The 141,762-nt window shown below is 33.3% G+C and overlaps 12 protein-coding genes, 2 long non-coding RNA genes and 1 pseudogene across 37 annotated transcripts; 13 read left to right on the plus strand and 2 right to left on the minus strand.

Annotated features, from left to right (window-relative positions):
* Window positions 1-4,026: 4,026 nt before the first annotated feature.
* LOC126666826 (uncharacterized) lies at window positions 4,027-6,076 on the plus strand. Its single transcript, XM_050359702.2, has 4 exons — window positions 4,027-4,141; window positions 4,433-4,883; window positions 4,961-5,186; window positions 5,420-6,076. The coding sequence occupies exons 2-4, from the start codon at window positions 4,446-4,448 to the stop codon at window positions 5,926-5,928; spliced, it is 1,173 nt and encodes a 390-aa protein (XP_050215659.1). The 5' UTR covers window positions 4,027-4,141; window positions 4,433-4,445; the 3' UTR covers window positions 5,929-6,076.
* A 435-nt stretch (window positions 6,077-6,511) lies between these two features.
* Window positions 6,512-9,430, minus strand: LOC126666824 (root phototropism protein 2). Its single transcript, XM_050359698.2, has 5 exons — window positions 9,308-9,430; window positions 9,149-9,218; window positions 8,630-9,007; window positions 7,553-8,278; window positions 6,512-7,274 (listed from the first exon to the last, which is right to left on the minus strand). Exons 1-5 carry the CDS (start codon window positions 9,367-9,369, stop codon window positions 6,789-6,791), a joined length of 1,722 nt encoding a protein of 573 aa, XP_050215655.1. The 5' UTR covers window positions 9,370-9,430; the 3' UTR covers window positions 6,512-6,788.
* A 32,009-nt stretch (window positions 9,431-41,439) lies between these two features.
* On the plus strand, window positions 41,440-61,478 carry LOC126668931 (probable LRR receptor-like serine/threonine-protein kinase At1g06840). 4 transcript variants are annotated; one of them, XM_050362174.2, is made up of 21 exons: window positions 41,440-41,727; window positions 41,872-42,067; window positions 42,393-42,543; window positions 42,946-43,017; window positions 43,136-43,207; window positions 43,409-43,552; window positions 43,658-43,729; window positions 43,873-43,944; window positions 44,078-44,152; window positions 44,908-44,976; window positions 45,126-45,194; window positions 45,372-45,443; window positions 45,635-45,721; window positions 45,971-46,048; window positions 46,149-46,645; window positions 47,249-47,407; window positions 47,628-47,911; window positions 49,049-49,100; window positions 49,302-49,552; window positions 49,910-50,044; window positions 61,251-61,478. In XM_050362174.2, exons 2-21 carry the CDS (start codon window positions 41,962-41,964, stop codon window positions 61,461-61,463), a joined length of 2,730 nt encoding a protein of 909 aa, XP_050218131.1. In that variant the 5' UTR covers window positions 41,440-41,727; window positions 41,872-41,961; the 3' UTR covers window positions 61,464-61,478. The 4 variants fall into 4 exon arrangements, with proteins under 4 accessions (XP_050218131.1, XP_050218129.1, XP_050218130.1 ...); XM_050362172.2 differs by lacking the exon at window positions 61,251-61,478 and adding an exon at window positions 50,261-50,661 and having other exon boundaries at window positions 41,448-41,727; XM_050362173.2 differs by lacking the exons at window positions 41,440-41,727; window positions 61,251-61,478 and adding an exon at window positions 50,261-50,661 and having other exon boundaries at window positions 41,764-42,067.
* Window positions 52,617-55,253, plus strand: LOC126668934 (F-box/LRR-repeat protein 25-like). 9 transcript variants are annotated; one of them, XM_056104862.1, is made up of 5 exons: window positions 52,618-52,695; window positions 52,784-52,835; window positions 53,181-54,139; window positions 54,575-54,745; window positions 54,836-55,253. In XM_056104862.1, the coding sequence occupies exons 3-5, from the start codon at window positions 53,195-53,197 to the stop codon at window positions 55,106-55,108; spliced, it is 1,389 nt and encodes a 462-aa protein (XP_055960837.1). In that variant the 5' UTR covers window positions 52,618-52,695; window positions 52,784-52,835; window positions 53,181-53,194; the 3' UTR covers window positions 55,109-55,253. The 9 variants fall into 9 exon arrangements, with proteins under 9 accessions (XP_055960833.1, XP_055960837.1, XP_050218144.1 ...); XM_056104856.1 differs by having other exon boundaries at window positions 52,664-52,695; window positions 53,177-54,139; XM_056104860.1 differs by lacking the exon at window positions 52,784-52,835 and having other exon boundaries at window positions 52,665-52,775; window positions 53,177-53,255; window positions 53,679-54,139.
* Window positions 57,697-60,571, plus strand: LOC130014696 (F-box/LRR-repeat protein 25-like). Of its 7 annotated transcripts, none has more exons than XM_056104869.1 (4): window positions 57,697-57,870; window positions 58,518-59,480; window positions 59,898-60,068; window positions 60,159-60,571. In XM_056104869.1, exons 2-4 carry the CDS (start codon window positions 58,536-58,538, stop codon window positions 60,423-60,425), a joined length of 1,383 nt encoding a protein of 460 aa, XP_055960844.1. In that variant the 5' UTR covers window positions 57,697-57,870; window positions 58,518-58,535; the 3' UTR covers window positions 60,426-60,571. The 7 variants fall into 7 exon arrangements, with proteins under 7 accessions (XP_055960844.1, XP_055960841.1, XP_055960842.1 ...); XM_056104866.1 differs by having other exon boundaries at window positions 57,724-57,870; window positions 59,898-60,054; window positions 60,202-60,571; XM_056104867.1 differs by having other exon boundaries at window positions 57,724-57,870; window positions 60,202-60,394.
* Window positions 61,479-64,720: 3,242 nt separating the features above from the next.
* LOC130015036 (uncharacterized) lies at window positions 64,721-67,205 on the plus strand. Of its 2 annotated transcripts, XM_056104428.1 has the most exons (4): window positions 64,721-64,930; window positions 65,139-66,019; window positions 66,474-66,644; window positions 66,735-67,205. In XM_056104428.1, exons 2-4 carry the CDS (start codon window positions 66,002-66,004, stop codon window positions 67,005-67,007), a joined length of 462 nt encoding a protein of 153 aa, XP_055960403.1. In that variant the 5' UTR covers window positions 64,721-64,930; window positions 65,139-66,001; the 3' UTR covers window positions 67,008-67,205. The 2 variants fall into 2 exon arrangements, with proteins under 2 accessions (XP_055960403.1, XP_055960402.1); XM_056104427.1 differs by lacking the exons at window positions 64,721-64,930; window positions 65,139-66,019 and having other exon boundaries at window positions 66,073-66,644.
* LOC130015121 (F-box/LRR-repeat protein 25-like) lies at window positions 65,093-65,890 on the plus strand. Its single transcript, XM_056104679.1, has one exon. The coding sequence runs from the start codon at window positions 65,093-65,095 to the stop codon at window positions 65,888-65,890; it is 798 nt and encodes a 265-aa protein (XP_055960654.1).
* A 3,929-nt stretch (window positions 67,206-71,134) lies between the features above and the next one.
* On the plus strand, window positions 71,135-74,315 carry LOC126668597 (uncharacterized). The gene is made up of 4 exons (XM_050361787.1): window positions 71,135-71,158; window positions 71,277-71,878; window positions 72,010-73,415; window positions 73,513-74,315. Exons 1-4 carry the CDS (start codon window positions 71,135-71,137, stop codon window positions 74,313-74,315), a joined length of 2,835 nt encoding a protein of 944 aa, XP_050217744.1.
* Window positions 74,316-83,365: 9,050 nt separating this feature from the next.
* On the plus strand, window positions 83,366-86,121 carry LOC126668936 (putative F-box/LRR-repeat protein At3g18150). The gene is made up of 3 exons (XM_056104512.1): window positions 83,366-84,461; window positions 84,898-85,077; window positions 85,577-86,121. The coding sequence occupies exons 1-3, from the start codon at window positions 83,694-83,696 to the stop codon at window positions 85,856-85,858; spliced, it is 1,230 nt and encodes a 409-aa protein (XP_055960487.1). The 5' UTR covers window positions 83,366-83,693; the 3' UTR covers window positions 85,859-86,121.
* A 3,587-nt stretch (window positions 86,122-89,708) lies between these two features.
* Window positions 89,709-92,478, plus strand: LOC126668933 (F-box/LRR-repeat protein 25-like). Of its 3 annotated transcripts, none has more exons than XM_050362178.2 (5): window positions 89,709-89,888; window positions 90,190-90,315; window positions 90,416-91,380; window positions 91,814-91,970; window positions 92,074-92,164. In XM_050362178.2, the coding sequence occupies exons 2-5, from the start codon at window positions 90,309-90,311 to the stop codon at window positions 92,076-92,078; spliced, it is 1,134 nt and encodes a 377-aa protein (XP_050218135.1). In that variant the 5' UTR covers window positions 89,709-89,888; window positions 90,190-90,308; the 3' UTR covers window positions 92,079-92,164. The 3 variants fall into 3 exon arrangements, with proteins under 3 accessions (XP_050218135.1, XP_050218134.1, XP_055960846.1); XM_050362177.2 differs by having other exon boundaries at window positions 89,712-89,888; window positions 91,814-91,984; window positions 92,074-92,478; XM_056104871.1 differs by lacking the exon at window positions 90,190-90,315 and having other exon boundaries at window positions 89,713-89,888; window positions 91,814-91,984; window positions 92,074-92,478.
* A 2,663-nt stretch (window positions 92,479-95,141) lies between these two features.
* On the plus strand, window positions 95,142-97,619 carry LOC126668932 (putative F-box/LRR-repeat protein At3g18150). Its single transcript, XM_050362176.2, has 4 exons — window positions 95,142-95,281; window positions 95,570-96,552; window positions 96,975-97,145; window positions 97,235-97,619. The coding sequence occupies exons 2-4, from the start codon at window positions 95,596-95,598 to the stop codon at window positions 97,541-97,543; spliced, it is 1,437 nt and encodes a 478-aa protein (XP_050218133.1). The 5' UTR covers window positions 95,142-95,281; window positions 95,570-95,595; the 3' UTR covers window positions 97,544-97,619.
* Window positions 97,620-108,123: 10,504 nt separating this feature from the next.
* Window positions 108,124-115,508, minus strand: LOC126668598 (uncharacterized). Its single transcript, XM_050361788.1, has 6 exons — window positions 115,386-115,508; window positions 115,154-115,334; window positions 114,991-115,112; window positions 114,396-114,840; window positions 113,620-114,175; window positions 108,124-111,391 (listed from the first exon to the last, which is right to left on the minus strand). Exons 1-6 carry the CDS (start codon window positions 115,506-115,508, stop codon window positions 108,124-108,126), a joined length of 4,695 nt encoding a protein of 1,564 aa, XP_050217745.1.
* Window positions 115,509-119,734: 4,226 nt separating this feature from the next.
* LOC126668599 (histone-lysine N-methyltransferase ATX5-like) lies at window positions 119,735-133,329 on the plus strand (annotated as a pseudogene).
* Window positions 122,670-123,174, plus strand: LOC126670233 (uncharacterized). The gene is made up of 3 exons (XR_007638693.2): window positions 122,670-122,819; window positions 122,909-122,995; window positions 123,094-123,174. It is a non-coding gene; the product is annotated as an uncharacterized LOC126670233 (long non-coding RNA).
* A 1,170-nt stretch (window positions 133,330-134,499) lies between the features above and the next one.
* LOC126670231 (uncharacterized) lies at window positions 134,500-137,739 on the plus strand. Of its 4 annotated transcripts, none has more exons than XR_008790206.1 (7): window positions 134,500-134,603; window positions 134,684-134,767; window positions 134,829-134,996; window positions 135,066-135,220; window positions 135,474-135,537; window positions 135,657-135,753; window positions 136,055-137,254. It is a non-coding gene; the product is annotated as an uncharacterized LOC126670231 (long non-coding RNA). The 4 variants fall into 4 exon arrangements; XR_008790207.1 differs by having other exon boundaries at window positions 134,684-134,731; XR_007638690.1 differs by lacking the exon at window positions 136,055-137,254 and adding an exon at window positions 137,270-137,739 and having other exon boundaries at window positions 134,684-134,996.
* Window positions 137,740-141,762: the final 4,023 nt, after the last annotated feature.

Here is a 141,762-nt window from a genome sequence, read left to right on the forward strand (position 1 = left end):
AAGAATGCCATAATGGCAAACTTGTAAATAAACCAAACATGAAACTAATATCTAGATATTTCTCTAGACAAACTTGATGCCCAAGTTTCTTAATCATCTTCTTCATTTGATGTGGGTGCCAAATTCTCCATAGATCAAAACACCAAGCTTTATACTTCCATTTTCTCTCAAAATTTTCTTAACAAAAATTGACGGGGAATTTACGTAGATCATTAATCAATCTTTGCATGTTCGTTTGAGGTATAATTTAAAGCTCAAATCTTAACTTTTATTTGCTGATGTTAGTTGAGTTCTAGATACATGCTTAGGATGGTTAAAAATTATTGTTTGATGGTTGATTAGTTGGTTTTAGTTGCTAGTTTGATGGGTTTCGGTTTTGAATTAATTTTTCCGTGAAATTAAATTATTATTTTTAATTTTCTGGGCTGATCTAAATAGTGAGGTTAAAATATGCTTTAAAGTGTGATTTTTGTGGATTAAAAATGTTAAATATTTCGGGTATTAATTTAATGGTTTGGAGTTCGATTTTTAATAGTTTTAAAGGCTTAAAAATCACTTAAAAAGGGTAAATAAATGGATTTTAAATTTCTGGAAATGAGTTTGTTCATGGTTGATATAAATGTTGGGTTGATGATGAATAAATGTTTAATGGTGATTTTTTAATGGTTTGTTAATCGGGTTTAATTTTTGATAATTGTTTATTCGGTAAAAAATTGTTTAAAAAGGGTATTTTCGTCATTTTAATTTCTGGGCAGAAATTATTCATGAAAAATATATGAAAATATATATGTTGATTATTTATGGAATTTAATTGATTTAATTGAGGTGTTTTGATGGATTAATAATCGGTTTTGATTATTAATGGTTATTTCGGTTTTAATTGTTAAAATTATAAAAAAATAATTTATTTTAATTTTGAGGCTGCTGTTTTCAAAATATTAAATGAAAATATGTATTGGTAGATTTTTGGGTGATTAAAATTGTGTAAAAATGATTTTTGAACGTTTTAACGGTTTTAAAGTTCATCGGAGCTTGACCGGAATCCGGTGACCGGAATTCGGTGACCGGAGTGATCAAAACATAAATGGGATTCTGAGTTTGGGAGTTGTTGATTTATTGAATTTGGTTGGGTTTGGACTTGATTGTCAAAATTTAAAGTTTAGGAGTTAAAGTGTAATTTTTGTAAAATTGAAGGACCAATCAGTAATTTAACCATATTTCCAGATTATTGATGTATATAATCTGATGTGAAATGATTTTTAGAATTATAAATGATTTTAATAATTTTTGGAAAGATTTGAATGTTTTTTCCGAAAACTAGAGTTTTGGGGTTAAATTGTATTTTTTTCTAAATTTGAAGGGCTGCATGGTATGTTAGCCAACGTTTCCAGATTATATTTGTTAATAATCTGAGGTAAAATGATTTTGGGTATTTTAAGTAATTTTGTCGATTTTAAAATCGATTGATTTACAAAAGGACCTAAATGGTCAATTTTGAAAAGTTTGAGGATATTTGGTATTTTGACCAAAAGTGGAATTTAAGCTAATATGGGGCTGTTTTGATAGATTTAAATAAATAACTTTGAAGTGGAAAGTATTACTTGATGGAAGAAATATATTTTATGTATTAAGGTATATTTATGAAAAAAATAAAATATTTAAATGAGTGGTGATGAAAAATGGTTTTTGCGTGTTCAAAGAGATAAACAAAGAAAGTTTAAATTAATAAAAATATGGACTTATTAAATAAGAAATTATTTGGAGGTTATAATTAATTAATTAAATTAAATTAAGATGGTATAGAGTTAATTCCGTAGTTAGGATTTTATTAATTAAGAGAATTAATATTTTGATCCTAACTAGATTCGACAAGTTGTCGAGTTATCGGGTCGGAGGACCAAGGGAATTAACGGAGTTGTTTAAAGGAGCATTGACGGAGTAATACCGTAGTTAAACGGTTTCTGTGAGTACATGTTTTTATATTTCGGTATTCGTAAAGTCTCCTATTTTAATATACTGCGTGATATATGTGTTGCGGTGTTATATGTTTACATGCCTTGTATGGATGTATGTTTTATGTATATACTATATGTATATATTATTTTGATATACAAAGGTACACACATAGTTTTGAGAATTATTATGCATTTGCTTATGCTTGAATGTGTGTTACATCGGTTGGTTGTGCTATCGATGTCAGTTTATGTGTGTGTGTTACATCGATTGGCTTCGCTATCGATGTCAGGATTGTGTGTGTGTGTTACATCGGTTGGCTTCGCTATCGATGTCAGGATTGTGTGTGTGTTACATCGGTTGGCTTCGCTATCGATGTCAGGATTGTGTGTGTGTGTTACATCGGTTGGCTTCGCTATCGATGTCAGGATTGTGTGTGTGTGTTACATCGGTTGGCTTCGCTATCGATGTCAGGATTGTGTGTGTGTGTTTACATCGGTTGGCTTCGCTATCGATGTCAGGATTGTGTGTGTGTGTGTGTTACATCGGTTGGCTTCGCTATCGATGTCAGGATTGTGTGTGTGTGTGTGTTACATCGGTTGGCTTCGCTATCGATGTCAGGATTGTGTGTGTGTGTGTTACATCGGTTGGCTTCGCTATCGATGTCAGGATTGTGTGTGTGTTACATCGGTTGGCTTCGCTATCGATGTCAGGATTGTGTGTGTGTGTTACATCGGTTGGCTTCGCTATCGATGTCAGGATTGTGTGTGTTACATCGGTTGGCTTCGCTATCGATGTCAGGATTGTGTGTGTTACATCGGTTGGCTTCGCTATCGATGTCAGGATTGTGTGTGTGTTACATCGGTTGGCTTCGCTATCGATGTCAGGATTGTATGTGTGTTACATCGGTTGGCTTCGCTATCGATGTCAGGTTGTGTGTGTGTGTTACGTCGGTTGGCTTCGCTATCGATGTCAGATGAATATGGTTGATCGGTTGGCTGTGCTATCGGTCCCATAAGATTATGCATGTGTGATATGTTGATTAGTTTCGCCATCAATGTAGATGGACGAATTTAAGAAATGTGGTTTAATTTAAAGGTCAACGTGTATGGTTGACTTTCAATGATATTGAAGTCTTGTTGAAATATGTTATGTGCGAGTTCAAGCTTCAATGGTTTTGTTTTTAAGACGTTTTCAAAGGATTTTAAAAATACATAAAGTTATTTTAAATATAAAACGATTTTCACTTTATGTAATATTTATTTGTAACAGCATGAACTCACTCAGTTTTATACTGACCCACTCCTCCAAACATTTTCAGGAAAAGCTGGTCCGATTTTGAAGGAGGCTTCCAAATGTTTATTTCTCGGAAGTCTATTTTGGTAAAAGACTGTATAGAAGGTTTTAAGTTCTAGTTGTCCGCAGTAGACTAGTATAGTCTTGTTGTATACAAATGTTTTAAAGCGCATTTGAACTCTGATGTTTTGTCCCATCAGTTATTTAATAAATGTTTCATACATTTCAATTTTCAAAGCGAAAAATTTATAGCGATTTTCAGGCTTACTACGGGTTTCGGAGCAACCACTCCCATTCCCTAGCGCCGGTCTCGACTCGAGATTTCGGGTCGTGACATTTTCATATTGTCCAAAAATCCAGTTTTTTGGTCAATGCACGACGATCTCATCCATAAGCGTGTGAGATTGTCTAATCGGTATAAAAGACATTTCCTATCTGAGCTAGGTGGCGACTCCATTATTTGCAAAACCTAATAGATCCGAAATCAGCCATAAGTATAGGCGAACGACCCCGAAACCCTCTCCGCTCACAATACCCTTCTTCTGGAATAGAGGGTTAACACCGTTTGAAAGAAGAACATAACTGATGGGTTTATTCATACTTCATCTAAACATTAGATGCAAAATTGAACCTTTTTCCAAAATAATTTTGTTAATCAAATTCGAAGTACAGTTTCGAACCACAGATATAGATCTGAGCCGTTCATTTTAAGCTCCAATTTACTTCATCATAGGCCCACCCACACAATACCTGTAAATTCATGAAAGAAAAACATTTTTTTCCCCAGAAAACAGAGAAGAATGAAGCTGAATAACAAAGCAGAAGTGAATTAGTCCAAAGAAGCAAAACGGAGAAGAATCATAAAGTTTAATCAACCAACACCCGCTTACAGGTACGCCCGATCATCTCATTTTTACTTAGCGTTGTCATTAATGATCATTTAGTGTTAATGATGATGTTAATTTTTATGATTATTATTTTTTCTAATTAAATTCCCTGCTGTTTTCTTAGATTAAATTTTACCTTAAAAATGTACGTGGGATGAATTTCATTAGGGTTTTGGTTGTTTTCTTATGTACTTCAATTTTTACTGTTGATTTTTGTGCTTAGTGATGTTAAGCTGTTAAGATGAATTTGTTTTCCATGTATATCAAGTTTGATTAGGGTTTGGTACTGAATGCAGAGGTGAATTTGCAATGGAGAATTATGAGGAGGAGAAGGATGGAGGTTTTGGGAATTATATGCCTAAAGAACTAAGTATGAGTTTAGCTAATGGTACCAAATTTGTTGATGAAGTATTAGCCGGTCAGAGTGATCGTTGCCTCGAAAATTTCCGAATGGATAAGCAGGTTTTCTACAAGTTATGTGATATATTACAGGGCAAGGGGTTGCTACGACATACGAGTAGAATCAAGATTGAGGAGCAATTAGCTATTTTCTTGTTCATTGTTGGGCATAATCTAAGGACTAGAGCTGTCCAAGAGTTATTCCGGTATTCAGGAGAAACTATTAGTCGTCATTTCAACAATGTTTTGAATGCTATAATGGCAATTTCATTAGATTTCTTTAATCCTCCAGGGTCTGATGTTCCTTCAGAAATCTTGGGGGATCCTAGATTTTATCCTTATTTTAAGGTAATGCTATTATATAATGCGAGTTGAATGTTTCGTTTGAGGGTTCCTTATGTCTCACTTTAAAACTTTTTGCGTAGGATTGTGTGGGAGCAGTCGATGGCATACACATACCTGTTATGGTGGGTGTGGATGAGCAAGGGCCCTTCCGAAACAAAAATGGATTACTTTCTCAAAATGTTTTGGCAGCTTGTTCATTTGATTTGAAGTTCCATTATGTTCTAGCTGGTTGGGAAGGCTCAGCTTCTGATTTGCGAGTTCTAGATTCAGCTCTTAAAAGGCGTAACAAGTTGCTGGTGCCTGAAGGTATTGTGTTCTTTATGAATCGATGTTTGGCTGCCAATTGAAAACGACATGTTCATCCTGCTGCTGGTGATGTTTAGTATTTTGCATATATCATGTATATTCTTGAACTTTGCATATCCTTTTATTGTATGTTATTCTTGTTAAAAAAATGTAATTTGCCGTCTTCGATTTTCACAGAAATGCTCTTTGTTTTTGAAGTTTTACTGTTATTGTTGGTTGTGTATATTATGCAGGTAAATTCTATCTTGTCAACAGCAATTATGCAAATTTGCCAGGCTTCATAGCACCGTATAATGGGATTTCTTACCCGTCAAATGATTTTTCCGGTGTTTATCATCCTCAAGATCCAAGAGAACTATTTAATCAAAGGCACTCGCTGTTGAGAAATGCTACTGACCGCATCTTTGGAGCACTAAAGGCACGTTTTCCTATATTGATGTCAGCTCCACCATACCCGTTACCGACGCAGGTTAAGTTGGTTGTTGCAACTTGCGCAATTCACAATTATATCCGTAGAGAGAAACCAGATGATCTAATTTTTAGCATGTATGAACACAATGATACACTCCAAGTGGACGAATTATTACCCCCATTAGAGGTTGAACAGTCGATGATGCAAACAGAGAACCAGGTTCTGGACATGGGTTTTGACTCTGAACAGCTTGAATTTAGCTCGCAGTTACGAGACTCTATTGCAAGTAGTATTTGGGATGACTATATCAGTGATCTGTCCGTTATATAGATGGATTTGTAGCAGTTACTTTCAGGATAGAATTGAAATTCTTTTTAAGAATATAGGCTGTTCAAAATCTATTTTAGATAATGATTTTAGTGTACATTTGTATTTTGTTTATACAAATGAAATATATTGATAGATCACAATTTTACAAGTGCTTGCTTTTGCAAATGCTTACAGTCTACTGTTTTTCAGCCCTCGGCTTGATGAGACTTAACTGGGTGTATAACTTGTAAGGAACCCTCTGCAAACTTATAATTGCAATTTCAAATAACATTGAGTAGGGGTGTGATTCGCACAGCTCAAACCGAACCTAATCCAACTCAATAGTTTACTGAATTTGATTGCATCTACAATATTTTGTAAGATGTTGAATATTTTGATTAGAACTGAACTATTGGTTCATTTTGGTTTCTCTGTAGTTTGGTTCGGTTTGTTTTTCCGGCAGTTCAGTTTGATTTATACCAAAAATCAACTGCAATTTTATTACTTTTCAAATCGAGCTGAATCAAAATAATTTCAAACTAAACCAAATTTGTCGTTTCGGTTTAGTTTGATTTTTGCACACCTCGAGCAATGACAACCTATATGATCAATGGAAAATTTATTAGTTCTGTTACAATTTCTCGAGCAATGTTCTTTCTAACATCTTTTACAAACATTGTAAATGCAATCAAACTCAACAAACTATTAATTCAATACAAACATCAAAGGGAGAACAAAAAAATTCATCCCAACACAAATACAAAAAGTGAATCCATCTTTCTATCATCATCAGTTGAAACTTCAAAGAGAAGATCCACCTCTGAAACATATACACACAAACAAAATAATGAATATATAGAACTAGCTAATCACAGTCCTAATTAAGAGATAGAGAATCTTCTTCTCCTAGGCTTTGTAAGATCCAGATCACCATCATCAATGTGAGAAGTATCCTTAGAACCATGCTTGAATGGATTCAACTTCCCCAATGTCTTTGACATGGATGAGAAGAATGTCGACTTTCGCGATCCGCCCCGGGTAGAAGTTCCTTGATTGCCCTTCTGCATATCTGACATACATAGCTTCATCTTCACAAGCTCTGATCGTAATGCTTCGTTCTCTCGGATGAGAGAAACATCGGACGTCTGCAGTTGATTTCTTGTATTAGGAACGACTGATTCGGAGATGCCATGATCATCTATTCCGCTTCTTAGCTTAAGCTGATCGAAGTAAAGGGCGTGGAGAACTATTTGTACAGGTAAGCGTTTGTTTTGTGAAGCATGAAGTCTAGCTTCATATGATAGTTTCAATGTGTCCATCACACTGCACACTTTCTCTCGCTCGATTTCGTCCAAGTTCGGATGAGCCTGCAGATCAACAAATATGTTACACTCTTGCACAAAAACTTAACATGTTAAACGGGTTCGTGTATCAACACGCTCTAAATTATGTCATAAACCCGTCTATGACATGAACATATTTAAACTCAATCTTAGTCCGTTATTTTTCCATACTGGATTAGCTTGTCAAACCCTTAACACAACACACTTTAAGTTGTGTCATAAAACATGAACACATTTAACCTCCGATCTGTTATTTTTTCGTGTTAGGCCATGAATCCATAGCATTGATTTAATGGAATTACCTTCAAATAAATGTCGATGGCGCGGTAAAGATCATCATCAACTTTCCTTGATCCTTTAGGAACAAGCATAGCAATTCCATTGAATTTGGAGATGCTAAGCTCACCAAAAGTAGCAACTTCTCCAAGATAAGAATCAACAGTCTTTGCAACTCTCTGCATACTGGCCGAACAACTATCCTTAAAATCGCCTCCGCTGAAGACGGCCATGCTCTTCTCCTTCTCTACAAATCCTGATATGATCTTCCTCACACTCTCTAGATCAAAAAGCCTCTCACCATCATAAGTAAAGGACAGTACTAAGAGATCATCAACAGTTACATGCTCTAAAATGGCAGAGATTCGCTTCTCTAGCTCATTCTTGCAGGCTGTAGATGCTTTGAGGAAGATTGCTGATCGGAGAAGGCAGCAGAGGAAGTTGATAGGAAAAGCAGCTTTATCTGAAGGCAAAAGAGCGACTATTGATTGTAGAAGCTCTTGTTGTCGGATTCTGACCTCGGAATCTTCAGAATCAAATGAAGTGATCCCATTTCCGGATTGATCACGAACCAGATCTCTGAGATTTCTTTCTGTGTAAGTTATTATAGCAGTAGCTAAGGTTAATGCTTTGGCTCCGCGTTGTTTCATGGCGGAAATGATCTTCCCGACGAACTCTATGTCTAAAATGGACAACTCCTCCGTCCACCAGTTTGGTGGTGAGCGGCTTGGAAAGTTGGCTTCATTACAGGCCTGAGAACAAACACACACAAAACTCTTTCAGACAAGTTTCTATCCAAGAAACCTTCATATTCTACTAGTTTAATAACAATTTCAAAATTGTTGCACTAGTATTTAGGTAGCACCGACACAGACACATAGAAATGGGACACTTGGACATGGAGAAATGATGCTGTTTCAAGGATTCCTATGTTAAAAATGAAGTTTTGTGTCTGAAACGCCAATTTTTCGACACATTTCCAAACCGAAAGCATCGATGGAATGAAGTGTTTGTACTACATATATAAAGATCTATATAATTTTGATAGATCTGAATAATTGTGTGAAATACAAGAATAATTAGTTCTTCATTCGAGATATTACCTTGATGGTTATAACATCAACGCATCTCTGGACAATTTTAAGGTCTTGAGCCATAGGAAGAAGATCTTCACAAGATTTCAACACGACGATGGCCCCGGAAAGGCTCGACAAGGCGACTTGAGCAAGAAAATCATCAGTCCGGCCAGTAAGGTTGTTATCACAATACGAATCTGTCATCTGCAGATACTCAGCGGCGCAACGAAGAGCAGCTACGTTATGAACTGTGATTTCAAAGTTGACTCCATAGCAGAATTTAGCAGCTTTTTCAAACATTTCAGGACCTCCAGGTATATCAGAAAGCTTGATTCTCGTTAAATCTGCTTCTTTAGTTTCCAATATCAACTTCCTTATGTAATTACTCTTCGCTACTAACATGAACTGCAATCAAAATTTACGTAATAATTAATTAGCATCATTTATAACAACAAATACCGATGAGCTATAACTCAAATAGTACGAGCGCCAGACAGTATTTTGTTAAAATCATGGATTAAGTAAAGGGTAATAGTTCAAACATACTTTATGAAGTGAGAAATTTGCTTCACCAACTTCAACAACAACATCAGTAGGAATTTCTTGAGAAAATACCCTGAAATGCATGAGATAAATATAAGTATATGCATGATCTGATCATATACATAGATATAAAAGAAGAAAAGAAAAGGATGCAGTAAGTACCATTGGCCAGTTCTTTCCATGGCCATGGAGAGCCTGGTATTATTTCTGAGAGGAGTTGCCATTTCTGCTGAGTGCAGAGAAGAAATAGAGTTTCAGGTAATGAAAGCAATTCTGCAGAGAGTTTTATATAGCACTTTCTTTTTTAATCCATTCATGTACTGTAAAGTGTAAAATTCACTTTTCTGGTTCATGTGTATTTTAAGGTTGTGTGGACCATTATACCCTTAAATTGTTACAACCCAAATTTAGAACAAAACATGCAAGACTCTTTTTCATGAAGATAAGTGTACTTTTTTTTTTTGATGAATAAGATAAGTGTACTTAACATGAGATATAATTCTGTCAATAAACTAATAAAATAGATTAAATAGATTTTGTTTATAGTAATTATAGGATTAATCCATTTTAACATCTATTAATTTTACATTTTTTATTTATCATGTCCCTAAATTTTCATTAATCTTATTTGATCCTTCAATTTTATATTTATTTTATTTAGTCCTTGAATTTCTATTTGATCTTATTTGTTCTCTAAAATTTGATTATAGTCTTATCTAGTTCTTAAATTTTGAATTTTTTGATTTCTCAAATTCTCAAACGGATGCCTGTTTGAGAACATGATGAAATGAAAAATTAAAGTTCAGGGACCAGATAAGATCAAATAGAAGTTCAGAAAGCAGATAAATAAAAAACATAAAGTTAAGGAATCATATAAATAAAAAATATAAAATTAACGGATAAAACCAAAAATTAAGGAATTTTAACATGAGTTAATCCATAATTATACCGTCACTTCTAAGATGACAATTATATACATCTTATTGACTTGTTGTATACTAACATGATATAAAAAATGTGTGAAATAATCACTCTTTTATAAAATAATAAATATTATTTATTTTATTCATTTTTGTATTAAATTATTAACAATTGAGGATCTAACTTTTCTATAACTAAAAATATAAATTTTCTGAAAAAATTTAGTTTTTTTTATTTTCTGATCAAATAAATATTAAAAAAATAAGTAATTAATTAATTAATAAAAGTATTATTATTTTTAAGAGTTAATAAATTTGAAATTGAAATCAACTTTCTATAAAGTGAATTAGTATTCTAAGTGAAATTACATACTATTTTTCAGATAATAACTTTTTGATAATTAACTTTATGAAAATATAATCTTAGAAAATTTAATAATTTTGAATCAAGTGAGATACGAATGGTTTTGTATATAGTTCAAATTTAATTTAGAATGTTGAAGAATTAATAAATTGATTAGATCATAAAATAAAAAGATAAAGAAAATGATTATATTCAATAGTTTAAACAGTGAAAATAATTATTTAATCAAAATAATATCTTACGTAAAAGAAATATATATATATATATTAATTATTAAAATTAAACGTTTTATACTTGAGTTTTTATTTTATGGTAACAGAAATTAAAATAAATAAATTAAGTTGTGGTATTTATGATATGCCGGCTCCACTTGACACTTTCCATTGAGCTGTAATTTGTTTGATGCTTTTTGGTAAGTCTTTGTCCATGCATAATTCATCTTATGGCGTGTTTGGGGGGAGGAGAAATGAGAAAAAAAAAAAGAATAGCTTGAGGAAGTTATCTATTTTTCTTATTTGGATAATGGAAGATATCCAGAGAATTCATTTTTCCTTATCTTGAAAACAAATAAAAGGAGAAGAAAATTAGGGCTATTTTGCTTTTGAGGAGGAACTAGGGTCATAATCAAGTCCAACTAACTCGTGAACTATAGCGGCTGCAGCAGTAACTCGGTGGATGATTATCAGAACTGAGTCACATGGTATAAGTAACTCGGTGGAAGTATATCGGGACCATACCATATGGATTAAAGAGATTGGAATCAATAGGAATGGAATTGGATATCGTTTTATAAGTTATGTCATAAGATTAGGGTTTCAATTAGATGTATGATTTTGTTATGATATATGTTTTTCGGTTTATGCAATTTATATTTATAATATCATACGTAAATGTGAACTCACTCAATGTTAACTGACGTTTCCGCAGTGTTTATGTTTCAGAATTTGAGTAATTGACGAGGTCGAGCTTCCATTCTTTGATCCAGACGTCTCAGTTTGAAAGATTTGAGTATTTTTAGCGCTGCAGTAGTCCGTAGATGTCAGAATTATTATGATGTTTATGTATCGAAAAGTTGACTGTATTGTACTCTGATGATATGATATGTTTTATATATAGTTTTGTTTCCGCTTTCGATCGTTGTATGTTTGCCAGTTGATTTAAGTGTTATCCTGGCATGTGATAGATATGTTACGTTCGATGTATAAGATATGTGTGATATGATCGATGTAAGTTTGATCGTATCGAGAAAAGTTTAAAATGATTTTAGACTTGCTACGAGTTCCGGAGCAAGCACTCCTGTTCCCTAGCGCCGGTCTCGACCTGTGAATTTGGGCCGTGATAAATTTTTAGTCAATTTTTTTATCAAATTAAATTATTATTAGGATAAAATAATTCCTATATATTAATATAATTGATGATACCGACCTTATAACTGTTGGTTTACTGGGGGTATGGTTCTTATCGTGTTAATCACATCAACAACAACACTATGGATTATCATATCATTTATTATTTAACGCACGCATCTAGGAATTAAAGAAAAATATTTATGTTGATTCTCCAAAGATTTTTATAATTTCAAAAGTACGGTGACCTCAAACTCGTCCATAAGAGTATGCGCCCAATTGAATCCTCACTAGAAATGATCCGCTAGAATTCCTTTTTCTGAGCAAAACCGGAGCTCAAACTCTCGCCGCGATCACTTTCTTATTTGGATGTATGAACGTTTTTCCGGGATCCATATTAGGATGCATATGCAATAAAATATTTATAGCATGTGATTGGTTTAATGAATATTCATTAGTAAATTATAGAAACTCATTCAATATTTACTGACCAATATCACCCCTTTTCAGATATATAGTGTTTCGACGTGAACAGACTTAAACTTTTGTTCTGAAAGTCTATTCTTGAGTAATGTTATGAGAACTACTGTTTTCTCTAAAGTTGCAGTAGTGTATAGATAGTAGTTTCGGTTTTGTATCCAACGGTTTTATATGTTTTACTTAAATTCTGATACATAAGATTTATGCTTGTATATAGTTTTGATTACTACGTTTTGATAACAATTATAGATTTTTAGTGTTAATACGGGTTTTGGAGCTATCACTCTCATTTTTCAGCGTCAGTCTCAGTCTAAGATTTCAGGCCTTGACAAGATAATTATTGGAAAATCATATATTTCAGCCACTTTAAGTGTCATCCAACTTTAAAAAAAATTGATTGTTACTGTATGCCTTACGCAAGCGCATTGAATCATTTCTATTTTATCAAGTTTCAAAAATTAGATTTAGAAATAGGCCTACTCAAATGAATGCGATAATTTATAGATCTAAACAAATAAAATAAGAAATTTCAAATTTATAATAAATTTAAGAAATATAATCAAGTTGTATTAAATATGTAAGCTAATATTCTAAACGAAAGACAAAAAAAAGATTCGACAATTCACTTGTTGTGGATAATTTTTGAATAATATTTTATAGAAGTTTTATATTTGAAGATGCAGGTGAGTTGGTAAGACGTTCTTCTAGTTAAAGTGAGATCATGGGTTCGAACTGTATATAAAAGGTTTAAAGGTATTATCTTATAGTTAAGATCCGTTCAGGACATCTCATGTACTATGTACTAAAAAAAACACTAAAATTAATTATACATGGTGAAAACCATTTAGTAGTTGCAAAATTTATTTGAAGGGTAGGGAGGTAATTGATGACCTTAAAAATTAAGAGGTCGAGAGTATGATTACTTTTGGATTGTAATAAAATATATGTTAAATATATAATTAAATACTATAAAATATTGATTATATATGGATAAATTTATATATAAATTATAATTATAGTAGATAAGAACTTTTGCATAAAGAGAATAGGCGCATCATTATTAAGAGGAAATAGCTCCAAAGAAAGTGATGTCTCATGTCTCTACCACTCGATCAAGTGGTCAGGAATGAATCTCGTAACTTGCCCTCAACATTTGGCCATCCTACTGCCACGTCACCCGCCGGTCTTATTTTTGGTCACTGCTCTCTCTCTATGATTGACATGTTGGCTGGATGGGATAACAGTAGGGTTCCTGCTGGGATCAGATCTCTATCCATCTTTACCAATAGGCATCAAACATGTGGCTCAAATGCCACGTCACCCACTTTTTTTTTTTTTTATTAAAAGTATGATTAGCGAAAATTAAGTGAAGTTAGTTATATTATTAAATTTATTATTTAATCAGTCTATTGACTGTAGAGAAGTGAATTGAACCCATATCCTCTGAAAAATGCACTGCTGAATGTTGAAAATACAGGAGCTTTTATATTCTCTCCTATGAAACTTCAAATTCTTCATTTTTCATGTATTATTTACGAAAATCTCCACCTAATTTATGTTAACACCATTAAAAACTTTTGAGGTGATAGCTCCCACATAAATTAATTAATAAGAAATCAATACAAACTAATTTGTCAATTAATTTTATTTTGTTAAATTTTTTAGTTCAGTTCAATATTAAATAGTAATCTAGAAAATCAAATCTATATGTAATATGTATTTTTTATAATATATATATATATATTACTTTTTCAAATTAATATTAGTTTCTTATGTGTTTAAATGCTAAAATGTACACATTATTAGCTATATAATTTGCTTCTTTGGTGATTGACCAAAAAATATGTATACAATATGATAATTTAGTCATTTTTGAATTCATTTTTGAATTCATTTTTTTCTTTAAAAAATGTATTTAAATTTTGGATAATTTTGTTTTATTTTTTGGTCAAACTATAACTAAAAATTCAATTTTTATGTTCTTGAGTATTTGTACCGTATAAATCATCATTAAAAGATATTATTTTTCAGATAACAGAGTACAAGCAACATAAAATTTTAGTCTTGTGACGATTTTCACAAATTTTTCATTTTCACTTCATGACATAGATTCACACCATATTTATTTTTTATCTTCTAAACTATATTTTGTTTAACTATAAATATGTATATTTAATACAATGTAAATTTTAATAATTAATTTAGATATTTAAATGTATATCGATTTGAGATATTTGAGCAAAACTAATTATTCTAGCTATATAGTATATAAAGCTTTAGCAGTACTAATTGATATTGTTCTTTTAAAAGAGAATATTTACTGATTTTAATTATCTTTTTATTTAAAAGAGATGGTTTCAAAAATCAATTAGTAATTTTAAAAGAGCATATCACGTTATGAGATCTTCGATCGCAAGCCGAGTTTTTTGAAGAGAATTATGAAAATTTTGAAAAACAGGCAAAAGTAAGAAAAAAGTTGCTATCAACTTTGATATACTATCCATTTCAAATTGACCTCTAAGAAAATGTTATGTTAGTTGTTTCATCGCAAGATCATTCGGCATCGATTTGTTCATTATGGAAACTTTACATTCTTATAGATGGTGTAAATTGATATCCTTTTAACAAATATGTAAATTAAAATTAAATACATATAAGAACAAAATTCAAAATGCTAAAACAAATATGAATACCTCAGGAATTCCGAAGATCTTTATCAAGCTAATCTTTCTAATGTATGAATAAATTAGAATGTAATAAAAAAATAGTCATTATATATTATATTAAGAAATTTTAAAGTCCGCTATACTTTTTATATACTTTCGAGTTTTTTGCAATTTCCTCAAAATCATATTCATTGTCGTCTACATCTAATAACAGATCCACCTTTAAGCCGAAGGGGATGTTAGACCCATTTGGAATAAGAGAGAAAAAATATGTATATATAGAAAGACAAACATTGGGCACTTTCTTTGTTTTATGTTATTGATTGCCATCATGTGTCTTTCCTTACTTCTCATATACCTTTTTTTTTATGAATGAGATTATGTAAAAATTACTTCTCATGTACCTTTTTTTTATGAATGGGAATATGTAAAAAGATTACAGGGAGTGGTCAGAAAATAAAAAATCGAAATAAGAATGTTTATGCCAAAAGGCTAAGACAAAAAAAAAACTAATCAAAGAAAAACAAATCTACACTTCTAGAAATATCATTCTTCAAAAAGAAAATATTAGGCTGAAAACATTTATAGAAGGAGACCGCCTTATGAATACTCTCCCATAAGATCGAATAAACGTCGGTTTCTTCAATTTTAAAAATACGCCTACTACGCTCTTTCCAAATATCTGAAGTAATAAATAAACAAGCCGACAACCAAAGTTTCTTGTATCTTCCTTTCGCTGAAGCTCTCCACTGAACTATGAACTCCAAAACTGAAGACGGAATAACCCATAAAAACCCACAAGAACGAAACTAGATATTCCAAAGCCTCAAAGAAAAACCACAATACAGAAAAATATGGTTTCTGTTTTTCACTTGGGAGCAAACAGTGTATTACAATCCATCTTCATCAACAACATGACGGTGAAAAAGGAAAGAACATATAAGAAGCCTATCACGTAACATTGACCAACTGAGATACTTCATTTTTCAGAGTAACCTAGGAGCGCCAAACGAAGTCGAAAGGCCACGGAGTGAAATTCATGTTGTTAAAAAAGGAGCCAACAAAACCAGCTGCAGAATAAGCTGAATTTTGACCACCCCAGCTGTAACTATCTAACGAAGACGAAGAGATATTAACATCATTGATAGTTTCCTGCAAAAAGGCCAAAGAATTCTATTCACCCAACCATAGATGATGACGCCACTTAAAGTACGACCAAGACCGATTGTTCTCATTAGACATGGAAGCATCCAAAGCGGTATGTTGCAAAGAAAAAATGCACAGGTCTGGAAAAATAGAAGAGAAGCATCCAATACCCAACCAGTTATCAGTGCAGAAAAGAATAGAAGAGCCATTTCCAGCTTTAAAAGAACAACCATCGCTCATTATTCTCCACACAAACATTGAAAATACCCTTCCAAATATGTGACGTCCCTCTAAAATTACACAACTGCAAAGCATTTATAAAAGAAATACTTGAACCATTAGAAATCGCTGCTAACCAAAGATTATTATCGTCCGCCTTTAATAAATTCCAAATCCAATTTATATTATAGGCTGTTGTTCTTTAATTTCACAAAGGAACATTTAAACCCCCATATGAATAAGGCAAAGAAATGTCCATCCAAATAAATTTGCAAATACCAAGTTTATCCAAATACCTAGTCCACGGAAAGTTCCTCATGGAACGCTCAAGACAATCGACAACCGAAGCCGGAATTGCCAAAGAACTCATGTAATAACAGGTAAGCTACATATAACAGATTTTACAAGAACAAGACGCCCTGCCGGAGACAAAATATTACCCTTCCACCCATCTAGATTACCGCAAAAAGCAGCTAAAATTGGCTCCCAATAAACTTTGTTTATATGTTGACAGAGAAAGGCAGGCCAAAATATTTAATCGGAAAAACCTCACTTTACAATTAAAAATCAATGAGACATGAAAAAGAGAAACTTGACTAACATTTACTTCAAAGATAAAGCTTTTGTGAAAGTTGATTTTCTATCCCGAAATCAACTCAAAACAACGAAGAATGCGAAGAGTGGAGCGTAACATTAAATCATTGTTTGGCAAAAAAAGAAGCGTATTATCTACAAATTGTAAAATTGAAAGAGAATCGCTATAACCATCCAAACGAACACCATCAATCAAACCATGAGACTTAGTTGAATCAAAGAGAGCCTTTAACCCTTCAACAACTAAAAGAAAGAACATCGGAGATAGAGGATCTCTCACCTTGACAAACACCTCTTTCCATTCTAAAACTGTCTGTGGGGCTGCCATTGATAAGAATTGACAACTGAGAAGACTTAAAAAACTTGAAATCCGATTTATCCAAGCTATCAGAAAGTTCATTCTAGATTTCATTTTAATAATAAAATCTCACGAAACACTGTTAGAAGCTTTATGAAAATCAAGCTTTAAAAGAACAATTTCTTTCTTTTTATTCTTAGAGAGATTCAAGATTTCAAAAACAATAGAATAACAATCGTTGACACAATGCCCTTTCATGAAAGCAAATTGATTAACAAATATCAAGTTAGGCAAGACCCGAGCCAATGTAATAGCAAGGACTTTGGATACTATTCCATATGGTGAAAAATATGTCACATATAAACTCCAATATTTTTATGTCATTTCTTCAAATACAAATTCAAATTACTTATTTTTTCGAAATACATGATAATTCCCCCACCGATCTTGGCATCAAGTATCAAAAAGTCAATTGTAGGAAAATCGGACTAAAAACCCACAACTTTGCTATACCGTTTCAAAAAGACCCTTTGACAAAAAGAGAGTGGATTTCATAATAAAGCCTAATTTAATCCAATTAACTCTAATTAATTCTTATTATTAAATTAGAAACTTTTTTAGACTTTTTTTTAATTTAACATATTTTAGATTTTGTTTTTCTTCTTCATTTTCATTTCAACCGTCACTATCTCCGACCAAATCAATGGCCGACTGACGCTACCATTTTAAAAGTCATCCATCATTTTTTTCGAAGACGAGTAGCAAATCTCATCTCCAAAAAAGAAACAAGCTCTGCATCCCGTCTTCGAAAAATAGAAAGTTGCATTAATAGATAAATCTTGACTAATATTTAATACAATATCCAAAAGCTTGAAGAACACCAATTATGGTGGAAAATATGAATGATGGAAATTAATTGTTGATGAAGGCACAAAACTCTAAAATGATACTAAAACTAAAAGCTAGAGAGAATATTCTTGTTTCATAAAAGTGTAAATATTATAAAATGAGATAATGTGTCTTATAAAGGCTTACAAGAGTAGAAAGAAAACACCTAGTACTAGCCTATGTTTGGCCAAAAGAGGAAGTGGGCCTCCATGTCTTGTTGCTCCCAAAATTCAATTCTCAACACACAAATAAAGTGCTTCTCGATCGAGAAGGGCATGTCTCGATCGAGATATGTGTAATTTAAGCCCTTCTCGATCAAGACCTTGAAGCTTCTCGATTGGAACTCATTCCTCAATAATTTCCAGTAATATTTCTTAACATGTCTCGATCGAGAAGCATGCTTCTCGATCTAGACATGAAGAAAAAATAAGCTGCCTTCATTTCTTCACTCAAGGTTTTTGCAATTTCGACGATTCTTCGATTCTTTGCACCTTTTTGACCAAATTTGCTCCGCAATCGCTTTGTTATACCAAACAGGCAATAAGGCACACAAACATCTATATTTGCAAGATAAATCATAACAAAACGATGCAAAACTGACTCAAATACTAGGAGTATTCTACTCCTATTAGTGATGTCGGGTTTACGCCTTTTATGCTTCCAATGCCAGACTTATGCCTCTTATGCTTCCATAATTAGGCCTTTGCCTTTATCTAATTGCGATGGCCGACTTTTTGCCATACATAAGTGCAGTGTGAGGCTTTTGTCTCTTATATTAGTAATGTAGGGTTTTCTCCACTTATGCTTCCATTGTCGGGCTTACGCCACTTACGCTTCAAATGTCAGACTGTTGGGCTTCTGCCACTTCTGCTTCCAATACTGGGCTTATGCCACTTGCGCTACTAATGTCAACCTTACGCCACTTACTCTTTCTTCTTTCTTTTTTATTTTTATCTTGCTATGATTTGCATGTGATTGATTTTCTGTAAGATATTGTCTTTCATTCATAAGATTGGGAGAAGTATCATTTTCCTGAACTCATAGTGATTCATATTCTTTGATATGAAAAATAAAGACTGTATTAAAATTGTAAATAATCTACCAGTGTCTCATGAGACTTACAAGATTTTTTTTTTGCCTTCGCCGATATTGATATCCTTTTGTTCTGGTGTATCCACCTTTTGCAATTCCATTCCTCCTCTATTAGCTCCTTCAAGTTCAGCCAAATTTCCGGTTACGATCGGGTAGCATCGTTTAGACACCAACTGATCTCCTCTTACTATCACGACATCTTTCTCAGTTGGAATTTTCATCACAAGATAGCAAATGCAAATAATTGCCCTCGTTTTGTACAACATGGGCCTTCCAAGGATGACGTTATATGCCAAAGGCATATCAACGATCATGTAATATCCCGTAAAAAAAATTAGGCTTTTTCCGTCGAGCTTTCAGTAAAATTTTATATTTGAATTAATTTTCATTCAGATGGTTTTTTTTAGAAAGATAAAACTCTAACTCTAAATATTAATCTTTTGCATGAATGAGTGTAATTTAAACTTGCGACGTATACTTAAATTAAAAGAGCGTCTTATCAATTTATGATACGCTTTAGTTAATTAGTTTTATATTTTTAATATTCTTATATAAAGAATAATTATTAAAAATGTAATAATGAAAAATTGATGGTACAATATTATTATGTTGTATAGGCCCACGCAAGCCTTTAAAATATGGCCCATGCACTTGTTTATTTTGTCCATGCTTTTGAGCAACTTTTGCTCTAAACAGCAGTTGTGCTGCATTTTTATATTTTGCTTCCTTTTTCATATATAATTAGGATCTTCTTTTACTTACAAAACCTAATTCATTATGGCGACTTTCTATTCAAACCCTAGTCGTCTCCTACTCTCAAAAATATTCTGAAATCAGACCCATTCCTTTCTTTCGCAAGATCATGTTGTTTTGCATCAATCTGAGGTTTACCTCTCCGTTTATCTACTCTTAATCAACCTCTAATCATTGAGCGTCTTGATTCTCAAATTCGGTATGCAAATCTCTCTATTTTAAGTGTCGTACGATTCACTATTTTAATGTTTTAGCTGCTGTTTGGTTTTTGTTATTATGCTGCCGAAAGTTTCTTTTTTTTTTTATATATATCAATTATGTTTTCCCTAAAGCTATAATCACAACTGAGATTGTTGATAGTTGAATTACGGTTCACTGTTTGATGTTGATGGCTACGTTGCTCTTATAATAATTGTCGATGCATTCTTATTGCTTACGTCTTTGTGAGTTCAAGTGATATTAAACTGAAATTGATACGATTATATAGCTGCTATTGGATTACTTTAATAATATATTTCATAAATCATGAATGTTGGCCTAAAATTCATTGGTTTAAAATCATTGTTGTTTCGTTAGTGGGTTTTGGTATTGGTTACATTGATTTGTGATGCGAATTGGTGTTGGCAGCAATTATGTTTAATTTGAGATTCATTATTATTCATTATATTTTCTAATGATAAATTATGTTTAATTTGAGCTCGTTGGTTGACTAATTACCAATTTAAAATCGGACCTTCGACTATTGTTTTGATTTCTAAATTGCTAATCGATAATATTACTTTAAATCAAAAAATAATGTTAGTTTCGTATATAATTTAAATTGTTTTTTTATATTTATTATTATTATATTTTGAAAATAATAATTTATATTATAATCTTTTAAACGAATAATTACTTGGGTAATTATCATTTCTAAGAATTTTGGCTTAAGCATGCCAATTTGGCTAAATTGCGTTTTAACTTTTAAATTATTTTCTTATCTATTTTAGTTAAGTAATTTTTACGGTAACTATTGGTTACTTGTGTTTTAAGCTACTGAGTTCCATTTTAATATTTAATTATTATTTTATTAATAAGTATTATTTTGGAATTATAAACTATGGTTTATATTTTTGATAAAATATTTGGGTCGGGTTAGATTTGGGTCGCCCGACATGTGAGGTAGCGTGGTAGTTATCGGTAACTCGGCTAACCCACTATTTGGAATTTGAATTATTTTATTATTTAATAATTATTTAAATAATATTTTTTGAAGCGGATTTTAAAGTGGGAACTCAATAGACTTGTATTATATTTTTTTAGGGTTATTATAATTTATTTGAGAATTGTGTTTACTCTGTGTGGCTATACTTTAACTTATTATTATTTGTGATGGTCCTATATGGTGTCTAGTACTCTCTAGAGTTAGGGTCCGTTTTAATAATTATTTATATTGTCTAGACTCGTCGATTGTTCGTGTTTCGTAGACGAACCAAGATTAGTTGCTTGCCGGTATTCACGTGGACTAGCAAGTAGTGAGTTTGTACTTACTATTTACCGCTTTATTAAGTAAATTGTTATTTTAATATTAAATATATATACTGTACGTATATTTCGAACTGTTTTTATATTATGCCTCTTAGTTGGAACATGCTACCTAATGGGCATCATTAGGACTGCGTGCGCACCGGTAAAGATCTGGAAAAGGTAATTATGGTAATGTGGTAACTCGGTGTGAGCATAGCTCTCGGGACCAAGTAGAGTAACTCGGTGTAGCTCGGCTCTCGGGACTCTGGTATAAGTGTGGTCAGTGGTAACTCGGTGTAGCTCAGCTCTCGGGACCAGACCTGTTGGATTATGTTTATTATTTAGAATTGTGGATTAGGGTTCCAACTATTATTCGTAATATCGTATTTAAACGTTTTAAACGGTTTTAAAGGTTTTCCACTTAATAAATGTAGATAGTGGTATAAACTCATCTCAGTATATCTGACCCCGTTGTTTTCCCAATTTTCCCCAGGGTTATGGTCTGAGAGTGTCTGGTGATCTCCACATTTACTTTTCCTCGGAGGTTCCATTTATTTTAGTAGAACTGTGAAACTGTTTTATTCTTAGACCGCAGTAGTAACTAGACGTCTTTATTATTATCAATTATTTTGTCGAATTGGTTCGACTGGTTATATTGCTTGGGCATGATTATAATATTTACATTGATTTATGATAAATCTATATTAGTCTCGGAATTGGCTAAGCATGTTATTTTAATTGTGGAATATTATAACTGCTAGATTTAGGCTGAAGTCTCGGTTGCCCCCGAGCATTGGTTTTCTGCAGGTTTATGTGTTTATATGTTAATTGAAAGGCTAGCTACGGGTTTTGGTACTACATTACCCATACCCTAGCGCCGGTCGCGATTCATGAAAATGGGTCGTGACAAACTTGGTATCAGAGCATTTGTTTCAAACCAAGGCTATTTGCTTGCTATGTGTTTACTCTGTTAAGTATTGTTGTGTCATAGGTACTACTGCGGATATAAGTTTCATGTCTTGTCTTTGAAACGTTATCTTTTGATTTTAAAATCTTCTGCCTACACCAATAGGATCATGTCGAGTCAGTCATATTATGTTTGATTTGATGCTGATTTTATTTTATAAATATTATTCACTTGGTGACTTTCAGTGTTTTTAATTTCTCGGGAAATCTTATGCTAGTAATTTGCTTTAATTCATACTTGGGTATGACGTTGTTTGTCTTATCTTGAATTTGTTACGATTCACTTGGGTGATAAAATTTTGGCTTTTATGCCTTTAATGATTTTGTGGACGTTGGATTATTTTGTGCGTATTTTTGGCTATGGCCGATTGCGTTGATTGTAAATAATGATATTTCATTAGGCTTGGGCCTTGTTTCAAAATTAAATGATTTTTTTGCCGTTAAATCTTTTATCATGTATTGTGCTTTTTATGTTGTTGGCCACGTATTGGTTTTATATTGCTTTTGAGAAATTGTTTTTTTTTGTTATGACTAATGTTCTGACGCAAAAAAAATTGAGGGGTAGTCTGAACATATTACCCTAGAATATGGGTTTCTGAACCTTGCCAGTTAAATAAAATTCTTGTATTTTAAAATTTTACACTTGACTGATGATTCGATAAAGGGTCGTTATTTTGAAATAAAATGAATTTCTCTTATTTGAAAAAAATGTAATTTTACGTCCTGCTTGGTGTTTTAAAACGATTGTTTTTGAAATTAAAATATTTTGAAAGGTGATACCGTTTTAACAATTTAAAGTTACTTTGGAATTTTACCGCTTGGTGGGTTGTCAACACTTTGGTGTTGTTGGTCTTATGCTTGATATGCTATTATTGGCGGTATTATGTGTTTTGAAAATGTTGTTTGAGTTTTATTTGTTTCCTCACTTGGGTGACGAGTTTGATGTTTATTACTTTGGTGTCGTCGAGCTACCTATTTTGAGAAGATTGAGTGTTTGTTTAAAATTTTATTTTTCCGGATTTGAAAGTGTTTTGAATACGTTTTGAGAATGATTTTTATCGGTCTGACTTGGGTCACCCAAGATTTGGAGTTGAGCTTGGAAGTAGTAATTACTCGGCTAACCCTATGGCTTATAAATTGAGGCGTTTGTGAAATTTAACCATTGTTTTTATGAAAGAGGTTTTAGGAAAATGACTTTTTGACTGTAGGGCTCGACATGAAGTAAAAATCTATTTTATTGATCATATATTCGAAATGAATTTTGATGCGTACCTTCTGATCGATACCAGAATATGTTTTGATCTGATTTTTTTTAGGAAGTTAATTCTGGATTTAATATTTTAATCATTGTTGGGCTGTTTGAGTGTTTGCCACGTCGGTAGAATTTGTTGATCAAATAAGATGTTACATGCTCAATTATTTGGTATTAAGTTGTTTACCTACTCTAATGATGATTTGTTTTATTGCAAGATTTTTGGGTGGTTTTCGGTTGGGCGAAAATCATAACTTATTTTATTGTATTTTTTTTGTCTCGCATTTGGTTAAGTTATGCAATATTAATTTTTGTTCTGGTTTGCCTCATTGTGTGGAGTATTACTTGAGGGCAATACTTGCTTGTTTTCTTGGCGTAACCTTGGTGTTGGTGTCGATGTACTATTCGAACCTTTGTTTAGACCTTGCGATAACTTTTAAATGATGTGATTGATTTAACCGGAATTTAATGTTTGAGTTTTGGGAATCAAAATGTTGGGATTAATATTAGAGGAATTTGAGGAGCGACTCTTTAGAACTGTTAGTGGATTCTATATAAGAATCTATCTAAGTCTGAGGACGGTGTTGTGAGTTAATATTATTCAGCACCGGTGGAATAATTCTACTCGTGGGTGTTGCCTCGTGAGTTGAGGTTCGAGCATTATACGATTTTAGATCGGGTTCGTTTTAAGGAATTTAGAGTATCAAAAATTTTCGGCTTATGGGCATTCTGGAAAAAGAATGTGGAAATTGTGACTCGAGGTTGATCAGTGTAGCAATACACTGGTGTTTACATCAGGTTGATCGGTGAAATACCGAAACTGACGGTGTAATTGTGAAGGCGCTCGTGTTGTAAGATTTTCCTTTGGGATTAATTTTGATTTGATTTGAGGTGGAATTCGTTTATTAGGAAAATTTTAGTTATGTTGTTGAATTGGGTTATTTCGTTAATGACGATTCAAATTGGTGGGCTACAATAATAGAGGTGGATAAATATGTCAAGATGGACGAGTGCACGTCTCACAGAGTGTAATGTCTAGTAAATGCTTTTAAAAGAAAATTGATTTTAAATGTTAACTTTTTAAAGTGATTGAAATATTTTTATCACATAATTGTGCCCAGACATGTCATAATCATGCATTTTGAATGCCACGACTAGGAAACTGCATTGAGCATTGAGTATGTTCACTAATTAAAAGAGAAATAAAAAAAATTGATACATGCATTTAGTACATTCATCACGGGCATTAAATATTTAGGATTGAATGCAACTCTTTGGGGATGAGAACTGTCATCACCCTGGAGCACAATTATGTAAAATAATTTTTCATCCGTAAGACTTTTTGAGAAAAATATTTTGTTAAAAAACTCGTGAGTTACATTATAAAATTTTGTTTAAAAGAGTTGATAAATTTCAAATGGTTTTGAAATTTTTATCTGGTCGGTATCTAGACGAATACTCTATGACGACGGTGGTGATTTAAGGACGATTGCATTATAAGGATTGGTTTTATTGTTGGAGTATTCGCGTTTCGTAAAGGAGAACTATGGTTATAAGGTTGCACTCGAGGTATAGTTGTGTTAAGTCGGTAATACAGTGAATTCGGATTGAAAAAATTGTGTCAGCTCACGGTTTATGAAATAAGGATTATTTGGTTTAAGGAACTTGGTTATGCTCCACCTGTAAAAAAAAAATTAAAAAAAAAATTAAAAGATTTTGTTTTTACAGATTAATTTCTATTTAAAAAAAAGTGTGGTATACTTATATAAAATTATTTCATAAGCAAGTGGATTTCTATTTACAAAATTTTACCTTTTTGAGAAAGTGACGAAATTTTGTCAGTTTGATTTAAAAGTGAATATTTGAGATTTTTCTAATTGAACGATTTTATAAGTTGTGATATTTAGTTTAAAAGTAAGTTTCAGAAGTGAATTAAATGAGAGTGTTTAAATATTTTGGTGTGTTTACAAACTGGAGGGTTTCTAACAAGTTATTTATTGACGGTTTCAAAATGAAAATGAAAATTAAAAGGTTAATGACTTTTAATTATAGTTGGATGATAGTATTGAATGATATTTTGCATTTGCGGAAAATTGTTTCCCGTAATTTTTTTGTTTTGAGCATAACCAATGAACCGATTAAGTGCGGTTTCGATCTCGACGATCTTTTGTAGTATTCAATTACAGTTGGATGATGAGAAAATCTTGGGATTTGCAAGTTAACTTAGAAATAATTTATCAATTCGTAGGATTGTTGTCAAAATTTTAAGTTATGTATCCCTTGGAATTGCGTTATGTGTTCTTACGTCTTGGTTCACGAAATTGATAGTTTTGTCGAGTAGATCTAAGTTGGTTGAACCGGGACGATTCTTGTGGTGTTTAGTTTTCAGCCGTTTTTTTTATGAGAGCATATTTAATCAGGATGACATATTGATTTGCTTGTATGTTGTGTTAAGCAGGCGTTTTAAATTTTCTCATATGAGGTAATTGGTGTTGAGACCACTATAAATGATATAGTGCGTAGGCATTATAGAATATAGGATTTAATTTCAGTTGTGAGTATCTGTATGTTCTGGTTTGTAACGTTGGAGTTTGGTCTTGTAAGACTACGATTTAAATTTTGGGTTTGTTCCTACACTCGTAGTGTTTCTTTGGTTAGTCATTAAGATTTGATTTTTTTTATAGGAGATTCCCTAAGTCGAGCTTTATCAGTAATGTTGAGTGGAAGTTAGTATTACTAAGTGAGGTATTGCATGATGTAAGTGAGCGGTGCTTTGAAAGTTATCGATAGCGAGAAATCTGGTGAGGTTATGGTTGTGTTTTGCGTAGGTTGATTTTTGGGAATTCATTTTATTTCTTTTTGAGTTCTCACTCCGGCGTTGGGCGGTTTTGGGAATCAAGAATTGTTATGCGTTGTTATTACCTTTCGTTCTTCTTGGCATTCGTTAACCCTTACGGTATGTATTAGGTGTGGTTTTTGTGCGCGCTATAATTGTTAATATTTAATTTTGATTTTGTGTTAAATTCGAGGACGAATTTTTAATTAGTTGGGGAGAATGTAATATCCCGTAAAAAAAATTAGGCTTTTTCCGTCGAGCTTTCAGTAAAATTTTATATTTGAATTAATTTTCATTCAGATGGTTTTTTTTAGAAAGATAAAACTCTAACTCTAAATATTAATCTTTTGCATGAATGAGTGTAATTTAAACTTGCGACGTATACTTAAATTAAAAGAGCGTCTTATCAATTTATGATACGCTTTAGTTAATTAGTTTTATATTTTTAATATTCTTATATAAAGAATAATTATTAAAAATGTAATAATGAAAAATTGATGGTACAATATTATTATGTTGTATAGGCCCACGCAAGCCTTTAAAATATGGCCCATGCACTTGTTTATTTTGTCCATGCTTTTGAGCAACTTTTGCTCTAAACAGCAGTTGTGCTGCATTTTTATATTTTGCTTCCTTTTTCATATATAATTAGGATCTTCTTTTACTTACAAAACCTAATTCATTATGGCGACTTTCTATTCAAACCCTAGTCGTCTCCTACTCTCAAAAATATTCTGAAATCAGACCCATTCCTTTCTTTCGCAAGATCATGTTGTTTTGCATCAATCTGAGGTTTACCTCTCCGTTTATCTACTCTTAATCAACCTCTAATCATTGAGCGTCTTGATTCTCAAATTCGGTATGCAAATCTCTCTATTTTAAGTGTCGTACGATTCACTATTTTAATGTTTTAGCTGCTGTTTGGTTTTTGTTATTATGCTGCCGAAAGTTTCTTTTTTTTTTATATATATCAATTATGTTTTCCCTAAAGCTATAATCACAACTGAGATTGTTGATAGTTGAATTACGGTTCACTGTTTGATGTTGATGGCTACGTTGCTCTTATAATAATTGTCGATGCATTCTTATTGCTTACGTCTTTGTGAGTTCAAGTGATATTAAACTGAAATTGATACGATTATATAGCTGCTATTGGATTACTTTAATAATATATTTCATAAATCATGAATGTTGGCCTAAAATTCATTGGTTTAAAATCATTGTTGTTTCGTTAGTGGGTTTTGGTATTGGTTACATTGATTTGTGATGCGAATTGGTGTTGGCAGCAATTATGTTTAATTTGAGATTCATTATTATTCATTATATTTTCTAATGATAAATTATGTTTAATTTGAGCTCGTTGGTTGACTAATTACCAATTTAAAATCGGACCTTCGACTATTGTTTTGATTTCTAAATTGCTAATCGATAATATTACTTTAAATCAAAAAATAATGTTAGTTTCGTATATAATTTAAATTGTTTTTTTATATTTATTATTATTATATTTTGAAAATAATAATTTATATTATAATCTTTTAAACGAATAATTACTTGGGTAATTATCATTTCTAAGAATTTTGGCTTAAGCATGCCAATTTGGCTAAATTGCGTTTTAACTTTTAAATTATTTTCTTATCTATTTTAGTTAAGTAATTTTTACGGTAACTATTGGTTACTTGTGTTTTAAGCTACTGAGTTCCATTTTAATATTTAATTATTATTTTATTAATAAGTATTATTTTGGAATTATAAACTATGGTTTATATTTTTGATAAAATATTTGGGTCGGGTTAGATTTGGGTCGCCCGACATGTGAGGTAGCGTGGTAGTTATCGGTAACTCGGCTAACCCACTATTTGGAATTTGAATTATTTTATTATTTAATAATTATTTAAATAATATTTTTTGAAGCGGATTTTAAAGTGGGAATTCAATAGACTTGTATTATATTTTTTTAGGGTTATTATAATTTATTTGAGAATTGTGTTTACTCTGTGTGGCTATACTTTAACTTATTATTATTTGTGATGGTCCTATATGGTGTCTAGTACTCTCTAGAGTTAGGGTCCGTTTTAATAATTATTTATATTGTCTAGACTCGTCGATTGTTCGTGTTTCGTAGACGAACCAAGATTAGTTGCTTGCCGGTATTCACGTGGACTAGCAAGTAGTGAGTTTGTACTTACTATTTACCGCTTTATTAAGTAAATTGTTATTTTAATATTAAATATATATACTGTACGTATATTTCGAACTGTTTTTATATTATGCCTCTTAGTTGGAACATGCTACCTAATGGGCATCATTAGGACTGCGTGCGCACCGGTAAAGATCTGGAAAAGGTAATTATGGTAATGTGGTAACTCGGTGTGAGCATAGCTCTCGGGACCAAGTAGAGTAACTCGGTGTAGCTCGGCTCTCGGGACTCTGGTATAAGTGTGGTCAGTGGTAACTCGGTGTAGCTCAGCTCTCGGGACCAGACCTGTTGGATTATGTTTATTATTTAGAATTGTGGATTAGGGTTCCAACTATTATTCGTAATATCGTATTTAAACGTTTTAAACGGTTTTAAAGGTTTTCCACTTAATAAATGTAGATAGTGGTATAAACTCATCTCAGTATATCTGACCCCGTTGTTTTCCCAATTTTCCCCAGGGTTATGGTCTGAGAGTGTCTGGTGATCTCCACATTTACTTTTCCTCGGAGGTTCCATTTATTTTAGTAGAACTGTGAAACTGTTTTATTCTTAGACCGCAGTAGTAACTAGACGTCTTTATTATTATCAATTATTTTGTCGAATTGGTTCGACTGGTTATATTGCTTGGGCATGATTATAATATTTACATTGATTTATGATAAATCTATATTAGTCTCGGAATTGGCTAAGCATGTTATTTTAATTGTGGAATATTATTACTGCTAGATTTAGGCTGAAGTCTCGGTTGCCCCCGAGCATTGGTTTTCTGCAGGTTTATGTGTTTATATGTTAATTGAAAGGCTAGCTACGGGTTTTGGTACTACATTACCCATACCCTAGCGCCGGTCGCGATTCATGAAAATGGGTCGTGACAGATCATAAATAGAGTTTTCACTCTATGTTGGTTCTTTCAAAATGCCTTCCTTTCCATCTATTTTTTTTATTTCTTTGCCTAGTTCTAATTCAAGTTCTGCTGCTCCTTCTGGTATTACTAGTGTTCCTCAGAGTCCTACCAATGGTATGTTGACTATTTTTAAACAAATCTTGCTTTCTCCCAAGTCCAAATAAGTCGTTAAAGTATTTGATTGACCGAGCTTCCTTCGTCGTCGACAAGTATTTTTTTTAACCAGAAAGTTCTGACTTTGGCCAAGATGACTGAAGCATCCAGGTGTGGGATTCCAATCCCACTCTATCACTGGGGACAAAACTGATCTCAGGCAATTGCTTTCTCTCAGCTATTGTCAAGACCATTTTGTACTTCCTCTTCCTTCCTTTCCTGTATTCCTCATCCGTGATTCCTTCCTTAATTGCGTTGATAACACCCAACACATGATGTCTCTTAGACGGGAACCAGACATCTTGATTTGGACAGTTGTCCATTACTGCATTGGTAGTTTTTTCATGCTAATAAGGCGTTGGGGATGCCACAACATTCTTAAGCCTTCCTAAATTAATCATTATGTAAATTTCTCGGTTGAGATTTCCACATTCCTTAATATCATGCCTGTGTTGAGCATGAAAATTATAATAGTAGACTTTACTGCCTTCTTTCGCTATTGGTGGTGGGTGCCTAAATGGCTTATTGTTTTCTCTATCCAATCAATATTTCAGTCCTCGATGTATTTAAGGGAATAAATGGTCGTTCCTCCATCCTTCTCTCTGTCTTAAATCCAGGGTATTCTTCTCTATTGCCGAATTTGGCATTCCTGCCCTGATCATGCATTATACGATATTTCCCATTTCCTTTTGTGTTTCCTTGAGTGGATTTACCTGAGTTAGAATTCTGTTAATTATATGCTGCCTTACGCTACCTTTCTCATCGAGGTTTATGTAATTCCACGCTCTCTTCATGAGATATGTGTAATTCTCTACGGGGTTGATTATTAGACAATCCCTGAAAACCTGCATTGTGGTATTTTCCTTCATAGCATCAATAGTTGTGTCATCATTGATATCTTCCACTATGATAGCCTCCTCATTGAATCTGGTGATAATTTCCTTCAAGCTTTTGCTTGGTTTCTGAAAACATTTCTTTTGATCACTAGATGTCTTCGTCCTCTGGATATTCGGGGGCAAAGTGTGTCTGAAAGGCTATTGTCAAGTTATCAAAGTTGTTGAGTGAGCCTTCCTAGAGGCTTTGGTACCACTTTTGTGCTGGTCCGTTCAGGGTGGTTTGAAAGATCTTGCAGATCGAAGCATCAAAGATATTTTGTACGCCCATAGTTACTTAAAAACAAACCAAATGGGCATGTAGGTCAGTTTTTCCATCATAAGTATCCAGGTAACATTTTATAATAAGATGGGAAGGGATCATCTGTGATAGCCTTGGAGAGAGGTGACACAAGCCTAAAAAGGCTAGCCAGTTTTGAATATGGTTTTCCTCTCGTTTTTCTAACTCAGTTCGAACTTGCTTTTATATGTCCTCGTTGAGGTTCTTCTTCAAGGCTAAATCTGCCTCAAAGCTGTGAATACTCTCTGCTACTTCCTTCCTCGATGGTTTGGGATCTACATGATGTGTGTGTTTGACATTCTAGGGTTCCACCACCGGATCTGCCACCGGTGCACGCGGGGATAGGGCTGTATTGGAAATCGATACAATTACATTCCAATAAGCTCCTTATTGAGGTAATCTCTGGGGATCTCCATTAGGTATTGTGGCTCTTTATAGGAGGCGGTGTAACTCCAGTCGGAGGTTGTGTCACCTTGGACAAAATGATTTGATGTACTTGATCTACTTGCTGTACTGAAAGCAGTAAACAAGTAGATGCGCATATGACTCGATCTGGACTAGCATATGAGACATGTAGCATGTGCTCCTAAACAATCATCTGATTCTGATGGTTTCTATCATGTATCTGACTACCATTTTGCATGAACAAAACCTCAACTGGATGTCTAAGTGTGATTGATTTTGTTAAGGCATCTTGAATGCCTTTACAACCAATAATTACATTTTCATGGCAATCCTATAATTTCCAAGTGGTTTGTTGTATTTAACTAAGTTAATATGGTTAGGTTCATTAGACTGTTAATATTGGATTTGGACATGCTTTGGAAAGCGATAAACAATATAAATACACATACGCGCAGTTCATATATATACAAGGTTAGAGATATTTTTTAGGCCAAATGACCAAAAAAGGCCAAACCTTTCATGAAAGTTTCATATAAGTGCAAACCTTTAAATTTTATCCAATTTATCCTGAAACACATGATTTCGTTTCAATTTTGTCCAATTATGTAATTTTGCTCATGTGGCGCCTACATGGCGCTGATGTGGCATGCCACACATCAGTGCCACATAAATAAAATTGTGTAGTTGGACAAAATTGAAACAAAATCATGCGTTTCAGGACAAATTGGATAAAATTGAAAAGTTTAAAATTTTGTAAAACTTTCAAGAAAGGTTTGGCCTTTTTTGGTCATTTAGCCTACTTTTTAACCTTGTAGACCTGGAGTGTTTGGAACTCGTCTGTTGTCTGGCACTCTATGTGATTAGAATTTGGACTTTGTCAAAAGCGGAAGTTCTTTGTCTCTTCGATACATATATATCGATTTGAACCGAGGTTAATTCCAAGTTAAAACGAACCCGAAATTTGGTTTGGAAGTTGCTGTCTTTGGCGGGCTTGGGCATTTGGTCCCGGTTGGCATGGCGGATTACAAACTTGTTCTTCTGGGGCCAAAATAAATTGGGATTGACCCATTACAGATTATAAACAGATCCTATAACTAATTACAAGTCTGTAGGCTCAAACGGGGCCCAATTCCGAGTTCAAGCGAACTCGAAAACACAAAAATTGTGCTAAAACTATAGATCGAAGATTTGAAAGGACTCTGAAATGAAGAACAGTGGCGCCACTGTAAGGGCATGGCGCCATTGTGTCTAGGCCGAAGGCGCTTGTCGTTTTATCTCGTTTTCATGCAAAAACACTCAAAAACGATCAAAATACACAAGCAAACACTCTGGAGCGTACTGGGATTGATAAAAAAATGTTTGAAATTGAATTAAACACCCTAAAATACATGTTTCTAGGTTGCTTTTATGGCAATCATGGCAAAACAACTAAGAACACAAATAGCATGGCAATCATGGCAGTTTAAGCTATAAGCTTGCATTCTAAGCGTTTAAATTAAACAGTTTTAACATGTGATGATTAAAAAATATAGGCTTAATCACACAAAAAAACCCACCTTTTAGCTTCTTTTTAGTTGCATCCTGACGTTGCAATTTTGTAAGTTGCACCCTAATTCAAACCTTTGAGTTTCAATTCCACCCTCAAAATCAAATTGGACTCTTTTTCACTCGGGAAAAATTCATAAAAATATTTATAAAGTACTCGTTTGAACTCTTTTTCACAAAACAAAAGTTAAAAATGGATGACTTATTTTAACTTTTTTCAGATGGAGAAGCGATCAATTTAGTTTTTGAGGGTGGAATTGAAAACCAAAGGTGCAAATTAGGGTGCAGCTGACAAAATTGCAACGTCAGGGTGTATTTGAAAAGGGGGCTAAAAGGTGGGATTTTTTTTGGTGATTAAGCTAAAAATATGTAAATAGTCTATATACATGTTTCTAATTTCGATTTCATGGCAATCATGTTAAAGAGCTTAAAAGCATGCCAATCATGGCAAAGGCACAGTTAATGGCAATTTCACAGCAAAATTACCTAAACATGCAAACTAATATCAAATCTAGCAGTTCTAAATTGAATTTAATAAAAAGTGATGGAAAGAAGATTTAGATCCTCAGAAGTACCATTTTGAGTCTTTGGCTTATTTTCTGGTGATTCGAACGTGGAATCCAGCTTCCGATCGATGTGCAGCAATGCGCTCTTGAATGATTGAAGCGTTTCTAACTTGTTTGATTGACCAGTGTGTGTGTGTGTGTGTGTGTGTGTGTGTATCTGTGTCTTTGTGTCTGTGTGTGTGTGTGTGTGTGTGTGATTTGTGGTTGGGCCAACACTATGATTTCTAGGGTATATGTGCTTTCCTAGGGTGATTAATTTCCGACCTCCAGCTAGGTTAATTAGCAGTACTATTTATAGAGGTTAGGTTAGGGTTAGTCTTACCTAATGTCTAAGTTAGGTTAGGAGTTTGTTAATGAGTGTTAGATTTGGGTTAAATGTCTACAAATAAGTAAGGTGATTAAATTAGAAGTCTATCTAGAGTTAGGATTAGGTTTGACATCTATTTTAGGTATTTATTAAATTAAATTCGTATTAAATTATGCATGCTAAGCAAAAAGGTTACTTTGGTGCCGAAAATATTAAAAATGGCTTCTGGGACCCTAAGGGTTTGGGTATGGTCAATTTAATCCGTCAAACTTGCAAATTTACCCATAATCTTCTAAGATATTGCAATTAGTCCAATTCTTAGACTAAAATCAAAATCTCTTTGGATTTTTATAGGCTACATGTGGCTAGTTATGTTTCAATCCTTCAAGTTTGCAACTCTATTAATGCAACTTTCTATTTTGAATTTGAATCTTCTAAGTAACTACTTCTCATTTATGTTTTCTCTTAACTTAATGTTGATTATTAGCATGATTTTTAGTGTAGTTGGCTAGACCACCATGTTTGCAGGTTGATTATGAACTTGTAAACGTCTTTACTCTTATTATAGTTTCGTTTTTGCTTTCCGTTGTCTATCGCCAGTTTCGTGTTTAGCTATCTATTATTATTTTAGTAGTCATAATTCGGTTCTATTTGTAATGGTTTAAAGTGTTTTCGATATCTTATTGTTGTTTACTAACCAAATTGAGATTCATTATCAATTGATTCTCGTTAAATCATTTCATCCTTATGGGTTCGATACTGAAATATTGTCCACTCTATTATAAATTGTGATACCGTATACTTACGGTAAAAGTTCAACAACCACAAGTATAAGTGGAAAAAACACTACATTAAAAATATACGAGGCAAAAGCCTCACACTAAAATTGTGTATGGCAAAAAAATCAGTCATTACAACTAGAAAACAAAAAGGCAAAACCCTAACATTGCAAGCATAAGAGGCATAAGTCTAGAATTGATAAACAATGACCTAAACTCTAAACCCATGAAAACAAAAGCACAGAAAATGATAAACAATGACCTAGTCACTTAACAAAAGATCACTCATTTATTTACACCGCCTCCGCCAACTTGGTAAACAAGAAAAAATCTTTTGTTTTAACATCATAATAAAATAAGTGTGACAACATTTTCATTACGTATAAATAACTAAAGATTAATACATTAATGTAATATATATATATATATATAGAAAAGTCTCTAATAATTAACATTTATAATAGAATATATTTTAAATTTTATTAATTATTAATTATTAAATTTGACATGGAATGAAGTCGGTTTTCCTAAATTTTATTAATTATTAATTTATTTAATATAAGAGAGTCGATTATATTGCTCTATATATATGTACGTTTGTTCTCTTTTCTTCAATAAATCTTCTTTGATATGGAGTTTATTTTGCTTTGATGTTGTATATTCGAGTTTAATTGTCTGGTTTCATGAGTTGGATCTTAGATAATTCAAAGACTTCCTTTTGTTTTTATTCGGACTTCATATCCATGTTCTTGATGATTCCACATGTTTTTGGTGATAAACTGAAGTATGAGCTGAAGTAAGCTATATAAGTTCCCGGTTGTAAATCACATGTGAGTTTGTCTCGATTATCATGGTGTCGAAAAATTTCTTTCGCTAATTTCTTATATTGTTTTGTTTATTTAATAGATCAAGTGATAAATTTTTTTTCGCAATTAATTTAATAGAATGTACTTTTATTTTACTTAATATAATTCATATTTTCCATTGGAAAAAAAATAAGATTTATCCAAGTTTAGAAATTTCAAAGAAAGTTGCCTAAGAGATAAATGGAGAAAAGGATGAATTTGCAACAAGGCACATGGTTTAGAAATGATAGTGATGGGTATTAATGTTTGAACTTGCAAGTTGCATACTTTTCTAACATAAGCTTGTGGACTATATTCAACCGCACATTTCATACTTCCTAACTATTATTATTTTCTTTCTCTTGCATCATATTGAATACTGATCAGTACGAATTCGAGCAGGTAGGAGACAAGAGCTATCAGTGTTCATGCCAATAAAATTGACACTGTATTAACATTTGAGCCGACTGATTGGTTCAATTGACTGAGTTCTCGCTTGGTTGGAGATAAGTAGGCGAGGAAAATTTTACTTTCTGGAAAATAGTAAAAAAATATTTATTCGTTTCAACTTATATATTTTATTCCATAGAAAGTTATGAGTTTGAACTTCCCTTTGATTAGAGTAGTAAATTTCTATGCAAATTCAAGAAAGTAGAATTTACCTAGTTAACTTGATGTAAAATATAATTATACCCCTATATTTAATTGATCTTATTAGTTATTAAGGATGATATTTTCTTTATATTTAATTAATTATTTAATATTAAAATACAATTTTTCGGGGAATTAGTAAGTAAACGAAGTAAAGAATTTTTTTTATTTTTTTCACACCAACTTCCTCAATACTTGACTTCCTGAAAAGTATATATTATGAACCAAGTGAGGCTTGAATTATTAGAAGATTGGATACTGAACATGAAAAAAAAATCAATTGAAATTCAACTAGTTAATTTAAGTTAAACTCTTTGAATAAAAAAGAACTTCAAAAACTGGTTGAACCGTAAATATTGATTGAAATTTAATTTAATTTATTTTTAAATCATAAAAGCTTATATTATGATCTAGTTATATATTATTTTATAAAAAATTAAAAATTTATTCATTTTTATTTATGAGGTTGAACTGGTGTCCGGACAGTTTTCAAAACATTAAAAATTGGGTTAGCCACAAAACTATTCAAAAAAATCACTTAATTTTTAAGAGTACACTCTTAAGTAAAAAAAATAATTTTACCATCTTTTCACATTTTACATATTTATTTTTACTATAAAAATACATTTTAGATACATATTTGATACTTTAGAGCAGTGACGGAACCATGATTTTCACATCGAAGAGGCCAAACTATAATATATATCATATAAAGGGACGATTTTTAAAATTAAGGAGGGCCAAATCGTAAAATTTAAAAAAATTAGGTGTTAACTTTAACATTTTCAAAAAGTTAGAAGGGGCATATGGCCATTTCATGTCACTCCCACTCTCCGTCATTACTTCAAAAATACATTGCTAATAAATTTTCTATTACATCTGCGATATAGAAGATACAAAACGAAAAGTTTAGTTGCTAAGTGAAACTTTAAATAATGAATAACATTTTTTTAAAAAAAAAACATATTTTTTCAAAAAATGACTTTTTGTCTGAATATTTTTTTTTGTAATTTTTCCCTTGGTAGGGTTTAGTTATGGGCTTGCCCTGACAAGCCATATTCAACTTAATAGTTTGTGGGCTTTCTTAAATAAGATTGGGCATCCATTATAGGCCCATATTTCTATATGCTTATTTATTTGGGCTTTTTATACGTTTTATCTGTTTTTTCAAAGATTTTACTTTTACTATTATCTCATGTCAAATTTTACATTTACTACTAACTCTATTCTCTATTTTAGATTTAATTTTAATTTTTTTCTATAATTTTCCTATTGTCTCTATTTTTTTGTCCTTTTTTTTCATTTTTCCATGATTTCTCAATTGCAATTGATTCCTCAACTGCGATCTCCTCTGTTTTCTCTATTTCATTTTATTTTACGGTTGTTTTTTCTATTTCAAGTTCGGATCACTCGCTTGCTATTTTTTCTTTTTGTTAAATCTCATCCATACTCCACATCGACAGTTATCGATCATTCTCTTTCCTTATGACTCGTAAGTTTCATTTTTTAAAAATTTTATTTTTCAGTTGTAATCGGTAACATCTGTTGCTTAATTATGATGCTCAATTTGTTGATTCATATGCTTTTGGTTTGATTTTGATTTGATCATCATTAGATTTAGATTTGAATATGATTTAATCTTATGAATTTGTTTTGAAGTTTGATTTGTTGATAACTAAATCAACTATTTATTTTATTGTATAGCAGTAATTTCAATTTTAAATAATTAGGTTTAATTTTTATATTCTATTATTTTTGTGCTATTATAAATTTGTTTTTCATGTAAATTTTTAATTTTTTATTGTTTATATATTTAAATAATATTCAGGTTGTTGATTTTTATTGTAAATAAGGAGTAAATCTATCGGATATGACGCCCATGCACATATCCGCCCATGAAATAACGCCCATGCATCCCCCTGGCTCTTTGCGACATGGGAGATAAACATCCTTGGTATATTCCCGACATCCAAAAATCAAAAGAACTTCGTTTTTATAGCAGTAGATCACTTTATCAAGTAGGCAGAAGTAGAGGCGGTCTCCACCATAACGACGGCTAAATCAGAAGAATTCTTTTGGAGGGAGGTGGTCTGCCGGTTTGGCATACCCAAAACGCTAGTCACGGGTAACGGAAAACAATTTGACAGCACCCCATTTAGGGCATTACGCGAGAATTTGGGGTTCAACTTAAAATTCATTTCGTGACACACCCACAGACAAATGGGATGACGGAAGTCACTAACTTCACGATCTGCAAAGGATTGAAGAAGAGACTAGACGAAACAAAGTAAAACTAGGAGGAGGAGCTCCACAATATCATATGGGCATACCAGACCACCTCAAGAAAAGGAACAAGGGAAACTCCCTTCAAACTAACATACAGAACAAAAGTTTTCATATTTGTGGAAATAGGAATGCTAACGCTGAGAACCAAACACTTCAACAAAGAAACAAACGAAGAAAAGACACGCCTATGCATAAAAATTAGATGAAAAAAAAGCCAAGCATGAATAAGAGCAGAAGTCTATCGCAACTAAGCAGCCAGATACCACAATAAAAGAGTGCGACCTCGAGACTTCCAAGTAGAAGACCTGATCCAAAGAGATACGAAGATATACAAAGGCAACGCATGTGTGGAAAAACTAAAAAGAAATTGGAAAGGTACATACCATATAAAGAAGTTAAGAGGAAGATGAGCCCATAGATTAGAAAATAAAGAAAAAAAGGGATTTCCAAGATTTTGGAATATAGAACACTTGAAAAATATATTATAAATGAATTTCCCATGAAGTATACAAAAAATGGAGCATTAATTTTCATAAGAAAGCACATAGAAGGAGAAAGCGATATATATATGAACCAATTTTTATAAGGCAACGATCAATTTATTTGAAAATTATTTTTCATAAAGCAACAGTATTTGAGATCCATTATCCATAAAACAATGGCCAAATTTTGCAGGGTCCATTTTCGATAAAGCAACAATCAAATAAATGAAAAATTTATCTCAAGAAGAAAATAAAAAATAAAAGGGAAGACGAACAAGTATTAGAAGATCAAACTCCCAAAGCAATAAAGAAGCAAAGAAACATATAACTTCAATGACACACCAAAACAAAAATCAATGAATCAACAAAAATATATACCAACAAAAATAAATCTTAAGTTATTCATAACAATTACAGAAAGAGGAATACAACAACTACTGCTTGGCATTTGAGGTGTTCAAAAAAATCAAATACGCAAGACAAAAAAAACATACTAGCATTAGGCAGAGCGATCATTCGAACAATAATACACAATGCAGTATGTGTCGTATTGATTGAAGTAGCTGTTTTATTTTAAGGACGGAGCGATTGATAAATTGTCTTACACCTCTAAACACAGCCACAAAACGTTTTAAAGAGAGCGACTTACTCCGCGACTCAGCTAAAATTCTATTAATAATTTGTACCAATTTTCCAAAAGTCTTTTAAACAAGTTAATAAATTATTTCGTTGTTCGTTTGAACAATTCTAACAATTTATATTTTTATTACAAATAAATTATACTTTAAGAGATCATATTACTAATTTTCATATCCCTAGTCACGTACGCACCCAAAATAAAATTAATATTCTCAAAATGTTGAAAAGGAAAAAGGTACAAAAATGACCCTAATGTATAGCCCGTGTCTCATGTTAGCACTCATATATTCTGGATCTCAAAAATGACCCTAATGTCTTTAAAAAGTATCAAACATGACTCTTCCGTTAACATTTCCGTTTAATGTCGTATATATTTCTATTTAACGCCGTTCATTTTTTTGTGTTTTTTTGATATTTTTCACAACGTTAGGGTCATATTTGAAATCCGAAATACATTAGATGCCAACAAGAGACAGATGGTATACATGAGGGTCATTTTTGAACCTTTTCCCTTTTCAAAACATTCATTAAATTAAACATGAAATTCCAGTTGAGCATATTTTTGTTTTGATTAGTCCAATTGAGCATATTAAATCTTTTTTTTTGAAATGGAGCATATTAAATCTTAGTTAAACATAACTATAATCCATGATAAGCAATAATTAATTAATAATTCAATAACATGTCATCGTTACAGCCATATTTAATAACTAGAATATTACTATGTGTTTTGGAAAGTGTTGCAGAATCCTCTCAAAGAACATATATTAAATATTAATTCATTATTTAACATAACAATATATTTAAAGATAAATTAATAAAATTAGTTGGACCTAAAACTTGTGCCTTGAAGTCATATGAGGTAGTTAAGTTGGCCATTTCTCAAAGACAAATCCCACATAAAACTTCCCCATTGTTTTCTAGGCTGTCAAAATGCATGAGAAGTTCGCCAAAAACGTAAAATTAATAAATTTATATAAAATTTTAACGGATTTGTATTAAAAATATGTCGATCCATTTATTCCATGAAGTAAACGGATTGTAGTACGGAATAATGCATAAACCCGCCTAATCTGTTTATAAATTATTTTACTTATAATAACATAAAAATAATAAAATCAATAATTTTATATAATAAAAAATTAAAATTATTAAATAAATAAAATAATTTTATTATTTGAGTATAAATTGACAACCATGAGATTATCTAAATGTTTTAAATATTTTAACAGGTAAAATCAGCCATGTTAGTCCGTTTAAAATTTGTGTCATATTAGAATTGAGATTCTTAAACATCGTGTTTTTATTTATCATAATCGTGTTAACAGAATAAGTTGACATTATAATATATATTTTGACAATTCTAATATCTTTTGTGTGTCTTTGTTCTAAATAATTAGATAGAACCAACCGATTCAATTGACTTAACTGTAAATTATAAACCAATTAGATTTAGTTTTTTTTAAAATAAACATAAATGTGATTAACCAACTTTAAAAGAATCGTATACTGTAGTATATTATATAATTAATAAATTAGCAAATTACTATGAGACCCCTCACATTTGATATAATTCATACTTTAGTCCCTCTTGTTTAAAAATTAAACTATATGGCCTCTCACTTTTATTTCCGTCAACAGTTTAGTCCCTCCATCCATTTTTGGTGTTAGTCAACGAAGTCAAAGGACTTAGAAGTAAATTACTTTTCAAATATGAGGGACGAAATCGTTGACAAAAATAAAAGTGAGGGACTAAATCGTTGACAAAAATAAAAGTGGGGGACCATATAGTTTTTTTGACTTTAGTGACTAACACCAAAAATGGATGTAAGGACTAAATCGTTGACAGAAATAAAAGTGAGGGGCCATATCATTTAATTTTCAAACAAAAAGGACTAAAATGTGAATTATGTGAAATATGAGGGGTGTAAAAGTAATTTGCTCTTAATAAATATAGTCAGATGTAAAAACTGTCAAAGGAAAAAGAAGCAAGCAATAAAAACATTGAAAATTCCCATGTAGCCTCCATTATAATTTACAACAAAGTCAAATAAGCAAACCCACTAGCCATTAAGGAAGCAGCAAAGTTTTTCTTTATTCAACCACCAACAAAAATTTAAATAATTGAGCATACACTGGTGTAGTGAAAATGAAAGAGATGAGTTTTACTACCTTCATCATCATCAAACATATTTTACATTTGTCTTGCCTTTCTAATGCTGACTTGGTCATAAATACACCAAACACCAAAATATTTCCCATTTTTTTCTCAAGTTTATCAAAGAAACTTAATGTCCAATCCTACAACATATACCATTTAGGTTTTGACTTGTCTTTATTCTATTTCTTTGAATTTTTGTTTGGCAGTATTTGGAAAGACTTGGGTTTTTTGTTTGTATATGTGGGTTTTGTTAAAGTTTGAATTTTTATGTGTCTGTTGTTTGTTTGTTTTTCTTTGTTATCAGGGAGAATAATTGGATACTGTTCATGGGTTTTTAGCAATTTGGGTGAGTTTTTTGAGAATTTTTGGTGGGGTTTCTGTTGCTAAGAGTGGAATGTCTATATCAAGAATCTGCACTTTTGGTGCTGTTTTGGTTATATGGCTCTGTTGGTCTCCACTACTTATTGAAGCTCAAAAGAATATTACTGATCCTGTTGAAGGTAAATTTCTTTGCTTCTATTTTTTAAGTGCTGTTTTTTTAGTGTTTTTTGTAAAGTTTTTAATCAAATCAATATGATCAAAGTTGGATTTAAGGTATTATTGGATTTCAAGTCAATCCATGTATGTAGATTGAATGCATGTTGTCATATCCATGAGCTGTTTTGAGCAGAAACTGAGGCTATTAATGATGCTGTAGTGGATGATATAGGATAAGTTTTAGAATTGGTTGAATGTTGATTTGATGCAAGAGATTTGAGAAACGTTGACCACTTTAGTTGGTAAAGTGAATGAAAGATTGATTAGAGTATATGCTCAAATTTGTAGTGAAGGCATTGCGGGACGTCAGGAAAAGTTTGATTGATATCAATAGAAACTTGAGCAATTGGGATCGTGGGGATCCGTGCACATCGAAATGGAACGGAGTTTTATGCTTCAGTGAACCAATGGCTGATGGCTATCTACATGTGAGCGAATTGTACGATTTCAGTTTCTTATTCTTTTTTCCTTCATTTATGTGTATGCAAGTGTTTTAGATTGTATATTTAAATATGCAGAAGAATCAATTTAGCTTTTGCCGAGGAACAAGCTTTTAGTTTTCAGTTTTCAGTTTCACTAAATTCTGGATCAGAAGCTATATGCTGGAGCTCAGTAGTTATCAAGATAGATCACCAATATCTTATTACATTTGAGAATCTACTATTATGTTTCTCTCTTCTGGAAATGATATGATTTCTCTCTTCTTGCTTACATATGCACCGCTACTTAACGAGCTCCAAAAACTAGATAGTTTTAATGAAACTTTCTTCAAACTAAATTTAGGTACTGGGTCTTTTTAAGAAGAAATTTGCAATGATATGTTCCTTTTTTTCCTTTGCAGGCAATTATATAATATGAACCTGTCTGGAACTTTATCACCATCACTTGGTCTCTTTTCTTATATGAAAATATTGTAAGGACAATTTCTCTTGTTTCTGCAAGAATCTCTATTGAAAAGGACATTGGCTTCACTGTCCTTTTTTTGGCAAAAACATTCTGCCTGGCTCCTGATAACCGTTTCTTTGTGGAAGGGATTTTATGTGGAACAACATAACTGGAAGCATACCAAAGGAGATCGGTGATGTCAAATCTTTGGAACTCTTGTAAGCCAAACTCCTCACTCAACCTCATCACAGTGTGATGCATTTGCACATATGAAAATGATTTTTGTTTTAAACTTCTGTGGATAATTTGATTAATGCTAATCATAGAACTGTTCCGAACATAGTTGTTTACTAACTGCTGTATAACCATGCTCTATGCCTTTTATTTGTTTTCTTATTCTATGATACTTATGCTTTCAGGCTTGTGAATGGAAACCAACTAACAGGGCCCTTGCCTGAAGAGCTTGGCTATCTTCCGAACTTGGACAGAATACAGATTGACCAAAACCATATATCGGGACCAATCCCTGCGTCATTTTCTCTCTTGAACAAAACTAAGCACTTGTGAGAGTTTCTATCATGCTATTTAGAATAAAACCAGGGCCCATATAGCTTGATTCTTTTACTTAATATTTGCTCTATAATACTTATGTATTTTCTTTTTGGCAGCCACATGAACAACAATTCAATTAGCGGGCAAATCCCACCAGAATTATCCAGATTACCAATGCTTGTTCACTTGTAAGTTGGTGATTGGCTGGGCTTAAGTGTCAATGATGACCTGCAAAAAGGATCTCTGTACATCTAAAAAAAAGTTCATTTTAGTTCTACTCTTGTTAACTCTGCTTTATTGCTATGCTCATTCCTAACGATCAACTTTGCAGCCTTTTGGATAACAACAACTTATCAGGATATCTACCTCCAGAATTCTCTGAATTGCCGAACTTACTTATACTGTATGGATTCTCAATTTTGTCAGAGATGAAGCTGGAGTTTATGTGTTCTTATGTCATATTCTTTGCAGATGTTAGCTGCATAGGTTTGTCCTAAATTTCTTCATTTATTTATTTACTTTTTCTCTGTACGCAGTCAATTAGATAACAACCACTTTGATGGGGCGACAATTCCAGAGTCCTATAGCAACATGGCTAAACTGTTGAAATTGTAAGTGAAAATTTTAACCTGAAATTTCTAGCTCATTTCAATAGGTATTGATGTAGAGAACGATGCTGGCATCTCTTTTTTGATTAGGCTTGGGATTTTCTTGAGGTGCAATGAGAAAAGAATTATAGTAGTTCAATTATCAGCTTCACATCATCACCATTTCATATTTCTTCTAAAACATTGCAGCACATAACTATACTGCTCTGACAATTGAATTTGTACTTCAAACTTGTGCCAGGCTCAACATTCAAGCCTAATTTAATATTCTTTGGTCTCTCTCTACTATTAGCTGAGCTTTTACTTTGAGTACTTCTCTAATTATTATGATACCTCTTTTTTTTTTTTACTTAACAAGTCGACACACATATGGTATAAATAATGTTCTAGAAATGTGAAAAAAGAATCTTGCTTGTGCATGAGTTTGCTTGTCTCCGTCGGCTGGAACCTGATGATTCAACCATATATATATTGAGAATATTTAGAAGGGCTGATTTCAAGTTGCTTATATAGAATTATATGACTGCAATTTGGGTGTGCTAACCTAGATCATGCAAAGTCCTTCACTAAGATCATACTCTATTTCATTGCCTTTCTTAAAATGGAGCATATTATATGTGCAGTAAAGTTGAAGCACTCTGCTGTTGCCCAATGCAAATATGTAATTCCAACTAGCTATGATATGCTGAATGCGCTTCCAAATATTTTAATCAAAGTCTGTGTGTCACATATCTTTCTTTTACTTTTGTCCTTATCAGGAGTCTCAGAAACTGCAGCTTGCAGGGTCCGATTCCTGACCTGAGTAGAATACAAAATCTTGGTTATCTGTAAGTTATCTTTTCTTTTTATTTATTCTTTGAAATCAATTATCTGTAAGTTTAATTTTTGGGCTGTTCCTATATTAATCATTAGTCATGTTGTAAGATCTATGCTGGTTCCTTTCTCTGACTAGCAAATATTTTGATGTAAATTTCAGAGACCTCAGTTCAAACCATTTAAATGGATCCATACCACCGGGGAAGATTTCTGAGAATATTACCACTATGTAAGATGTCTCTCTCTTGCAAATGTTGCACCACTTTCATTTTGATGGCATTTATGATAAAGTAGATTACATGCGTTGGTAAAAGTAATTGCCTAAGTTTCTCAAGCAGTTAAATCCCTTACATTATCGTACTGTTTATTTTGCTGCAACATTCACTAGCTAAACAATATTTTACAGTGATTTATCCAACAACAATCTTACTGGAACTATTCCTTCCAACTTTTCGAACCTGACTCGTCTTCAGAAACTGTAAGCATATCATGATCCTTATTCTTATTTGCCATTAAAAATATTGTTGTATGGAGCTCAGTAAATTCACATTTCATCATGTCCTTAAAGCTGTATTAGTCTAATGCTGATAAATAAGATCAATTGAAACCTGGCAAAAACCAAACTCTGTTATAAAAAGATAGAGCTCAACTTTACCATTTTAATAACAGGTCAGTGGCAAACAACTCATTGAACGGCTCCATTCCCGCTGCCATTTGGCAAAGTCGGATACTGAATGCATCAGAAAGCCTTATCTTGTAAGTATTAGAGTAACAATTTAAACTTGTTCCTTCATAGAAGTGTTGTAGAGACATATTTGCAGGCAAAAATAATATTTTTACACACATTAGCTATCTATTATTAGAATCTAACCGAGTTACTTATTTCTGATCTCATTATCCTCTATTAAGAGTAATGGTGTTACCTCTAGGATGTTTTATAACTTTGTTGCATGGCATACTCATTTTTCTAATTAATGGTTGGTTTTTCATTCTTTGTTATTTTAGGGATTTTGAGAACAATAAACTGTCAAACATTTCTGGCAGTGGAAATGCTATTAGTCTCCCTCAGAATGTCACACTCTGGTTTGCTTCTGCTTTTAACTTCTTATATCTAATGTTTCCAATTCATTTGTCCCCACACACTGTAGAGTTTGTTGATGATTGTCCCAAAATAATTTTTCAGGCTTGGAGGAAACCCTGCATGCTCAAATGCCAATTTACTCGATTTCTGTCGACCTCGGATTGAGGATCTTCACAATCCGAGTTTGACAAACACTTCCTCTGCCTGTCCTATTCAAGCATGCCCATCTCCTTTCGTATATTCCCCAACATCTCCTATATCTTGTTTTTGTGCCGCCCCTCTAATTGTCGGATACCGGTTGAAAAGTCCTGGATTCTCTGATTTTAATCCCTACAAAGAATGGTTTAAGGGATATTTGACCTCTGGTCTCAAATTGGATCTTTATCAACTACACCTTGAAACATTCCAATGGGAAGAAGGACCTAGGTTGAAAATGCACTTGCTGCTGTTTCCTGTCTATGAGAACAATACTCACATTTTTAATACAACTGAAGTTCTGCGCATCATGGGAAAGTTTACTGGATGGAAAATTCCCGATAGTGATATATTTGGACCCTATGAACTTCTCTACTTCACTCTGTTGGATCCTTATAGAAATGGTTTGTCTCAGAACTTGAATTATTGCTAGATTGAAATGATACTTATGTCTATTTTATTTGATAGTACATATATTTTCAAGGTAGAAAATGTGAAGTTATTTGACTTCATAGATATTGGATTCTGCACTTATTAGAAGATTAAATTATTATTCCTCCATGGCTCTGTAAACATGTATATGCTACAGAATAGGAAAAACAACCTTGTAGTTTGCAGTTTTAAATACTAATTAGGACTCGATGAAAAAAATTATTTGTTAAAAAGGCAGAACATGTAGTTCGCATCAATGTTATGCTAATTCTGTTCATATTTGAAGCTTGCCAAAATGGGCATGCAGTACACAGTTTCATTCAGGATATGTAAGTGAGAGTTAAATATTTGTAGTTGCACTTTGTTTGACCTATGCAAGTCACCCCTCTGGCATAATGTTATACTTTAGCAACTTTGCATCCTATTTTAACCTATAAAATTGAGTTAGTATAAAAGCTTCATTTAATTCAAGTCGTGCCAGATTTATGTCTGCTCGCCTTCTTGTAGACATATACATGAAAAAAATGTTACACAGATTTGATTTGATTATGCTTACAGTTTCCATATTGTCACAGTTATTGTTCCTTCATCAAAATCTGGTATAAGCAAGGGTGCATTGGCTGGCATAGTAGTGGCCGCTATTGCAGGTGCAGTCACAGTATCTGCAATTATTACACTTCTTATGATGAGGGCCCATTTGAAGAAGTACACTGCAGTTTCAAAAAGACGTCATAGTAAATGTTCTTATTCCCATGAATGTTCATCTTCATATATGATTTTCTTTTTATGATGTTCTCTCTTAAGTGCTTTGTGTACGCTTAAATATCAGATGTTATTTGTACTTTTAGATGACATTGCAATTTTAAGAGATTGATGCACTATATTGCTAGAGTGTTGGGAGTTCTATTGTTCTAAATAATTTCATCTCTAACACGTGCTCATGTTTGCGTGTAGCATCTAAAGCCTCCTTGAAAATTGACGGTGTGAAGGATTTCACATATGCTGAAATGGCATTAGCTACAAATAATTTCAGTAGCTCCGCTCAAGTTGGTCAAGGAGGATATGGAAAAGTTTATAAAGGCATTTTGGCTGATGGTACCATTGTGGCCATAAAGCGAGCTCAAGAGCACTCTTTACAGGGTGAAAAGGAGTTCCTAACAGAAATAGAATTCTTATCAAGGTTGCATCATAGGAATCTTGTATCTTTGGTTGGATATTGTGATGAAGAAGGTGAACAGGTACTCTCTTGTAATTCTCAAATTTCTAACTTCACCTTTTTTAGCCTTCACTTGCATAAATTCATTGCTAACATGGTAAGCCACAATGCTAAATTGGGTTATGTGAGGGTTCCAATCAAGATGCATTGGACTATTGAATCCAATTGTTTCCATTATTTTTGTATCGAAACTAATATGATAATTGAGATAGAAATATAATTCTGATTACATTTTAGGAATTTTCAATTAAACCATGTGCCTCCAAGGAAGTTAATTCTTGAAAATTGGTAAAGCTTCTGAGTAGAGTAAAAATCTAATGCTTTGTTATCTGAATAGCTTCAAGAAAAATAAAGAAACAACATTAGCCAAGGTATTTTATTTATGAGTCACATGATTTAAAATTCACATTGTATGTTTTTTTTTTGAATTCATCGGATCTCATTAAATTGAATATGAAACAGTTACATTTGTAAGAAACTCGGGATAATTTGAAAATTAAACCCGATGACCTGACATGGAACAGACAACATGCTGCCTAATTCGCAGACCTTACTTACGAAAATAAAAATAAATTACTAACTGTTTCGCGAATTAAGTGCAGTCTTCAATCACTCTTCGTTCAAACTTCTCCAAACACCCGCAAACTCACAGCATCCTTCAATCAACACTTGATATAACTCCTTCTAAAAAAGAGACAACAACTCCTTCTAAAAAGGAGACAACAAACCTTTCACAGTGAAAGGACAACAGACCTTTCATAAAGAAAGTACAAAATAAAACATTCATAAAAAAGACAAACAATACAAAATAAATAAAACTAATATAGCTCATAGGCGAATCCATTTTGTTACTGAGAGATCTTTAATCTATCGTCGCTTCTTGATAATTGAATTGCGCTTCGTGATAAATTTTAGTCCGTCAGAAAAATGAAAAAGAATTGGCTATTTATTATATTTTATGAAATTAAAATAGCATAAACAAAAGGGGTGACTACCGTCAATAGAAAAATTAAGCCATTGACATTGTATGTTAAAAAGTGCTTAAAGCTCACATTCAATGTCAGAAATTATATTTTCATGTACTGCATATAAGCCGCATATTATATGCATTTGGTTCCAGTCGTTGGAAGCTTGATGTGCATTAACATTGTTCCTGCAGATGCTGGTTTACGAGTTTATGCCAAATGGCACTCTAAGAGATCATCTTTCTGGTAAATCTCATATTTCTCAACTGGATTATCTTTTTATTATTGATCATTGCTATCTGAAAAAAATTGTAAGCAAGAATTAGCTTAAGATAGTAATTTTCTGTATATTTTTTTTTTTTGACAAGAATCTATCATTTAACCTAAAGTTCTCTATCCTTAAACAACAAAATATGTAGTGGATTAATCCTTTATGTGGTATTGCAGCCAAGGCTAAAGAGCCGCTGAGTTTTGCAACGCGAGTGAGAATTTCCTTGGGCTCAGCAAAGAGTATCCTCTACCTGCATACAGAAGCTGACCCTCCGATATTCCATCGTGATATCAAGGCAAGCAACATCCTACTTGACTCTGCTTATAATGCAAAGGTTGCAGATTTTGGACTTTCCATACTAGCCCCAGTTCCAGATATTGAAGGGGCTATGCCAGGTCATGTTTCAACCGTCGTAAAGGGTACACCAGTAAGTCTTCTCAATTTTTTTGTCTCTGATAAAGCTGCTAAATACCGGGTTTGACTTCACTGGGGGATTTATTGACATCTTCATCTTCCATCTTTCTTCTGTTTTCCCTCAGCATTATCTATTTGCTAGCTAGCCTATATTTGCACATTTTAGAAAGGATACTAATAAATGTCTTAAACTTGCAAATACACATCAATGTCATGAAAACTTCTTGTTTTAGTAACTTAAATATCCTTATTTGTAGTATTAACTTCTAACAAATGGCTTCAGTCTATTCCGGACATCCTCCAGTTGATAAATAGTCTAAATAACAAATGGCATCGTCCACAAATCTGAGACATTGTATTAACTTTGCAGGGTTACCTTGATCCGGAGTATTTTCTAACACATAAATTGACGGACAAGAGCGATGTTTATAGCCTTGGTGTCGTTTTTCTGGAGCTCTTGACCGGAATGCAACCAATTTCACATGGAAAAAACATTGTCCGAGAGGTAACTTCATTTCACTTCTTAGTTATAGCCATGACAATATTAGTATAAAGATTTTCTAGTTGCACCATTATCTTGTTTTATTTTCTTCAATAGATGGATTGATCTTTTCCATTCCACTTCTGAACCGACCCAAAATACCAAATGCATACCCGCAATGGAAAGAGATGTCAGTACAAACATGTTTACCATTTGTAACAATTTTATTATCTGTAACAGGTAAAAGTTTCATATCAATCTGGTATGATATTCTCAATTATCGACGAACGAATGGGTTCTTATCCTTCGGACTGTGTTGAGAAGTTTTTGGATTTGGCTCTCAAATGCTGCCAAGACGACACAGATGCAAGACCTTCAATGGCCGATGTGGTACGAGAACTCGAAACCATATGCCATATGATGCCAGAGTCACATACCAAAACAACAGATTCAATGAGCACCAATCCTGAAAAGACTGTATCCTCATCCTCGTCCTCGATGGTGGCGAAACACCCATACGTGTCAACCGATGTTTCTGGCAGCGACCTTGTTAGTGGAGTCATTCCTACCATTACTCCTCGATAACCGACTGACATGGAAGAAACTTAAAACAACAGATTTTGAAATTTCTATACTCAAAATATGTACATATGATGATCTTGGTAGTGTTTTTGTACAAGTCACAAGCATACATGTAGAGCAATAGAAATTGTTTTTGTTGTAATGAGTGATACTAAATTGCTAACATAACTTGCATATATTAATTGTTTTTCTTTTGAAGTTTATAAGAATGTATTTCTTCATTCTATTCTTTTCATTACTAAAATTGAAGTCTAGGATATATGAATTTAATCAATGCAAATATTTTGGAGAGAAACAAATTGAAGGCGATAACTTCTATTAATATTGCTGCAAAATGAAAAATGTACATGTTTAGGTTTCATTTGATCTTTGCTTTCATTAATTTATAAGATTTTCTTTCTATCGTTTTATTTTAAATGAGATGTTTTTATTTTCGATAGCTCCAACTATAACTTTCCGATAGCTTTTAATGGTGAATGATGGCTATTCTCTAAGTTTCTGAGGCTGGTGGTTAGGCTGCAAACGAACCGAGTTGCTAGAGCTCGCTTTGTGTTCATTCAAATAATATAATAAAAAAATTAGAAAAAAATTTATAAGTTCCATAATAATAATTATGTTTTCTTAAATTGTGTGATAAAGGCAAAGTGGACAATTCTAGTGGGACGGATGGAGTACTAAGTCTAAAAGTAAAACCACTGGCCCTAAATCTAAAAGTGATATACTAAATATTTAGGTATTATTTTTTATATTTATCCAGCTCGTATTCATGTTCATTTGTTTAACAATTACACGAGCTGAGCTCGTGTTCATTCGTTTAGTTGCTAAACGAACGGGCTCGCGAACGATCTTATTTAGCACTTATCGAGCTCGTTTAGTACTTAATGAGCTCGTTCGCGAGATTGTTCGTGAGTTTGTTCGCGAGATTGTTTAGCGACTAAATGAACGAACACGAGCTAAAAATAAACACTATAAAATTTAAACGAATCGAACATAAACACTCAGTTTAAAGCTCGATTGAACATGAACCGAATATGAACACCTTGTTCGCTAAACGAAACGAACATGAACACTCTAAACTTTGGCTCGGCTCAGTTCATTTACACCCCTACTGGTGGTTTTATTTTTAAAGTAATTTCAGCCAATAAATACACAAAAATATCTTAATTTCGTTATATATTTTATAATTTAATTTTCTTTTATAATTCCACATTGTGGCTATAATACACGAAACTAAGTTTAAAAACATACTCTCGCCGTCCCAAATTGATAAACACTATTTTACTTTTTTGTCTCAAATTATAGGCGGTCATTTATTGCTTAAATGATAAAATGACATAGATACCCTTTTTGGATCACATCGCGGCTGAATGCGAAGAAAAACCAGAGGAAACGGAGGTCTCGGATTGGCTATACTATCTTATATTAAAAAGAGAGCAAACACCACTAAAAGGTAAAGTCAATATTTCATTAAATAAGGGTAAATGTGGTATATTTTTATAAAATTAATGATTTTATATAGATTTACTAAAAAATTTAATACTTGTGTTTGTCCTAAACTGTTTATCAATTTGGAACGGAAGAAGTATTTAGGAAAACAATTGAAATTTTATCAATAATATTTTTATAAGTGCTCAAGTTAATCTGATTTATAATTTGGCTTAATCACCAAAAAATCCCCCACCTTTTAGCTTCTTTTCAAATGCACCTTGACGTTGCAATTTTGTCAGTTGCACCCTAATTCGCACTTTTGGTTTTCAATTCCACCCCCAAGTGCTAAATTGATCTCTTTTTCATTTGAAAAAAGTTAAAATAAGTCATCCATTTTTAATTTTGTGTGTGGAAAAGAGTTCAAATAAGTATTTTATAAGGGTTTTTATGAATTTTTTCCGAGTGAAAAAGAGTCCAATTTGATTTTAAGGGTGGAATTGAAACTCAAAGGTGTAAATTAGGGTGTAACTGATAAAATTGCAACGTCATGGTGCAATTGAAAAGGGGATAAAAGGTGGGGTTATGATTTTCAGTTTTATTTCCAAAATGGAGGGAAATATGTAAGCTCTCTTCGCAGCAAATCTGGAAATTGTGTCATTACATTTTTTAATATTTTTCATTTCTCTCTGCTTACCGTCAAAAGAAGGAGCTAGGTAAAGCTTGTTTAAGAACACTCACTCTCAAGGTTAGTTCTTTAATTTCTTCAGATATTCATCTGTACATGTATTTCAAGAATTAAAGATAGGTAAAGCTTGTTTGTTACATTTTTTACTTCATGTATATATATGTATTAATTTGTTGTTGCATGCTGCCTTTTACACCATTACTTTTTAGTGGCTACTCTTTAATTTTCTGTTTCTGGGTTCAATGATTTTTTTTTGTGTTTTGTGAATTTGTAATTCTGACTTGCTGCATCAAATGGGTAGTTCTAATTTTCTGTTTCTGGGTCCATAGTAGATTTCTGTTTATCGACCAAATGTTTAGTCACATGAAAAGTTTAGTCATTGTGTTTTGTGAATTTGTAATTGTGTTCATTGATTTGTTGTGTATTTTGTGAATTTGTAATTGTGCTCAAACTTCTTGAAGGAAGCTAGGGTTTCGGAAATGAATACCCAGAAGAAAAAAGCTAATAGGAGACTCAAATCTGTTGGAGAAGATTGCATTAGTGAGTTGCCTGATGAGATTATCATCCATATCCTCTCTTTTTTACCATCAACCAAATTATGTGTAAAGACTTCAGTTTTGTCCAAAAGATGGCACCATCTTTGGACCTATGTGCCTAACATCATTTTGACTGAATATGACTTCCCATATGATGAATGTGAGCATCACATCATGGAAAGAGTGGTCAACAAAGCACTAGCCCTCCACTCTTCTTCAAAGATCAATTATTTCTCCATCCAAATTCCAGATTCACAAGACCTGTATGAGTCAATTGAGTCGTGGCTTCAATTAGCTGCGGGAAGGGCAGTTGAGTCCCTTACTTTAAATATTAATGGAAGCTCTGCTCGTTATTTGTTTCCTGAATTCCTATACTCTAATTCCAATATCCAAAGTTTAACTACTAAGTTATGGGAATTTGTGCCAGATGCGAGAATTTCATGGTCAGCCCTTAAAGAGTTGAGCATACGGCAAGCAACTTTGAATGATGAAGTCATTCAAAATATTTTGTGTGGGACTCCAGTTCTTGAGGACTTACAGTTGCACTTCTGCCACGGAATCAAATTGCTCGACTTATCTTTAAAACCTAAGTTGAAAAACTTGGTCATAAACGTTAAAGAATCTTATTTTGGGGATAGAGATTATGATTTTAAGCTTAAAATTGTGGGTCCTTATGTCGAGATATTAAAACTTCACTGGAGTCGGGATAATCTCAGGTGCAAGTTGATGAATATGTCATCTTTAGTTAAAGCTACCCTGGATATTGAAGTTATAGATGATGAAGATGGTGAAGATGATTACCAAGAGTGGTGTCCTGATATGGTTAAGGAGCTCGTTGAGAATGTTCTTCCTTCTGAGCAACTACAACTAACGAATTTCTGTACTCTGGTAACATATATTCTCTTTTCTCTCTTGCAGCTAAATTCATGGAACTTTGTTTATTGTTATTGATATTATATCATTGTAGACAATGTGCTTCTGTTTGTTTCTAATTTTTACTAGTTTTTTTTCTGTAGTCAGTAATTGTCATTTTCTACCCTCATGGTTATATATCATTCAATGATTAATGTCTGTGTTGCATAAAAACTTGCCAAGTTTAATATTTTGGTGTTCCGTTTTCATTTCTAGGAACTCTTTGAAAATTCCGAAATTTTTATATTTATATTCCATTCTTATAAAAACGCTGTGGCTTTGCAAATTAACCAAAATACTGTGATAATATGCTGTAAAGAATTGAGACTTTTTTGCTTTTACATTTTGCCTGGAATGAGAAATATAAATTGATAGTGATTTCTACATTGCATGTATCTCTTATATGCCAAGGCTCTCTCAACATTGAGAATGGATGTTATGGCGTCTCTATCATCAAATTTGAAATCTTTAAATGTCGACTGTCGCGGTGAAGAGTATCTCTGTGGTATTGAACGCATTCTTCAGTGCTCACCTAAGCTGGAGAAGTTAGTTATATTTTTCGACTATGGTAGGTCCTCTAAGGTATGTAGTTATTTTCTAATCTTATTTGCTTCAGCTTAAAATACACTTCTAGTCAATAGCTGTTAGGCTAAGAAAAAGCGTTATCTGCAGTCAAAATCTGATGGCTATAGAAAGGGTTATTGGACAAATGCAGAGAAACCAAGTTGTTTGGGTTCCCATCTCAAGACCATCGAGGTATCTGACTTGATAAGAACTCGAGTTGTAGTTGAATTTCTCCAGTTCTTACTCATGAATTCAAATATATTAGAGAAGATGATCTTCCGTCACTCTGACCATAAATCTGGTTTGAAATTGGCTGAGAAGTGGTCAAGCTTTCCAAGGTCTTCGCAGCAAGCAGTGTTTCCAGTAGCTACTAAATGGTAATACAATATGCAACAATGTACCAAGGATATTTCAGATTAGTTTTTAACTCATTATCCATTTTTAGATAAAATATGATAAACTCCTATGAAGGCTCATGTACTATTTGATTTTTATTTAATTAGCCCTTCATAAATTTAACTTTTCATCTCGTCCTCGTAAAATTTATTTTCGAATTAAACGACCTTTTTGTTTTAAATTTTTCGGTAGAATACTTATTTTTTACTCATTTATTTCTTCTTGAGTTTCATAACTTTTTCTTAATTATATCAATTTTTTGTTTCCCCAGTTGAAAACAAGATTTAGCTATGAATTCGAATTGCGTTTTGTTCATATTTCCCGTGAGAATCATAATATGCATATCTTTTTTTAGACAATATGGGAAATACATGCTTATTTCTCACAAAACTGTCATAAATTAGTGATGGATTTTTCCATCACAAAGTCACTGTTTTTTTAGTAGTTAACTGAGATTTGTTTTTGCTTTATCAATTATTAATGGTGGTTGGCGACTGTTAATTCTCTGATAATACCAAAAAACCCTTAATAAATAACAATGAGACCTCTGATTAATAAAGCTAAGCCAAACATGCCAATGATGTTAGCGAAACGTCAGCTGCTATAAGGATGTTAATTACTTAAATATTTCTTTTCAAAGTGAAGTCTTTTCACTTCAATTAGTAACTTGAATGTTGTGTCTTCTTCTTCACCAAAAATGACTATAAAAACTATTTCCGAAAGGGAAAAAAATCATCATCTATTAGTGATAGGTGAAAAGAGAGAGAGATTTAGGTTCGTGATAGATGACATTTGAGAGGTATATAATCATCTAGACTTGTTCATAGACCGGCTCCGACTGAGCCTACCGGACTTTACATGCTTATTTCTCACAAATCTGTCATAAATTAGGGATGATCTTACTTTTGAACCAAGTCAAAGTACCAATACACCCGTAATGGGCAGAGAGGTCATTTACAAACATATATACCATATGTAACAATTTTGTTACCTGTAACAGGGAAAAGTTTCGTATTAATCTGTTATGATATTCTCATATCAATCTGGAATGATATTCTCAGTTATCAATGAACGAATGAGTTCTTATCCTTCTTACTATGTTGAGAAGTTTCTGGATTTGGCTCTCAAATGTTGTCGAGACGGATGCAAGACCTTCAATGGCCGATGTGGTACGAGAACTCAAAACCATATGGCATATGATGCTAGAGTCACATGCCAAAACAACAAATCCAATGAGCACCAATCCTGAGAAGACTGTATCCTCATCCTCGTCCTCGATGGTGGAGAAACATCCAAACGTGTCAACTGATGTTTCTGGCAGCAATCTTGTTAGCGGAGTCATTCCTACCATTACTCCTCGAGAACCGACCGGCACGGAAGAAACTTAAAACAACAGATTTTGAAATTTCTATACTCATAAAAAAAATTATGTACATATGATGATCTTGGTAGTGTTTTGTACAAGTCACAAACATACATGTAGAGCAATAGAAACTGTTTTTGTTGTGATGAGTGATGCTAAATTACTAACATAATTTGCATATGTAAATTTTTTTTCTTTTGAAGTTTACAAGAATGCATTTTATTCATTTCATTACTAAAATTGGGATCTAAGATATATGAATTTAATCAATGCAAATATTTTGGAAACAAATTGAAGGCGATAACTTCTTTAAAATTGATGCAAATTGGAAAATGTATATGTTCAATTTTTCATTTGATCTTTGCTATCATCAATTTGTAAGATTTTATTTCTATCATTCTATTTTAAAATGAGATGTTTTTATTTTCGATAGCTCCAACTATAATTTTTCGATAGCTTTTAATGGCGAATGATGGCCAATTGGCTATTCTCTAAGTTTCTGAGGCTGTTGGTTTTATTTTCAAAGTTATTTCAGCCAATAAATACGTATAAATATCTTACGTCATCTATTTTCAAATTTAATTTTCTTTTATAAATTCACATTGCGGCTATAATACACAAAACTAAGTTTAAAAACATATTTGTTAGACGGAGAGAAATATTTTGTAAAGAAATTAATTATCAATGTAGATTTTTAATTTAGTTTTAATGGTGGAAATAAATATTTTATTAGTGTTCTTGGGTGGAGGATTAAAAGGAGGGGTATTGGCAAAACAAATTCTAATATTTCACATTTTTAGCGATTTAAAATGTTACGAAAGAAAGTGTAACTTTTTTTTTTTTTTTTATTTTTGTATCCCAAAGCGTTTTCCGGCAATTATACGCATACGTGGTAGCCATATTATTGGCAATTTAAATCATAACGTTTTAAAATTTTGCAAATAAAATTTCAACCTTTTGCATTTTTGCACTTTATAGCCTTAAGGTTAAAAGTACATTGAAATTATAGTAATAGCAGACCTACAAAAACTATTAAAATATGTTAAAGTTGAACAAACAGTACATTAAAAGTACTTATTAAAATGTATTTTTATTTATAAATAAACTAAAAATATATTAAAATTACACCAATTTTATACCGATATCTATTAAATGCCATATTGTTATAAATGCCAGTTTTTATTTTTTTATATTTTTATAAATAGTTAAGTTAATCGGATTTTTAATTCTCAATTTTTCAGTCTTTTTATTTCCAAAACGGAGGGAAATATGTAAAGCCTGTTGGCGGCAAATCTGTAAATCTTGTCATTGCAAACCCTTTCTCTCTGCTTATTACCGTCAAAAGAAGGTTAGTTCTTGGTGTTTAAGAACACTCACTCGCAAGGTTAGTTCTTTAATTTCTTCACATGGGTTCTGTTTCTCGCTTCATATTAGATTTCTAAGTTGAATTGGGTGATGTATGGTTTTTGGTGTTCAATGATTTTTTTTTTGTGTTCTGTGAAATTTTACTACATCAAATGGGTAGTTCTAATTGTCTGTTAGTAGATTTCTGTTTATAGACCAAATGTTTAGTCACATGAAAAGTTTAGTAATTGTGTTCCATATTCTTGTAGAAAGCTAGGGTTACAGAAATGAATAACCAGAAGAAAAAAGCTATTAGGAGACTCAAATCTGTTGCCTGATGCCATTATCATTCATATCCTCTCTCTTTAATTTCTTCTTTAGAATTCACCCACACATGCAAATGTGCTCTATTGAAGATTATGAGCTTCTATTAGGCTTAATGCTTGCTAATTGTGTGTATATATGTTTGAAATTGACATTGATTTCTTGTTGCATGCTGCCTTATACACCACTACTGGGTAGTCTCTAATTTTCTGTTTCTGGGTCCATATTAGATTTCTGTTTATACACGAATTGTTTTGTGACATGAAAAGTTGAGTCTGCTGATTGTATGGTTTTGGGTGTTTAATTATTTTTGTGTTTTGTAAATTTGTAATTGTGACTTACTACTGCTCCAACTTCTTGAAGGAAGCTAGGGTTTTGGAAATGAATAGCAACAAGAAAAAAGCTAATAGGAGACTCAAATCTGTTGGAGAAGATCGCATTAGTGAGTTGCCTGATGCGATTATCATCCATATCCTCTCTCTTTTACCATCAACCAAATTATGTGCAAAGACATGTGTTTTGTCTAAAAGATGGCAGCATCTATGGACCTATGTGCCTAACATCACTCTCTCTCAATATGACTTCCCCTATAATGAACGTAAGAACATCATAAAAAGAGTTGTCAACGAAACACTAGCCTTCCACTCTTCTTCAAAGCTCAATAATTTCTCCATCAAAATTTCAGATTTACAAGAACTGTATCCTTCAATTGAGTCCTGGCTTCAATTAGCTGTGGGAAGAGCAGTTGAGTCCCTTACATTAGAATTTAGTGGAAGCTCGACTTGTTATTTGTTGCCTCAATTCCTATACTCTAATTCCAATATCCGAAGTTTAACTACTAAGTTTTGCAAATTTGTGCCTGATGAGAGAATTTCATGGTCAGCCCTTAAAGAGTTGAGCATACGGCAATCAACTTTGACTGATGAAGACATTCAAAACATTTTGTATGGGACTCCACTTCTTGAGGACTTACAGTTGAACTACTGCCATGGAATCAAATTACTCGACTTATCTTTAAAACCTAAGTTGAAAAATTTGGTCATAAACGTTAAAGAATTTTATTTTGAGGGTTGTGAATTTGAGCTTAAAATTGTGGGTCCTTATGTCGAGACATTAAAACTTTACTGGACTCGGGATAATCTCAGGTGTAAGTTGATGAATATGTCATCTTTAGTTAAAGCTACCCTGGATATTGAATTTACAGATGATGAAGATGATGAAGATGGTGAAGATTATTACCAAGAGTGGTTTCCTAATATGCTTAAGGAGCTCGTTGAGAATGTCCTTTCTGCTGAGCAACTACAACTAGCGAATTTCTGTACTCTGGTAACATATATTCTCTTTTCTCTCTTGCAGCTAAATTCATGGAACTTTGTTTATTGTTATTGATATTATATCATTGTAGACAATGTGCTTCTATTTGTTTCGAATTTTCACTAGTTTTTTTTCCTGTAGTCGGTGATTGTCATTTTCTACTCTAATGGTTAGATATCATTTAATGATTCATGTTTATGTTGCACATGAACTTGCCAAGTTTTATATTTTGGTGTTTCGTTTTCATTTTTAAGAACTCTATAGAAATTCCGAAATTTTATATTTGTATTCCATTCTTATAAAAACGTTGTGGCTTCGCAATTAACCAAAAGATTGTGATAACATGCTATAAAGAGTTGAGACTTTTTTGGAATGAGACATAGAAATTGATAGTGATTTCTGGATTACATGTCTCTCTTATATGCCAAGGCTCTCTCGACATTGAGAATGGATGTTATGGCGTCTCTATCATCAAATTTGAAATCTTTAAATGTCGACTGTCACGGTGAAGAGTACCTCTGTGGGATTGAACGCGTTCTTCAATGCTCACCTAAGCTGGAGAAGTTAGATATATTTTTCGACTACGGTAGGTCCTCTAAGGTATGTAGTTACTTTCTAGTCTTATTTGCTTCAGCTTAAAAAACACTTCTAGTAATTAACTGTTAGGCTAAGAAAAAATGTTATCTGCAGTCGAAATCTAATGGCTATAGAAAGGGTTATTGGACAAATGCAGAGATACCGAGTTGTTTGGATTCCCATCTCAAGACCATCGAGGTATCTGGCCTGATAAGAACTCGAGTTGTAGTCGAATTTCTCCAGTTCTTGCTCAAGAATTCAAGAGTATTGGACAAGATGATCTTCCGTCATTATAACAATAATTATGGTTTGAAATTGGCTGAGAAGTGGTCAAGCTTCCCAAGGTCCTCGCAGCAAGCAGCGTTTCTAGCTCCTAAATGATAGTACTATATATAACAATGTAGTAAGAATATTTGAGATTGCTTTTTTTTACTCATTATCCTTTTTAATAGAATATGATGAACTCATATAGAGGCTCATGTACTTTTTGATTTTTATTTAGTTCGCTCTTCATAAATTTTATTTTACATCTTGTCCTCGTAAATTTATTTTCTAATCAAACAACCTTTTTATTTGAATAATTTGTCGGCAAAATACTTATTTTTTACTCGCTCATTTTGCACTAAGTTTTGTAATGTTGAAAACAAGATTTAGCAATGAATTTGGATTGCGTTTTCTTCATATTTCACGGGAGAATCATATTATGCACATCTTATTATTTTTAGACAATATGAGAAACAAACACTTATTCCTCACAAATTTGTTAGTGACATTGTGGGTTTTTGATATTTGGATGCCTCAAAGGCAACCAAATTTCCGGATCAGTGCCTCTTTCGGAAATAATTCCGAAAGAGTGCCTGGACCCACATGTTCCGCATTTCTAGAATGCGGAACATGTGGGTCCAGGCACTCTTTCGGAATTATTTCCGAAAGAGGCACAACAATGGAAATTTGGGTGCCTATGAGGCACCCAAATATCAAAAAACCCAGATTTGTTCGTTAGAAAGTTCTGTCACAAAGTCATTGTTTATTTGTGATTAACTAATTTCTTTTTGTTTTATCAATTATTAATGGTGGTGGTGACTGTTATTTCTACTGATAATACCATTAAACCCTTAATAAATAACGAGACGAGACCTCTAATTAGCAAAGAGAAGCCAAACATGCCAATGATGTTAGTAAAAGGCCTAATAGTAAAATAAAGAGGTAAAAGTTTCATATCAATCTGGCATGATATTCTCAGTCATCGACGAACGAATGGGTTCTTATCCTTCGGACTGTGTTGAGAAGTTTCTGGATTTGGTTCTCAAATGCTGCCAAGACGACACAGATGCAAGACCTACAACTGCCGATGTGGTACGAGGACTTAAAACCAGAGTCACATACCAAAACAACAGATTCAATGAGCACCGATTCTGAAAAGACTGTATCCCCATCCTCATCCTCGATGGTGGCGAAACATACATACATGTCAACCTATGTTTCTGGCAGCGACCTTGTTAGCGGAGTCATTCCTACAACTACTCCTCGATAACCGACTAACATGGAAGAAACTTAAAAGTTAAAACAACAGATTTTGAGATTTCTATGCTCATAAAAAATTCTGTACATATGATGATCTTGGTAGTGTTTTGTACAAGTCACAAGCATACAAATAGAAATTGTTTTTGTACTAAATTACTAACATAACTTGCATATGTTAATTTTTTTTCTTTTGAAGTTTATAAGAATGCATTTTATTCATTCTATTATTTTCCTTACTAAAATTGGGGTCTAGGATATATGAATTTAATCAATGCAAATATTTTGGAGAGAAACAAATTGAAGGTGATAACTTCTTTAATATTGATGCAAATTTAAAAATATACATGTGCAGGTTTTCATTTGATCTTTGCTATCATCAATTTGTAAGATTTTATTTCTAATGTTCTATTTTAAATGAGATATTTTTATTTTTGCTAGCTCCAATTATAACTTTTCGATAGCTTTTAATGACGAATGATGGCTGGTGGTTTTATTTTTAAAATTATTTCAGCCAATAGATACACAGAAATATGTTAATCTCGTTATCTATTTTCTAATTTGATTTTCTTTTATAAATCCATATTGCGGCTATAATACACAAAACTAAGTTTAAAAACATATTTGTTAGACGGAGAGGTATATTTTTTAAAGAAATTAATTATCAATATAGATTTTTAATTTAGTTTTTATGGTGGAAATAAATATTTTATTAGTGTTCTTGGCTGAAGGATTAAAATGAGGGGTATTGCCAAAACAAATTCTAATGTTTCATCTTTTCAGCGATTTGAATCTAATATTTAAAACGTTACGAAATAAATTATAATTTTTTTATTTTTTTCATTTTTTAGCCCAAACCGTTTTTCGGCTTTATTTGCATATGTGGCAGGCATATTATTAGCATATTGAATCCTAACGTTTTAAAATTTTACAAATAAAATCTCAACCTTTTCTATATTTGCACTGTGTAGCATTGAGGCTAAATGTACATTGAAATTGTACTAACAGTAGACTGACAAAAACTGTTAAAATATGCTAAAGTCGAACTAACAGTACATTAAAAGTACATATTAAGATGTATTTTTATTTATAAATAAACTAAAAATATATTAATGTTATACCGATTCTATTAATAATATACTAAAATTAACTAATAATAAATTTAAAATACACATAATATTTCATTTATTGAAAAAAAATGAAAAAATGCAAATTCATACAACAGCTTTGACCTAATTTGCAATTACAACATAAACTTTTAAACTTGGCAATGTCAGTAATGAACTTTTCACTTTTGGCAAATCGATACACCGATATTTTCCCAGGACATTTTTGTTGAGTTGAAGTCGGAATTGCCACGTAGGCTGACAAGTTGAAAAATAAAAGGTGTTTCGATTTGCCAAAAAGTAAAAGTTGATGCCTGTTTTTGCCAAATTTTTAAAATTAGTGTTGTAATTGCAAATTACATTAAAATTTGTGATTTAATTTGCAAACGTGCCAAATTACGTGGTAAATACTGAAATCCATTGTGTCAGTATACGTGTTGATTCCGGCTTCCAACTCAGCAAAATTGTCCCGGAAAATAATCGGTGTATCGATTTGCCAAAAGTGAGTTCATTACCGACATTGCCAAGTTTAAAAGTTTATGTCGTAATTGCAAATTAGGTCAAAGTTGTTGTATGAATTTGCATTTAACCCTTTTTATAAATGCCAGTTTTTACTTTTGATATTTTTATAAATAGTTAAAACCATCTCTAATCCATACTCATTTTTGAGCACAAGTCTTTTTTTCTACTCCAATCCATACTCACTTCCAACCCCGTTTCTTTATTTATGAATAGTAAAAGCTCATTTCTTGATATATACTATTCACACAAAGTCGTTTCTTGGTTAATTGAATAATTATTTTTTTAATTGCACTAGTCAAATATGTATTTTGGTACTCAGCAAATAAGACATTTAACTCATATTTAACAGAATCATTCAAAATAGAACCATGCTCCTTACTAAATAAATTATTCAGAAAAAACAGAAGATCATTGAACTTAGAAGTGTGGTCAAATATATGACAGAACAAAATCGACTTGTTCATCTTAAGGGGATCACCCCAATACTCATTAAACTTTTCTCTCATTTTCTTATCCATCTCTTTTATCTCTACATCCTCACTCACAATCATTTCATCCAGAAAAATTAATGGATAAATCACATATCTCCAGAAAATGCATATCAGAGGTCACATATAAAGATCCAGATATGCGAAAAGTGGTAATGTAGAAATAAGATAAACAGGTAGCAAATTTCTTCGCAGTTTGTCAATCAAGAATATTAGGAATGTTATCAGCCATGTCATTCTTAAAATTTTCACTCACCTCTTCATATGAATCAAATATAGATTTAAACATACAGGCAGTATGTAGCATAAGATAAGTGGAATCCATCTGGTAGTAACATTAAGACAAAGAAACTTCTTGGTACCAACCGTGTTCGTATTTAGACTAATCGTGTTCGTGTCTAAACAGGTCTGACCCGTAGACACGAATTGCCAGGTCTACCGTCAATGACACGTCAGCATTAGCACACTTATGTTTGACTTGGGATATTATATAATACAATATTGGCTATTATCAAGACGTTTTAAAAGGTTTGGATAAAATGAGAACTTTCGCTAAACGTTTAACGGGAATAAAAAAATCTGAATTTTATCAATATTAAACAAATACCATATTTTTTACAAATACTCCCTCTGTCCCATTCTAAGTGAGAAAATTTCAATTGCACATTATTTAAGAAATTTTAGTAACATTACTTTTATATCCTTATATTACATTAAATGCATCACAACTTTTCAAAAATATGCTTTCTAAATGCATTAATTGAAGAGGGTATAAATAGAAAAGTAGTGTGAAAAGTACTTTATAAATAGAAAGTGTCAATTAGAATGGGACACTCAAAAAGGAAATAGTGTTCAATTAGAATGGGACGGAGGGAGTAGTTTTTAGTTTTTAATATTTTTATAAATTTTTAAGTTAATTTGGTATTTGAAAAGAGAAAAATCAAGTGCGATTATATAAATCTCTCTATTGTTGTAAAAACATTGTACTTAAATTATACCTTTAATTCACCTTACTCTCAAATTTATAAAATATTGATGATTAGACCGTCATTTATAATTTCCAATGTTTATTTCCAAAATGGAGGGAAATGTCTAACCCTTGCCGCGCCAAATCTGTAAATTTTCTCATTATAATCTTTAATCTTTTTTGCAGCAACCCTGTCCTTGGTGGATGAACTTGCTGATGAGTGGCCATAAAGTGTAGATTATCATAAAAAGGCTGTTTAAAATCCGTAAGAGTACTCTAAAGGTTAGTTCTTTATGCATTTCAAGAATTAAAGATGCACACTTGTTTGTTAAATCTTTTACTTGTTCAAATCTTTTATTAAATTTGCATGTATTTTTTCTGGGTCCAGATTAGATTTCTGTTTATACGCGAATTGTTTTGTCAAATGAAAAGTTGAGCCGGGTGATGTATGCTTTTGGATTTTCAATTGATTTCTTTTGTGTTCTTGAAGAAATGAACAACGAGAAGAAGAAAGCAAATAGAAGACTCAAGTCTGTCAGAGAAGACCGCATCAGTGAGTTGCCTGATGCGATTATCATCCATGTCCTCTCTCTTTTGGCATCAACAAAAATATGTGTAAAGACTTCAGTTTTGTCTAAAAGATGGCACCATCTTTGGACCTATGTGCCTAACATCATTCTCTCTCGATATGACTTCCTATGTAACGAACCTAAGCACCGCATCATAAAAAGAGTGCTCAACAAAACACTAGCCCTCCACTCTTCTTCAAAGCTCAACAAATTCTCCATCGAAATTGATTTACGCAAACTGTATCCTTCAATTGAGTCCTGGCTTCAACTAGCTGTGGGAAGGGCAGTTGAGTCGCTTACATTAGAATTTAGTGGAAGCTCGACTCGTTATTTGTTGCCTCAATTCCTATACTCTAATTCCAATATCCGACGTTTAACTACTACGTTTTGCGAATTTGTGCCTGAGGAGAGAATTTCATGGTCAGCCCTTAAAGAGTTGAGCATAGGGCAAGCAACTTTGAATGATGAAGTCATTCAAAATATTTTGTATGGGACTCCAGTTCTTGAAGACTTGCAGTTGAACTTCTGCTACGGAATCAAATTGCTCGACTTATCTTTAAAACCTAAGTTGAAAAACTTGGCCATAAATGTTGGGCATAGTGACTATTATTTTGAGCTTAAAATTTTGGGTCCTTATGTTGAGACTTTAAAAATTTACCTCACGTTTAGTTAAAGCTACCCTGGATTTTAAAGTTATATATCATGGTGATGATTACCAAGAGAGGTGTCCTAATATGGTTAAGGAGCTCGTTGAAAATGTTCTTCTACTAAGCAATTACAACTAATGAATTTATGTACTCAGGTATCATATATTCTCTTTTTTCTCTCTTGCAGTTAAACTACAACTAATGAATTATACTGAATGTTCTTTGTTTATTGTTATTGATATTATATAATTGTAGACAATGTGCTTCTCTTTGTTTCTAATTTTTACTAGTTTTTTTTTCTGTAGTCAGTAATTGTCATTTTCTATCCTAATGGTTAGATATCATTCAATGATTAATGTCTATGTTGCACGGAAACTTGTCAAGTTCTAAATTTCGGTGTTCCGTTTTCATTTTTAAGGACTCTTTAGAAATACTGAAATTGTATATTTATAACCGATTCTTATAAAAACGCCGTGGCTTCGCAAATTAACCAAAAGATTGTGATGACATGCTGTAAAGAGTTGAGACATTTTTGCTTTTCAGTTACCTGGAATGACAAATATAAACTGATAGTGATTTCTGGATTGCATGTATCTCTTATATGCCAAGGCTCTCTCAACATTGAGCATGGATGTTATGGCGTCTCTATCATCAAATTTGAAATCTTTAGATGTCAGCTGTCACGGTGAGGAGTACCTCCGTGGGATTGAACTCGTCCTTCAATGCTCACATAAACTGGAGAAGTTAGTTATATTTTTTGACTACGGTAGATCCTCTAAGGTATTTAGTTACTTTGTAATCTTATTTGCTTCAGCTTAAAATACACTTCTAGTCAATAACTATTAGGCTAAGAAAAAACATTATCTGCAGTCAAAATCTGATGGCTATAAAAAGGGTTATTGGACAAATGCAGAGATACCAAGTTGTTTGGTTTCCCATCTCAAAACCATCGAGGTATCTGGTCTGATAAGAAGTCGAGTTGTAATTGAATATCTCCAGTTCTTGCTCATGAACTCAAATATATTGGAGAAGATGATCTTCCGTCGTTCTGACCATAAATCTGGTTTGAAATTGGCTGAGAAGTGGTCAAGCTTTCCAAGGTCTTCGCAGCAAGCAATGTTTCTAGTAGCTACTAAATGGTAATACAATATGTAACAATTTAGCTAGGATATTTCAGATTAGATTTTAACTCCTTATTATCTTTTTTAGATAAAATATGATAAACTCCTATAAAGGCTCATGTACTATTTGGTTTTTATTTAATTGGCCCTTTATAAATTTTACTTTTCATCTTGTCCTCGTAAAATTTATCTTCGAATTAAACGACATTTTTGTTTGAAATTTGTCGGTAAAGTACTTATTTTTTTACTCATTCATTTCCTGTCAAGTTTCATAACTTTTTCTTATATATACCCATTTTTTGTTTTCCCCAGTTGAAAACAAGATTTTGCTATGAATTCAGATTGTGTTTTATTCATATTTCACGTAAGAATCATAATAGGCATATCATTTTTTAGACAATATGGAAAATACATGCTTATTTCTCTCAAATATGTCATAAATTAGTGACGGATTTTTCAATCACAAAGTCACTGCTTTGTTTAGTAGTTAACTCAGATTTATTTTAATTTTTAGCAATTATTAGTGGTGTTGGGTGGTGATTGTTATTTCTACTGATAATACCAATAAACCCTTAATAAATAATAACAGAGACCTTTAATTACAAAGCAAAGCCAAACATGCCAATGATGTTGGCAAAATGTCAGCTGCTACAAGGATGTTAATTACTTATGTAAGGAGCCTATATTTTTCTTTCAAAGGTGAAGTCTTTTCACTTCAATTAGTAACTTGTATGTTGTGTCTTTTTCTTCTTCACAAAATGTGACTAAAAAAACTATTTCCTAAAGGAAAAAAAATCACCATCTATTAGTGATAGGTCAAAAGAGCAGTGTGAAATTTTGGTTATTGATAGATGAAACGTAAGAGGCCTATTATCACCCAGATCTGTTCATGGATCGGGCTCGGATCAAGCCTACAAGAACTTTTTTTTATGTAATGTCAAATTCGGCCTGAGCCTATCCAGACGTCCGTTCCAAGATCGACCCAAGACGGCCATGCCTAAGGGGTGAAGCCAAAAATTATTTATAAGGGGTCAAATTTAATAGTTTACTATAAAATAGAAAATTAAGGTGGTCAATTTATATAAATCATGAGTATAATTATATGATTACAACTAATTTAGACCAAGTATTAGTATAATTTTTTCCCAAAAGGTGGTCAATTGACCACCTAATCTCCCATGTGACTTCGGCGCTTCGCCACTGTGCCTAACCAAGTACCATCCCCATAAATAGATAATATAATCACCGATGTCTCTAACTTTATCAGTTATAACCAAACCTTTTAAAATCGGCTAGTTTAGCCCATTTTGGAATATCTGAAACATTTTCTAGCTATTTTTGAATAAAACTGAAAAATTTGTCATTCGTGAATGGCTAAACTAACCGATTTCAAATGATATGAGATATTTAAAATCTTTTCTGGCGAAATCGATCAAAATTGGCTAATTTCACCCATTCACGAATAGCAAATTTTTCGATTTTATTCATGAATGACTAAATAATTTCAAATATTTCAAAATTGGCTAAACTAGTCGATTTTGAAAGGTTGGTTATGACTGACAAAATCCGCAAACGTATGATATTGTATTGGGATTAACCCTTATTTAAAATACCCTAAAAATTTAACCCGCAACTAAAAACCCTAAACACAAGCAACCGCCACCTCCTCCGTCACTCGAGCTGAGACCACCTCACTTCAAGCCACCACCCCCTCATTCTCAACCACTGTCGCCCATCAACCTCCATCCGCACAATCCCCGCCGCCCAACATATTCATCCAATAAGGGTTTTTCCGTTCTTTGTGCATAAATTCTTGTGAGGATTTCGTGCAAAACGTTTTTTTGTGCAACAAAAAAAAAGCGAAACTTGACGATTGACATATCATCTCCTTAGGTTCTACAGCGAACCCCGACAAACAATTTTTTTTTACGACGGACCCTAACAATAAACAAGTTGAATTCAAGTATTAAGAATTTTCTAACACCAATCGCACCTTCAGAACTTCCATTTTCAGCCTATTTTGCTATAAATATACTTGAAACGACGTGGTTAAAGCCTTCGATCTTTAAGAATTTGAATATGGAGATTGAATAAACGCTGAAAAGTTTTAAATAATCCAAGGATCTATGCAAATGGACTCCAAATATATTTAAAATACACTCTAAAACATACAAAACTTTAGGATCATAGTAGTTTTATTCAATAAAAAAACTAAAAAAATAAGAATAAGTATAAATGCATAAGTGAAGAAACTGTGATTTTCGATTTAAATCCGAAAATCATAGTTGTTTTACCGAATGAAACTTAAAATTTGATTAAAGTTTAAAGAAAAAAAAAAGATTTCTAGAGAGAAGTTGGTAGAGATAAGATCACAACAAAGGTTCATTCTCTCCCTTAACTTAGCACAAAATATTAATTAAGGACAAATACATGTAGGGATATTAATATGGCTAGAACATATTTTTAACGGAGGTGCAATGGCGGCGCAAACCGTATCAACAATCCCCTCACAGCCGATCAACAAGCTTCAGGCCTCTACTCCCTCAGGTGACAAGTCAGTGGTGATCTACTTCGAAAACTATCCGGACAATTGGTTTTTTGATGATAACACTTTTCCAAATTTGATATCAAAGGAAAGACAACCCTAGCAAGAAGAAGGAATCGGCTTCAAAGGCGATTTGGGTTTCTCAGAATCACGGATGATCGTAAGATAGAGACAGTACTACGCAGATTAAACTAGATATTTATTGGATCGTTCAGGGTTAAGGTTTTTCGTGCCAAATTTCCTAAACCCTATTTTTCCAATCCCATGCAACGTGTATCACAAGCAACAGTGACAGTTTCAGCAAACAACTTGGTTAAGAGATCTGTATCTCCATCAATTATTCATTCACCTGCAATACGTGATTCCAGGTCCTATGCTCAGGTTGTCACTAATGATCCTTTGATTTTTGAATCCTCCAAGAGTCCACCAGATCACAAACACAACTCCCTGATTGTTACAGTATCCAACATGGATAAGCTGCTGATTATCAAGGATAAGATGTTGGATCTGGAAATTGTTTTTGAATCAATTTCCTTTCTGGGAGGTCTATTCGTTTTGGTTCGTTTTCATTCTGATTTTTACATGGCTCGATTCAGAAGTGATTTCAAGAGGCACGCTTCGCTTTTTTCAGCAATTATTCCTTGGGAGGAATATTGTCCTTCGAATGAGAGATTTGTTTGGGTTTCTATGTCTGGAGTCCCAATTTCAGCATGGTCAGAAGAGTTGTTTCTCTTTGTTGGAAACAGTTTGGGTAAGTCTATTGCAGTTCACCCATCTGTTATCTCTAAGGATCGCATGGACTCGGGTTCAGTTCTTATCTCAGCAGCGTTTGATCGTATTATATGCATTGTTCCTATTGTGATTAAGGGAGTATCATACCTGATTCATGTTCATGAAACTGAATTTCCAGTCATTACAAGTAGCTCTTCCGCTGAATTTTCAGAAACTGATTCGGATTCTAAATCAGTTTCCTCGTCGTCAGCATTCTATTACGATGATTCAAATGGAAAACGTTCCAGAGCAACTTTGGTTCCTTCTACAGTTCCAGAAACGCCATACGTAGCTCCAGATCTTAGCAACATAACCCAGTGCAAGAAAAGAGTTTCCTGCACATCAAATTCAGACAGCCTTTACAACAGAGACAAATCAATGAGCCCTAAAGAAGATAATTCAGAAGCTGTGAAAACAGTTGAGGTTGGTGTGAAGTTAGGAGTTTTTGAACAGCAACATGAAGCTCAATTTCTTGATTTGATTACAAAAGAAATTGCCAGGGATTCTTCAAATCACTCTTGAAGTGATTTTTTTAGGGTCATTTAATTTTAAATGTGTAGCTCATTTAATTTTATTACTTGGAATTGTCGGGGTGAAATTAGCCATTTTCGGAAGTAACGTGTTATTCGTTCTTTTATTTCTCACCATCAATTGATTATCATGGGTTTAGTTGAAACAAAAAGAGAACTTCTAGATGCTTTTTTAATTAGAAAATTGTGGCCAAATCTAGATTTTGATTTTAGCTTCTCGGGTTAGATTGGGGCGTTTGGAGGATTAGCATGTATATGGAACTCCAGTTTAATAACTCCGTCTAGAATTGTGTCATCGGATAGATGGATTGTGTTAGACTTTACTTGGTCTTCTCTTCCGATTAGATTTATTCTGGTTTATGCTCCGAATTGTACGCTTGGGAGATCGTCTCTGTGGCAGAATATTCTTCCGGAAATGGACCGCGATAGATTGTGTTTTGTTTAGGGGGATTTTAATGAGATTTTACATCCTTCTGGAAGGTTTAACTGTGCTTCTTTCTCTGAGTCTATGATAGCTTTCTTGAGATTTATTAATGATGCCAAGCTTATTGAAATTCCGTTGCAAGGTCGTTTTTTCACATGGCAGAACAGGTTATCTAAATCCAAAATCGATAGATGTTTCGTCTCATCTTCGGTTTTAGAAAAGTGGCCGAATCTTAGGCTTCAAGCTTTATCTCGTTCTTTTTCTGATCATGTCCCAATTCTTCTATCATCTGTGGCTCGCTTTGACTGGGGTCTGAAGCCGTTCCGCTCTCTAAATGTTTGGTGGGATCATCCGGACTTTCCTTCCTTCTTGAATAATTGCTGGTTATCTCTTAGAGAGAATTCTGCCTTGGTGATTAAACTGCGAGAGCTTCGCAAGCTGATTTCTTCATGGAACAGGCACATTTTTGGTGATTTAAATTCCAAAGTTACTGCTGTAAATCAGCAGATTGCGGCTTTAGAGCAATCTGCAGATTATAGAGATTTAACGGATGATGATTATACAGCCCTCTCTGCCTACAACAGCGAGCTCCTTGGCCTTTCTAAACAGCTAGAAGTAACTTGGTTACAAAAATTTCGTTTGAATTGGATCTTTTAGGAGATAAAACCACAACTTTTTTTCATTTGGCGGCTTCAATTCATGCTAGAAATAACTTGATATCAGAGATTGTTATTGATGATGTTTGTTACAACAGCCCTTCCGATATAAAGTCTAAGATCAGAGAATATTATCGAAGCCTTTACAAGGAAGGAAGTCATGTTTCATTCTCTCTAAACTCTCTTCCGTTTAAAGTGCTTTCGAATGCCCATTCCGAGGGGCTGACATCAGTTATTACATTGGAGGAATTATCTTTGGTTGTTATGCATTGCGATGATAAGAAAGCACCTGGACCAGATGGGTTCAATATGTTTTTCTATAAGCGGGCGTGGCAGATCTTGAAGGGAGACATATTTCGGCTGTTTCAAATATTTCAGGTAACGGGTTCTTTTCCGTCGGGTCTGAATACAGCTTTTCTGATATTGATCCCTAAGTTTAAAGGAGCTGTTAATATAAAAGACTATCGTCCAATCAGTCTTATCAACAGCATTTTTAAGTTTCTGTCGAAGATTCTTGCGAAAAGGTTAGCTCCTTTATTACCATCTATTATTTCGGAGAACCAATTCGGTTTCATTAAAGGTCGGAACATTCACGAGTGCCATTCTATTGCCTCCGAAGTAATCCATCTCTGCTCAAGACGCAAAGATTCAACTTTCATCGTTAAGTTGGACTTTCAGAAAGCCTTTGATTTTGTTTCTTGGAGATTCCTTTTGGAGACTATGCGTATGATGAATTTTAATTCATCCTGGATCAATTGGATTACCAATTTATTGAATTCTTCTCAGATGTCGGTTATGATTAACGGTTCTCCTTCAGATAATTTTGTTATGGAGAAGGGTGTGAGACAAGGAGACCCGTTATCTCCGATGCTCTTTGTAATTGCAGCTGAAGGTTTTAAAGCAATTATTGAGAAAGCCAAGTCGCTGGGGCTGTTTACTGGTATTCAAATTGATGGTTTTCGGAAATCTCTCTCGTTACTTCAATTCGCAGACGATACTCTTTTGTTTCTTCCAAATGATTTGGAAATGGTAAAAAATCTCCTACGTGTTCTTCGGTGCTTTGCAATTGTTTCTGGTTTACGTATCAACTTTCAAAAGAGCTCAATCATTGGTTTGAATGTTCCAAAGGAGGATATTACATCAGCTGCCTCTATTCTAAACTGCAAGATCGAAACGCTGTCATTTACTTATCTTGGACTTCCTATTTCTCGGAGGAATTTGGCGGTCTCTCAGTTCAATCCTATCATTCAGAATTTTAACTCGCATTTGGCACTTTGGAAAGGAAATTTGCTTTCTCCGGCTGGTCGTTTGATCATGATTAAGTCAGTTATGTGTAGCTTGCCAGTTTATTCGATGTGTAGTTTTGTCATTCCTAGAAGCGTGATATCTTCTATGGAGAGTTTTTTGAGAAACTTCCTTTGGACGGGTTCAGGATCTTCTCGAGGCATTTGTAAAGTAGCTTGGAAGGATATTTGTTTGTCGACTTGCTTGGGTGGTTTTAATGGTCCTTCGTTACGCCTAAGAAACCAAAGTTTACTTTTTTTTTATAAAGTGGATTTGGAAGCTTCTTACTTGTGATAAACGCTCGTTGTGGTTTTTAGTTAATCGGGTTAGTTCGAATATAAATTCACGGAATGATTTAGTTGATCCTAGAAATAGGAATTTATTATCTCATTGGCGAGGAGTCCGTAAGCTTTGTGTTTATAATGAAAATATTTGGAGCATGTTCACTTCAAATATAAGCTTTAGAATGGGAAATGGTAGAGATATAATTTTTTGGAGGGATTTATGGCTTCCAAATCAGGTTGTTCCTCTTAGTTCTGAGTTTCACAACCTGTTTGTTTTGGTGAGAAATAGCACAGCTGCTGTTTATGACTATGCTTATGTTGATGATCAATTGGGATGGCATTTCAACTGGAAAAGACGACTTCGGTTGGGTGAGCAGGATTCCTTAAGGCAGCTTCTTGTTCAGCTTCAGCAGGTGAAGCCTTCCTCTCAGCGTGACTCAGTCTTCTGGATCGGTAATGTCAGCTACTCAGCAGCTTCTTTGGTTCGGTTAATGACAGTCTCTGATCATGAAAAGGATCAGTTCTTATTCTTGATGTGGAAACATAAGATCCCTCCTCGTATCCAGTTTTTTACTTGGTTATTACATAAAGGTCGTATCTCATCGAATGAGTTCATGGTTCAGCGTCGAGTTCTCCCTGACGAGCAGATTTTTTGCAGTTTATGTGCAGAAATTGAATCAGCAAACCACATTATCATTTACTGCCCTATTGCTTGGAGATTCTGGATAGATTTTCTTGGAAAAATTGGAGTCAAGGCGTGGACAATTCCGAAAGATGTTTCGAGTTTCTATTTCCAATGGATGAATTTGGAAAATCCAAAATACAAAAACCTTTAGGCAACTATATGATTTTTCAGTATTTGGGAGATTTGGAAGGCAAGAAACAAATTGATTTTTCGAAACGAAGCAACGATTCACAAGGATTTAATTTCTCATTGTATCAATAAGGGTGTGATTCACTATAGATATCACAACCCTTCTTTTGTTTATGGTAGCAACGATGTATTCCCTAGATTTCTTTTCGAAATTCTAGTGCTTTTTGCCTATCACATCTTGTGTTAGTGCTAATATAATTATCATTTAACAAAAAAAAATACATGTAGGGATGTACATAAAAAATTCAAACCAATCAAATCAAGTCACTTCAACAAAACCAAACCAAATATCACGGTTAAAAGATTGTTGGTTTGATTTTGGATTGAAAAATAGAAAAAAAAATTATTGGTCTGATTTGCGGTTTCAAAAATTATAAACCAACATAAACCAAATCAAAACAATATATACACATATATACATATTTTTATTAAAATTATAAATATTATAGCTTAAAAATAAAATTTCTATCACTATTTATTAATACTGTACTTGACAAAATAATATATTTAAATATCATCTAATGAAATAACTATTTATAAATTTATTATAGATCACTAAATGTTATATCTATATAATATTAAGATATTATATTAATAAACTGTAAAAATTTATAATATAAAATATTTATAGTTTTTTTTATTAGTCATTATTATAGTTTGTTGTATAAATATAACATTTATTTTTATGATGAATAAATATTTTTAAATTTTTAGATTTTTTTATCTTAGATGATAAATAATAATTTTTGATGATGGTTTAAACTGGTCTCAAAGAAAAAATTATCAAATCAAACCAAATCAATTTTACCGGTATATAATGTGTGTGGTTTGATTTTGGTTTGAAAATCTGCCAAACCAGTATAATTGGTTGGAATAAAATATCAATGATAAATCAGTCAAACCAAATCATGTACACCCATAAATACATGGGTTTGGAAAAAAATGAATAAAGGATCAATTCACCCCCTCAACTTGGAAGGAAATATCGAAAGAGTCATTTTTGGAGGATTTGGGTCAAACTAACCCGCAACTTGTGTTTTTATATTAAAAACACCCAAAAGAGAGCGAGGAAATCACTCCCCCTTAAATATATAAAATCGGATCAATTTAACCCTCCATTATCACCGAAAACCGCTCCATTCCACCGCCAACCGCCGCATCTACACCGGAAATCGCCTTCAATTTTTTTTGCACCGAAATTTTTTTCCAACAATTTTTTTCCGTTGAAAAAGAGTTTGTTCTTCGTCGGAGGAGTAGATGTTCCTCGCCTGAGGAGCACGAGCTCCTCGTTGAGCAGCAGATCTGCTCCTCAGGCAAAAAGTTGAGGAGGAGCAACTCCTTCAATCTTTTTTTTCTTCAAGTTTTAGGTATTAAATTGTAATTTTTTAAAATAATAAGGACTATTTTAAACTTTTTATCAAGAGAGTCTGTTTCAAACGCGAGTTGAGAGTGAACGAGGATGAGTGAGGGGCTAATTTGATGCACTTTAACATAGTTGCGGGTAGGGGTGTAAACGGGCCGAGCCGAGCCCGAATTAGGCAAAGCTCGAGCTCGAGCTCGAGTGTGTTTTACAGGCTCGAGCTCGGCTGGGCTTTAATTTTGAAGCTCGAGCTACTCGAGCTCGAGCTCGAACAACATTCGAGCTACTCGAGCTCGAGCTCGAGCTCGAGTTGAATTTAATAAAAATAAAAACAATAATTAAAAAAATTAGATTTGATGTATTTTAATTATTTTTCACTATATTATACAATTTAACCAATTTTTATGATGCATATCTAAATTTAGAGGTGTAAAAATTTAATATAATGATAATAAAATTATTATTGTTAATTAATAACAAGCTCGTTTAGGCCCGTTTAGGCTCGCGAGCCTCACGAGCCTTAGTAAATGGTACTCGAGCTCGGCTCGAGATGGAGCTACTCGAGCTCGAGCTCGAGCCGATCTCGAGCTTTTTTCGAGTCGATCTCGAGTAACTCACGAGTAGCCCAACTCGTTTACACCCCTAGTTGCGGGTAGGGGTGTGCATCGGTCGGTTCGGTCACTGAACCAAACCGAAGACAAATTAACCAAACCCGAAATGTTAGAAATTTCCAAAACCGAAACTGAACCGAACTATATTGAAACTGAACCGAAACCGAACTGAAATAATATTTCGGTTCGGTCGGTTATTTCAGTTAACCGAAATAACCAAATTTTATTAAAATTAATTATTAAAAAATAAAAATAAAATAAAAAACAATAATTTTAATACTAATTTATAATTTAAGTACAATTTTAGGGAGTTTAGTAAATAAATTCTAAAAAAATTACAAAATTACCTTAATTTTTTTAAAAAAAATTATAAAAATAACACAATTAATATTATAATTTGGTTATTCCGGTCGGTTCGGTTAATTCAGAAATTCCATAGCTAAAGCTGAACCGAACCGAATTCACCAAACTTTTAAAAATAAAACCGAAACCGAACCGAATTAACCAAAAACCGAACCAAATTAAAATTTTGGTTTGGTTCGGTCGGTTAATTCAGTTTTAACCGAATACTGCACACCCCTAGTTGCGGTCTGTTTGACTCAAAAGCTTCCAAAATGACTTTTTTGATATTTCATGGCAAGTTGGGGCGATGAATTAATTCTTTGTTTGGACAAAAACACTCACTACTCGGCTAATTTGACTCATTTTACCTCCTTAACTGACGTGGCACAAAATGATTAGAGCAATTGGAGCTGAGGTGATAATAAATTATTGGACCATTTGGAGTTGAAAAAGGAAAACAGGTCAATATGCCAGTTTCGAGGGTGTTTTTTTTTCTTCAGAATACCTATTCTAAGAATGTTTTTCTTTAAAACCATGAGCATGGACTTATTTGATTTTTCATTCCAAGTTCAAAGGGAAAATGAATCTTTGTAAGATAAGACTAGGAATGTGCAGTATTCAGGTAGGAAGAACCAAACAGAGATTTTATTTCGGTTTGGTTTTTGATTAATTTGGTTCGGTTATAAATAATAATTTTTTTGTCATTTTGGTTTGATCGGGTATTCAGTATGAAAATTCTAAATTAACGGCACTGACCGAATTATATCAATAAATAATGTTATTTTTGTATTTTTTTTAAAAAAAAATAGATATTTTTTATTATTTTTTTTCAAAATTTGAATATTAATTACCCCTATAATTGTATATTAGTTACAAATTAATGCAAAAAATATATTTTTTAATAATTAATTTTAATAAAATTCAATTATTCAATTAACTGAATAACCGGCCAACCCAAAATATAATTATGGTTCGGTTATGGTTTAGTTATAAAATAATTAAATTGCGGTTTAGTTATAAATAATCATACTTACTGAACCGACCAATGCACGCTACTAGATAAGACCATAGCTTGGACTTTCTATTATAATTCACTTTACTTTAAAATTTATAAAAATATTGATGATTAGGCCTTGAAAGAGATTTTTTTAGGTAAATTTTGTCCATCACGTCATCCGTGGATTAAGACTATCACATTATGACACGTCATTAAAATAGATAGGAACAGATTTGATAAATACTTATAACTCTCGGATAGAGTATTCGAACGGAAAAATCCATTAGATAATGAACTATTGGTTCTAAGCCATCTCTGGCGATGAATCAACAATTCGAAGTGCCGATTGATCAGACTCGGACCGAGAAGTGTTAGACGACTCACATCAAGCCTGTACTCTAAGTGGTATTATCTTAATATTATTATTCAAATGTGTAAAAAAAATAACAAATAAAATTACAATAATACCATATTTTAATGATGTGTCATAATATGATAGGGTAGTCCAGAATGAGGTGATAAATTGAATCTGTCTAATAATTTATCTTATTAAAAATAATCCTTTTTTCTAAGTCAATAATTAGGTTAAATTAATTATTTAATTTACATAAATCATTTCAGCTGCTTTAATGTTCATTCTTTATGTTAGATTTCTGCAGATATTGAAACTATTGCTTGCTTTTATACAGAAAAGTAGTTGGTGACGCTGAGAAGGGTTATTGTGGAGTTTTTAGAGTATCTCTAACCCAAAATCCATTTTTAAATTTTAATTTACACATTTTTAGGTTTGTTACAGTGTTTTTACTCCAATCCATTATCCCATTTTTCACACCAAAAGAATATTGAGAAAATTACACCAAATCACCCAAAAACTCAAAAGTTTGTATAAATCACCCAACTTTTTTTTTTTTGCAAAAATCCCTCAATTTTAAAAGATTCTTTTCATCCCTACCTTTTAATAGTTGTGATTACTATTTTATCCCTATGGTGTATTTTACCTATTGTGTTTTCATTACACCTAATAATTTCTCCTCATTTTACATAAACCGGCCAATTCTAACCGAATCACCATCGGTCAGACCATTATTGGCCGGTCAACGGTCAGACCAATGCTGGTGAACGCCGGTCGGACCACCAATGGTTGGTGGTCTGACCATTTTTAATGGTTGGACCAATACTTATTTAATAATTAAAAATTAAATAAAACATTATATTGGGGTTAAGGGGATTTGAACCCTTGATCTCTTACAAGAATGACCAAGTGCTTTGCCATTAAGGCAAAGGCTTATTGCTGTCAACCTTTGCTCTATAATGTATATATATATATTATATACATCTGATTATAAATTTATTAGAATGAAATTATTTTTAAAGTATAAAGTAAATATAAATTAAATATCAGTTTAAATTAAAGTTACTATTAAATAAGTCTAATTTAATTTATGTAATAAATATTTACACAGTAAAAATATATAATATACATATATTTATATTTTACACTCTTTATTAATACATGAGTGAGACTAGTAAGATATTTCACTTGTTAAAATTAAAAAATATAATGGTTTCTTGGTCAAACCCGAGGTGGTCGTGGTCGGATACGTGGTGGTGGGACCTGCCATGGTGGGCAAAAATTCAATATAAACCTAATAACGACTTAATGTCAACTCAATGACAACTTAATGTTAACTTTATTATTTATACTATTAAAAATAATTTATAAAATGACAAATAAAGTAATAGTAATTTAAAAGCAAACTATCTAAGATTTTATTGACATGAGTCGAAAGTAAATTTAGAATAAATAAACTGAATATAAATTTAATATGAACTCAATGTCAACTTAATATAAACTCAAAGTAAACTTAATGTGAACTTAATATTTATTTATGTCAACTTAATGTAAATTTAATGTTCACTAAATATCAACTCAAAGTAAATATTTTGATAAATAATTATAAATTTTAAATGAAATTATTTTTTTATTATAATAGTAAAATTATTTTTTTATAATTCATACTTTTAAAAATAAACTAATTGTAGAATGAAAGTATACTATTTAAGATTTTTCGCAATGATTTATGTAAATTTAATGTCAACTCAACGTCGAATCAATGTAAACTCAATGATGACTCAGTGTCAACCCAATATAAACCTAATGTCAACTCAACGCCGAATCAATGTAAACTCAATGATGACTCAATGTCAACTCAATATAAACTTAATATGAACTAAATATAAACTTAATATGAACTCAATGTCAACTCAATATAAACTCAAAGTAAACTTAATGTGAACTTAATATAAATTTATGTCAACTTAATGTAAATTTAATGTTCACTAAATATCAACTCAAAGTAAATATTTTGATAAATAATTATAAATTTTAAATGAAATTATTTTTTATTATAATAGTAAAATTATTTTTTTATAATTCATACTTTTAAAAATAAACTAATTGTATATTGAAAGTAAATTATTTAAGATTTTTTGCAATTATTTTTGTAAATTAATGTCAACTTAACGTCAAATCAATATAAATTCAATGATGATTCAGTGTCAACCCAATATAAATCTAATGTCAACTCAACGTCGAATCAATGTAAACTCAATGATGACTCAATGTCAACTCAATATAAACCTAATATCAACTAAATGTAAACTTAATATAAATTAAACTTAATATCAACTCAATGTCGACTCAATATAAATTTAATGTCAATCTAATATCAACTCAATGTAAAATTGATGTAAACTACATGTCAATTCAAAGTAAATGTTTTAGTAAAAACGTCGACTTAATATCAACTTAATGACGACTCAATGTAAACGTAATGTCAATTCAATGTAATCCTAATGTCAACTCAGTGTAAATATCATGTCAATGCAATGCAAACCTAATGTCAACTCAATATAAATTTAATGTCAATCTGAAAAAGTAAATTATTTTAATTTTAAAATATAACTTAATATCAACTCAATGTGAACCTAATGTCAACTCGATGTGAACCTAATGTCAACTCAATGTAAACTTGATGAAGGTTACATGTCAATTTGAAGCAATTTTTTTAGTAATTTATTATAATTTTAAAAACTAACTTAATATCAACTAAATTCACTTATATAATTTATTTTGAGTTTATATCGAGTTGACATTAAGTTAATTGTGTTTCTAATACATTAATTTATAGATTTATTTTAACTTAATTTACTTTAAGTTAATATTTAATTTACACTAGTATTAATTTAATTAGAATAAATTAATTTAAATTTTAACAAGCGTAATATTTTATTAGTATTTTATAATAATATATTATTTATAATCAACCATTTTAATATGTTTATATTTAGTTTAAATGTTTTCTTATACATTATTAAAGAGTATATATAGAGTGTATATATATATAAAAGAGCAAATGAAGACAACAAACATGTTTTGCCTTGATGGTTAGACACATGGACAAAGAGTGAGAGGTCATGGGTTCTATTCCTACTAATAGCAAATTTGTATTTTATTTAATTCTTTTAAAATCTCACCACTATAGTTGATTGCCGTTGACCGCGGTGGTCCGAGCGTTGACCGCGGTGGGCCGGCGTTGACCGCGGTGGGCCGGCCGTTGACCGGCGTTGACCGCGGTGGTCCGGCCGTTGACAGGCATTGACCGCGGTGGTCCGGCCGTTGACCGACATTGACCACAGTGGTCCGGCCGTTGACCGCGGTGGTCCGGCCGGTCGGACCGGAAATTGGTCGGTGGCGGTTGGTTAGTTTGTCTAACCAAATCCACATTTGCCACGTGTCATCATTTGATTGATTCAAACATAGACCAATGAAATGTTGACAAATATCAAGGACAATATTGTCTCATTTTTTTTTATTTTGGGTTATGAGGGATTTTTGTAAACTTTTTATTTTTTTTGAGAGATTTTTGCCAAAATCAAAATGGTGAGGAAAAAGTGAAACACCATAGCATTTTTAGGGGATTTGTGTAAAAAACCCAAGAATATTCTCTATATATTCTCTTTTATATTTAATACTATTACATTTAACCATTTACCATTTCACATCTATATTTATATTTTAAACACATACATCCTCATCTATTCATGTATTTAATAATGCCTAAACAATATTAAATTAAATATTAATTTTTTTAATGTTATTTAATGTCCAATAATAAAAAATAAAACAATTAATAATTAAAATTGAAATAATAAAATTAAAATTAAAATAACACATTTTGGTGATTTTTATGTTTAAATATAACGTAATGTTTATGTTCAATATAACGTAATTTTTATGTTTAAATAAAAAATATGTTGTTTAAATTTTATATATTTAATTTAAATAATTTAATGTACCTGTTTTATTTTTATCAATAAAAATAATTTAGATTACATTATTAAAAATTTAATTGGTATTTAATAAAAAGTTGGATCAAAATGAATATATACAAAGTTAGGTATATAAATTGTAATTAAAAAATAAATATTCAATTGATTAAAAAATAGATTTGTGTGAATAGTACATACCAAGAGGTGAGTTGTTACTATTCACAAATAAAGAAATGGGGCGGAAAGTAGGTATGGGTTAGAGTTGAAAAATAAGACCTATGCCCAAAAATGAGTATGGGTTGTTGGAGATTGTCTTATGTAGACAAAGATGCTTGGGTTTGGTGTCAGTTTCTAGAATTGGTTGCAGTTCTATAACAAACGTTTGATCTTAGGAAAGTTTTATTTATTGACTATGTTATAAAGTGGACTACAAATTAGGGAAGACATACTAATTTTCTCCTCAATTTCAGTGGCCTGGTTTGATGCTTTTCGTAGCTATTCCTTTCCCTGCTACTTGTAAAACGTATATAAAATATCACATTACTACTGTAATACTGTATATTACTATAATATAAATAAATTACGCATCTCATTTGAAAATTATGAATAAAAGTATTCTAAAAGTATACGGATGGTACACTAAATAATAAATAGAAAGATTTCGATTTTTTAAGGGATAACGTATTAAAAGAGTCTAGGAAGTTATAAAAGTGTTAGAATCCCAATAAATAAAAAACATCCGCACTAGTAATTTCCAATCTTCCAATTTTTATTTCCAAAATGGAGGGAAATATTTAAGCCTCTCCACGGAAAATCTGTAAATTGTCTCATTACAATTTTTAGGCCTAATGTCTTAAAAAACCCCGACTTTTTAGCCCCTTTTCAATCATAAATTGACGTTGAAAATTTGTCAATTTTACCCTATTTTGCATTTTTGTGTTTCAATTGTACCCTGAAAAATTAAATTAACGTCCTTTGCGTTTAAAAATTTATTTAAAACATTCTCCATGTCTCGCATATATTAATTGTATATTTTTAAAATTTATTTAAATTTAGTTAAATTAATTAAGAATTTAAATTAGTGTTAATTTGATTATGGTTTTTAGTTAGTTTTTAAAAATAAAGGATTTATTTGTACTTTTTTGAATAAAAAAGAATTTAATTTCATGTTTAGACTTAATTAATTGAATGATTTCATCATTTAAGTAAAAAAATCAACAAAAATTAAAATATTGGAGTATAATTGAAAACGGAAAATTTAAAAGTGGATAAAATTGATAAATTTTCAACGTCGGGGTGGAATTGAAAAAAAGTTTAAATGTGAGGGGTTTTTGAGTGATTAGGTCCAATTTTTAATCTTTTTTTTCCTTTGCCTCTGCTTGCCGTCAAAACAACAGATAGGTAAAGCTTCTCGCCATTTAAATTTCCATATATTTTGTTCAGTGGTTGTTCCATATATTTCTTCATGTGAAATTGATATTAATTTCTTGTTGCATGCATGCTGGCTTACACACCAATATTTTGAATGGGTAGTCTCTAATTTTACGTTGATGGGTTCACATTAGATTTCTGTTTAATTTTGTCTTGTTTGTGTACAAGATTTGAAGGAAATTAGGGTTACAAAAATGAACAACGAGAAGAAGAAAGCTATTAGCAGACTCGAATCTGTTGGAGAAGATCGCATTAGTGAGTTGCCTGATGGGATTCTCATCCACATCCTCTCTTTTTTCCATCAACCACATTATGTGCAAAGACTTGTCTTCAAAGCTCCACATATTCTCCATCGAAATTAATATAAATGAGTTACACAAACTGTATCCGTCAATTGAGTCGTGGCTTCAATTAGCTGTGGGAAGGGCAGTTGAGTCCCTTACATTAGATTTCCCCGACGGTTTTGATAGCCTGCTTAATCGTGGCTCTGCTGAGAGAATTTCATGTTATTTGTTGCCTCAGTTCATATACTCTAATTCACATATCCGAATTTTAACTACTACGCTTTGTGAATTTGTGCCTCATGGGAGAATTTCATGGTCAACACTCAAAGAGTTGAGCATACAGCGAGCAACTTTGAATGATGAAGTCATTCAAAACATTTTGAATGGGACTCCACTTCTTGAAAACTTGCAGATGATCTTCTGCTACGGATTCAAATTGCTCGACTTATCTTTAAAACCTAAGTTGAAAACGTTGGTCATAAACGTTAATGAATTTGTTTATGGGGGTAGCGATGATGATTTTGAGCTTAAAATTGTGGGTCCTTATGTTGAGACATTGAAAATATCCGGGAGCTGGGAAAATTTCAAGTGTAAGTTGATGAATATGTCATCTTTAGTTAAAGCTGCCCTGGATTTTGAACTTATGGATGATGGAGAGGATTCCCGAGAGAAGTATCAAAATATGGGCAAGGAGCTCATTGAGAATGTTATTCCTGCTCAGCAACTACAACTAACAAAATTCAGTACTCAGGTAACATATATTCTCTTTTCTCTCTTGCAAGTAAAAACATCTAAATCTGTTTATTGTTATTGATTTTATTATATTGTATGCAATGTGCTTCTATTTGTTTCTATGTTTACTAGTTTTATTTTTTTTCTGTAGTCAGTGATTGTCATTTTCTTTCCTAGAATTTAGATATCATTCAATGTATTAGTGTCTATATTGCACGGAAAATAGTCGAGTTTTACATTTTGATGTTTCGTCTCATTTCTAAGAACTCTTTAGAAATTCTGAAGTTTTATAATTATAATCTAGTCTTATTAAAACACTCTGGCTTCGCAAATCAACCAAAAGATTGCGATAACACGCTTTAAAGACTGAGACATTTTTGCTTTTCAATTTGCTTGGAGTGGCAAATATAGATTGATAGTGATTTCTGGATTGTATTTATCTCTTATGTGCCAAGATTCTCTCAACATTGAGGATGGATGTTATGGCGCCTCTATCATTAAATTTGAAATCTTTACATGTCGAATTTCGCGGTGAAAAGTACCTCCCTGGGATTGAACGCGTACTTCAATGCTCACATAAGCTGGAGAAGTTAATTATATTTTTCGACTATACATATGGGAGAAGGTCTTCTATGGTATGTAGTTACTTCCTAATCTCATTTCCTTAAGCTTAAAATACACTTTTAGTCATTAACTGTTAGGCTCAAAAAGACCCGTTATCTATAGTCAAAATATGATGATCATGATGCACGGAAACCTTATGTAGGGAGAGTTTCCCCGTTTCAGAAACGTTTCCGTTTCGGAAACGTTCCGGGCCCTTTTTTGTAAATTCTAAAAGTTGAAAACTCGTTTCCTAAAAGGATCTAATCAATTACTCACACACTTTATAGTTATGGAATTTATTGATATGTTATATTTGTTATATATTCAAATAACTTATCTTACTAATTGTTATAGTAATAGTTTATTTATATGAAAATAATTTTTTATAAATAATTTATATATATATATATATATATATTATAACTTTATATATTTACAAATATACCCCTATGTTTTTATCATTTAGACGTTTCTCCCTACGTTTCTGTTTTCTATATTTTGAAAAAATTCGTTTCGCTATTTCCGTTTCAGTTTCCGTCTCCGTTTCCGTGCAACTTAGATCATGGAAAGGATTGGACTACTGCAGAGATACCGAGTTGTTTGGATTCCCATCTCACGACTATTGTGATATCTGGTGTATTAAAAAGTAGAGTTGTATTGGAATTTCTGCAGTTCTTGCTTATGAATTCAAATATATTGGAGAAGATGATCTTATCTGGTTTTCACCATCAAAAAGCTTTGAAATGGGCTGAGAAGCTGTCAAGATTTCCAAGGTCTTCTCAGCAAGCAGTGTTTCTAGTAGCTCCTAAATAACAACGTAGCAAGAGTGATAGTTCAGTATATGAAAGAACTACAAATAGTGGAAGATCTGGTGTAGCAAGAAATTTCTTGAAAGAAAATACTGTGTTTCAAGATGTTGATTATATTTTGTTCTAATTTATCATACTTTGCCCTTTTTTTCATTACAATAGAAAAAGGGAAATGGAATTTGATAGTTTTAAGTAGAATTATTTTTATGTCATTAGATTATGTAATGCGGGGATATCATATTCTGCACTTCCAAGTAATGAATTTTGGAGTAATTATTTCATCCAATATATGTACCACGTTATTATGCAACGACGTTTTTTATGTGTTGATAAGTTTAAGTAATCGAATAAATGTTTAAAATGTCTAAAACATGATTCAAAAGTTTGTGATTGTCAACAAATGTCTGAAATATGATTTGCATGTTTGTTATTATATATGAGAGTGTTCGTTCCGGTATAAATGGTCATTATCTGTTCCTTTCGTATTGACGTATCAGTTGTTTCTGTGTGGAAAGCAGATTTTATCATCATGCTACCAGAGCTAAACTCTAAAGGGCTGTTTGGTTCGCCATAAAAAGAGGGGAATGGGAATGAAAATGATTCTCATTGTTTATGTTTGTTTTGTCAAATTATATTAGGAAATGGGAATGTGATTACCACTTCAATGGGAATCACCCATTCCCTCCATCCTATGGAAATGGACTTTTGGGAATGGGAATCAAAATTTAACAAAATATTTTAATAATAAATATATAATTATTAAAAAAACTATTTTTAAAAAACATACTTAAAATAATAAACAAAAACTTTTTTAATATTTATTTTTAAAAAATAATTTTTTTAGTTTTTTTTAAATAATTTTTTTATTTTTTTAAAATAATTTTTTTATTTTTTTTTAAATAATTTGTTAAGTTTTTCCAAAATAATTTTTTTTTTAAAATAAATTTTTTAAATTTATAAATTTTTTTTTAAATTTTTTTTATATAAAAATATATTTAAACAATAAAAAAAATATTTTTAATAAATAATAAATAATTTTTCTATTAAACTTTACCCATTCCCATTCCCACATTAATTTTGAACCAAACAAAAAATGAAAACAATCATTCCCATTCCCATTCCGATTCCCATTGTGATTCTGATTCCCAACCTTGAACCAAACGGCCCCTAAGTTAATTTGCCAATTAGAAAGGTCTAACAAATAAATGTATAAAGAGTTAACTGTAAAAAGATATTATGAAACTTTAGCATGTTTTCAATTATAACATGAATCGTAAAATGTGAAAAAAATCAAGGGGTAATGTCATAAAAATTCACGAACTTTACACGTTTTCTGATTTTAATCATGCACTTTAAATTTTCTCATTTTCATGCACTAACTACCACTTTTTCTCAAATTCATACATGGTGCTGAGGTGTCACGGCTTCATTGGTGTAATTCGCTGAGGTGGAGGTCACTTTACACCAATGAATGAGTGCCACGTCAGCACCGTGTATGAATTTGGGAAAAATTGGTAGTTCGTGTAAAATTCATGATTTTTTTTACATTAACCCAAAAATCAATAACCGACATTTATTTTTTGATAAATCGGTACATCAAATTTTTATTGAAAAAATGTTGATGTGGCTAAAAAACAGTATATATTCTAAGATAACCTACACAAATCTTCTAAAGATACTTCTTCCTATTGTTTTTAGTGTTAATGTCATCATATAACGCAATTTTTTACGTTTTTGTTATTTAGACATAAACAACAAGACATTTCACCTAATAATATAATCTTTTATTATATGACACATATAGCATAAATGTCTAAAATGACGTCGTTTTGGTCGTCCATACGGCCAAAAATCATGTGAATAAAAATCAAGGCTAAGATCAAACCACATGGAAAACAGCCGATCAGATGGTCTCCATGATTCTTTTAGCAAGTACCGTAATATTGAAGGAGGAAATGATGATAAAAATTCCAGAGGTACAACATACGATATTGACATACTTGATGTAGATCCTAGAATATCATTTGGTGATCATGCGGTTTCTCTATTCTTGTTTTGAATTTAATTTGCAACCGGAAAAATAATTTTTTTATTGATGTAAAATAAGAGTTCGTTTTAATTTTTTAAATTATATAAAATCTTATTTATCATGGGATGTGGCAAAAATATAAAAAATTACTTTTCCGGTTGCCACGTCATCAAAAGTGACCGGAAATTATTTAAAAAACCATTTTGATATAAATATTAGAAGGTTGGGTACTATTTTGATACAAATTAAAGGTTAGGTACCATTTTGATACAAGGTGCAAAGGTGGTGTATCATTTTAGCTAATAACCCCCATTTATCGTTCCACACGAGTTCATTACGATGTAACCATAACTTCCAGCAAATCATTGCTATGTCGTTCCTCTCATTGACGGAGACAAGGTAGGGACAGGCAGTGCCTGGGCCCTACCTAAAAAAAAATTAAAATTTGCTTTTAAATAAATCAAAAAATTAATTAGTTATATAAAATAAATAAAATATTTAGGTAATTTCATTAGCCAAAAATTCATTTTAATTATAACATTTTCTGGACCGAACAAAACCTTTAATCAAACTTTACCCATATAATTTGATTTAACTGCCCATTTACTCAGCTATAGACGTAAACCTATAATAAGTTATTAGTTAATGAATTTATTCATTGTCTATGTAGAACGTACACTTCATTCAATTAACGTGTACCGTTTTAAAAATATTTCAAAAATTTGACGTTTCAGACACGAAACTTCACTTTTTACACATTAAACTTTAAAATAACATTGTTTCGACGTGTCTGAGTGTCTCGTTTCCCCATAGCCGTTTATGGATTACTTACGTCATCATTTATGGTTATGAAATGATTAGTGGAAGAACCGTTAGATTTAATAAAACCAAATCAATCCGAATTATATTATCTCTTATACCGATCAAATTATTAATTTTTACTAAAACCGATATAATTGAATTAACTAAAATATTTAAAATGGAAAACTAAACTAGCAGAATTAGTCGGTTATTTCAATCAATTTGGCTAAACCAATAAAAATATAAAATAAAAATAACTAAAACAAAAATATATATAATATTTGATTAATTTTTTAATAATTTTTTTAATATATATTTTTATGATAATATATTTATATTTCTTATAATTAAATTGTGCCCCACCTAAAATCGTGGTCTGGCTTCGTCACTGGTTCCTCTCCTCCATGTTTATGGGATTTAAAGTTTGAAGCAGCCACTCCTGAATGCTCATATTATCATCGGTCGGCACCTTGACTCTTAGTCTCCGCCAACAATCTCTAGCAACATGGCAAACCTGGGAACCTCGACTTCAGATAATTTACCTATCCTTCTTCAAACGTCGCAAACTATTATTCGGCACAGCAAAACACCTTTTCGGTTTGAAAACGTTTTGATTAAAAAGCCGGAGTGTGGGATTACTATTGAGAATAGTTGGAATCAAGGTAGGCTTGGAGGGTTGCGAGATAAGATGTTGACCTTCGTTTCAGTTTGTCATGAAATTGAAAAATGATTTTTTTTAAATACTATAAAAAATTTAATGTATAATAAAGAAATAGTAAAAAAGTAAATATTTTAGAAAAATCAGTATTTCGTATAAAAAAAAATTCAAAAATCTAATCTAATTGGTTAAACAGATTGTACACCCAAATAAATCCATCTCAGCTCAATAATATTTTAGGCGTGTAAACAATTACTTTAAAAATAATTTATTTATTCTCAAAAAAAATAATTATTTGTGTTCCAATACTTTTATTTTAATTGAATAATAGATAATTTCATTATTATAAGTTATTAATTACTTTAAAACATTTTTGAACTTTTTATTTCTGAAATGGAGGGAAATATTGTAGCCTCTTCGCGGTAAACATATAATATTTTGTTGGCTGCGAAAAAATGAGAGAATTCTGAAAACAAAGAGATGGTAAAGATTGTTGATGGTAAATCACTGATGAGTAACAACAAAATCCGCAACACTACTCTACAGGTCAGTTCTTATGTTTCTCTCTCTTGCAATTTTAATTTAAAGATTATGAGCTTCCATGGGATTTGGACCTAAATGTATGTATATATGTGTGAAATTGACATTGATTTGTTGTTGCATGCTGCCTTATACACCATTACTTTCAAATGGGTACTTCTAATTTTCTGTTTCTGGGTCCATATATCTGTTTATACACGAATTGTTTTGTCACATGAAAAATTTAGTAATTGTGTTCAATGATTTGTTTTGTGTGTTGTGAATCTGTAATTGTGACTTACTACTGCTCCAATTTCTTGTATTCAAGATTTGAAGGAAGTTAGGGTTACGGAAACGAACAACAATAAGAATTGACTCATATCTTGAAGGAAGTTAGGGTTCTGGGTCCACATTATATTTCTGTTTATAGACGAATTGTTTTGTGACATGAAAGGTTGAGTTGGGTGATGTATGGTTTTGGGTGTTTAATGATTTTTTGTGTTTTGTAAATTTGTAAGTGTGACTTACTGTTGCTCCATATTTTTGTATTCAAGATTTGAAGGAAGCTACGGTTACGGAAATGAACAACAACAAGAAGAAAGCTATAAGGAGACTCAAATGTGTTGGAGAAGATCGTATTAGTGAGCTGCCTGATGCGATTATCATCCATATCCTCTCTCTTTTGCCATCAACCAAATTATGTGCTAAGACTTCAGTTTTGTCCAAAAGATGGCACAATCTTTGGACCTATGTGCCTAATCTCATTTTCTCTCAATCTCACTTCCCAGATATTTTGATTGATGAACTTGAGTATCAATTAGACATCATAAAAAGAGTGGTCAACAAAACACTAGCCCTTCACTCTTCTTCAAAGCTCAATACATTCTCCATCGAAATTTCAGATATACGCCCATTGTATTCTTCCATTGAGTCGTGGCTTCAACTAGCTGTGGGAAGGGCGGTTGAGTCACTTACATTAGAATTCATCCACAATGGCCGTAGCTCCACTGGTTATTTGTTGCCTCAATTCCTATACTCTAATTCCCATATCCGAATTTTAACTACTAAGCTTTGTGAATTTGTGCCTGATGGGAGAATTTCATGGTCAGCACTGAAAGAGTTGAGTATATGGCGAGCAACTTTGAATGATGATGTCATTCAAAATATTTTGTATGGTACTCCACTTCTTGAAAACTTGCACTTGATCCTCTGCTGCGGAATCAAATTGCTTGACTTATCTTTAAAACCTGAGTTGAAAACGTTGGTCATAAACGTTAGTAATTATGACTCCGAGCTTAAAATTGTGGGTCCTTATGTTGAGACATTGAAAATTTCCTGGACTTCGGATAATTTCAAGTGCAAGTTGATGAATATGTCGTCTTTAGTCAAAGCTACCCTGGATTTTGAACTTATAGATCATGAAGATGATCCCCAAGAGAGCTGTCTGGATATGGTCGACGAACTCGTTGAGAATGTTCTTCCTGCTGAGCAACTACAACTAACGAATTTCTGTACTCAGGTAACATATATTCTCTTTTCTCCCTTGCAGCTAAATTCATGGAACTTTGTTTATTGCTATTGGTCTTATATCATTGTAGACAATGTGCTTCTATTTGTTTCTAATTTTTACTAGTTTTTTTTTCTGTATTCAGTGATTGTCATTTTCTGTCCTAATGGTTAGATATCATTCAATGATTAATGTCTATGTTGCACGGGAACTTGTCCAAGTTTTATATGTTGTTTCATTTTCATTTCTAAGAACACCTTAGAAATTCCAAAATTTTATATTTATTACCATTCTTATAAAAATATTGTGTTTTGGTAAATAAACCAAAAGATTGGGATAATAACATGGTGTAAAGAGTTAAGAAATTTTTGCTTTTCAGTTTGCCTGGAATGACAAATATAAATTGATAGTTATTTCTGGATTGCATGTATCTCTTATATGCAAGGCTCTCTCAACATTGAGGATGGATGTTATGGAGTCTCTATCATCAAATTTGAGATCTTTAGATGTCGACTGTCGCGGTGAAGAGTACCTCTGTGGGATTGAACGCGTTCTTCAGTGCTCACATAAGCTGGAGAAGTTAGTTATATATTTCGACTACGGTAGGTCTTTTAAGGTATGTAGTTACTTCCTAACCTTATTTGCTTAAGCTTAAATACACTTATAATCGTTAACTGTTAGGCTAAGAAAAACTGTCATCTGCAGTATGATGGATATAGAAAGGATTATTGGACAAATGCAGAGATACCGAGTTGTTTGGATTCCCATCTCAAGACCATCGAGATATCTGGCCTGATAAGAACTCGAGTTGTAGTCGAATTTCTCCAGTTCTTGCTCAAGAATTCAAGGGTATTGGACAATATGATTTTACGTCATTTTAACCATAAATATGGTTTGATATTGGCTGAGAGGCTGTCAAGCTATCCAAGGTCTTCGCAGAAAGCAGTGTTTCTAGCTCCTAAATGATGGTACTATATATAACAATGTAGCAAGAATATTTGAGATTGCTTTTGTTTTTTTACTCCTTGTTATCCATCTTTTTTAGAATATGATTAGCTCATACAAAGGCTCATGCCATATTTTGATTTTTATTAATTAGCCCTTTATACATTTTATTTTTCATCTAGTCCTCGTAAAATTTATATTTGACTGAAATTGGTCGGTAATATACTCAGTTTGTATGAAATTTGTCGGTAATATACTCAGTTTTTACTCGATCATTTCATGTTAAGTTTCATAACTTTTTCTACCTTATACCTGTTTTCTTTGTTTTTGCCGGTTGAAAACAAGATTTAGCTATGAATTTAAATTGTGTTTTCTTCATCTTTCATATCACATTATAATCGGCATATCTTATTCTTTTTAGACAATATGAGATATGAAGATAAAAAAAAGTTTTGTTATTTATAGAACTGTTTTGATTATGAAATTCTTTTATTATTTTTACTGAAAAATATATTCATATTTTATAAAAAAAATGATAACATTTTTGACAAATGTCACTTTAAAAAATAGAAAGCTATTTAAGTGATATTTTAATAAATGACACTAAAAATACATTTTTATTTTGATACTATCTCTTTAGCTGTTGAAGATAAAAATCTTATCACTTTTTAAGTTTAATTTTAATTTTCATCCTAATTTTTATCCACATTCTTCATCCATTATTAATAAAACCGACCACTACTTCTCAGTTATCTCTTTATTTCTCGCATATATTTTTCATTAATAATTCATTAAGATACTAAAGGCTGAAAAGTGTATATGAATTCTCAATCCCACCGGAAATCGTCTCGTTGCTCAAGTTTAAACCAATTACACGGCGAAGAGCGCCGTTGTCGCACCTTACTCCAGCCCAATCGTAGCAATCTACAGTAGAAATCCACAGCCGTTGTCGCACCTTACTATAGTTAAATTTTGTAAAAAATGACTGAGCAAAATTATCTGCTTTTAAATTCAAATCTACTCATGTTAAATTTCAAACTTTTGAAGCAAATAAATTTACCTTTTGCATGTATTTGTTTCTAAATTTTTTTATGTAACTGAAACTAATTCATAAAAATATATATTACTTATATGAAACTAATTCACAGCGCAAGATTATTCATTTGATTGTTTAATTTGTAATTTATAATATTTTTACAACACAAAGTAAGGTAAAACCAAATTACCGTAGCCTTTTCCAAATTATATTTGTAGAATTTGGGTTCTATCTAAATTGAGAATTCACCAGAATACACTATTTGGTGAGAATCAACGAGACCGTAATTTTCTCAATTATATAAATATATAGATAGATAGATATAAACTATGAGTATTTCTACCGTTATTTTATTTTTCAAAATAAATTTTACTTGATCTATTTATCACCGTCAGATGAATTATTATCATCTTCATTCAGTGGTGAAACTAATAAAGTCGACTAAAAATAAAATAACTATAAAAAAAGCCATAAATTATTCTATTAGGCCTTACTTGATTGGGGTAAGTTAACTAGAGAAATAGAACTTCTCGAGAAGTGATAAAAAATGTTGTTCTGTTCATTTTACGTGTCATACTAGAGAAATAACTTTCTTAGCGAGAATTAGGTAAGCTGTACTTCCCTAAATAAATAGATGTAAATACAATAACATTCCTATGCATAGTTAATATGTTATAGATAATCTAGTTTTTTTAATTAAAGTTATATTCTTAATTTTTTATTCAAATCAAATACACTACTTCTTAAATTGAATTTTAATTTTAATATTTATGATTCAAATTAAATATTTAATTTTAGACAGTACTCTAAATAATTATTTTGACATAGATTATAAATAGTTTATTGTAGTCAGTACTCTAACTCTAATAATTATTTTAATAATTTTTTAATTAATAAATATATTTAATAAAATAAAAAGACATTAGCGTAAATGATGTGTCTATCTCTATCCGTGCTTTTATAGTATAAATTAATGAACGAAAGATCATTTTACCCTCCGAACTTGGCACAAAATATCAAAAACGTTCAAATTAGCAAAGCTGTATCACTTTTACCCTGAACTTGGAAAAATCGGTTCAAAGATACCCCTACGCTGATGTGTCACCTTAATTGGAGAGTGAGATTCTAAATTTAAAATAATTAACTCTAATTAATCCTAATTAACTTAATCTAATTAAATATTTAAACATAATTAATCTAAAATCCATCTTCTTCTACTTCCACTACCACTATTCCTCTTCCTCCATTAACCACCACCAAAAACCCATCAACCACCATCCGAACCCATCAATAACCGTCCAAAACACCACCCGCCGCCGAGAAATGAACTCAAAGACGAACTCGTCTCTCATCTGAGAGACAAAAGCACGAACCCAGATCTGGGTTCATTTGAAGATGAGCAGCTGCCGGAAAGTATTTCCGACAGCTGCTCATCAGAATTTAAAAAAAAAAAAATTTGTAAAAGGAACAAAAAGGTCTTTTATATTTTTAGTTAATATAATTTTGATATGTAAGATTTTAAAATTATTATTTTTTAATTATTATGGACTAATTGATATAACATTAAAAGAATTAGGATTATTTTAAATTTTTTACCATTAAAAACCACCTAGAAAAAAAAACCACCACTAAAACCAAAGAGTGTATCTCACTCTCTTAGGTGAGAGTGGAAAGAGGAATTTTTGTACCAAAATTAACAAATTCAGGGTAAAAGTGATCCTGTTTTACTAATTTGGATGTTTTTGATATTTTGTGCCAAGTTCAGGGGTAATTAAGCTGGCCCCGAATTGTATTGTATCCCCTTCGCGGTAAACATATAGTATTTTTTTGGCTGCGAAAAAATGAGAAAACTCTGAAAACAAAGAGATGGTAAAGATTGTTGATGGTAAGTCACTGATGAGTAACAACAAAATCCGCAACACTACTCTAGAGGTTAGTTCTTCAGTTTCTCTCGCTTCGCTTCCATTGGATTTGGACCTATTTTTGTTTATGTGAAATTGGCATTGATTTCTTATTGCATGCTGCCTTATATACCATTACTTTCAAATGGGTAGCCTCTAATTTTCTGTTTCTGGCTCCCTAGTAGTAGATTTCTGTTTATACACCAATTGTTTTGTCGCATGAAAGGTTTAGTAATTTGTAATTTGTAATTGTGATTTGTTTTGTGTTTTGTGAATTTGTAATTCTGACTTACTACTGCTCCAATTTCTTGTATTCAAGATTTGAAGGAACCTAGGGTTACTGAAATGAACAACAAGAAGAAGAAAGCTAATAGGAGACTCAAATGTGTAGGAGAAGATCGCATTAGTGAGTTGCCTGATGCCATTATCATCCATATCCTCTCTCTATTGGCATCGACCAAATTATGTGTAAAGACTTGTGTTTTGTCCAAAAGATGGCACCATCTTTGGACCTTTGTGCCTAACATCATTTTCGATGAACATGACTTCCCATATATTTTGTTTGATGAACGTCGGCATCACATCATGGAAAGAGTGGTCAACAAAACACTAGCCCTCCGCTCTTCTTCAAAGCTCAATAATTTCTCCATCCAAATTTCAGATATACAAGACATGTATCCGTCATTTGAGTCGTGGCTTCAATTAGCTGTGGAAAGGGCGGTTGAGTCCCTTACATTAGATTTCATCCACAATGGCCATAGCTCCACTGGTTATTTGTTGCCTCAATTCCTATACTCTAATTCACATATCCGAATTTTAACTACTGAGGTTTGTGAATTTGTGCCTGATGGGAGAATTTCATGGTCAGCCCTTAAAGAGTTGAGCATACGGCAAGCAACTTTGACTGATGAAGTCATTCAAAATATTTTGTACGGGACTCCACTTCTTGAGGACTTAGAGTTGAACTTCTGCCATGGAATCAAATTGCTCGACTTATCTTTAAAACCTAAGTTGAAAAACTTGGTCGTTAACGTTCAAGTACTTCATGTTAACGATAGTAGATATTATCATTTTGAGCTTAAAATTGTGGGTCCTTATGTCGAGACATTAAAACTTTCCTGGAGTCGGGATAATTTCAAGTGTAAGTTGATGAATATGTCTTCTTTAGTTAAAGCTACCCTGGATATTGATTTTTTAGATGATGACGATTACATTGAAGAGTGGTATCCCAATATGGTTAAGGAGCTCGTTGAGAATGTTCTTCCTGCTGAGCAACTACAACTAACGAATTACTGTACCCAGGTAACATACATTCTCTTTTCTCTCTTGCTGCTAAATTCATGGAACTTTGTTTATTGTTATTGATATTATATCATCCTAGACAATGTGCTTCTAATTTTTACTACTTTTTTTTTCCCTGTAGTCAGTGATTGTCACTTTCTGTCCTAATGGTTAGATATCATTCAATGATTAATGTCTATGTTGCACGGGAACTTGTCAAGTTTTATACTGTGTTTCGTTTTCATTTCTAAGAACTCCTTAGAAATTCCAAAATTTTATATTTATAACCATTCTTATAAAAATACTGTGTTTCGCAAATAAACAAAAAGATTGTGATAATAACATGGTGTAAAGAGTTAAGAAATATTTGCTTTTCAGTTTGCCTGGAATGACAAATATTAATTGATAGTGATTTCTGGATTTCATGCATCTCTTATATGCAGGCTCTCTCAACATTGAGGATGGATGTTATGGCGTCTCTGTCATCAAATTTGAGATCTTTAGATGTCGACTGTCGCGGTGAAGAGTACCTCTATGGGATTGAATGCGTTCTTCAGTGCGCACATAAGCTGGAGAAGTTAGTTATATTTTTTGACTATGGTCGGTCTTCTAAGGTATGAAGTTACTTCCTAATCTTATTTGCTTAACCTTAAATACACTTATAATCGTTAACAGTTAGGCTAAGAAAAACTGTTATCTGCAGTCAAAATATGATGGATATACGAAGGATTATTGGACAAATGCAGAGATACCGAGTTGTTTGGATTCCCATCTCAAGACCATCGAGATATCTGGCCTGATAAGAACCCGAGTTGTAGTCGAATTTCTCCAGTTCTTGCTCAAGAATTCAAGGGTACTGGACAAGATGGTTTTACGTCATTTTAACCATAAATACGGTTTGATATTGGCCGAGAGGCTGTCAAGCTATCCAAGGTCTTCGCAGAAAGCAGTGTTTCTAGCTCCTAAGAGCATCTCCAAGGCTACTCTTAATTTTAAAGAGCTTTTTCTTTAAAATAAAGAGCATATTTAATATATAGAGTTTAAATTTTAATTTTGGTTTAATGGACTCTTTGAATTTTAATTCTTTATTCTGCACTTCTTCTTTTCTTCTTTAAATTAATTTCCTTTCTTCTTTCCCTTCATGTTCTTGGACTTGTCATTTTCTTAATTAAACTGAGAAAAAAAATGATTCAGCAAATTTAATTCTAACAAAGCACTAGTTTGAGATTAGTTACCAAAGTGATCAGATAAGTCATTTTTTACTTTTGCAAAAATCAAACAGAAACCTTTCGATAACCATTTGATCTCTTCCACCATAAAATTTTCACCACGAGACCTTCTATAATAGGATTCCGCAAAATTTAAATATTTGATATATCATCGGAATTTAAATTTGCTGGAAACTGAGAGTTTGTAGATAGATCGACATTAAATTTTTTTATCACCTGAGAATTCATGTTTTGTTCTTGTGAAGCAAATACGTGTAGTAATCCCTTTTTTTTTAGAAATTCCAAATATATGAAAAGTAATGCATAAAATATTAAACTGACGATTTGGCAAAAAAAAATATTAAATTGAAGTTTTATTAATGATGTGTAGAATAGAGATTGAAGTTTGCCTCTCCACATGTAGAGAGCCAAACTAACTCTCTATTTTAAATTTAAGTGATAAAGAGTTTGTTGGAATCTTAATCTATGGATTCACTCTTTAAATTAAAGAGTTTAACTCTTTTAAAGAGTCATTTGGATATGCTCTAAATGATAATACAATATTAATAATGGGCAAAAGGTACAAAAAAACCCTCCAAGTTTCCTCCAAAGTACAAATCAGCCCTTAACTTTTTTTTGGCACAACAAAATCCTCATTGTTTTTAAATCGAACAAAAAAACCCTTCCGCCATGACTTTGACAAACGGACGTTAAGTAGCTGACGTGGCACGAGGAAAAAAATTCAAAACTACCCTTAATGTTTAAAATACTTACCAATTTGATATTTATAAACTTTTTAGCATTATTTCACCCTCTACTTCTAAATAACTCTAATTTTCTAAAAAAAATCAATTAAGAACAATAACAAAACACAATTTTACCTATCAAAATTCAATTAAACTTAAATAGATTAATTAAAAATTAATAAATCTACTAAACCTATTAAATCTAATTAAATTTTAATTTTAAAATTAAATCACCATCACCCGACTCTCTCGGAACAAACGACCATCGGCACATCGAGTTAATTTTTTTATTTTTAAGCTTAAAAAAACGACCTCCGGCCACCGGAGGTCGTCCATTGAGAACAGACCTCGAATGTCTGTAACACAACCTTCAAATGTCTGTTACAGACCTTTATGAAGGTCTGGGTTATGTCTGTAACACAGACCTTCGAAGGTCTGCTACACACAGACCTTTGAAGGTCTGCTCTCAGACCTTTGAAGGTCTGCTCTCAGACCTTTGAAGGTCTTGAAGGTCAAAGTTACTGACCTTCAAAGCTCTGCATTTCAGACCTTCAAAGGTCTGCATTTCAGACCTTCAAAGGTCGGTTTCAGACCTTCGAAGGTCTGGGTTACAGACCTTTGAAGGTCTGTTCTCAGATCTTCACGACCTCCGGTAAGTGGAGGTCGTTTTTTCTTTTTTCTTTTTTTAAATGTATTTTAATAAAAAAATTAATTAGAGTTAATTAGGAAGAAAAGAGTGAAATAATACAAAATAAAGTTAGAAATATAAAATTGGTAATTATTTTGAATATTAAGGGTGTATTTGAATCTTTTATTTATCGCCACATCAGCTACTTAACGTCTGTTAGTCAAAGTCATGGACGGAAGGGCTTTTCTGTTCGATTTAAAAATAATAAGGACTTTTTGTGACAAAAAAGAGTTTAAGGGCTGATTTGTACTTTTGAAAAAACTTAGAAGGTTTTTTTACGCCTTCTGCCTATAATAATAAAGCAAGAACATCTGAGATTGTTTTTTTCTTTAACTCCTTGTTATCCATTTTTTTAAAACATGATTAAACATACAGAGGCTCATGTGCTATTTGATTTTTATGTAATTAGCCCTTTATGCATTTTATTTTCATCTTGTCCTCGTAAAATTTATTTTTAAATCAAACGACCTTTTTGTGTGAAATTTGTCGGCAAAATACTCAATTTTTACTCACTCATTTCGTGTCGAATTTCATAACTTTTTCTACCTTATGCCTGTTTTTGTTTTTGCCGGTTGAAAACAAGATTTAGCTATGAATTTAAATTGCTTTTTTTTCACCTTTCATGTCAGAATTATAATAGGCATATCTTATTGTTTTTAGACAATATGAGAAGTGAAGATAAAAAAAAGTTTTGTTTTATCAATCATTAATGATGGTGGCTGTTAATTCTACCGACAATATTAACAAAATCCTTAAGAATATACTTGACCTTTATAAACCAATAATAGCTTAATACATTATTTAATCTCTAAACTTTACCACTTTGTTCCCTGCGACCTCTAAATTAATTTTGTGTTTCATTGAACTTCTTAACTACTTTATTTTGTTTTATTTAACCTCTCAAACTATATTATTTGTTCTATTTAACTCCTTAACTATTCTTTTTGCCTATTGTACATTTAAACTTTAATTTTTTTATCCATTTAACCTCCTCAAAAATACAATTATTTCAACCACATTATATCTAGCATGAATGTTTAGAAGCATATAAATTAATTTATGTACGATGGCATATTTTTTTTTTTAAAAATATATTTATTTAAAATTGTAAAAATATTTTGTAAATTGTCAACCACGGTAGAAATTATAAAAAAAAAGGCAGAAATAAATAAAAAATATTTAAAGTTGATTAAATAATTACATTAGATTACTTCTTAAACTAATAAATGTGTTTTTACATTTCATCAATGATAAAAAGAGTTTGTCTCTTTTTGTTAACGATATTTGTAAAATATATAAATTAAGTATACTTTGATAATATTAAATGATTGTTTAATTTTTTTTAAAAAGTTATACATTTTAGTGTGTTTTGTAAATTTAATTCAAATTTTTAATTTTAGAAATTTTAAGATATCAATTTTTAATTTTTTGCAATTTCAAACTTTTCAAATCAATTACGAATCTTTCAAGTTTGTATTTAAATTGCAAAACACGTTAAAATTCATAATTTTTAAAGCAATTATTCCTTAAATGAATTTTTAAATAATATATAAAATACATCGCTCTTTATTTTAAATGTACAAAATATATTTATATCTTTTTTAAAATCAATACATTGTGTGGGAGGTTAAAAGGGTAAAGAAAAATAATTTAGATGTTTAGTGGCAAAAATATTTAGCTAAAGGGTTAAATAGAACAAATAGTATAATTTGAGGGGTTAAATAGAATAAAAGAAATAGTTAAAAGGTTTAATGTAGCACAAAATTAATTTAGGGATCGCACAAAATAAAGTGATAAAATTTAGTAGTTAAATAATGTATTAAACCAACGATGTTAATTACTTATATAAAGAGGGAGGCCAACCCTGATGGGCCTCCAAGTACCAAATGAGGGCACTGATTTGGAATTGTCAGGGTTTGGGGAGTACCCTGACAATCCAACAACTGAAAGCCCTTTGCAAGGTAAACTCTCCAGAAATATTATTTCTCATGGAAACGAAGAATTCAGCAGATCACGTTTTGAAGGTCACCAAGAATCTGGGACTTGTTAATCATTTTTTGGTGGAGCCAAGAGGGCAGTCTGGTGGTTTGGCTCTGTTATGGGGTGACACCTGCGACATTTCTGTTGAGTACTCTGGCTCCTTTTTTGTTATCTGCTCTTTAAAAGTACATGGTACTGTTAGATGTGATTTAATTTTCTGTCATCTTAGCCCTGTAGTTGCGTATCGTAGAGAGCAGTTCAGTATGCTAGGTAGGCTGAAACATCGTCTGTACCAAGCTTATGTATTTTGCGGGGATTTTAATGATATTCACTGCCCATATGAAAAAGAAGGGGGCGTTCCCTATTTGCCTCTGTCTCATTTACCCTTCCAAAACTTTATATACGATCTAGAGCTCCAGGACTTGCACTTTGTAGGACCACCTTTCACATGGTGTAACAGACGGAGGCACCCTTACACTATTCAGGAAAGATTAGACAGAGTGCTAACCTCCTCCTCGTGGCTGCAAAATTTCCCTAATGCCATAGTGGAACACTTAACAGACATAGGATCTGACCACAGACCTCTCCTTCTCCACTTCACAAATAGTCAGATAAGGAAGCCAACCAGGTTCTTCTTTGATAAAAGGTGGATGAAGTTTGAGGAGGTTCGAAACATTGTTCTCTCTGGTTGGCAAACCACCACTCCAGGCTCTAAAATGTTCAACATCCATTCACGGTTAAAGCTTATCAGGAAGTCACTTCTAACTTGGAAGAGAGTCACTAAAACCAATTCCAGAATCAACATTGAGCAAATTACGGGCAAGCTTGATGCAGCAAAAAGCAAGCCTACAGAACTCATTGACTGGGATGATATCAGACAACTAGAAAAAGCTCTGTGCAAGGCAAACTTGGAAGAAGAAATGTACTGGGCCCAAAAATCCAGACAAGACTGGCTCTGTAGTGGAGATAAAAACACAAAATACTTTCACGCAAAAACAAAACAACGTCAGAAGAGAAATTTCATCCATGGGATTAGAGATTCTGACAACAATTGGTGTTCTAACCAGGCTGAGATCAACACGATAATCTGCTCCTATTTCAGGGACCTGTTCACTACCACTAACCCCTCCATGATCGATCAAGTGCTAGCAGGGTTTCCAACAAGGGTGACAGACCAAATGAATTCCACTTTGACCAGGTCAATTTCAAAGGAAGAAATCCAGCAAGCTGTTTTTTCTATCCACCCATCTAAGGCTCCAGGATCTGATGGATTTACAGCAGCATTCTACCACAAATACTGGTCCATTATTGGCTCGGATATCACCAACTCCATTATGGATTTCTTCAATGGTGGGCAGATTCTAAAAAGTATGAACCATACGGTGATATCCCTCATCCCTAAGGTTCAGACACCCCTTACTGTCAAGGACTTCAGACCAATAAGCCTGTGCTCTGTCTACTATAAGATTATCTCAAAAGTTCTAACGGCTAGACTTCAAAAAGTGCTTCCCCACATAGTGGACCAATCTCAAAACGCTTTCATCCAGGGCAGAGCTATCGCTGACAACATTCTTACAGCCCATGAAATACTCCATTTTCTAAAGACTAAAACAACCGGAAAAAAGAATTTCCTGGCCCTCAAATTGGACATCAGTAAAGCCTACGACCGGGTAGAGTGGTCCTATCTTAAGCAGATGCTTTTAGCATGGGGCTTTGATGGGAAATTTATCAGGTGGATCATGGAATGCATTACAACGGTAAACTACTCAATTCTGATCAACGGACAACAACAGGATTTCTTCAACCCCTCCAGAGGACTCCGACAGGGCGACCCTCTTTCTCCGCTGCTGTTTGTCCTGTGTGCAGAAGGGCTCTCACATCTGATCCAAAGAGAAAGTGAAAGGAATAACCTGTCAGGTATACAACTAAACCGACATTGTCCCACCATCAACCATTTATTCTTTGCGGACGACTCGTTCCTTTTTGCTCAAATATCTCCATCTACCAATACGGCTATACGACGTGTACTCAATGACTATGGAAATGCCAGTGGCCAAATAATCAACCTTTCAAAATCTGCAGCCACCTTCAGCAGGAATACATCAAGCCAAGTCATCCAAAGAACCCTAGCTGAACTCCAGCTAACACTTATGACAGCAGAGGATAAGTATCTAGGATTACCAGCCCATATACTCAGGTCTAAAAACATTTCGTTCGCAGGCCTGCTTCATTCCCTCCAAGCTAAGCTGAGTGGCTGGAAGGAGAAGCTTCTATCCCAAGGAGGGAAGGAAATTCTCATCAAGGCGGTTCTGATGTCAATCCCAGTCTATGCGATGTCATGCTTCCTCCTGCCAAGGTCTCTCTGCCACCGTATAAATCAGACCATCCGGAGGTTCTGGTGGGGTCAAAATCAAGTGGACAGATGCATAAACTGGGTAGCCTGGGATAAAATGTGCAGGAGCAAATGGGATGGAGGGCTTGGAATTCGGGATTTGCATGCATTTAACATAGCTCTTCTAGCAAAGCAAAGCTGGCGTATTATGCATAACCCAAACAGCCTGCTATATCGATTGTGGCAGGGGCGATATTTCAGAACAACACCAATGATAGAGGCATCGAGAGGGGTGAATCCATCGTGGGGTTGGCAAAGTATTATCAAAGGAATACAATTACTAAAAAAAGGGATGCGATGGCAATGTAATAACGGATCTAGCATCAGAACGACCATAGACCCCTGGATACCCACGGAGTACCCTTTCCTTCCGCGGCCCAATCCAGGAGTGACAAGTCAGATGATCCCTCCAAACGTAAGTGCACTCATAGATGACGTAGAAAACAGTTGGAAAACGGCGTTGATCAGAACCTTATTTTGTCAAGAGGATGCTGACATTATATTGGCAATGCCACTCCCCTTCTGCTTCACTACGGACCGACACATCTGGCACCTCACCAAAGATGGCAATTTCTCGGTTAAGTCGGGATATTACCTTGCTCTGCAAAGTCAATCCCAGTCCATCCAAGATAGGGACCCAACCAGTGCCTCGTCAATAACCCTAGCCAGGAAGGATTGGCAGCTCTTTTGGAGCCTCCAAATTCCCAACAAAATCAAAATCTTCCTGTGGAAGGCATTCCATCGTGGAATTCCGGTGGGGGAGGCCTTAAATCTCAGGTTGAAGACGGAGATGACGTGCCCACACTGCCAATCAAGGGAAACCATTCACCATCTTTTCTTCAAATGCCAGTTTGCACAAAGGGTATGGTTGCTATCTGAAGTCCCTCTGATGTCGGACTCTTTCCCTGACGAACCCTTGGATAGAATTTGGAAGAACATAGTCCAATCTCTAGCTTACAGAGAAGAGGATACAAGGATGATAACAGCTATGGCCTTTACGTTATGGTCCATTTGGAAGGCAAGGAACTCGAAAATCTTTGGTGCAGTTCCTTGGTCAGTAGAAGAGACAAGACTCCATGCCCTCCAAACAAAGAAAGAATTTGATGACGCTCAAGTAGCAAAGGACAACATGAATAGGCATTCAGGACCTACTTATCCTAGGAGGAATCACTACCGGAAATATTCAGCCCCTCCCCTGAGGCATGACGACTTCATGCTAATTAACTACGATGGGGGAACTTTATCGCAAGAAAAATCGGGGTCAGTGGCGGGCCTGGCTCAAGACGCAGAGGGTAATGTACTTGGATCCTTTGCAAAATCCTTCAGGGGCATCTGGGACCCTGGCATCCTAGAATTCATGGCTCTGAGGGAGGCAATGAGATGGGCAAAAGAAAAGGGATGGCGTAAAGTGATCTTTGAAGGAGATGCCGTTCAGGTTTCCAACTCCGTCAATTCAGGTGAATGTCTGATTGCAGCAGCTTGGGGACTCTGTCAAGACATATGGCTACTTTCTAACTCCTTCAATCACTGCCATTTCAAGTGGGTCAAACGGGAAACAAACAAAGAAGCGCACAATTTAGTGCAATTAGAGAAAGCAAGGTTTCGCCGAATGAATCCTTTAACCTGTTAACTTTTTGAGCTTGGTGTTTTGTAACCTACTCGTGGAAAAAAAAAATATTTCTTTCAAGGTAAAGTCTCTTTGGTCTCCTTTTCTTGGGTAATTGTTTCTGACCATCACTGAACTTTCCAGATTTTTCATTTCAGTCACTAAACTATTTTTTTTCTCTTCGATCATTGAACTTTCATTTTTTTTCATTTTAGTATTTCCGGCCAAAAATACTTAGGTGGCAGCCGGAAATTGACATGTGACAATCGGATTTTGCTAATTTTACTTTGAAAATTTATCACATATATATAATTTCACTTTAAAAATGAGTTTATAGGTCAAATTATGCAAATATGGCAAGTTTTCAGGTAAAAAAAATTAAATTCCGGCTGCCACCTGAGCATCTTTGGCCGAAAAATATTAAAATAAAATAATTTAATGACTGAAATGAAAAAACTCAAAAATTCAATAACCTCAGAATCAATTACCCCATTTCCTTCACAAACATTAAGAGCACTGTATCATGTGCGAGGTGGTCTTCCGCCTTTTTTTGGCCATAAATTACCTCCCCGCCTCAAACTTCTTAAAATTTATATTCAATAAATGATTTTGCAATGCATTGGATTATTTAGTTTATTGTTATTATCTCTCTTTATGAGTTTATTTATCCTATATGAGTTTATTTTTTTGAGGCTTGCAAGGTATCTTTTTCTTAATTTTAATAAAAATATCTCAGGACATATTGACTCTTTTTGAAAGTTTGAAGAGACTTTCAATCAACAAACCAATAGATGCAGAAAATTCCAGTTCCACTGGCAGTAGAATTGAACATGCGGGAAACAACAATGCAGAAGCTCATCCACTCTAGAAAACAAAAATGCTCAACCATACACCAGTTTTTAATCGTGCCGAAAACTCAACAAATCCTAGCAAACTCAAAGAGGCGACGAGAGGTATGAGCTATCTACAAAATTTAGGACATCAGCAGTTACAATGAAATAACAATAACTTAGTTAAACTCATAGGCTGTGTTCTTGTTAAGATCATTGGAAATTTCTCTATTACAAAATTCTGGAGACGAATCCCACAAACACTATACTGAAGAACTAGCGTTATGCTTGGCAATGATATCAGTTACTGAATTACCCTCCCGATAAATATATGAGACTAAAAATTGCATTTTAGAGATAAGAAGAATGCACTCATACCACTGCTTGTTGAAATATGCGGAAATTAAAATAAAGTTGTTCTAAACATAGCTCTTGTCGATTACACAAGTTTGATTGATATTATGCACTAAGTGTCAAGTATTTTTACAATGAAAACTACCTATATTCACCACTTAACGTACTACTTATTTGTGAATATTTTGAAAGAGATTGTCGAAAAGAAGAACACCGAATTGCCGGACCTGCTGGATTTCAATGCCGAAGAGAAGAAATCCACGTTGTCGGGTCTGCTGGTTGCTGCCACCACCATGGAGAAGAACGTTGCTGCTGCCGTTCTTGGAAGAGCTGTTGCCGATACTCATATTTTATTTAGCGCTTTTCAAGTATAATTGTTAGTAATATTTCATATTTTTTTAGGAAACTATGCTTGGAAGGTGTTTATTTTGTAGGTATTGCTTATAGAGTGATTTGGAGCGTTTCCATGAAGTTCGAAAGAATTTGGTGTTTTATGGAATTTTTTGCCTAGTTATTTGATTTTGACTAGTTTCAGAATTTGACAAAACTGATGAATTACGCAAAACTGAAGAATTTGACAATACCTCACAACCCGGCAAAGGAGCTATCTGTCAACCTTCCTTGCCGAGTGTTACCTTTTTGACGGGCACCAAAAGTCCACAATCCGGCAAGGAAGTTATCTGTCAATCTTCCTTGCCGAGTTGTAAAGATTTGACGGGCACCAAAAGTCGACAATCAGGCAAAGGTTTTTATACGATTTAAAAGACTCCAAAATCCTATTCCTACTCGGATTTCGACTTAAAGTAAAATTCTTTTTGCAAGATACCTTTACGATGACTTTCCCTATATATAGAGATGACTCAAGCTATGTAATCTATATAGTTTTCATTATTTTTAATTTATAAACAATTTATCTTAATTTAATTTTGTTTTAGTCCTTAGAGTTATTTCAAGACCTAAATCTTCGAAACTTTGATTCGAAGGCTTGTGTTCCGAATAATTTTAGATTTTTATTCAAGTATTTTTATTTTTATTTTTATTTCTTGTTTTAATTATATTTATTATAATAATTTGCTTAATTGAAACAAGTATGTCTAGCTAAATTAGTTGATTTGGAATATTGTGAGTAGTATGCATGCTAGGTTTAAATTTTGAAAACTAAATTACATATATTTTCTTGTTATTTGCAATTTTTGTTATTGAGTTTAATACTTGTGATTGAGTAGCTAACAATTGCATGAAGTTAGATTGAATTGTGAGGAGGAAACTTAAGCAATTTAATCGAAAGAGGTAACTAATAATTATAAAACATGAGTCAGACTACCTTGTTTGCGTTATGCGGTATGTGTGGATAACTTGTTCTTAATGCTTTGGGTATAATTGGCGGTTATCTTCTATCGTTCTGTAAGCGGTGACAGGTAAGGACAGTTTGGGGTAATCGGGTAATAGGCTAGCAATAGATAGGAATAGTGAATTAGTATCTTTGATCTATACGCCGTTGCATGTAACAATTAAAACTGATTGATATGGTTTAGATTTGTAAGGCATCAATCCATACGAAAACAATATTTTAAATTGTTTGTTATCCTTGTTAATTTCTTTTAGTATTTTTTGTTTTCGTTAGTTTAATTTAAAATATAAAAACATCCAATATTTATTTGCTCAAATAATAGTTTAACTAACTATTTTGGAATTAGATTCATTCCTCGTGATTTCGACACTCTACTTACTCTTTATTACTTTTTTTGACAATTCAAACAAAGCTTCTCATTAAGCAAATAGAAATAGTTACAGAAGTAAGAATTTCGGATAGTTCGAAAACCAATCCCGATAACCTGACAAGGAACAAGCATTCCGGGCCAATAAATGGGCCGCTTGATTCGCAGATCGCCTTACATAAACAAAAGAAACATTAGGTAACTGTTTTGCTAAAAAAACACAATCCTCGACTAGTAGATCTCCGGGTACTCTACTCGGATTTCGAATATCAAGAATAACATCCATCGCGTCGGACTCCACCGTGACATTTTCCCACCCTTTAAGCCAACTCAAAGCTTCCCTAATCCCCATCAATTCATCTGTCCTTGGATCGAATTTACCCACAAATTTTACTTGTCTAGCACGGATAATATCTCCCCTATCATCTCGAACCACTACTCCTATAGCTGCACTGTTTAAGCTTGAAAAAATCGCAGCATCTACGTTTGCTTTCAGACACCTCTCCGCCGGACATTTCCACACTACAAGACCATCACCATTTTCGCCCAAGACATCCACACAGTCATCAACTTCCTTACGAGCTCTTTTCCAGGAACAGAGCTGTTGGCTTGCCATATTAACTAAATCTGCAGTCTCTAAACCAGCTTTACCCCATACCACATTATTTCTATTAAGCCAAATCCGCCAACAAACCATCGCCACCAACTCTTTCTCCTCCTTTCTCAAATCTTCCAGCCACATCCGGCACCACACCTTAATGCTCAGCTCTTTCCCTACCAAACCATGAATCTTCACAAGACTCCAACACTTGACAGCATATTCACATTGAAACAAAAGATGTTCAACAGATTCATTATACCCACAGCAAACTTGGCACACGCTATTAACGAATACACACTTCCTTGCAAGAGCATCTACTGTCGGCAGAAAACCAGACGCAACTCTCCAAATGAAACTTCGAACGTGTAATGGAACCTGTAAATTCCATAAAATATTCCAGTTAAAATCATTGCTAACAGGATAGTCCGCTTCCACTTCGCCTCGAAGCCGTCTATAAACACTCTTCACTGAGAACCGCTTCTTCTTATCAAAAATCCACACCCAGCTGTCCTGTCTATCTCTAACACTCAGCGGAATAGACTTAATGCTCATCTGATCAGAAACAAAAAACAAATCCCCAAGAATCTCTTCATCCCATGCCTTTTTATCACTCTGAAAGAGTTGCCAAACCTTGCACCCTTCCAAGTGTGGTAAAGCGTTTGTCTCTAAATAACCAGACTCTTCATTTAAAATCCATGGATCTTTCCAAACCTCGGTATTATGACCATCTCCAATACAAACTCGAACACCCTCAACCATCACCTTTTGAGTCGACCAAATACTTCTCCAAACGTAGCTAGGATTTGATCCTAACTTCGCTTGCAAGAAACTAGAATAAGGAAAATACTTCGCTTTGAAGACTTTACTCATCAAGCAATTACCATTATTAATAAGTCTCCAAGCTTGCCTACTCAACATGGCAATATTAAAGTCATGAATTTTCTTAAAACCCATGCCTCCAAACTTTTTAGTCTTACAAAGCCTATCCCAACTCGCCCAACAAATACCTTTTTTCTCCTCTCTATTTCTTCCCCACCAAAAAGAGTTCATCATCCGTTCTAATTCACCACATAAATCAAGCGGAATAAGAAAAACGTTCATAACATAATTGGGGATTGATTGAGCCACCGTTTTTAGTAAAATCTCTTTACCCCCTCTCGACAACGCCTTTGAACTCCACCCTTTCACTCTATGCCACACCTTATCTTTAATAAAATTAAAAATTTCCCGCTTATTTCTCCCCACTAGCGATGGCAAACCTAAATACTTCCCGTGGTTATCAACTTCCACTACTCCAAGAACCTCACAGATACCACACTTCAACTCCTCCACCACATTCCTACTCAACAGAATACTAGTCTTATGAAGATTAACTTTTTTCCCGGACATGCTCTCATAGGAACCAAGAACAGACTTAATAACCTCCGCTTCTTCATTGGAGGCTCTAAAAAAGAAATAACAATCATCTGCGAACAGTAAATGACTCACTGCGGGCGATCCCCTACAAATTGAAACACCATGTAATCGACCCCTCCTCTCCTCCATAGCTAACAGTCTACTCAGCCCCTCAGCGCAAACAGTGAAGAGATATGGCGATAAGGGATCTCCCTGCCGAAGCCCTCTAATAGGCACTATCGGATCTCCACTAAAACTATCACCAATTGCAACATACCAAACCGTGGAAACACACTCAATCAATAAATCTACCCATCGAATGGTAAACCCCATTTTCAGCAACATAATTCTCACGAAACCCCACTCAAAGCGATCATATGCCTTACTCATATCTATTTTTAAAGCCGCCACGCCTAACTTGCCTCTCCGCTTTCTTTTCAAAAAATGCCCAATCTCATAGGCCACTAAGAAATTATCCGTTATAAGCCTACCTTCAACGAAAGCACTTTGGGTATCCGAAATAATACAAGGCATCAAGTGTTTCATTCTGTTTGCAAGCACTTTTGACAAGATCTTATAAGCAACATTACAAAGCGAAATGGGACGCAAATCTGTTACAAATTCAGGATCATTACTTTTAGGAATTAAAGTAATACAAGTATCATTCAGGCCAACTTCTAGTTTTCCCGTCTCCATAAACTTCATGCACATCAAAACTACATCAGCCCCTACTATGCTCCAATACCGCTTGTAAAAAGCTGGATTAAGACCGTCCGGTCCCGGAGCCTTTTCATTATGCATGCTAAAAGCCGCTCTCCGAACTTCCTCTTCCGTAATAGGCTGCACAAGACTCTCATTTTGATCATCAGTAACAGTATTATCAACATCGAACTCAACCAACTCCGGATTACTACCATTACCAACAAATAAATTGACAAAATACTTCCTCAAAGTATCGTTTATCTCCTCCTCCGAATGTTTCCAGTTACCATCATCATCTCTCAGCTTTAACAACCTATTTCTGCGTTTCCTTACCGAAGCCGCTGAATGAAAAAATTTGGAATTTGAATCACCTGCTTTCATCCAAAAACTTTTGGCGCGCTGTCTCCAATAGGTTTCCTCCTCCTCCTCCTCCAACAAACTATGCAATTCCTCGGTACTTTGAATATAGTTGTTCATGCTATTCTCATCTCGTCTACCCTGAAGCCTGTCAATTTGCAATTTTTTCGCCTCAATCATCTTAGAAAAATTAGGCAACCTGTTTCCACTCCAACTCTCTAACGCCTTCGAGGTCTTACTGATACACACTGAAAGGCTGTCACCCGGCAAACCACCCCAACTCCTAACCACAACAGCTCGACACTCATTGTAATACCCCAAAATATTTTAAGGTAATTAAGTTGTGCCACGTGTCGTGATTTCCGATAAATTAAATTAAGGATAATTTAATTTAATTGTATCAGGAATCTTGAATAAATTTTAATAAGTCAATTAGCGGAATTTGAGGATTTAACTTTGAAAATTAATATAAAATAAATTATAAATCCCGTGACGGATTTTATTTCGCCAAAGTCCGCGAAATAATTTATAGTATTTATGGTAAAAGTTTGAAGTCGATCGGAGACTGTTTAAAATTTGGACGCGGATAGGTTTTGGACTAAATTGAAACTTTTGAAAAGTTTCAAGGACCAAAGTGCAAATTAGCCGGATTGTATATATATATATATATATATATATTAAACCTTCCTTACGAAGGTTACAGAACCTTCATTATTTCATTTCTCTCGATCAAAAACGGTGAATGATTACGTTCCGTCGCGCGGTTTCCGTTTCTCGTCCGTTTTTGACGTTTAATAGCTCGAATTGATCGTATTCACGAGGCGAATCACGGTAAGCTTGACGTTTTATCGTTTAAACGAATATATTTTGAGTTATATCGATTCAAAGTTTTAGGCCACGAAACGATTTTATCGTTTTATCGAGTATAGGATTGATATATATCGTTTTGAGCTTAGAATACGCGTTTTGGTTGAGTTTGGAGCGTTTTACGTATATAGCAGGTCGGAAACCCCGGAAATAGATTCCGGGGGATCGTGCATCGTGCACTTGTGGTACACGAACGTGTACCATCAATGGTACACGAACGTGTACAAAAGTACACGAACGTGTACCAATACATGGTACACGACCGTGTACCAAAGTACACGAACGTGTACCATCAAGGTGCACGATCGTGTACCCCCCTGCACGAACATGTACCTTACGATTCTCGCACCCCGATTCTTCGTACCTCGATTGAATTAATTGAATTCGCGTATTGAAACGGAAATCGAATAGTAGTTAATCGATTAATGTGAATAGTTAACCTAATGAGCTTAAACGGGAATTGAATTAGAAGTGATTTACGATCCGTAAACGAGTTTGATATCGTTTAACGGGATATGCGTGAGAAGCACGACGATTAATAAAAATGCAGTGTGTCGAGTCTTGAGTCTAGAGTCAATCTTAGAATATGATTCTAATACAAGTCAAATGTTTTTAAAATTATTTTAGATCCGGCGAGGCAAGAAGCAGCTGGACCAGTAGTTCGGGAAGCTTGACGTTCTAAAGCCCCGACGTATTTTTGGATAAGCGTTTTCTGTGAGTTTATACGATTTGCTTTTAAAGTATTTACTTAAGCAAATATTTTATATTGCTTTATGTTTGTTTTGCATGATTGCAATGCAAATTCTTTTTATGAAATGCATATGCTTGATTTGAAACCAGTATTGATCCGATGGAACGTGCTACCTATTGGGCGACAATAGGACTGCGTGATCACCAGTTTTGATGTGACTCAGCTGGGAGCTGATGATGAATATGAAATTTACGATTGGGTATATGATTTTGATACGAGTGAGCACTCGGCTACGGTGTAGTCTGGAGTCCCCGTATCTAGTGGCTGGGCCACCAGCGAGTTGGACTCGCAATTGATATTTATGATTGGGATGTTCGATTGATTATTAGTATGTTTGAGGATTAAGGTTTCAGTCGGATCCCGTACTTGGCTGCATATGATGGATATCGTTTTATGTTTTTATTGTATACTTATTAGTAAATGTATGAACTCACTTAGTATATCCCAATATACTGACCCCTCACAGATTTCCTTTCAGGATAAAGACGCTTTGAAGCAACGGACTTCTATCCTACTTCCAGAAGTCTGTATTTTTTAGTATGTAAAGAAACAGTACTTTACTCTTAGAACTGCAGCAGATAACTATTTTACAAGTCAGCTTGTATATATAGATTTCTGTAAATATAACTTTAACGTTTTAAAGTTTTAAACGTTTTACGCTTGCTGCGTTATTTATATTGTGACTGCCAGAGGACATGTATGCCTGGCATGTATGATTCTGCATGACACGTGTTTATGTATGTCATGCATGGCGTTTATATTCGCGAAAAATTATTTTACGTTTTTAGGCTTGCTACGGGTTTCGGAGCAACCACTCCCATTCCCTAGCGCCGGTCTCGGCCCATGAGATTGGGTCGTGACACTCATCCTTTGGTAACCAAATGTTTTCAAACTTGAACCGCTTTTTCATCCTACAGTTCAACCTTCTCGCCAGGGTAGTTAAGATAGGTTTATGGTCTGATGTCGATACACTCAAATTGCAAACTTCAGCTGAAGAAAACATCTCCTTCCAGTCATTGTTACATAAAACTCTATCCAACCGTTCCTCAATCCACCCATTAGTACCACGACCCCTCTCCCACGTAAATTTATGACCTTTCGCACCAATATCAATCAAGCCACACTCTAGAATTGTCTCTCGAAAACCATTGATCATCCACATTGGCTGACCACGACCTCCTCGCTTCTCATCTCTACAAAGTAAATCATTGAAATCCCCAAGAATACACCAAGGAAGATGAGATTGGCTGCTAAGATCTTTCAAAAGCTGCCAAGAATCTCTTCGCCGATGTCTTTCAGGAAAACCATAATAACCCGTCAATCTCCACCTACCACCTTCACCATTAGACACTACCACATCAATAAAACTAGCACAAGAGCTTATAATCTCAACATCAAAACTCCCTTTCCAGAACAAAACCAAACCACCACTACGCCCCACACTATCAACTGAAAAAAAAAACCATCATACTCCAAAGCTGCCTTCAGAGCAACCACCCGAACAGAAGTAATCATAGTTTCACTTAAGAAAATAAAACAAGGATTCTTTGTTCTTGCCAAATTTTTCAATAGTCGAATTGCACGTGGATTGGCTAAACCACGACAATTCCAAGCTAAAATACTCGTTGTTCTTGGCGGGCCTGGAACCTAGAGCCCACCGGACAAGAACTTTTTGGGTCGATAATCATAGCTTCCTTCTGAAAATCCGGCCCAATACCTCCAAACCCCTCAGCAAGCCCAGCTTCAAGTCTTTTCCTTTTAGAGTCCAAAGTCAACTCATCCCCCTCTCCTAATATCTTTCCAGCCAAACTCAAATCTGTTAGATAATTTGAATTTAGATTCTTTCCCGCAATCAGGGAGCTAGAATCACTAGTCTGACCCACTTTCCTTCTTCCTTTACTCGTATTCAAATTCAAATCTATATTGTGATTTGTAATGACCAGATTTTCCTCCAACCTACCATTCAAATCCTCCACCTCAACATCATCATCTTCGTAAGTAACCCTAGAAGGACTCGTCGGACGTAGCCACTGATCACCAGTATTAACCCTTGGTTTTCTATTTTCCACCCTCATGCATGTCCCATACGGTAAGAACTCCTTTGGAACAGGATTCTAAAAATATATCGCACAAAATTTCTCCGAATGGCCAATAAATCCACAGCAAAAACAAAAAATTGGCATACGTTCATACTGAAAATTAATCCAGCTCCACTTACCCCCGCCTCTTCTCAATTTCATCCTCCGCTTCAGCGATTTCCTCACATCCAAACTCGCCCGAATACGAAAAGATTTCGTCCCTGTTCCCTTGACCGGATTCAGATCACAGGCCACAAAACGACCTACAAAATTACCAATATTCTCCCCAATCTTCTCCGTTGCATACCCTAACGCAACATCTAGAACATTGATCCAAAAATCCGCAAACCATAGAGAAAACTCAGAATCACCAACCGCTTGGTAATCAACAAATTTTGTTCAAATGTCCACGGGCCATCATCCACTACCCTCTTCATATCCATTTCATGATAAAACTTGAACAAGAATAAATTCGATTCCAGCATTTCTATAGACACTTTATGAACCGGCTTCCACACTCCAGCAAAAATCTGTTTCAGTATTTCAAAATTAACAAAATTTTTTTGCAACAGCCGACCCACCAAACACCACTCAAGGCCCTCCTCCACTATTCCTTCCCCCACCTCCGCCACATCCAACCCTTCATCCTCCTCCTCCGCGATCACCGTGCGAGAATACACTTTAGTCAAACTTGACGATGCCATAAAGTAGCAGAACCAAAGGAACAAATTAGGGCAAACATAAATAAAAATTCAACACAGGAGTTTGCATGCACTCTACTTTACATGTACTGGTCCAGCTATAATCCACTCAGCTTTTCACCAAACACCAACCTTGGAAAAATAGCCAATCACTTCACACGCAACAAATAAATAAACTTAATGAATAAACAACAGCAACTAATAACCTTAAACAAACCCACTTGTCAACACCACCGACAAGACAGCAAAATTGTCAGATGACAATAAATCACTTTTCAGAGGAAAAAACAAGAGAGAGAAAATTTGATATTTTTTGCAACATATGAGTTTTAACACCCACTATCTTAATATGTACAATTTTGGCTAAATGGACAACTAAATAAAAACAGAGGGAGTAGTAATTAATATAAAAAATCAATAAAAATGTATATAGATTAAGACATATTATAAATGAAGACATATCTGTTATTTTCTTAATCTATATGTGACATAGTCAAATGTGATAAAATATTATAAACTGAATAAAGTGTTATTTGGAAATGAATCTTTTAACTGAGCTGTGATATGCTCTCTCTGTCCCAAATTGATAGGCACTATTTTAATTTTTTAATCTCAAATTATAAGCACTCAAGTAATTAGTTTATTAATTTATTAGTATAATGATTTGAGAAGTCAACAAAAATTTATAAAAATATAAAGATAAATACTACAATAAATAAGGACAATCACATAAGAGTTCTATAAAATCATTTTACTTAAAGAAATTTAAGTTCTAAATTATTGTATTTGTCCTAAAATTGTATATCAATTTGAGATGGAAAGAATAACACTTTTAGTTATCAAATTAATTTATTTAATTATGATGTAGCTAATTTTTAAGATTATTTAGCTTTATTTTTATAAAATAAATGTTATTTTATTTATCAATTATAACCAGATGAATTATTCTCATCCCATTATAATATATTCATAGTATATTAAAAATAAACATTTATAAAGAAAATTTATGATGCTATGCCAAAAAAATCCGATCGTTTATAGGCAGTGACAAACACAAATATAGTCCAAAATTTTAAACCTTTTCTACACATATATAAACAATACATTCCCTCCATATGTTTTTTTTTTACACAATTATAAAGTTTGGAATTCGCCAATGTAAAATCTGTTTGGCAAGCAAATAAACGTAATACATATATCTAAATAAATTATATTTCAAACCAATATTTGAATATTTGGATATGTTTTTTTCTCTCTAATGTTGATTAAGTAAATTTTGAAGAATGTGTATTTTACTATGAATAATACAGAAAAAGGACAAAATATTACAAAAATTAAATATATTTTTGTCTAATAATATGAGCTACCGGCTTATATTTTAACCGATAAAACTAGTTAAATAAGCAATCTACTTAATTTATTAAAAATAGCTTATACATTTTTAATATTACATCGGCTTTCACAATTTAACATTTTGGAGATATTCTAACATTTTCCTATTTTGGAGATATTTGTTTTTTGTCAAAGATTTTGGAGATATTCTAAACACGTGACATAATAATGAAGCGCCACATACATTTATGAGCTATAACTGAAAGTGGGATATTAAAAAAAAAACGTAAAACAAATCCAACGGATTAATTAATGAAATATGAGTTGAAAGTGACGTGAAACTGAAAGTAAACGTTAGAGTAGCACAAATCCAACTTCAATATGGATTTATTTGAGCGATATAAAAAGGAAGGGTTTGTTTCAGTTTCTATTTTGTCTCTGTGTTTGTCTCTGTGTTTGTCTCTGTGCTTTGTCTTGGTGTTTATCTATTTGTGTTTATGTATGTGCCTCTGTTTATGTGCTTTGTTTCTGTGATGTTTTTGTTTGTGTCTATGTGCGTATGTGTATGTGCTTCTATGTCTTGTATTTGTCTGTTGCTATCTAGTCCAGGGTTTTGTTTGTTTGAAGGTGAGGTTCAAATGCATTTGTAAGTTTATGTCTACTGCTCTCATTTCAATTTTAATTTTGCTTCTCTCATTATTATCTAATTTCTACCACTGCTTTTGCTCTTCTCATGTTGTTTTCAGATGCCTTGCTATCAGGTGCGATGTGATGCTTGGGTCCATCACAACGCCCATTTTAAGGTCTAATCAACTTTCCTAACCTATTTATTCTGCTTCAACAATCTGGGATTATTACTGCCCTGCTTCTAAACCAAAATTTAGTTTTCAACTCTCTGATTCAGACAGAGAAAGGGCATCCAAAATCCAGGTATGCCGTGTTTTTTTATATATGTTCTTGAGATTTATGTTGTCTTCATATTCGTAACAACTGATCTTGACGTGCCACGTACTAAGGTGTCAGAAGTGCCTTTTTAACAAAATTAAAGAGGGAGATATTATAGCACGGTTGACGGAAATTTCTACAGAAGAAAATCTGTAGAAATATAGTGAATTCCTCCTTGGGTGGAAAAAGCTGTGAGTATCAGTTTTATGTTGCAATAGAAAATTTTCTGTGCCTTTGAAGTTTATAATACTTGAGCAAATCAGGTTTATGCATACTCTTGGAGAGCTTTTTGGTCAATATAAAATGGAAAATTTTCTGCACCTTTGAAAGCGTTAACTTCAGCAAATGAGATTTATGCTTACTCTTGTAAAGCTTTCCGGTCAAACTGGTTTTCCTTATTTGATTAGCTGATTAGAAAATTCTAGGATTGGACAATAATGTAAAGATCTGTAACCACCTGATTAAAACATGCATACACTTTTAGCTTTCTTAATTTGGTTATTCTTGTTTTTGGTTGCTTTCACTTAGGTAATGATTTCTGGTTGCGACTGTAAAAATGAAAAAGCCCTTAACTTATATAATCTCATCTCTAGTTGGATTTTTGTGTAGTGACTGAAGCAGAATTGGAGAGGTTGAAGCATGCTTTGAAGCTTCTTTCTGAGGCAGAGAAACAGCTAAGAGTTTCAAGTGACCGCTCCACCTGGTTCACAGTCACTCTTTTACAGCTTGGCTTAGTTAGCAGCAGGCGACTAAGCTCCAGGGCAACTGAGGATGATCCATCTAGTGCTTCAAGAGAAGTACCTGTTTACAAGCAGAAGACCAATGCTCACTATCTATCTCGTCGATCTAGTTCACCTGCTTCGTTGTATAAAGAAATCAACGGAAAATCCAGCCATCAAGGAGAATATGGTATTAATTCTAAGCCCCCTCGCAGTCTCTCAATTGACAGCTGTACATCGCCTGCTTCACGAGACGACAAACTGTTTCAAAATATGTTATTCAGACAGAGAAATGCAGACAAGTTAGATCGTATTTGGGAAAAGTGCATCACAAATTGTCACTCAAATACAATCAAGCAGCTCCTACATACCCGTGGAAAGCTTTTCTCCTTATCTGAAGTTGAAGGTACGTTTATTAGTTTATTTTCTTTGCAGTAATGTGTGTGGTATCTATTGTTTATCGTGCATTTTCTCATGCCTAAGAAGTTAGTTGTTCATTTTACAGGTAACTTGTAAAATGATGTATTTTTAATGAGATTAGTCTGTGTAGTAACTATCATGGATTGTTTTTGTCAATGATACAACTAAGATTGCAGCTATACGTGCAATGATATTTTTTCTATCTAAAACTCGGTCATGTGAACTATTAGTCTCATAGCCCTGCAGTATTGCCAATCATCATGAATATCCATATTTAAATTAAATATATAAAGCCCACTTTATGCCTTAAGGAACTTCCAAAATTCATTATATAGAGAAACTTAATGCCCTTTCCGAATACAAAAGAAGCAGCAGCATTATCTGTTGCTGATGAGTTCTCCAACACTTGGCTTGCTATCAAATAGGCATCCATTATTGTGCAGGGTTTAATGCCTTCTAATATTGAACTCTTTTGTCATTCATATTCAGTGTTCTGTATTCGTTTGTATTTTTCTTACTTTGTCAGCTTTAACTCTTGAGAATTTTAAGTCAATATTATATTTGTATTAACATAATTTAGATTTCCGTTTGTTCCTGTGAACGTTGTGGTTTAAGCCTTCCTTTTAAATTATTAAAGAAGTTAAAAGCTTCAATTCCTGGAGGCCAGTTCATGTGCTAAGGTACCATGGCTTAGGATTTTACCAGTAATGCATTTGTCTGCTGTAGTAAAAAATTCTGTCAACTGTTGTTTCATTTTTAAGAAATGCATAATTTATTAATGCAGTTGACCAAATCAAAACATTTTTGTGGTATATGCAAGAAGATGTGGAATCATTCGGACAGACATCAGTTATTATAGTGTCATTATTTATTTAAATTTCCTGGATATGAAATACCTTTTATTATTGTTATTTATTGTTTTTTCTGTATCTACTTGCTATCAGGTATGTGATGGTTGTAAAGTTTGGGTCCATGCTGAATGTGACAGAATTTCCAACGGCCATTTTAAGGTCTGTCTTTGGTGGTTAATGAAGTTGTATCTCCATTCTATTTGCATTAATGAAGTTTCCAACTTTTCTAACCTATTTATTCTGCTTGAAGAATCTGGGAGCCACTGATTATTACTGCCCTGCTTGTAAAGCAAAATTTAGTTTTCAACTGTCTGATTCAAAGAAAGGGGATCTATCGCTGCTGTTGTATAGGATATTTTCAGTAAGTTTATACCCTTGTTTATTCATTTATTTTGTTAACATTTTTATGCTGCATATTCAAACTTGTGGTAATAGATATAGATAATTTAGGTCATTTCTTGTTTTTTACTGTCTCACGTATCTGAACATATAAACAGAGAGAATTTCTCAACTCCAAGAGATTTTGATTATCTAGTTTTTCTTTTCCCTTTATATCTAAAACATATATTCAGTTCATTTATGTAAGTATATTCTTTGTAGGGTCGTGTGCAAATGTGACTTTTGCGGGCCAGAAAAGCAAGCACTTAGTGAATGGGAACGTCATACAGGTTCCAAAGTTAAAAATTGGAGGATCAGCATTAAGGTGAAAGGTTCCATGTTGCCTCTAGAACAATGGGTTTGTGTTTTATCCCTCACGTTCTTGTGCATATCTCTCTGATGTTCATATCTCCAATTTTCTATCTTTAATTTTGACTTTGCAGATGATGCAGCTAGCAGAGCTGCATGCACGTGCTGTTTCTATAAAACCTCCAAAGCGACATTCCAATAAAGAGCGAAAGCAGAAGTTGCTTGCAATTTTGCAATATGTTTTTCTTCTGTCATGGCAAATTGCATTCTGCCTTTTATTTCCTGCATATCATCGGGGATTTTTCTTGAATTAACTTATTTTTATTATTATATTGCAGAAAAATATGAACCTCTTAACGCAAAGTGGACTACAGAACGTTGTGCTGTATGTAGATGGGTTGAAGATTGGGACTACAACAAAATTATCATTTGCAACAGGTACTGCAATTATATTATTAATAGGGATAATATTTTTCCAAACTATTTTGTTCAAGGTTTTATTTCGGACATGATATCTGTTATTATAGAATTGTAGTATGGCCTGAAAGAGAATGACATACAGCATTTTACAGACACACGATCAAATTTATTAATATTAAAGTAACAGGGTACTCTTAGTCTATATTACTTGTAACCATTCCTATCACATACTTGATCTCCTGAGTCCTGACACATATTTTCTTCTACACCTGCCAGATGTCAGTTCATCAAGAATGCTACGGAGCAAGACATGTGCAGGATTTCACTGCCTGGGTTTGTAAAGCATGTGAAACACCTGATGTTAAGCGAGAGTGTGTCTTTATCCTATGAAAGGTTGGTTATTTTATTTAGTCATTAACAATGACGTTGTTCTCTTTGTAGTTTCATGTAACACAACCTGTAATTTTTTTCCTTTTAGTTGGAAGGGGTTAGATCTCATTTCCTTGGTATCTAATCTAAGCCAATAATGAAGATACTGATAGCTAAATAATAACAAGACAATTGATGGTTCGACTGGTGAACAATAATATCTTATGTATGATCAAAGTTTAGCTCCTCTTAATTTGATGTATTCACCAGGATTCTTTTTCAGGATTTTGGAAACATTAGAAATTTGTAAATGGTTTCGTACTTGCTGTTTATTCTCATTATACTTACTTTCCTGAATTGTTAGGCGGTGCTCTAAAGCCGACAGATGTTGAGACATTATGGGTTCATGTTACGTGTGCTTGGTTTCAACCTGAAGTGTGCTTTGCTAGTGATGAAAAGATGGAACCTGCTCTTGGCATCTTAAGCATTCCGTCAAGTAATTTTGTAAAGGTAGAATATTCATTTTAGTCACCTCTGAATGACATCTACTGAAGCTCAACTCATTTAAGGTTTACAATTATACTCAAAATTTCTTCAATTACTTTATCAAGAGTGGTATTCCAATAAACACAACAAAAATGTGTGCAAAACTTCAAGGTGGCGTCAAAAATGCTTTAATCGTCATTCTTTTATGTCTTGTCTTGGTTTTAAATTCTCTCGGTTTTAGTCTCTAGATAATGGTAGCAAAAAGAGAAAACTAGAAATAACAATCCTCTTCCCATAAGTTCTTTTTATTGTAGATTATGAGTAATTTATAAATGCAACATGCGACCATTTGTCTAATTATTTTTACCTCTTCAGTTTAATGCTGAAAAGTGTCCATCTCCTTTTCAAAACTCTTAAGCAGTAGATCTGACTGTGGTATGTGATCTTTTTATATTGCCATGCACTGCAGATTTGTGTCATTTGTAAGCAAATTCATGGTTCCTGCACTCAATGCACCAAGTGTTCCACTTATTATATATGAAGGTACCTCCTAATCTTCATTTTTATATATGAAAGTGTTTCATTCTCAGAAGTCTGTTTCTAGAGATTGAACTTTCTCCTTTTATTGTTTGGTTTCCTAGAGAACAGAAGAAGAAGCTACTTGACACCGATTGATCGGACCTTGCAATCATCCTTTAGACCTGATACAGAGTTTCAATTCATTCAGAGTAAATGAGTTTTCTCTCTCGTTTTCAGTTTTATATGGGATTGGAATGTTTGCTTGCTTTTTGATTTGGTTTCCAAGAGCAAACAATTTAGAATCAACCTTAATTGTTGTTATCTCATGTCACAGGTAGTTGAGGAGCCTGATAGTTTTTCTTCTTTCAGGGAAAGACTTTACCATTTGCAGGCAATTCTCCTTTCCTCTTTCAATAATTATCTTTTAATTTATATGTCATCCTTCTGACTTCTTTGTGGGTGTGTGTATGAACTCAGAGGACTGAAAAAATTGAGTTTGCTTTGGTAGATCCAGGATTCATGGATGAGGCCTTTTTGCAAGGACAAATATTCATGAAGGAGAAATGGTATGTTGTTTCTGTTACAGCTTAAAAATTGGTCCTTATAAGCAAGTATTTTCATTGGTGGAGATTCTTTTGCACGTGCTCTTCTCCAGGTCCTCGAATACCGCGGTGAACAAGTTAGATGTAGCATTGCAGATCTCCGAGAAGCACGTTACCATTCAGAAGGAAAAGATTGCTATGTAAGTTCGTTTTTCTTTGTTTCTCTTTATTCTACGCAAGCTATATTAGAAAAGAGGTAGTTGAGGATGAACTTTGATGTATTGTTTCTCCTCGGCAGCTTTTCAAGATAAGCGAAGAGGTAGTGGTGGATGCCACCGACAAAGGAAACATAGCACGCCTGATAAACCATTCAGCAACTCTCCGTTTACTAACTTAAAATATATGTTTTCGATGAAGCATGTCTGTCTGTAAATGTAATTAAAATGATTGCGGAAATTTTAAATTTTGTTGATCAAGAAATCTATTAACATGAATTTGGTACAGTGCATGCCGAATTGCTATGCAAGGATCATGAGCGTGGGCGAGTATAAGTCTTGATCTTGGGTTGAACCAGTAGCTTCTTGAAGCCATCTAAAAACAGATTTGTCATATGTTGGATTCCCAGCTTCCATGTTGACGGAACTCCAAGTTCTCATCATTTAGCTGTGGGATATTGCTTGCGTGCTTTATTATCCAGGAAGCTCACCCAAATTCAAAGGTGTTAATCATCATACAAGGCTAGTCCCTGTATTTTACTTTTTAATGCATAAAATTTATCATTTACGTAGTTAATATGTTTATGCCATAATGAACATTATGCTGTCTTTTTCTCATAAGCTGTCTTATGTTTCTTGCTGCAAGCAGCAAATCCTTCAAGATATTAAAGCTGCTACAACTCTATGATTGAGTATTCCAAGCTCAAATTCTGACCGTGAATCATCTCACAGTGGACTTTTACCGTATAATATAGCTGATTTATTGGCAGTGAAGGTAACTTCACGATCTCATTATTTGATTGTGGTTATCATTTTTGACGGCTTCTGAGTCTGAGCTTATTCTCCTTATTACTTTATTTATTCAGGTTTAGCAATCCCACCATCTTTACATGAACGTGCAAGAGTCAAGATCCTTACTTTTAATTATTCGGGGATTTGCAAGATCTTAATTCCTTTTGTTCTCTTTTTAATGGACATAGTTATGGATGATTGCTATAAATTAAAGAACTATTCATTTCCTTGCAGGTTGAAAGTGCCGAGCATTTCCCTATTTTAGTTAGTTCATGGACTCTTACAAAGGATCAACTTTTGCAAGGGAGAGACATGGAAAGAGGGAGAGAAGGGGAACGAGAAAAGGAGAGACTAATCAAGGAGAAGGAGAAGCGTAGATATAACAAGAACCTAGAAAAGTGGCCAAGAAGAGGTGGTGCTAATGGAAGTCTCAGGATCTTTGTCGACAACTACGGCAGTAGGTTTCCAAGATAAATGAGAGACGGTCCATATGGAGCTCTAGTAGAGGACTGCAAGAAGTATGATGTGGTGTTGCTGGTGGGATTTGGACCCATGATCAGCATCGTGAAATTTCAGTCAATTGGCTACTGCTACTGCTTTAGAGGTAGAGCTTTTCTTCTTTTTCTTTCCTAGAATGAAATTTCAGTCAATTACCAAAACATTTTGTAATGGATATTAAAATGTAGCTTCCTTTTTCTGCTATTTTAGCTATTCTTTTGTAATGGATATTAAAACAAATCATGTTTCTGTTCAAGGGAATTCTAAATTTGAAACTGAAAACTGCTTTGTGATATTTACCAGACGGCAGGATTCAGTGCAACTGTTCGTGCTAACATGAGAGCAGGTTTAGCAATCACATCATCTTTACTTAAACGTGTAAGAGTCAAGATCCTCCTTTTTAGTTATATGGGTTTCTTGCAACATTTTAATCCTTTTAGTTCTCTTTTTAATGGACATTTATTTTTCCTTGCAGTAAATTCAATCCTCTTGCATAGAAAAGGAAAAGCCTCCACTTCGACATCCACAAGCGCAACTGGTTTTGAAGGATGTGAATGGAGCTTCAGATGACAAGGGTGCTGTTGACGACCAATTTGTGTTTTTGTTTCAGTTTCATATATTTGTCTGTTGCTGTTAATTATCTATGACTCTTCTTGCAGGTTGGGTAAGTCCAGGGTTTTGAATAATTTGTTTGAAGTGGACCAAGGTGAGGATGATACTGATGTATGGGCAATAGACTGGGTGCGGAAGATGAGAAGGATGCCAACGGGATGCCGAGCTTTGAATTGCCCATTTCAACTGGGTTGGGTAATATTTTTGCAATGATAATTACTTTCGAATTTGGCAATTTTTGATTGTGCATGTGTTGTCTCACTTACAGCTACACTGCTTGGAGAAATATGGGAGGCAGACCACAAAAATGGTTTCATATTGTGCATATCACAGGTACAAAGTTCTTATATGTGATATGAAGCTAATTACCACTCCCTTTCAGTCATTTGCATTTGCTCATAGTTCTTTTTCTGGTGCAGGGTTCCTAATCCAGATACTGTTTTGATCATACAGACTCCTGTTGGGGTGTTCTCTACCAAAAGCCTTGTTCAAAATAAGAAGAGGGCTGGTACGAGGTTAATTTCTTCTAGCAGAGTGAAACCAAAGAGTTGCCAACAGAAGAAATTACTGAGGTTGAGCCACTGTCTGCTGCAAGTTGTCGGGTATTTAAAAGAGTAAACAACAATAAGAAGGTACCTCCTGATCTTCAGCTCCAAACCAAAATGTTTAGCAGATCCATTTTTATATATGAAGTTGTTTCATTCTCAGAAGTCTGTTTCTAGAGATTGAACTTCCTCCTTTTATTGTTTGGTTTCCTAGAGAACAGAAGAAGAAGCTACTTCACACCGATTGATCGGACCTTGCAATCATCCTTCAGACCTGATACATAGTTTCAATTCATTCAGAGTAAATGAGTTTTCTCTCTCGTTTTCAGTTTTATTTGGGATTGGAATGTTTGTTTACTTTTTGATTTGGTTTTCAAGAGCAAACAATTTAGAGTCAACCTTAATTGTTGTTATCTCATGGCACAGGTAGTGGAGGAGCCTGAAAATTTTTCTTCTTTCAGGGAAAGACTTTACCATTTGCAAGCAAATCTCATTTCCTCTTTCAATAATTATCTTTTGATTTATATGTCATCCTTCTGACTTCTTTGTGGGTGTGTGTATGAACTCAGAGGACTGAAAAAGATCGAGTTTGCTTTGGTAGATCCGGGATTCATGGATGGGGCCTTTTTGCAAGGACAAATATTCAAGAAGGAGAAATGGTATGTTGTTTCTGTTACAGCTTTAAAATTGGTCCTTATAAGCAAGTATTTTCATTGGTGGGGATTCTTTTGCACGTGCTCTTCTCCAGGTCCTCGAATACCGCGGTGAACAAGTTAGATGTAGCATTGCAGATCTCCGAGAAGCACGTTACCGTTCAGAAGGAAAAGATTGGTATGTAAGTTTGTTTTTCTTTGTTTCTCTTTATTCTACGCAAGCTGTGTTAGAAAAGAGGTAGTTGAGGATGAACTTTGATGTGTTGTTTCTCCTCGGCAGCTTTTCAAGATAAGCGAAGAGGTAGTGGTGGATGCCACCGATAAAGTAAACATAGCACGCCTGATAAACCATTCAGTAAGTCTCCGTTTACTAACTTAAAATATGTTTTGGATGAAGCATGTCTGTCTGTAAATGTAATTAAAATGATTACGAAAATCTTAAATCTTGTTGAATATGGCCCCAAACAAGTTATTTTTGTTTATCAAGAAATCTGTTAACATGAATTTGGTACAGTGCATGCCGAATTTCTATGCAAGGATCATGAGCGTGGGCGAGTATAACTCTTGATCTTGGTTTGAACCAGTAGCTCCAAGTTCTCATCATTTAGCTGTGGGATATTGCTTGCGTGCTTTATTTATCCAGGAAGCTCACCCAAATTCAAAGGTGTTAATCATCATACAAGGCTAGTCCCTGTATTTTACTTTTTAATGCATAAAATTTATGCATTTACGTAGTTAATATGTTTATGCCAGAATGAACATTACGCTGTCTTTTTCTCATAAGCTGTCTTATGTTCTTGCTGCAAGCAGCAAATCCTTCAAGATATCAAAGCTGCTACAAACAACTCTATGGTTGAGTATTCAAAGGTCAGATTCTGGTCGTGAATCATCTGACAATGGACCAGTTTTACTGGATAATATAGCTGATTTATTAGCAGTGAAGGTAACTTCATGATCTCATTATTTGATCGTGGTTATCTTTTTTATGCCTTCTGAGTCTGAGCATCTTCTCTTTATTATTTTATCTATTCAGGTTTAGCAATTCCATCACATGAACATGCAAGAGTCAAGATCCTCCCTTTTAGTTATAAGGGGACTTGGAAGATCTGAATTCCTTTTGTTCTCTTTTTAGTGGACATAGTTATGGATGATAGTTATAAATTAAAGAACAATTCATTTTTCCTTGCAGGTTGAAAGTGCTGGGCGTTTCCCTATTTTAGTTAGTTCATTGACTCTTACAAAGGATCAACTGACATAGAAAGAGGGAGAAAAGGGAACAAGACGAGAGCGGGAACGAGAAAAGTAGAGACTTATTAAGGAGAAGGAGATATGGCAGTGCTTCAGTTCTATGCTGTTAGAAGCTCAGAACACTAATGTACAACTCTTCACATGGCTTGTAGACGTGGTAGTACAGAACTTGTTGGCGTTATAGAATACAGACAGGCAGATGTTGGTGGTTTAGATAAAGATGGCGATCCCCCCTCTTCTATTTGCTTTAGCTGCTGGATTCGCAGAATGTGTCCGTGCTCTTATCATGAGAGGGGTAAATGTTAGGTTTAAGTTAAAAGATGGTTTTGGTCCTTTAGTTGCTCATGTTTGTGCCTACCATGGGTAACCTGATTGTATGCGCGTAAGTCTTCAGCTTATTAGTTATCAATAATGAAATAGTTAAATACTTACTTTGGTTTCTTTATGAATTTTTGGTTTATTCTGACAGGAGCTACTATTGGCTGGAGCTGATCCCAATGCTGTGGACGATGAAGGTAAAATTGTCCTGCATAGAGCTGTCGCCAAGAAATATACCAATCGCGCTCTTGCTATTTTGGAGGCTGTAGGTCAATGGCGTTCCAAAACTCAAAAAATTTGACGTGAGAATTTATTTCTTTTTTATTTTCTTTCTTATTAATATTGTAAGTTATAACTTAAGGGGGAAAAGAATCATGTCGACTATGAAAGCTTTCTTATTCCTACTTCTCTGTGTATTGGGTGGTTGTTTGGGGAGGTTTCTAGGGGACAGTGCATTTGATTCTATTTATTTTTGATTTTGGATATGGAAAATATGACAATTCTCCGTTGGATATAATTTTCCCCTTCCCTTGCTTCTCACATTGTTATTTTAGGGTTATTTGTCAGTTCTTACTATATCAAGTGAATATGCAAAGTTGTTCAAGGTTCATGCTAAAGCTTTTACTTTTAGTATTAATCGCGGCGGTATTATGTTCTACTGAATTTTCCTTCTATATGCTATGTTCTATGTTTCTAGTGAGTTTTACCTGCAGCTCCTTTTTGATCATGTTGATTCTCCTAATGCTACAGACCCTTGCACTTGTGCATAGCGACATGGAATGTGGCTGTTGCGAAAAGGTGGTTGGTAATCGCTTTCTCAGAAGAAATTGCTGAGACAATTGATCTACCAAGTCCAGTTGGAACTGTACTGTGTATGGCAGCTGCTGTAAAGAAAGATCACAAAATTGGTAACACAAAAGCCTTGAACTAGCTAGCAATGACATATAAAAGAATGAACTCGTCGACACAAAAGCCTTGGACCTGTTATGTTCTTTTCTTTTCGGTCTGATGACTTTGCTCATTAACATATTTTTCCTATTTCTTTTAGATGGGAGAGAACTGGTGCGAATGCTGCTTGCTGCTGGAGCAGATCCTACTGCGCAAGATGCTCAGCATGGGCGTACAGCTTTGCATACTGCTGCAATGGCTAATGATGTTGATTTGGTCAAGGTAAGCCACATTAGCTTTCTCATTGCAATCTATGAGTTCCGAGTATTCTGTTTATAATAAGTATCTCATGCCCATGTATATTAGTGCAAATGCCAGGAACTTGTAGGTTTTTATTGAGTAATTGTTCTCTTTCTTATTTGATTGAATTATGTATGCTAATCGCTGAACAAATTATTCTTCAAGCAGGAGTAGATGTGGGACGTTACTTTCTTGCACAAATCCGACTTCAATATGGATTTACTTTACCGTTATAAAAAGGAAGGGAAGAACTTGTTTGTTTCAATCTGTGTTTCTCTATGTGGGGGTGTTTGTGTTTCTACATGTCTGTCTGTTTGTGTTTCTACATGCTTTGATGTTTTTCTTATGTGGATGTGTTTGTGTATATGTGCTTTATCTATGGTGTGTTTGTATTTCTACATTTCTCTGTGTGGGTGTTCTTGTGTTTCTACATGCTTTGATGTAGGTGCTTTATCTATGTGGGTTTGTTTGTGTTTCTATGTGTATGTGCATGTGGGTGTTTTTGTGCTTCTATGTGTTGGTGTCTTGGCTTGAGAAGGATCTTTGTCGGCAACTACCGCAACAGCAGGTATGCTTTGAGTCTTTTTGGTCTCTTGAAGAAATAAAAACTGTTTCGTTTGCGAACTTGTTCTATTTGTCTGTTGCTATTAATTATTTACGACTCTTCTGGCAGGTTGGGTAAGTCCAGGGTTTTGTTTGAATGTGAGGATGTACGGGAAATAGACTGGGTGCGGAAGATGAGAAGGAAGCCAACGGCTTTGAATTACTCATTTCAAATGCATTGTAAGTTCTGTATTTTATGTCTATTGGTTTCATTTCAATTTTAATATATATTTTTGCATGGTGTCTACCGCAGCTTTATAAAAGTGTGACCCCTTCTGCTTTCAAACAGAGTCAGCGGCGGGAGACCAGTGGACGGCAAAATCAATCTTTTTGAAAATTGGTCTGTTGTTGAAGATATATATTTAAAAAGCTGTCGGGTCCTATACCTTTGGTGAAGCAATGGGTGTAGGTTGCACTTGAACACACCTTCAACCATCATAATTAATTTTCCTTGTTTGGTTGTCTGATTGTTATCTAATTTCTAGGTACAATGCAAACTTCGTAAGCACTTGGAGGTAGATGCTAAAGCTTCAACCTTTTATCATTTGTTGTCATTTTCGGGGAAATTGTCAAAGAGGTCAGTTGACAAAATTTTACGGCAGGTTGGTCCTTCATGCTTCTTTCCTTATATGGATTTATTTCTTTATTATCTTTAAATTTTGCACCATTTCTTTTATACTTGTTACTATGGATTTTGCTCTTCTTACTTTTTTCCCTTACACTCCATATATTTATTTATATAGGAGCTCCTTGCATATGAAGAATTACATGCTATGTACCCAGAATTGTGCCAGAGAATGCAACTTGGAGTAATAGATAATCTCTTGCAAGATGTGTATACCATACAAATTAGCCCTGCACAGAGATTGACACTTCTACTAAGAAAAGGACGCATAATCAGGGCCGTTGGCCTTAAAGGTTTGAAGTATTCAGGGTTTGACAGATGCAATTTCAACATTTGTGAGTTATTTACTCCTGCATGTTTCTTTGTCCCTCCAATCTTTTGCTTGTTAAACATTTGGTAGCAATGCTTTCGCTCTTGACAGGGTTGGTATGTGACTTGAGATAGACACTGAAACAGAATGGTGGAGTGCATGTTGACGAAACTCCAAGTTCTCATCACTTAGTTGTGGGACATTGCTTGCGTGCTTTATGTATCCAGGAAGCTGACCCAAATTCAAAGGTGTTAATCACAGAAGGATAGGTCCTGTATTTTACTTTTTAATGCATAAAATTTATGCATTTACATAGTTAATATGTTTAGTTTATGCCAGAATGAATATTATGCTGTTTTTTTCTCCTAAGCTGTCTTATGTTTCTTGTTGCAAGCAGCAAATCCTTGAAGATTTCAAAGCTGCTACAACTCTATGGTTGAGTATTCCAAGCTTAGATTCTGGTCATGAATCATCTGACAGTGGACTAGTTTTACTGTATGATTTATTAGCAGTAGGTAACTTCACGATCTCATTATTTGATTGTGGTTATCATTTTTGACGCCTTATAAGTCTGAGCTTATTCTGTTTATTACTTTATCTATCAGGTTTAGTTATCCAACCATCTTTATATGAACTTGCAACAGCTTTGAATTACCCATTTCAAATGCATTGTAAGTTCTCTATTTGATGTCTAGTGGTGTCATTTCAATTTCAATATTTATTTTTTCTTGGTGTCTAGCGCAGCTTTACAAAAGTATGACCCATTCTGCTCTCAAACAGAGTCAGCGGCAGTGGACGCCAAAATCACTCTTCCAGGGTCCAATTTGAGCAGAAAATTCAGTCCTCTTGCGTAGAAAAGGAGAAGCGTCCATTTTATGCATTTTTGGAACATTGTCATAATAGGTGTCTGATCTCATCATCGGTGTTATTTGGTGAGAAATTTTATTTTCCACGGATTAGGATGCAATATGCAGGATATATGGAGGTGTTTCTTTCCTATACTTGTCTAGTCCTAGGCGAGCAGCTCGTTCCTAACAGAAAATAAAATAAAAATTAAAGTATAAAATATGTGGAACTAGGCGCTTAGGTTCAACTCTGCAATATACACCTTCACCCCTAGGTTATCCTCTGTTTTTTCAGTTATCTATGTAACTTCCATTATGTTGAGTGTACGGGTGGAAAAATATTTTATGTATAAAGAGTGTAAACGAGGAAGTAATGTAGAACTCTTTGAAACCTATACTTGATCATGAATTTAGAATTGGCTATTTTTAGTTGTTTACATGCAGCATTGAGTGAAAAGTGGCTGTGACGTAGGGGTCACAAATTATGATGCATTACTGAAATTACTTTTACAGTGTTCAATTCAGCCACAATAAGTAGCCAAGCGGTCTCTTCTGCTTCCCTCCGTAACAGTTCTTTTGGTAAGGTGAAATTCTGTTGTCCATTTTATGCATTTTTGTCTGTTTTAGTTTCCTTCTACTGACATTCTTTTCTCTTACCCCTCTCTTGATCAAAACAGTTCCCTACCAATTTTAACATACCGATCGGAGTCTCAGCGACTGCCATTAGAAAAGAGTCAACAATTGAACATTGTTGCTTTACCTAGTGGTAATACCGGAAGAGTCCAACATGGTTGATGGAAGTCCGAGGACCGATGTGTCAACAGATGCGAACCCAAATGATAAAAATCAGAGGGTGCTGTTTCTTTCCCTTTTTTCCCCTTATTTCTGTTAAATTCTGTTTTTTCTTATGAATTTTGTTAGTTATATTGGTTATCAAGCTATTTTAGTAATTACTTTATAATTTTGGGTTCCAGTGTCGCCTTTGGGTACTGATAGAGCTGTTGCATCCTGCATAAATGGATGTCATGAATTAGACTGGTGAGAATTTAACATCCTTACGTTCCACCATTGCAGTTTGACGGAGGTCTACTGGTATTGCAGCTGCTGATTCCAGTGATAGATCAAAGGATAAAATGGATCAGAAGGTGAATGTTACCTAATTTTTTGGTTAAAACTGTATCACTATTTCCAGCTGTGTTTAATGATGTTTTGTTTATACAACACTTTAGACTCTTCGTAGACTTGCCCAAAATAGAGAAGCTGACAGGAAAGCCGGTTTAGAAAGAAAGTATGTTTCTATGACCTTCCTTTATGCTTTACTGTTTTTTTTCCTGTTCGCAGTTTAGTCTTCTGTCAGTACAATGAGTATTGCACGCATACATTAAATCTGCTAGTTTGTTTTGTTGTGAATTTGCGATAATACATAATGTAGAACTTATAAACTAAACCAAAGGTGATGTGGGCCAGGATTAGTCCTCAAGGGACTATGGCTTGACTCAAGCCAAATATGGTGATATTTTCCATTTGTGCGAGTAAAAACCCAAAAATTGCGGATTGTCCATTCATTTTGACATGCTTATCTCCATGTTTGATATGCTGAACCTAGGTGACCATGACTAGGTTTTCACGTCTTATAGCTGCTTTATTGAGTTGCCTGTATCCTTGTTCTACATACAGGCCTATGTCCAGCAGCTGGAGAGTAGTCGCTTGAAGCTGACCCAACTAGAACAAGAGCTTCAGCGAGCACGATAGCAGGTTACATTTGTGTGCAATACAATCAAATTTTTCTTTATCATATTTGATTTACATTTTAAGGTCTACAGCTGTGATTTACTTGTTTCTTGCTTCTTTTCTGATGTAGGGTATCTTCATATCAAGCTCAGGAGACCAAGCTCATTCAAATAACTGGAAATGGTAACGCCCGTTATTTTTTGTACATTTGCATTTCTGTATTTTTTCAAGCAAAATGCAATTCAAATTGGCTCTGGCCTTACAGTCCATTTTGCACATTGTGCATTATGTGGTAAGGGGAAATGGCTTAGCATAGACAGAAGAAAATTTATGTAATGTTTTTTCCTTGGATGAGTTTGATTTGATCAAGGTGATGGCTTGATTTGTTATAGTAGTTTACCTTCATGCTTGATGTTTTCAATTCTTCCCCCTTTATTTGAATGATGATTTCTTAATGGGATGAAGTAATTGAACAAACTTGAATGTTGATGGATGCATGCAGCTTCTTGTGAACCAATTGGAGCCTTTCACTGAGCAACAGTTGGTGGGTCTTGGTAATTTACAACAATCTTCCCAACAAGCCGAAGATGCTTTATCTCAAGGAATGGAGGCGTTACAGCAGTCTCTAGCGGAGACATTGTCTAGTGCATCTCTCGGTTCATCTGGAAATGTGGCAAATTACATGGGTCAGATGGTCATGGCCATGGGAAAGCTAGGGACCCTCGAAGGTTTCATTCGCCAGGTAATTGGTTTAATGCCATCTTTACACATTTTCCGTAATTTGGAGTAGCATTAGACATCTTTATACTTGATATGATGCTAGAATTTTGCACAAATTTTATGTACGGCAATTTCACATTCCTTTAGGCATGTTTTTTGTTTCCTTGGTCTTGTATCCCCTTCTTGCCAACTATTATCTCTCAAAATGTTTTATGTTGATGGATTTAAAAAATTCAGGCTGATAATCTAAGGAGCAGACTCTACAAAAAATGCATCGAATATTGACAACCCGCCAATCGGCTGGTGCACTCCTTGCCACATGATTACTTCTCAAGATTACGTGCTCTTAGTTCGCTTTGGCTTGCACGACCAATAGAGTGAAGTTTGCAGTAGAGAAGTTTGAGCCATATTCAGATCCACCAAAGGTAAATGGTTGTTATGTTTAAAAGATGTGATTTTATTTTCTCCAATTCTTATGCTGCAATAATTCTTTGGAAAATGAAAGTTCTCCAAATATATGAAGTTGATTATTATATTATTCAGCTGAATGTCCGGTTGAGAGTTAATTGAATTTGACTGCATGGTTATCACCCAGTTGTTGGGAGTAATAAATATTCAAGATTTGAAGTTTTTGTTTATCTTAACAATCATGCTTGTTCACATAGAAGATTATAAATTTGTGTTTGTCATCTTAAGAAATATAGATAACAATATCTAGCTGCGAATCCCTTTTTGTAGCTTAATACTTGTAATTTTTTTGTTTGCCACCCTAATATATAGTATATGTTTTATGTAGCTGCTTGGCTGTTTGCAATGAAGGGGCATATGAACATTAATGGGTTCTCCACTTATTCATAGGAAGAAAAGCCATACTGGAAATTATTCTAACTGAACCCATGTATGAGGTATACAACATCCCCTTCTCGGAGTAATAAAATATAGACTGTAATTTAAATTAGCCAACTGAATTGTTCCTTTGTGATAGGTCGACTGTACATGTCAAAGCCGCAGCCTACAGATATAAGAGTGGCATGTTTGTCAACTGCGCTGCAGTCTTTTCCTTCCAATGGTAATTAGTTAAGACATTTATTAATTAAACAATCAAATAAAAGGAATTTAATGTACTGTAGGCACCCATCTTCAATCACATCAGCACCAGCAGACGACCACCTCCGTGTCCACATTCAAACATTCGGTGACTGAACGGCCAAACTCAAAATGGTTTTCTCTAAGGTTTGTAAGCTTCCACCAGTTGATGAGAGTCGAGTGCTGAGAACTGAGGCAGACAACTCAACTGGGTAAGAATATACTTTTAGTCACAGGAAAGTAGTACTATGGAGAATATTAATGTAATAATAACTGAACAGGTCTCCAGAAATAATGAGAGACGGTCCATATGGAGCTCTAGCACTGGACTGCAAGAAGTATGATGTGGTACTGCTGGTGGGACTTGGGATTGGGGCGACACCCATGATCAGCATCGTAAAATTTCAGTCAATTGGCTACTGCTACTGCTATTGAGGTAGAGCTTTTCTTCTTTTTTTTTTTTCTTTCCTAGAATGAAATTTCAGTCGATTATTTAAACATTTTGTAATGGATATTAAATTATAACTTCCTTTTTATGCTATTTTAGCTGTTCTTTAGTTTTCAAATACTATTGTGTTCTTTTCAAAATTCTAATATTATTATATTCGTCGTGTGAGATGAATGAATCATATTTCTGTTTAAGGGAGTTCTAAACTTGAAACTGAAAACTGCTTCGTGATATTTACCAGACGACAGTTGGAACTTGGTGCAGCTGTACATGCTAAGTTTTGCAATTACATCATCTTTACTTGTGTAAGAGTCAAGATCCTCCCTTTCAGTTATATGCCTGCTTGCAACATTTTACTTATTTTTCTTCTCTTTTTAATGGACATAGTTATGGAAATTAAAGAACAATTTATTTTTCCTTGCAGGTTGAAAGTGCTGGCAGAGTTTATTGGGCGCGTGCTGATCTAATAGCAGAGTTTATTGGGCGTTTCCCTATTTTAGTTAGAGGATCTACTTGTGCATGTATAGCTCTGTAATTACCTTACACTTTTCCTTGCTACCCATGTTTGCCTAAAGTAATTCGTGATAAATGGACCAAATTTTAGAATTTAATTATAGTGTGACTTATAATTTTTTTTTAGAATTCAGTAGTTTACTTGAGGACTCCCCCATTCATACAAAAACCAATCCACTTCAGAAATTAGTGTCTAATATGCTGGTATATAAGTGATGCCTTAAGGTGCTTAACCACACTCATAGCTCACTTATGCTTATCACTACAGGAAACACCAACTTGCTCAATAACCTGCTATTTGAATTGCAGAGAGAAGTATCAGAGACAATGAAGCAGGAGATACGAGCAGAGTATGAAACAACCGGTGGAACTCCAGATAAGTCTCTAAAGTCTGATTTTTCTCTAAACATTATGATTGGAATTGCTGTTCTGGCAATTCTAAGATAGTTTCTTGGAAATTAAGGTTTAGTTTGTGATGATTATTTTAGGGTTGTATTTGTTTTTGATGTGTATGGTAATGTTGTGAGTTCATTATATCTTTAGCTGCTTGTCAATGAGCAAAATTACATCTGTTGATTTATGTGAATTACGTTAACAATGTGGGTGTGTTTGTGTTTATTTGCTTTAGTTTTTTCCATGTGTGTGTTTTTGTGTTTATGTGCTTTGGTGTTTTTAAATGTGCGTGTTTGTGTTTATGTGCTTTGGTGCTTTTATGTGTTCTGTGCTTTGGTGTTCTTCTATGTGGGTGTTTTTTTTCTGTGTGAGTATTTTAGTGTTTCTACATGTGGATGCATTTCTGTTTCTGTGCTTAAATGTTTTTCTATGTGTTTGTGTTTGTGTCTGTGTTTATTTGCTTTGGTGTTTTTCTATGTGGGTGTTTTTGTGTGTTCTGTGCTTTGATATTGTTCTATGTGGGTGTTTTTTTTCTTCTATGTGGGTGTTTTAATGTTTCTCTATGTCTGTGTTTGTGTTTCTATGCTTTGTGATTCTCCATGTGGGTGCATTTGTGTTTCTGTGCTTAGGTGCTTTCTATGTGGGTGTCTTTGTGTTTCTTTGTTTCTCTATGTAGTTTTGTTTGTTCCTTTTAAAGTTCTAACTGTGGGAATACTTTGAATTTGAAGTGTAAGTGTTGCCTTGTTTTTGTCTCGCCATTTTTTTTATTACAATCGACTGCGTCGAATTGTTTATCCATTAGGTCTCTTCACGAAGAACTTCCATCACTCTCTTTTGTTATGAAGAGTTTCTTCAATGAAGTATGTTTTCCTTCTCGCTTTTCTCCTTGTATAGTCTTTATTTGTTTGTTGTTCTGGCGACATGGTGGTGGTTCATGTCGAGCTTTCATTTGATATCCTGAAAAAGTTTAGTGGCGCATTTTGTTGATATTACGTTTGGAATTTTTATGAACTATAAACTGCCAAGGGCGTGAACTTACCAATTGTTTTTAATGCATCTTTTATGATAAGCTGTTATGGAATTTTTACTTGCTCTTTTCTTTGCATTTATTCATCATTTGTCTACTTGCAGGAAAACAGCTAATGTTTCATGTTGCCGAGTTGGTGCCTCCCCATCCTGGGCGGATTAAGCAACAGGACTCTTCATCCACATCAAATTCTGAAGCCAAGTCCGAAAAGGGTGGCTCGAGTATTTAATCGATGGCATATGATTTCATAATATAATGATGAAATATTAATGGATTGTGTCAAGTGTAAGCTTTTCATTTCTGTTCGAGTCACTAAGGCCATGTTTGGTTCATGGAATAGGTGCGGAATGGAATAACTATTCCGTATAGAATGACAATTCTTTGCTTTGGTTCATAGAATAGGTATTCCAAAGAATTGCTATTCCATGATTTTGTGGAATAAACACTCCTCTCAAAAATTAAAGAATGGCTATTCCATTCCTTATGGAATAACTATTCTATTCCATGCTATTCTATTCCACGAACCAAACATGGCCTAAGGGATGTTTTTGGATAGAATACTTGCTTTATTTAACACCATTCTAATGTTTTTGGATAGAATACTTCCTTTATTTAACACCATTCTACTTGTATTTGCTTAAAAAGAAACTATTCTGGCGGTAAGAGTGTTCTTTATGAAGTTTGTATTCTTTTTTTATCTTAAATTTAAAATTATTTCATGTAAATAAAAGATTTAACATGTGTGAATTTATTACTGATGTTTGTATGGTATATGCGACTATTTATATGATGTGAAAATTATCAAACTAAAAAAGTAACTAATATAAAGATGAGTAATATAAAAATAATTGGAGAGAAATTTGAATATTAATTAGGGGTTTTTATCCAAATAACCAACTTACCGAAATATATTATTTTTATACTACCTACATTTTCACATATGAAAACTATTGTACACGCTTAAAATAATTACTTTTATACGTGTACTATATAAGCTACCCTAATAACACAAAAACTCATAAATTCATTATTTTTTCTCTCCTCAATCAATTCTCTCTTCCTCTCAGACTCAATTTTACATTCAACAGCCTTCATTCTTCTTTACCATGGTTGCCCCCACTATCTTCAACATCATTCTGCTACTGTGCTTTGACCGAGCAGGATTGAGCCGTGGAGATCCAACGTCGCATAAAGCAAAAAATCAGATCTGAAACTAAAACTAAATCGTTGTGGTTGTCGAATCAGATCTGAATTTTTTTGTTCTTTTTTTTATTATTTTCAGATCTGTATTTGTTTATTTTCTTACCGTTTTTTCACCATTAAACATGTATAAAGAGTATATTTAAAGAATTTAATACTTATTTCATGTTATGTAGAGTAATTTTTTGATTTTATGGAATAAAATTCTGTCATTTTTGCCTTTTTCTTATGTTTTGTGGTATTTCTGTGTTTTTTTTATTCTGCAGAACGATTTGTTGAAGATGATTGATTACTAAATTATTGTAATGTTATAGTGTTGTTGATTTTATGTTGACTTGATGTTGATATTATGTTGATATCAACTGATTTTTTTTATGTTAACATCGACAAATTAGATAATATTTTCTATGAAATAAACTAAAAAATTAAATTAAATTGAGACTAGATAATGACATGGTAGCATCGGGGAAGAAGAGAAATAATGATGTTGAATTCTTGTAAAGTTACAGTGTTGATATGGTATTGATTTTCGGTTGATATTTTGTTGATTTTAGCATCGATGAAGAAGACAATAATGATGTTAAATTATTATAATGTTACATTGTTGATTTTATGTTGACTAGTTTTGAATTACGTGCTACGCACGTGGCTCGTAATGTTACTCGTCAATTTATGCTATAATTTCTTTATCATCTGTATTACATTAATTAGAGTTTTTGATGGAAATAAAGACGATGTTTCAATTGATATATTTTAAAAATTAATTAAATTAATTAAATTATTATATTTTTAATTTAATAAATATGTTTAATAAATTCTATAGTTATTAGTAAGAGATCGAAAAACTATCATTTTTTCTTATTTTTGATACAAATTATAGACTACTTTTTATAAATACATTATTATAGTAGTAATAATAATATTTTGTATTAAATTAATTAATAATTTATTTTAATTATCAATTTATAAAAAAACTAAATATTTGAAAATTTAAATTTGTAAATTAATCTACTATTGTTTCAAATAAAGTAGCATTGACGATTTGGTGTTACAAAATAAAGTATATTCAAATCTTTTGTTTTGCTATCCATATTACACTTGTAAGTTGGCGTAAATTCAAACACTTGTAAGATATTCGAGAGTTTGCATTTACATTCATATGTTTAACCATTATTGTAATTATATCAAGAGTTCATAGCATATAGTGTAATAATTAAAGTAATAAAAGTTTGAATAAAAAAAATATTGTTTGCAAAAATTTATGCTAAAAAACGTAAAAGAAGCCAAAGCAAGTAATAAATACTAAGCTACCTTATAGAGTGATTTTGTATTTATATAAATTTTAGTCAAGCTTTTACTTTCCTAGTTTAAATCAAATTCCTTAATTTCTTATTTAAAGCAATTTTAATATACTACTATTTTAAATGACCATAAAACCTTTCATTAAATAATCACTTAGTAATATACTAAAAAGGGTTATTACGTAAATTTGCATGTCCCCCCCTCCATCCGTGCTTTTATATATAATATAGATATAAATTTTAGTCAAGCTTTTACTTTCCTAGTTTAAATCAAATTCCTTAATTTCTTATTTAAAGCAATTTTAATATACTACTATTTTAAATGACCATAAAACCTTTCATTAAATAATCACTTAGTAATAAACTAAAAAGGATTATTACGTAAATTTGCCTGTCCCCCCCCCCCATCCGTGCTTTTATATATAGTATAGATATAGTGTTGACATGGTGTTAATTTTGGTATTGGTGAAAAATATAAATAATGATGAATTATTATAATATTATAAATTTGAATTTATATTGATATTATGTTGATTTTGTGTTGGTATTTTAGATAGAAAAATGATGCATTAATCTTTGGTTAATTTAATGTTGATTTATATTGATATATATAAAAAATTAAGAGAAAATAACAAGAAAAATCATAGATTATAATTCTTTTTCACCAATTACCATGTTAGCTAGAGTTATTTCTTTATCACCATTATTATATCTATTAATACCATAAAAGTCATTTAGTTTTCATTTACTACCATCTTCCACAAGCTGACACTTGTCCAGCACATTAAGTAATGGGTATTCACTTTGAGTACTGGTGACTTCCAAAATTACGAGGTATTCACCTTTTGAAAATATCTCATTGCCACTCAACTCGGACCCAACTCAGTAGTTTCCCTCCACTCGTTGGGTCTTTGAAAGCTCGTTATCTAGGTTTTCCTCTTAATTTTGTGCATCAGTTGCCGCTGTTTTTGGAACAGGAGCTGCAACCGCCATCGCCCCCAAGGAGTATGCCGACCGCTGAACGACTTCATCTGTGGAGTTTAAGGTAAGCTTGGTTTGAAATTTGGGGGATGATGGCAATGTAGTTTAAAGTAAGTTTGGTTTGAAATTTGGTGTGTTATGGTTTTGTGTGAAAGGTTTAGAGGAAGAGGAATGCTTAAAAGGTTTCGGGCTTTTTGAAAACTCCACGCTTCTTTGGTTTTCATTCAGATTTAAATTTTTAGAGCCTGCGAAAGAGTTTTTGAATGAGATAATTCGTCTTCAATTTCTTGATGGTTAAGAAACACATGTCGAGAATTTTCGATTCTCCAAACTTGTTCATTAAAATCAGAAAATAAAATTTTAGGTCTCAACATTATGGATAATTTAAAATTACTGTTGGTGAAAAAAGTATATATACATAACTTTACTTAAAAACCAATTATACATGGACATTGTTTATACTAAGGGGCCGTTTGGTTCAAGGTTGAGAATGGGAATCGGAATGGGAATAGGAATGATTGCTTTCATTTTTTGTTTGATTCAAAGTATAGGAATGGGAATGATAATGAGTAAAGTTTAATAAAAAAATTATTTATTTTTATATAAAAAATTATTTTATTAAAATAAAATATTTTAAAAAAAAATTAAAAAAAATATTTTAAAAAAAATTAAAAAAAATAGAAAATTAAAAAAATATTTTTTTGTTATTTTAAGTATATTTTTTAAAATAATTTTTTATAATTATATATTTATTATTTATCATTAAAATCTTTTGTTAAATTTTGATTCTCATTTCCAAAAGTTCGTTCCCATGGGATAAGGAGGGAATGGGTGATTCCCATTGAAGAGGTAATCACATTTCCATTTCGTAGTGTAATTTGACAAAACAAATAATGGGAATCATTCTCATTCCTCCCTTTTTTTGGCGAACCAAACGACCCCTAAAATTAAAATAGCCCAATAGCCCTACAGTCCAAAAGAATCAGAGAGATGTTAAAAGAGGAAATTAGGCTCAGCACGTTGGATACCCATTTTAATACCAAAAATACGGCCTGGCCATTCCTTCCTCATTAAAACTGTAAAAGTTCAATGTGTTTGAATATTAAACTTTTTTT

The sequence above is a fragment of the Mercurialis annua genome, linkage group LG2 (genome assembly GCF_937616625.2).
Source record: "Mercurialis annua linkage group LG2, ddMerAnnu1.2, whole genome shotgun sequence".
NCBI classification, from domain to species: Eukaryota; Viridiplantae; Streptophyta; class Magnoliopsida; order Malpighiales; family Euphorbiaceae; genus Mercurialis; species Mercurialis annua.

What these genes read in the sequence shown, in the direction of transcription:
- LOC126668931 (XM_050362172.2), top strand. Translation starts at nt 41,962, where the DNA reads ATGTCTATATCAAGAATCTGCACTTTTGGTGCTGTTTTGGTTATATGG. An exon ending in GCATCAGAAAGCCTTATCTT is followed by an intron (nt 45,722 to 45,970) that starts GTAAGTATTAGA and finishes TTGTTATTTTAG; the next exon opens with GGATTTTGAGAACAATAAAC. An exon ending in GTGATGAAGAAGGTGAACAG is followed by an intron (nt 47,912 to 49,048) that starts GTACTCTCTTGT and finishes TTGTTCCTGCAG; the next exon opens with ATGCTGGTTTACGAGTTTAT.
- LOC130015036 (XM_056104427.1), top strand. Translation starts at nt 66,453, where the DNA reads ATGTATCTCTTATATGCCAAGGCTCTCTCAACATTGAGCATGGATGTT. An exon ending in ACTACGGTAGATCCTCTAAG is followed by an intron (nt 66,645 to 66,734) that starts GTATTTAGTTAC and finishes CATTATCTGCAG; the next exon opens with TCAAAATCTGATGGCTATAA.
- LOC126668936 (XM_056104512.1), top strand. Translation starts at nt 83,694, where the DNA reads ATGGGATTCTCATCCACATCCTCTCTTTTTTCCATCAACCACATTATG. An exon ending in TAACAAAATTCAGTACTCAG is followed by an intron (nt 84,462 to 84,897) that starts GTAACATATATT and finishes TTATGTGCCAAG; the next exon opens with ATTCTCTCAACATTGAGGAT. An exon ending in ATGGGAGAAGGTCTTCTATG is followed by an intron (nt 85,078 to 85,576) that starts GTATGTAGTTAC and finishes TTTCCGTTTCAG; the next exon opens with TTTCCGTCTCCGTTTCCGTG.
- LOC130014696 (XM_056104869.1), top strand. Translation starts at nt 58,536, where the DNA reads ATGAATAGCAACAAGAAAAAAGCTAATAGGAGACTCAAATCTGTTGGA. An exon ending in TAGCGAATTTCTGTACTCTG is followed by an intron (nt 59,481 to 59,897) that starts GTAACATATATT and finishes TTATATGCCAAG; the next exon opens with GCTCTCTCGACATTGAGAAT. An exon ending in ACTACGGTAGGTCCTCTAAG is followed by an intron (nt 60,069 to 60,158) that starts GTATGTAGTTAC and finishes TGTTATCTGCAG; the next exon opens with TCGAAATCTAATGGCTATAG.
- LOC130015121 (XM_056104679.1), top strand. Translation starts at nt 65,093, where the DNA reads ATGTATGCTTTTGGATTTTCAATTGATTTCTTTTGTGTTCTTGAAGAA.
- LOC126666824 (XM_050359698.2), bottom strand. Translation starts at nt 9,369, where the DNA reads ATGGCAACTCCTCTCAGAAATAATACCAGGCTCTCCATGGCCATGGAA. An exon ending in ATGGAAAGAACTGGCCAATG is followed by an intron (nt 9,219 to 9,307) that starts GTACTTACTGCA and finishes CATGCATTTCAG; the next exon opens with GGTATTTTCTCAAGAAATTC. An exon ending in CAAATTTCTCACTTCATAAA is followed by an intron (nt 9,008 to 9,148) that starts GTATGTTTGAAC and finishes TTTTGATTGCAG; the next exon opens with TTCATGTTAGTAGCGAAGAG.
- LOC126668934 (XM_056104858.1), top strand. Translation starts at nt 53,195, where the DNA reads ATGAATACCCAGAAGAAAAAAGCTAATAGGAGACTCAAATCTGTTGGA. An exon ending in TAACGAATTTCTGTACTCTG is followed by an intron (nt 54,140 to 54,574) that starts GTAACATATATT and finishes TTATATGCCAAG; the next exon opens with GCTCTCTCAACATTGAGAAT. An exon ending in ACTATGGTAGGTCCTCTAAG is followed by an intron (nt 54,746 to 54,835) that starts GTATGTAGTTAT and finishes CGTTATCTGCAG; the next exon opens with TCAAAATCTGATGGCTATAG.
- LOC126668932 (XM_050362176.2), top strand. Translation starts at nt 95,596, where the DNA reads ATGAACAACAAGAAGAAGAAAGCTAATAGGAGACTCAAATGTGTAGGA. An exon ending in TAACGAATTACTGTACCCAG is followed by an intron (nt 96,553 to 96,974) that starts GTAACATACATT and finishes TCTTATATGCAG; the next exon opens with GCTCTCTCAACATTGAGGAT. An exon ending in ACTATGGTCGGTCTTCTAAG is followed by an intron (nt 97,146 to 97,234) that starts GTATGAAGTTAC and finishes TGTTATCTGCAG; the next exon opens with TCAAAATATGATGGATATAC.
- LOC126668933 (XM_050362177.2), top strand. An exon ending in TAACGAATTTCTGTACTCAG is followed by an intron (nt 91,381 to 91,813) that starts GTAACATATATT and finishes CTTATATGCAAG; the next exon opens with GCTCTCTCAACATTGAGGAT. An exon ending in ACTACGGTAGGTCTTTTAAG is followed by an intron (nt 91,985 to 92,073) that starts GTATGTAGTTAC and finishes TGTCATCTGCAG; the next exon opens with TATGATGGATATAGAAAGGA.
- LOC126668597 (XM_050361787.1), top strand. Translation starts at nt 71,135, where the DNA reads ATGGATTGTGTTAGACTTTACTTG. An exon ending in AAACAGCTAGAAGTAACTTG is followed by an intron (nt 71,879 to 72,009) that starts GTTACAAAAATT and finishes TTGTTACAACAG; the next exon opens with CCCTTCCGATATAAAGTCTA. An exon ending in TTGCTTGGGTGGTTTTAATG is followed by an intron (nt 73,416 to 73,512) that starts GTCCTTCGTTAC and finishes TGTGGTTTTTAG; the next exon opens with TTAATCGGGTTAGTTCGAAT.
- LOC126666826 (XM_050359702.2), top strand. Translation starts at nt 4,446, where the DNA reads ATGGAGAATTATGAGGAGGAGAAGGATGGAGGTTTTGGGAATTATATG. An exon ending in GATTTTATCCTTATTTTAAG is followed by an intron (nt 4,884 to 4,960) that starts GTAATGCTATTA and finishes CTTTTTGCGTAG; the next exon opens with GATTGTGTGGGAGCAGTCGA. An exon ending in CAAGTTGCTGGTGCCTGAAG is followed by an intron (nt 5,187 to 5,419) that starts GTATTGTGTTCT and finishes TATATTATGCAG; the next exon opens with GTAAATTCTATCTTGTCAAC.
- LOC126668598 (XM_050361788.1), bottom strand. Translation starts at nt 115,508, where the DNA reads ATGGCATCGTCAAGTTTGACTAAAGTGTATTCTCGCACGGTGATCGCG. An exon ending in AGGGCCTTGAGTGGTGTTTG is followed by an intron (nt 115,335 to 115,385) that starts GTGGGTCGGCTG and finishes ATACTGAAACAG; the next exon opens with ATTTTTGCTGGAGTGTGGAA. An exon ending in AGGATGAAAAAGCGGTTCAA is followed by an intron (nt 111,392 to 113,619) that starts GTTTGAAAACAT and finishes TGTTGTGGTTAG; the next exon opens with GAGTTGGGGTGGTTTGCCGG.